Source organism: Delphinus delphis, chromosome 11 (assembly GCF_949987515.2).
Source record: "Delphinus delphis chromosome 11, mDelDel1.2, whole genome shotgun sequence".
NCBI classification, from domain to species: domain Eukaryota; kingdom Metazoa; phylum Chordata; class Mammalia; order Artiodactyla; family Delphinidae; genus Delphinus; species Delphinus delphis.
The window spans coordinates 7,091,239-7,226,337 of NC_082693.1; the positions used below are offsets into that span (position 1 = coordinate 7,091,239).

Consider the following 135,099-nt stretch of genomic DNA (forward strand, 5'->3'; position numbering starts at 1 on the left):
CAGACTTCTCTAAACCTGTTTTCTCTTACGTAAAATGGGAATAACGATGGTACTTACCTCACAGGGTTGTTATGGAGTTGAGGTAATCCAGGTGAAGCACTTAGCACAGAGTCTGCTGGATAGTTTGTACTCACTAAGCATAGCTGTTCCTGTTTCCTTAACATTTACTTAGTGCCCACTTCATGGAGAGGCAATCTACTATTAGTGGTAAATGATGCCAGCTGTGGAGCCAGGCTGACTGGGTGTGAACACCTGAAGGCCCGTATGCGGGGGACCTTGGGCAAATTTCTTAACCTCCTCATGCCTGTTTCTCCCTCTGTAAAATGGAGATACTATTGGTATCTACTGCATAGGCTCTAGTGAGGATTCAGTGAGGTTATATACATGTAAAGCACTTAGTTTCTGGTTCAAATGTAATCATTTGTGCTGAGCACTGAGGATTAAGCAGGGAATCTTCAAGGAAGTTACAAGGACATTTATGAAACAGTTTATCGTGCGGCAGATAAAATTCTGGATATCCAGAAAGTACTATAGGAGTAAAAAGGATGGGACTCCTAACCAGAGATCAAGCAGTTCAGAAAGGAAAGTGTCCTGGAGGAGATGACACTGGGCTGAATCTTTTTTTTTCTTTAGTATTTATTTTTTATTTATTTAGGCTGCCTGGGGTCTTAGTTGTGGCACACTGGATCTTAGTTGCGGCATGTGGACTTCTTAGTTGCGGCACGCATGCGGGATCTAGTTCCCCCACCAGGGATCGAACCTAGGCCCCCTGTATTGGGAGCACGAAGTCTTACCCACTGGACCACCAGGAAAGTCCCTGGGCTGAATCTTTAAGAATGACAAGGAATTTGCCTGAGAGGTGGTTCTGCAGGACTGGAGGTTGGATTAGAGTTGCTGCATGAATAAGACATTCAGACTGAGAGGTCAACATGAAAATAAAACAGAAGCGATAGCTGGGTTTGGGGAAGTTGGACGATTTCAGGGTTGCTGCAGCATGAGACGCAAGCCTAGGGAAGTCGGTGTGAGATCAGGAGGGCTTGCAGGCCAAGTTAAGAATGCAAATGTTACCCTGTAGGACAGATGGGTAATGGGGGAGCCACGTAGGAGGGAGGCGGGAGAGGAACATGGTTAGAAACTTCTTTTAGAAAAAGCATCCCGGCAGCAGTGGAGCGGCCCAGGTGACAAGTGGTGAGAGCCTAAAATAGGGCAGTCAAAATAAGGATGAAAAGAATTCAAGAAACACTGATGAAACTGCAAGACCTGGTGACTGATTAGATGCTGAGGCCAGGGAAAGGAGAAAGGGACGTTTTCTGGACTGGAAGACTTTTTTGGAAGGTGGTGCCACGAGAAGACGGAGATGACAGAAAGAGGAGCCGATGGGGGCAGGGGCAGGAGGGTGGGAGAGAGAGATGGTGAGTTCACTTTAGGACGTGTTCTTGAGGTGCCTGAGCAACAACCCAATGGAACCATCCAGAACACGCTTGACAGTGGCAGGTCTGGAAAAGAAAAAGAAAATGGCGGGACTGGACGGGCAGTGAGAGGCCTGGACTGGAGATATAAATTTGGGAGGTGTATCAGCCTTTAGCCAGGAGCTGAACTATGAGAACAAGAGGAGCCCTGGAGAGAATGTGTAGAGTGAGGAGAGGGTCAAGGAGGACACAGCACAGCAGACAATTCAGGTTGGATTACCTACATGATTTTTGGGGTCATCGGCAATTTTACTGAGAGAGTGCGTGTGGACTGTGGAAAGTGGGTGTCCAGGCTGAAGGTGCTGAACAGGTACCTCCTGTGTGTCAGGCACTGTGCTACACGCTTCACATTTTGAGGGGATAGAGAGTCGGCAGAGGTAAGGTGACAGATTTGTCTCAGAGTTAAAATTACCCTTGAAAATACCTTACTTACCCCATCTATTAGGTACAGCATACGTTAGTTTCAGGTCAAATACAATACATGGCAGTACACATATAATGATGTACAGAATAACATTTTACATTGTTTTAATTAAAGGGAAAGAAGAAAGCATATTAACAAGAAGGATGTGGGGACTTCCCTGGCAGTCCAGCGGTTAAGACTCCACGCTTCCACTGCAGGGGGCATGAGTTCAATCCCTGATCCAGGAACTAAGGTTCCACGTGCTGCAAGGTGTGGCAAAAAAAAAAAAAAAAAAAAAGAACCTGAACACTTGTCATCCACCCAACCTGGATATTCCTGCCAGTGTGACAACAAAAATAAAGACATCATGTCTTGGGGGTCAGATACCAAGCTTAATCCACGGCCAGCTCCAGTTCAGCTTGAGAAGTTGCAGCTGCTCAGCTGCTGGTGGTTTAAAACGTTTCTTCACCAATTGTTGCCACCGAATCTTGGACTGCTCAAACATTTGTTGGTAATAGCTCAGATGTTCCACAATGCTACGAGTAATTTTAACTTTTACATCCATGTTGTTGCATGAAAAGGTAGCTCATTACTTCCATCATTTTACAGTATTCCGTTGTATGAATATACCACAGTTTACCTATTCTACTGTTGATGGACATGTGAGTTGTTTCCATTTTCAGCTATTATAGAGAAAGCTACTATGTACAGTATTGCAGATTCTTTTGATGGACCTAGGCACTCATTTTTGTTGGGTGCGTACTTACTGTGCAGAATTGCCGGGTTACAAGGAATTACAATGCATAGATTTAACCAAATGTAATTTTCAGGTTTCTCTCCATGGAGGGATTTTATTCAGAAATTAAATCATTCAGGTATTTACAGCATGGAACACTTCAACAAGTTTATGAAGATTTGAACTGTTCTTCTCTTCCTGTTCTTCCTATCTTTATCTTCTGGGGATGATTTTATCAGTTCCTCAGCTTTTTATTAGTGTTTCTCTGTGGCTCTCAAGTTCTTTCATTTCTTCCACAAAGCCATAATGATCCACTTGTTAGGCCAAACTGTGAGTTTCACTTCTTTGTCAATAGAAAACCCTTACAGGACTTCCCTTGTGGTGCAGTGGTTAGGAATCCGCCTGCTAATGCAGGGAACACGGGTTCGAGCCCTGGACCGGGAAGACTCCACATGCCGCGGAGCAACTAAGCCCGTGCGCCACAACTACTGAAGCCCGCGCGCCGAGAGCCCGTACTCCGCAACGAGAAGGCACAGCAATGAGAAGCCCGTGCACCACAACAAACAGTAGCCCCCTCTCACCGCAACTAGAGAAAGCCTGCACGCAGCAACGAAGACCCAATGCAGCCAAAAATAAATAAATAAATGTATTTTAAAAAATTAAAGAAAACCCTTAAAATACTAAACACATTCTTCCCAACAAGCAAGGGCTGTTTGAGGCTTGGTTGTTTCCATGCCTGCTTAACATAAAGATGCAACTGGCAATACTGGAGCACTTTCAACTCTTCCAACTCATGACCACGTTAAGATCAGGGTTAGCATTCAATTGGCTCTGGGAGTCAAGGAGGAATCTCAGCCTCATGCATGTGCCTTTGAAACAGCAACTCATGCTTAATCAGCAGAATGAAGGATAGGGGTGACGTTAGGGAGAAGACGACTTCAAAGCCTTTATGAGCACACTCATAAAGTGTGTGGTACCTCAGAGTGGTACTGCCGCCCGTGAGCAGCAATAAAGCCAAGGCTTTTCTCTCTGAGATCCTACTTGGCTTCTAGAATGGAAACTGCAAAACAGAATCAGGCAAAGTGCTGCAGCCACCCAGGACTTTGCATTTGATTGCTAGAGTACAGCAAAAAACAAAGAAACAAAAAAACAAATGGGGGCGGTGGGGGCACTGGGATTTGTACCTCTGTAGAACTCTCTGGCTTTATTAAACAGAGTGCTACACTGCCACCAGGAGAGAAGAGAGAGGTGGTCACAAGGTCATTAGTTGCTATCAAACCAGGGCCTTGTGTTTCTAGTTTGGAACTTTAATGGCAATTGGGCATTTCCCCATCAGAAGATACCAGCCTCATTATATTCTGGAAGCTAGCCCTTTGCCTAATACTTCTGTTTAGTAGCTCTGGGTGGCTTTTGCTTCCTGTTCCTCCACTGATACAGCCTCAACAGTTTGAACGTTTTTGGTTTTTAAAACTGTTACGCCATCCTTGGCTGCTTTTGAAATCCTTCCATCCCAAGGCTGTCTTCTCTGGCAGGAGGTGTGAACTGTGACTTGAGACCAAGAGCTTTTCTTTTTCTTTTTCTGCCATGTATGGCCATTGTGAGGCACATACTTCTGCTTCATTTCTTCCAGGAATAAGTTTAGTGCTTTTAAAGATTTATCACGTGTACTTTGCTGTCACTTTAACAGTTACAGAACTTGATGACCTGGCTTCACGAAATCTGTTGAATCTTGACTGCACACGTGATTGTTTTAAAAATAAAATTTATTTATTTATGGCTGCTGCACGCCGGCTTTCTCTGGAAGCGGCGAGGGGGCTACTCTTCGCTGTGGTGCGCGGTTATCTGACTGCGGTGGCTTCTCTTGTGGCGTAGCACGGGCTCTAGGTACGCAGGCTTCAGTAGTTGTGGCTCGCCGGCTCTAAAGGGCAGGCTCAGTAGTTGTGGCGCACAGGCTTAGTTTCTCCGCCCAGGAAGATGTGGGATCTACCTGGACCAGGGCTTGAAACCGTGTCCCCAGCATTGGCAGGTGGATTCTTAACCAGTGAGCCACCAGGGAAGACCCACATGTAATTTCTTGAGATCATACTCATGTGCCACGTTGGAGATGGACCCACTGCCCCTCCTTAAGTAAGCTCATTTTTCTTCCAGCATGGGAAGGGATATCTGTTTCTTTGGCTGGGCGCCAGATGAAATGGTTAGCCTGCCTTCAGGTGGGTCGTGTTATGCGGAAAAGAGGCATCTTAAAACACTGGAATCTAGCTTAAAAAGCAAAACACTAGAATCCAGTCAGCCTCCCAAGAAACACACAATGAGAGGCTGAGAACCGGCTGAGAGCACAGAGTCCAACCTCCCGCCTCCTCCCGCTCGCGTGGAATGGTGGCTGAAGACCTTCTGCCCTATTTAATCTGAGAATCGTTGGGCTCACGTTAAGGGTGCCTATGATGAAACCCCACCACATCTCATTTAATCCCCACAACGAAGACGGCCCAATGTTTACAGATTCACAAAGCGAGGCTCCGAAGGGTTAAACGACTTCCCTGTGACTAGAGCTGGCAAACGGCAGCAACGGGGCTCAAAAATTGAGAAGCCACTGCGCCAAATCCCCAGGCGGGGACGAAATGGCGACTGCAGGAAACGCGCCCTAAAGCAGACGGGACACCGGCGTTACCACCCGGGCGCCGGCTACGTAACCGCGGCGCAGCGGGAGGCGGGACATGCTGACTCCCCGCGGGGGCGGTCACGTGCGCGGTTACGTGCGCAGGCGCGGCAGGCGGGCCGCCCGAGTGGCTCGCGCGCCTCCCAGCGGCCGCAGCGGTGACGCGATCTCCGCCCCGCCCCGCCAGCCCCGCCCGCCGCAGAGGGCCGCCTGGGGCCTGCAAGCTCCCGCCCCCGCCCACCTCCTTCCGGCGCTGGCGTTTGCGTCTAGAACATTCTGCGCCGGAACAAAGGCCCCAGGGCGGAAGTGAGGGCTGCTGAGGGGCGGCTGTAGCTCCGGGTTCCACGGGAGAGTAGAAGGAACTAGTGCTTCAGCAGATCTGCTAATAGAGGCTGATGGAGTTTATCTACGTTTAAAGGGCTTCCTTCCTCCATCACTCAAAAAACCGTCCTTACTTCCCCATCTCTCTCCTTTTCCCACGGTCAGTGTAGTTCTGTCTAGGGACCCTCCACAGGAGACAGTATTTGTGTTCACCTGGGAGGAGAGCGAGGCCGGAAGTAGGAGACACCCAGGTTATTCTAGAAACTTCAGGGGAAAGGAGCAGGCCTACAAAACCCACTCCCTCTTAAACTCTGCCAGCCTAGATCCATCAGTCATCAAAAGTCTTACTTGCCAAATCGAATGCCCCTTTGTTTATCATTGCCAATTTTTAAAAGACTGACTTAACTTTTTCTAGTTTTTCTCCACCTTTATATCCTTCAGGGCCTTCATTTCCTTCTAGTGAATCCTAAGTGGGGCTAGCTCCCTGGCTTGTCCTTTGTTCACTCATTAGTGATTCACAAAGTGGAGGGAGGAGCTAAAGGCATTTCATCTGTACAGCAAATCCAAATTGAGGGCAGGAAGTTCTTAATTACTTTTACAAATCACATTTAATACTGATTCTGCAAGTATTTATTGAGCACTTACTATGTGGCATGCACTGGGCCTGGGCGGTAGGGATGCAGAGCAAAACTGAAAGTCTGTTGGAGTTAGAAGAATCTGACATAGAAGTACTTGATGACATTTGGAAAGGAACAAACTCGATCCACAAATTCAGGTATAAAGACAAATTGTGTTTGCTGCCATCAAGGAAAAACAGGGCCCGGTAAGAGGGAATCCTAATTTAGATCATGCTTAAGAATGGCATTTCTGGACTTCTCTGGTGGCGCAGTGGTTAAGAATCCACCTGCCAATACAGGGGACACAGGTTCGAGCCCTGGTCCAGGAAGATCCCACATGCCGTGGAGCAACTAAGCCTGTGCACCACAACTACTGAGCCTGCACTCTAGAGCCGTCGAGCCACAACTGTTGAGTCCGCGAGCCACAACTACTGGAGCCTGCGCGCCTAGAGCCCGTGTTCTGCAACAAGAGAAGCCATCGCAATGAGAAGCCCGTGCACCGCAACAAAGAGTAGCGCCCTCTCGCCGCAACTAGAGAAAGCCCGCACACAGCAACGAAGACCCAACGCAGCCAAAAGTAAATAAATAAAATAAGTAAGTTAATTAAAGAAAAAGAAAAGAAAAATGGCCTTTCTGAGAAGGCCTAGAAGACCTCAGGATGTAACCGAGCAGGACCCTATGGGCCTTCCTGGGACAGACCCCGCCCACATAGCCTCTGTTTTATAGCTCCTCTCCAAAGTACCTAGATGATAGTATCTGATGCGCATTTCCTGAGTTGTTTCATAGATACTAGAACCACCACCAAGTGGAAGAAATTAACCGCTTGATGGCCATGAGCACATAGCCTACGGGTGCCTAAGGACTGATAATGTTAACCCCTGTGACACGGGCCTGTTACCTCACCATTCAGAAAATTGTGCACGAGCTGATCATATACACTGGGACTCCCCCTCCCTCACCTGGCCTTTAAAATTGCTTTGCTGAAACCAATGGGAAGTTTGAGTGTTTTAAGCACCAGCTGCCCTGGGCTACTCTCTTGCAGCCCTGCGATAAACACTGCATTTTCCTTCACCACAACCCGGTGTCATTAGATTGGCTTTACTGTGCATGGGCAAGCAGATCCAAGTTTGGTTCAGTATCAAGGTGTTAGTTACGAGTTCCACACAAAAGCAAAGAATATAAGTGAAAGCCACAAGAAGGAGGGAGTTAGGTGGGAGAAGGAACTGAAACAGGAGGGAAGGGGGCAGGACACAACCTTTAAAAGAATGATGTAGCCATAGGACATGACAAAAACTGGTTAGAACCAACCAGGTCCAAGATGGCAGAAGTTTCGACTTCCAGTGGACCTTGAGCCCCATTATACACTCATCGTAATATATTAGCATATGCTAAATGACTCACCCAACAGCGCCATGACAGTTCTGAGGCTAACCATAAAAGGCCAAAAAGTGGGCAGTGGCCCAATTCCTGGAAATCCCCACCCCTTCCCCGAAATAGTTGGAATAATCCTCCCACTCATTAGCCTATGAAATTACCCAGTCCATAAAAACTAACCACCCCCATATTTCAGGGCCTCTCGCCTTCCACACTCTGTCTCTGGAGTGTGTTTCTCTCTAGATAAGTCCACTTCTTACCTATTACTTTGTCTCTCACTGAATTCTTTCTGCCATGAGACATCAAGAACCTGAGCTTCATTAAGTCCTGAGACCAGGTGTGTGATCTCAAAAACCCGTGGGTTCAAGTCCCAATCTGGGTTGCACGGTTTCAGAGCTGGCCCTGTGACCTAAGTGTGGCTGGAGCTCAATAGCAAAGGTCATGACAGACCTTGCTGGGCTTGCTACAGAACACAAGTTCACGTACCCAATGCATGGTGAGGCCAAACACACCAAAATGTTGGAGTTTGGAGCAAAGAAAGGTTTATTGCAGGGCCAAGGAAGGAGAACAGGTGGCCAGAACTTCCTGATGGTTTGGGGGAGAAATTTTTATAGGCAAAATTTGGGGTGAGGCTACAGGGTGTGACTTTCTTCTGATTGGTTGGTGGTGAGGTAACAGGGCGGTGCCATCCTCCACCTGGGTGGGGGCCTTAGTTCCTGCAGAAGAGCTCAAAAGTATTATTATTTTTTAAATTAATTAATTAATTAATTAATTATTTGCTGCATTTGGGTCTTCGTTTCCGTGCACGGGCTTTCTCTAGTTGTAGCGAGCGGGGGCTACTCTTCGTTGCGGTGCGCAGGCTTCTCATTGCGGTGGCTTCTCTTTTTGCGGAGCACGGGCTCTAGGACTGCGGGCTTCAGTAGTTGTGGCTTGTGGGCTCTAGAGCACAGGCTCAGTAGTTGTGGCGCACGGGCTTAGCTGCTCCATGGCACGTGGGATCTTCCCGGACCAGGGATCGAACCCGTGTCCGTGTCCCCTGCATCGGCAGGCGGATTCTTAACCACTGCGCCATCAGGGAAGCCTCGAAGGTATTATTATGTATATTCCTTGGGGAGGAACAAGGACCCTGCTCCAAGGTTGCACTATTGTTTCTTCACTGCTCTCCCTTTTTTCTGCATTCCCTCCCTTCCCTGATTAGCAACTGTTTGAACCTGCCTTTTGGAACTTAGGGAAGTTTGTGAATGAAGCCTGTTTTCTACAAATAAGAAACTGGGGACACAGAAAGGATTTGTACCAGGGAGGGCCCCACAGGGTCCTGCTCGGTTTCAGGCTTTGCTTCTAGGCTAGGGTGATGAGTAACCATTTTATCCTAAGGGCAATAGGAAAAGCCAGAGGCTTCTCTTTACATTTGAAAAGGCTTACTCTGACTGCTCTTGAAAGATGGCTGGATGAGAGCGTGTGGAATCAGGAAGACGATTTACGAGGCTACTGTACTAGTTGCAGAGAGTGATGATAATAGTTTGGGCCAGAGAGGTGTCACAGAAGATGGAAAGAAGTAGATGGAATCAAGACTGAGAAATAAAACATGGCCTGACATATCAGTAAACAAAGGATGTCACAGTCATCAGCAATTGCAGCCCTCCAGTGGTGAGCTGGTGAGCCCTGAGGGAACTCAGGAAGGAAACAAAGCATGCCTGCCATCTAGCAGCCCTCAGACTGCAGCCACTCCCCACGGTGAACCTGAGGAAACTCAGGATGAGAAAACGCAGGATACTGGCCCCAGATAGCTGAGGTGCATACCAAAGGAATGATCTCAGTGAGCTCAGACTCTTGCATCTTCCCAGACACAGAAAAGCGCTAAATTCCTTAACTTGAGATATATAGTTTTCTTTTATTAACAGTAATGTTTTTTTTTTCCTGCTGAAACGGTGCACCTCAGATTTGGACTTGAACCCCCATACCGGGTCTCGAACCCAGTCTAAACCCAGACTGGGACTTGAACCCACGTGGCCGGGGCTCAAAACCAGCCAGAACCCTGATTGGGACTTGAACCCCCGGTCTTTTAATTAGAATCATTCACCTGGTGTCTGGACTTACTGAGGCTCAGGTTCTTTGTGTCTCAGCGCAGAAGGAATTCAGCGAGAGACAAAGTGATAGGCAAGCAGTAGGTTTATTAATATAGGATGCTTGTAAGAGATGCAAGCAGGCAGGCGAGGGAGCTCTGCCCTGAGGATTAAGTGGGGTACAATTTTATAGTCAAAGGAAAGAGGGAGGGGAAAATACCACCTTCTTCGAGTAGACAGGAGGCTTACATCACTAGTTCCTCCTTCGTATCAGGCAAGAGAGTGTCTGACCCTATGAGGTCAAACTAGAATTATCATAGCGTTTATCAAATCACTAGAAGGGCGGGGAACTTTTTCTTCCACCTAATGGCCTGGGGCATATCTCGTGCTTTTGTTTATGGCTTTATAGTTAAGCAAGGCTGTTTCCTTCCACGATGTTCCAATAGCTTTCTTGAGGGATCATTAACTTACAGTGGTCTTGCAAAGTTTCCTAGGTTTCCCTATCTATAGTCCCCTACTGGGACTTCTACAGCTACCTGTATAACTGTCCTATTCTATCCCTGTCACTACTACTTGCCCTTTGTTGCAAAACTCCAGTAGGTCCTAGTTCCCACCCTGCCTCCTCAGACCAGTTTTCTCAGGGTTACTTGAGATGCTGCCTCCCGGAATTGAAGTCCTTAGCATGTCCCCTGAATAAAACATAACTCTCAACTTTTAGGTTGTGAATATGTTTCTTAGTCGCCAAGATATATTTGGAGTGGGATGGATCACGTTGGTGATAGATTCCATGGGAGCAATTGGGGGAAAATGTCATTGAGGGAGAAAAAAACGGCTAGATGATGCGAGGTTTCTGGTTTGAACATCTGAATGGTGATATGGGGAGCAGTGAAGAAAAGCAGAGTTAGAGGAAAAGGTATGGAATTTGTATATTTTAATTTTGAGATCTCAGTTATATAAATTGAGAAGGAGGAGGTGAACTATATAAGCCTTGGACTGAGAAAAGTGTTCTTGGTTAGAAATAGAAATTTGAGACTCGTTGAAATATGCAATGAACTGGAGCTGGCTTGAACAGGCTTGTGAGAGCTGTTTGTTAATTTTTCATGAATTCTGTGAGCAAGTTATTAAATGCAGCCATTAAAAAAAAATAAAATCGGGGACTTCCCTGGTAGCACAGTGGTTAAGAATCCGCCTGCTAATGCAGGGGACACAGGTTCCATCCCTGGTCTGGGAAGATCCCACATGCCGCGGAGCATCTAAGCCCATGCCTCACAATGACTGAGCCCTCGTGCCACAATTACTGAAGCCCCTGCGCCTAGATCCTGTGCTCCGCAACAAGAGAAGCCACTGCAATGAGAAGCCTGCGCACCGCAACGAAGAGTAGCCCCGGCTCGCTGCAACTAGAGAAAGCCCGTACACAGCAAAGAAGACCCAACGCAGCCAAAAATAAATAAATACATTTTTAAAAAAATAATAAAAAAATTAAAAAAATAAAATTGTACAAATATAATTTAAATAAATTATATTAAAAACAAAAGTTAAAAAGTACTCAAAACTCATCACTTTCTAATTATTTTACTACCTTTTTGTATTAGTTTGCTAGGACTGCCATAACAAAAATGCTAAAATAGTTTAAGCAACAGAAATTTATTCTGTTCTGGAGGCAATCCAAGAGCAAGGTGTCAACAGGTTTGGTTTTGACAGTGGCCTCTGTCTTTCGCTTGAAGGTGGCTGCCTTCTTCTGTGCCCTCACACCATATTTTTATCTGTGTGCCTGCACCTCTGTGTCCGAATTTCCTCTTTTTTTTTTTTAGACCACGCCTCTCAGCCCACAGGATCTTAGCTCCTCAACCAGGGACTGAACCCGGGTCCTTAGCAGTGAAAGCATGGAGTTCCAACCACTGGACCTCCAGGGCATTCCTAAATTTCCTCTTCTTATACTGACACCAGTCAGCTTGGATTTGGGCCCACACTAGTGGCCTCATTTTAACTTAATTATTTCTTTTAAGGCCCTATCCCCAATACAGGTACATTCTGAGGTACTGGGGGTTAGGGCTTCAACTTATGAACTTGGGGGGTACACAATTCAGCCCTTAACAAAACTGAAATTATTGGGTTGGCCAAAAATTCATTCGGGTTTTTCTGGCCAACCCAATATTTATCTCTATTGTATCTGTATGGTGGAAACATGACATTGTGAGTTGCCAGCTTGCAATCAGCCGTGGTGGGAATTTACACCAGAAAAATCAGTATACGCTAAAAAGGAGGGCCTTTTGTTCTCTCTGGAGAGCCTGCTGTTAAACATTTACCTGCATATCACTGCTATCGATGTTATTTAGTTTTTAGAGTATAATTTGAATGTGACAAATGCACGCACGCACACACACACGTACACACACTCCTTTTGTTGACTTGCTGCAAATTATGGCTGATAGAGATACAAAGAAAGGCTTCCTAGGGAATTCCCTGGCGATCCAGTGGTTAGGACTCAGTGGTTTTACTGCCAAGGGCCCAGGTTCAATCCCTGGTCTGGGAACTAAGATCCCACAAGCTGCACGGCGAGAGCCAAAAAAAAAAAAAAAAGTCTTCTGAGTATCTATCACTGATTTTGCAAGGACAGGTATATCGAGATGCTTTCCACTGAGTCACAGAAACTCTGACCAAATGGTATTAAAGGACATCTCCTAAGGATCATCTCATTTATCATCTCACATTAAACTGAATCCAAGCGTAGTGGAGTATGCTGGAAAAGAAGGTTCCTTGCTCTGCCTGAGATAGGAGATAGATGGGCCCCTGGGCTGGACAGCTGGGGTTTGTCAAGTGGAGTAAAACTGAAGCTTTGTTCTCACCCAGACACTCCAAGGACAAAGCTAGTGGCAGAAGCTCAGCTCTGCTAAAGTAAAGAGATAAAGGTGCTCACTCCTGAGGTCAAGGAAGACTTCCCTGTCTGCACATGCGCAGGAAGGCTCCTTGGGGGTCAAAAAGGGAGGGGGCCCCCACCCCATAATAAGTGTGGACATGCACCCACAGGCCTCTGCCGTGGCATCCATCTTAGCAAAAAGTTGCACACGCATGTTGGGGGCGCATGTATGTTGGGGAGGGTCCTGGGACCAGTCAGGTGTGAAAAAAGAAACGAGATAATTGGCCCAATGTAAACAAAGACCCGGAAGGACTGTCCTATATAAGTGATTTAAATCACTTCTTTACGATGCTGCTCATTCAGGACTCCCACACTCCTCTCTGGGTGTGTATTTCTGCCTAGCTTCTGACTTAAATAAACAAACTCCTCCCGTACATTGTGCTATGTCTCTAATAATAAACTTTGTACCTGTTTTTACAGTTTTTGTCTCCTTGAAACATTCGTGCTTTCAACGGGGGAAAGAGCAGGGGCCACTTTGCTTCTAGCCTCTAGCCCCTAGTGGTCTAGTGGTTAGGATTCCTGGTTTTCATCCAGGCTACTCAGGTTCCATTCCTGGGCTGGGAACTAAGATCTCTCTTCAGGATCACTGCCCATTGTCAGCGAGATTATTATGACCTCGGATCTCACTGACCTCCGAGATCATTATGAGAAAGCAGCAGGAAGAAACTCTCTCTGGCTGAATGTGCATGGTTTCACCTAGGTCTCAGATTGCTCTCTGTGTGCATCACATGACAACGGGAAGACTCAGCCATAGGGGAAGGCAGTACAGTACGGCGGACTGCAGTCCTGGAGGACATGGCGGAGCGGAAGGACCAGCCAACCTTGAAGCTCAGTTCTAGCTCCCTGTTTCCAGTGGTCTAACGGACATCTCCATGTCCATGGTAGTGGATGTCCCACTACCATTTCAACCTCAGTAAGTCCCAAAGAAATCGATCATCTGCCAAAGCTTCAAGACCAAACCTTTCTGTTCCTTTCCTTGCCAGTATTATTTCCCCAGGAACACTAGATTCAGGCAAACCTTGGGCATATTCCTCTTCTCCATACGCTGTGTCCATCCAGTTGCTGAGTCCTGTTGAACTTTCCTCTCCACCCCCCCTCCTTACCCCAGATTCTTCCACCTTCAATGAATCATTATACATCCATATATATATATATTCATATATATGTAGTTACTCTGAATTTTCTGTCTATTTTAAGAATTTAGCATCTTAAAATGTATTGAATTCCTCTACTTCTCTATCCAATAGACAGACTATTCTATTACTAGAATAGAATAAGATAGCAGGATAAATTATATACATAGAAAAATCAATAGTTATGACAGTGTGGTACTAGAGCAGAAAGAGCTATATATATTATATATAGGTCAATGGAAAATAATAGTCCAGGGTTTTATATATATATATATATATATATATATATGTATATGTAAAATGGCATTTCAAATCAGTAGGTAAGGATGGGATTAATCATTTCTTTAAGGCGACACTGTATAAACAAAGTGAAAAGACAAACTAGGAAAACATTTTCAGTATTTATAAAAGACAAAAAGTTAATGTAGACCCTGAAGATGGCGGCCGTGGCGGGAAGGTTGTTCTGGACTTCGCTTGTGCGACAAGTGAGTGCCATTCCTTGGGGCATTTCTGCCTCCGCAGCCCTTAGGCCTGCTGCTTCTCGAAGAACGTGCTTGACAAATGCACGGTGGTCTGGTTCTGCTCAAGCAAAATTCGCCTTTAGCACCAGTTCCTCATGCCATGCCCCTGCCATCACCCAGCATGTGCCCTATTTTAAGGGTACAGCTGTTGTCAATGGAGAGTTCAAAGAAATAAGCCTTGATGACTTTAAGGGGAAATATTTAGTGCTCTTTTTCTATCCTTTGGATTTCACCTTTGTGTGTCCTAAAGAAATTATTGCTTTCAGTGACAAAGCCAATGAATTTCACGATGTGAACTGTGAAGTCGTTGCAGTGTCAGTGGATTCCCACTTCACCCACCTGGCCTGGACAAACACACCAAGGAAGAATGGCGGTTTGGGCCACATGCACATCACACTCTTGTCAGATTTGACTAAACAGATTTCCCGAGACTATGGTGTGCTGTTAGAAGGTCCCGGCCTTGCACTACGAGGTCTCTTCATAATTGACCCCAATGGAGTCATCAAGCATTTGAGCGTCAATGATCTCCCAGTGGGCCGAAGCGTGGAAGAGACCCTCCGCTTGGTGAAGGCATTCCAGTTTGTAGAAACCTATGGAGAAGTCTGCCCAGCCAACTGGACACCAGATTCTCCTACAATCAAGCCCCATCCGACTGCTTCCAAAGAATATTTTGAGAAGGTAAATCAGTAGACCATCCCATGTGCACCTGCAGCTTCCCACACCAGAAGAGAACCACAGCTGGAACTCACTTTTAGCATTTCAGAGATTATTATTTATAGAAGGCAAAAAACACAATTATGCTTGTATTCGTAAATATTACTCTAAATGTTTTGTTTTTGTAACATTGACCAAGGCTTTTAAAATGTGGTTAGTTACTAACGTAAGGAGTCCTTTATTAGCAGTGTATGGACGGATGGCTAGTTGCTATAGAATGTGCAGTTCCCCTATTTCTTGGATCATGTCTTCAAAGGGAAAAGGAAACAACTCTTCTTTACCAGCCTTACTTGAACCTTTGTGTACACTAGAGTAGTGTGACAGGCATCAAAAGCTTCTGATCAAGGGTCCTGAAATTTTCTTCTTGAGTTTCTTTGTATTAAACTGAATTTTCTTTTAAGATCATAGTTTTAAGTTGTTAGCATCAGTGGTCTAGTTTAACACTTGCAGGACTTCCCCGGTGGTCCTGTGGTTAAGACTCTGTGCTCCCATGCAGGGGGTGTGGGTTCGATCCCTGGTCAGGGAACTAAGATCCCACATACCATACAGTGCGGCCAGGAAAAAAAACAAAAAACAAAAAACACTTGCAATGAATGTGTATGTGATTGAAGCAGATGTGAATCATGTTTTTTAAAAAACCATCTACAGTGGCCAAGTGACTTAACTGATCATGCATGTTCCCCAGTCCTGAGATATATACTTTATATAATTATTTTGTTAGCTGACTTAGTGCCTACATACATTTCTAATATTTATTGGGCATAATTATAAAGGATAATTATTGAATCCAGGGATTGCATTTTGAATTTGAATCATTCATGCATTTGAATCATTGTAATTATTTTATTTCCTGAAGTGTTCAATGTAAAAAAATAAAAAATAAACATTTTAAAATACAAACAAAAAAGTTAATGTATATGTGTGGTCGTTTTAATACATGCCCATGAGGAATTCCCTGGCAGTCCAGTGGTTAGTACTCCATGTTTCCACTGCCAGGGGCCTGGGTTTGATCCCTGGTCGGGCAATGAAGTTTCCGCAGGCTGCGCTTGGTGCGGCCAAAAAAACAAACAAAAAAAAACAAACAACGAAAAAACCCACACCCACGAATTCTTTGATACTCTTCTCTTCAAGAGGTGGAGCCTATTTTCCCTCTACTTAAGTGTGGGCTGCACTTAGTGACTAGCTGCTAAAAATAGAATAAAGTGGAAGTGATCTGTGTGACTAAAAGGCACAGTGGCTTCCACCATGGTCTCCTTCTCTCCTGGGGGAAGCCAGCTGCCTAATTGTGAGCACACTCAAGCAGTCCTGTGGAGAAGCCCATATGGCAGGGAACAGTCCTGCTAACAGCCATGTCACTGAACCATCTCCAGGCCCAGTCAATCCATCAGATAACTGTAGCCCAAGCTAAGATACTTTTAGATTCCTGAGTCACAGAAACTGAGATAATAAATGTTTTAAGCTACTAAGTTTTGAGATAATTTGTTATAATCAACTAAGAATTGCATTTGGCTACAACATAGATCCCCCAAACCCAGAGGCTTAACCAGTTTTTCCCTTTATATAAAATAAGTCTGGAGACAGGCAGTTCAGTGGTGATATGATAGCTTCATGATATTTTCTGTATCATAGGCTGCTTTCTACTTACGTTCTGGCATCTTAGCATGTGGCTCATATTCTCTGGGTCATCTCACAGCCCCATGTGGTTGCTGGAACTCCTGCCATCACATTTCTACTTTACAGAGGAAGTAAGACAAAGGGGAGGAGGAAAAAGGGACATTCTAGAAGTTTCACTAACTGACATATCAGCAGTGAATGGAGGTTGAGAAATATATATATATTTTAAAGCTGGGCACAGTGTTGCCCCAATAATATAAAAGTTCTGTTAGCTCAAGAATGAGAAGACAAAAAAATTCAATTAAAAAATAAGCTAAGAGTTTAAACAGACAGTTCCTCAAAGAAGATATACAAATGGCCAATGAAAACAAAAAAAGATGCTTACCATCTTTAGCCATCAGGGAAATGCAAATCAAAACCACAATGAAATACCACTTCATATCCACGAGGACAGCTATAATCAAAAACAGGTAATATCAAATGTTGGGCAGGATACGGAGAAATTAGAATCCTCAAACACTGCTGGCGGAAATGTAATGTGGGGCAGCCCTTTGGAAGACAGTCTGGCAGTTTCTCAAAGGATAAATATAGAGTTACCATATGATCCACTTACAATTCCACTTGTAAGGAAAAAATTGCCAATAAACTAGTTGAAATATATGAGGTCTGGTTCTATTTGTAACATTTTATTTCAGGCTCCTAGCAAAGTGCCTGGTACCTAGTAAGCACTCAATATTCATAGTTGAATAAATGAATATGTTGAAACTGTGAGTATTTTAGAATGAAATCTCCACACGGCAAAGAATCATGTCCTCCTTTGGAATCCATTCATTACTGTATAGAATTCAATATCTTGATACTAAAAGTATTATATTTTTATTGATACTATTTGGAAATGGAAATGGAAATATTCGGCCACACAAAAATTTGTACATGAACGTTCATAGTAGCATTATTCGTAATAGCCAAAAAATGGAAAGAACCAAATGTCTCTCAACTGACGAATGAAGAAATAAAAAAAATGTGGTATAAACCATACAATGGAATACTGTTCAGCAATTAAGAGGGATGAAGTACTGATACATGCTACAACACAGATGAACTTTGAAAACATAATGCTAAGTGAAAGAAGCCAGACGCAAAGGACCACATGTTGTATAACTTCATTTATATAAACTGTTTAAAAACAGTTCTGTTGGTGAGAAAGACGGGAAGAATGAATATCAGGTAAGAAATTGGCTGTTTCCACCACAGTTAATATTCAGATCATATAAAGCTCCTATGAATCAATTTTAAAAATTAATGACTTAGCAGGAACATGAAGAAGGACATGAAAAGGCATTTTGTAAAATAAATACAAATACATAGACATATAAAAAAAACCCTCACCAACAATCAAAAATGCAAATTAAAATAATTTTCTGGTTATTTGATAATAGCTATTATTAAAAAGACAAGAAAAACAAATGTTGGTGAGGATGTGGAGAAAAGGGAATCCTCACACACTGTTGGTGGGAATGTAAATTGGTGCAGCCACTATGGAGAACAGTATGGAGATTCCTCAAAAAAATTAAAAATAGAACTACCATATGATTCAGCAATTCCACTTCTAGGTATTTATCTGAAGAAAACAAAAGTACCAATTCAAGTGATATGTGCACCCCTGTGTTCATTGCAGCACTATTTACAATAGGTAGATATGGAAGTAACGTAAGTGTCCATCCGTAGATGAATGGATAAAGAAGATGTGTGTGTGTGTGTGTGTGTGTGTGTGTGTGTGTGTGTGTCTGTGTGTGGTGGAATATTACTTGGCCATAAAAAAGAATGAAATCTTCCATTTGTGGCAACATGGATGGACTTAGGGGATATTATGCTAAGTAAAATAAGTCAGACAGAGAAAAACAATACCACATGATTTCAATTTTATGTGGAATCTAAAAACCAAAACAAATGAAGAACCAAAACAGAAGCTGACTCATAGATACAGAGAAAAAACTGGTAGTTGCCAGAGGGGCAGGGGATGGAGGGATGGGTAAAACAGATGAAGGGGATTGAGAGGTACAAACTTCCAGCTATAAAATAAATCATGAGGATATAATGTACACATAGGGAATATAGTCAATATTGTACAACTTTGTATGCTGACAGATGGTAACTCGTCTTATTGGGGTGATCATTCCATAATGCATAAAAACATCAAATCACTATGTTGTATACCTGAAACGAATATAATATTGCATGTTAATTATAACTTTAAAAATGCCATAATAAACTAACCTCCCTGAAAAAAATAATATCGACATATCTATTTTTCAGTCTATTAAGACTGGTAAAGATAAATACATACACTTTGAACCAGAAACTGCACCTCCTAAGAATGTATTCCACAGAGCCATGTTACTCAAAATGCGGTCCACGGACCAGCAGAATTGGTATCACTTTAAGGGGTCGGAATCTACATTTTAATGAGCTCCTCAGGCAATTCCTATGCACAGTAAAATTTGAGAAGTACTGCTACAGAGTACTCACACCGAAGAGCAAAGATATATCTATGAGGATTTCTATTGCAGGATTGTTTATAATGTTGATAATTTTCTTTAAAGTTAATACACCTCGGGCTTCCCTGCTGGCGCAGTTGAGAATCTGCCTGCCAATTCAGGGGACACAGTTTCGAGCCCTGGTCTGGGAAGATCCCACGTGCCGCGGAGCAACTAGGCCCGTGAGCCACAAGTAATGAGCCTGCGCGTCTGGAGCTTGTGCTCCACAACAAGAGAGGCCGCGACAGTGAGAGGCCCGCGCACCACGATGAAGAGTGGCCCCCGCTCGCCGCAACTAGAGAAAGCCCACGCACAGAAACAAAGACCCAACACAGCCACAAATAAATAAAATTAAAAAAAAAAAAAAGGTTAATACTCCTCAACAGAAAACAGTTAAAAAATTACCATATAGCTATATAATGGAAGACTTAGAAAACTATAAACAAAGAGGTAGATAAATGTTTAGTAATATGAAAGATGTCTAAGACATATTGTTAAATGAAAATAATCCAGATGTATGTATGATGGATACCATTTTTGTCTTTTAAAAATCTATATATTAATGAGAGTGGTGCTGAGGGGGATCATGGACTTTTATGTTCCTCTATACACACATCTCTACTATTGCGTTTTTTTTTTTTTTTTTTTTTTTTTGCGGTACGCGGGCCTCTCACTGTTGTGGCCTCTCCCGTTGCGGAGCACAGGCTCCAGACGCGCAGGCTCAGTGGCCATGGCTCACGGGCCCAGCTGCTCCGCAGCATGTGGGATCTTCCCGGACCGGCGCACGAACCCGTGTCCCCTGCATCGGCAGGCGGACTCTCAACCACTGCGCCACCAAGGAAGCCCTATTTGCATTTTTATTTTAATTAAATAGTACTTTTGTAATCGAAGGAGATGTTCTCTAGACCAGGCACTGGGGGAAGGATGTCACTGAGAAGGACGTGGAGTTTCTAGCTCTCATTACACGGCATCGATTCAGTCCTTGTCAACAAAACAAAATAAAATCTCCAGCGGCTCCTTACAGCTTTTGGGATAAAGTCCAACCGTCTGTTGCTCCTCCCTCATGCCCCTGAGTGCACCTCCGCTCCCTCCAGCAGAACCCCTGCCTTCCTTCCACTGACACTGAGCTCTTTCTCCTCCAAGACTTAACACCGGCGCCTCTTCTGTCTAGAGTCTCTGCCCTGAACATGTGATATTATGTGCACATGTGTATTATAAGATTATCCCCTGGCTCCCACGTACCAAAAAGAAAAAAAAAAAAATTTCAACAAGATTATCCCCTGGCACTTCGTAAAAGCCCTGTAAGTGCTGGGTTTCATTATTATAACATATTTCTCATTATATTGAATTACTTGTCCACTAACCCTATCCCTGGACTGTAAGCCCCCTGAAGACAAGGCCTGTGTTTTACTGTCCTTGAGTGCCCAGCCAGTCCAGCTGGGCAGAGAGTAAGTGCTTAACAAAAGCATGCTAAATGATCCCTCCCTTTCCTCTGCGCCAAGGAAGAAAATCACATCCTTTCTCTCTGACTACCTCAAACCACCTGGATGTTCCCCTTCTCCACACTCCAGCAATGTGATAACTCCTTTGCAAAGCACTTCTAGCCCTTCAGAAAGCTTTCCTATCTACTCTTTTTTTTCCCCATTAATTAATTAATTTATTTATTTTTGGCTACATTGGGTCTTCGTTGCTGCGCACAGGCTTTCTCTAGTTGCTGTGAGCGGGGGCTACTCTTTGTTGCGGTAAGCGGGTTTCTCATTGCAGTGACTTCTCTTGTTGCAGAGTATGGGCTCTAGGCACGTGGAATTCAGTAGTTGTAGCTCGCAGGCTCAGTAGTTGTGGTGCATGGGCTTAGTTGCTCCATGGCATGTGGGATCTTCCTGAACCAGGGCTCGAACCCGTGTCCCTGCATTGGCAGGCGTATTCTTAACCACTGCGCCACCAGGGAAGTCCCCTATTTACTCTTTTTTATTCCTCACAACAACCCCAGGACCGAGGAAACAGGCAAGCGGTGGGTGGGAGATGTTTACGAGGGTTAACTAAGTGAAGGCGGTAACTCACACTCTTTTAAGTGTCCAGCAGTCTTTTGAGGTGGACATGTTTATCCCCATTTCAAAAATGTGAGAATGAAACCTCAGTAAAATGATATAACCTGCTGAGGAACACGCAGCTATTAAGTGGTGGAGTGCGTTTGGAACCTGCTCTCTCTGACTTTAAAACCCCAGCTAGTTCCATGATACCAAGTGAACAGATTTGTCTGTGAACGATATTAGCCAAGCCAGACAAGGCAGGAGGTAGTATTTCCCGATTTTCAACTCAACACATCTGTCATCAGACCACTTTTCCTGTTGTATAGTCTGTAACGCAAACGTTAACAATTAATCACGTGACATGTTACCTTGTGACCTAATTGTTTTATTTACATTAGATTCTACAGGATTGGTAATATCCCCCTTCCCCCATGCAGGAATATTAGCTTCGCTAAGCCTTAATTTCCTCTTCTCCCAAATATCTATCCCACAGGACTGATGTGGAGATTCAATAGCACTCGCAAAGGCATCTCACACAATGTCTGGCAGAAATATCTGGCACAATGTCCCTCCAGAAATATCTGTTGCATCTCAACCTCTCTTTTCCATCTCCTTCAACAAGTCACACAGGCTTGAGTGCCTGGGTGTGGCTGTACCAATTCTTTTTTTTTTTTTTTCTTTTTTTCTTTTTTATTTTTATTTTTTTTTATTTTATTTTTTTTTAACATCTTTATTGGAGTATAATTGCTTTACAATGGTATGTTAGTTTCAGCTTCACAACAAAATGAATCAGTTATATATATATACATATATTCCCATATCTCTTCCCGCTTGCATCTCCCTCCCTCCCACCCTCCCTATCCCACCCCTCCAGGCGGTCACAAAGCACCGAGCTGATCTCCCTGCGCTATGCGGCTGCTTCCCACTAGCTATCTACCTTACGTTTGGTAGTGTATATATGTCCATGCCTCTTTATCGCTTTGTCACCGTTTACACTTCCCCCTCCCCATAGCCTCAAGTCCATTCTCTAGTAAGTCTGTGTCTTTATTCCTGTTTCACCCCTAGGTTTTTCATGACATTTTTTTTTTAAATTCCATATATATGTATTAGCATACGGTATTTGTCTCTCTCTTTCTGACTTACTTCACTCTGTATGACAGACTCTAGGTCTGTACCAATTCTTGTTGATTATTTATATGACAGTGCCGGATGAGGATTATTTTAGTGGGCTCCTGCTGGATTTTCTCCCTTTATATCCCACAGAAGGTTTGCATCAAAAGATGAGGATGGAAATGGTCCCAGGCTGGGTTTAGCAATCGATACAGTGCTTCAGCATACATCACACTCTTACTCCATCCCTGTCAGCTGGTATAGTTAAACTTATTTTATAGATGAGAAAGTGGGGTCTTAGGTAACTTGCTAGCGAATTACAGATCTGTCAAGACTCCAAAACAGGCTTTTTTTTTTTTTTTGGCTTCGCTGCGTAACTTGTGGGATCTTAGTTCCCTGACCAGGGTTCGAACCCAGGCCACAGCAGTGAAAGTGCTGAGTCCTAACCACTGGACGGCCAGGGAATTCCCAACAATCCAGGTCTTAAGATACATCGGGCCTGGGCTCCTTCCACTCCAGGAAGCCACCTGCCAGAGGTCTACCTGAAAATAATTATTGGGTGGGACCAATAATTATTGGTGGGGGAACCAGACCAAATACCACTTGGTAGGTATTTCTTTCCTTTCTTTTTTTTTTTTTCTCTTTATAGTCCCTGAGCCTCTCCTTGTCCCATCATGAGGTCTTAATTTATTTTATTTACTTTTGCTGTGTTGGGTCTTTGTTTCTGTGCCAGGACTTTGTCTAGTTGTGGCAAGTGGGGGCCACTCTTCATCACGGTGTGCGGGCCTCTCACTATCGCGGCCTCTCTTGTTGCGGAGCTCCAGATGTGCAGGCTCAGTAGTTGTGGCTCACGGGCCCAGTTGCTCCGCGGCATGTGGGATCTTCCCAGACCAGGGCTCGAACCCGTGTCCCCTGCACTGCGCCACCAGGGAAGCCCCCTCTTTTTTTTTTTTTTTATAAGTTTATTTATTTACTTATTTTGGCTGCAGTGGGTCTTCGTTGCTGCGCATGGGCTTTCTCTAGTTGTGGTGAGAGGGGGCTACTCTTGTTGGGTGTGCGGGCTTCTCATTGCGGTGGCTTCTTTTGTTGGGAGCACCGACTCTAGGCGCGCAGGCTTCAGTAGTTGTGGTACTTAGGTTTCAGTAGTTATGGCTCGCGGGGTCTAGAGGGCAGGCTCAGTAGCTGTGGTGCACGGAACGTAGGATTTCCCTGGACCAGGGCTCGAACCCGTGCCCCCTGCATTGTCAGGTGGATTCTTAACCACTGCGCCACCCACCACTTGGTATTTCTTGCCCTTCTTCCCCACCTTTTGCTTCAGGGAATGAGTTTCTTTTGAATTCACAGTACTTCTGCATTGAGGTTGTCCGGTTCCTTTAAGGTCTCGCATGATGCAATGGCTAGCCCGCCCCTGTCCCGCCCCTCAGCTCTACTAAGCCACGCCCACTGGCTTTTTCAGCGGGCCAATTACCGCCCTTCATTCGGGTTCCTAGGACTGGGAAATTGGGCTCGTAACCAGGCAACTACCGGTCTACTTGCTTCGCGGCGGATTTTCAGTTCGGTTATTCGCAGCTCTTCTCTCAATGGCTGCCAGCTGCGGAAGGCGAGTGCCCGGCCCCCCCCGTTGCCATAACAGCAGTACACAACTCCTTCTCCCTTGCCCTCTACCAAACAGTCCTTCCGTCTGGGGCCAAGACCTCTCCAGTAGAGCTTCTAGTTGAGCAGAACCAGGGTCTGCGCCCCTTTGCAAAGGAGGATTGATTGAGTGGGAGGGTTGGAGGCTGCGTGTCAGGCTGGTGTCCCAGAGGGGACAGGGAAATGGGTCTACGCGGCGTGGGAGAGTTAGAAGAGAGGAGTAGAGCAGGGGTTATAGAGATGGAAGGGGATGGGAAGGGGCAGTAGGGAGGTTTGGAGGAGAACGTGGCTTAAGGCAGAAGTGGGGAGAACTAAAGAGAGGGAAGTCTAGGAAGCTGGACACCGAGCTGCTGGAGGAGTTGGAGCCCCTGAGAAGGGCAGGAAATGTCTTGGGGGTCTGGGAAGGCATCCAAGTGAGGGGGTCCTTGGTGGGAAGTATGAAGTGGAGGTTGGGAGTCAAAATGAGATGTTCACAGGGATGAGGAAAGAAGCATCGCTGGCAGGAGGTCTGGGGTGATAGGGTGATGAGAGGGGTACCCATTCGTGGAGGTGAGGGAGGGAGCGTTGGCAGACGCTGAGGAGACCTTCTTTCTCAGGGCCGGGACCTAGCTGGATTTGACTCCAGAGCCTTCAGCAGGGAAGAAAAATGTCAGATGAAGATGATCTGGAAGACTTTGAGTCAAACCTGGATGGTCTGGAAAGGGAAGACGACGAGAAGGAGACAGAGGAGTGGGAGGACCACAGGAAAGAGGGAGAAGACTCTGAGGAAGTGAGAGCTTGGAAACAGAGGGGCCGGGATTAAGGGCTGGGGAGAAAGGGATGCCTGAGTCCGCTTCCTCCTGCAGTGGATGTCCACGCCCCTCACAGAGGACATGGTGAAGGAAGGGCTTTCTGCGCTCTGCAAGACGGGTAATGGACTGGCCCATGCTTACGTCAAGCTGGTGGTTAAAGACAGGTGTGTTCATGGGGGACCAGGAGAGGTCTGAGGATGTGGGACCCAGTGTCCTTTCTCAGCCTCCATCCTGGGTGTTTCGGCTGAGGTTGGATATCTGGCATCCTGGACCAGCGAGGAGGGAAGGATAGAGTCTACTTTTCAGGACGCTGTGACTCCCCGTGTCAGAGCTGGCCTGGGCAATTGGAGGCTGTGAGGGTATGGGATGGGGGTGGAGATTCCTGTTGGACTACCTCACTAGTCTTTCAGAGTGTCGCTTCTCGGCCCTTCACAGACACAAGGTCCCTGCCCACCGTTGAGAACCCACCTACCTTCTCTTCCCCCTCCCCAGCCCTCCCTTCTGTCAGCCCATCTCCTCTCCACTCTAAGCCATCTTCACACTGCCCTCTGCTTTAGTACCTCTGATAGTCCTTGCTGGATTCTTAACCCTGACCCTGGCCTCTACCATCTCCTAGGGATCTGACAGACATCCACTTGCTGCGTTCCTACATCCATCTGCGCTTTGTGGATGTTTCCAGAAACCACTTGACAGACTTGTCCCCACTCAATTGCCTCACCCACCTGCTCTGGCTCAAGGCTGACGGCAACAGGCTGCGGAGTGCCCGGTTGAGCGAACTGCCCTACCTGCAGATCGCCAGCTTTGCCTATAACCAGATCACCGACACTGAGGGCATCTCTCATCCTCGTCTGGCCAGCCTGGATCTCAAAGGTGGGGCCTTGGGATGGGCCTCACAAGATTCCTTCCTCGCCTGGGGCCGACATAAGTGGGCAGTGTGGTCCTTGGCTGTGCCACACAGCAATCTGCATTCATTCATTCACTCATTCACGATGGTTCACGATGACAGTTCTGTGTGCTGGAGATGTAGCAGTGAACAAAACAAAGAAAATCCCTCTTCTCCTGTAGCTTACATTGTAGTCAAGGGAGGCAGGCAATTATCAGTGATCAGTATTTTATTTTTAATTTTTGGCTGCACTGCGTGGCATGTGGGATCTTAGTTCCCCAAGCAGGGATCAAACCCGTATCCCCTGCAGTGGAAGGATGGCGTCTTAGCCACTGGACCACCAGGGAAGTCCCAATGATCACAATAAATAAGTAAATTTAGGGACTTCCCTGGGGGCCAAGACCCGCGCAGTGGTTAAGAATCCGCCTGCCAATGCAGGGGACACAGGTTCGAGCCCTGGTCCAGGAAGATCCCACATGCTGCGGAGCAACTAAGCCCGCGAGCCACAACTCCTGAGCCCGTGCGCCGCAACTACTGCTGCCCGCGCACCTAGAGCCTGTGATCCGCAACAAGAGAAGCCACCGCAGTGAGAAGCCCGCTCACTGCAACTAGAGAAAGCCTGTGCGCAGTAACAAAAGACCCAACACGGCCAAAAATAAATAAATAAAAATTTAAAAAAATAAGTAAATTTATAAAGCATGTTAAAAGGAGATAAGTGCTATGGAAAAAATCAGGGTAAAGGAAAAGGGGGGAGCAGGGGTGGCGATTTCAAACAGGTTGGTTAGGACAAATGTCATTGGGAAGTTGACATTGGAGCAAAGACTTGAAGGAGGAGAGGGAGTTAGCCATATAGATTGCTGGGCACCCTTCATTCACTCCTCAAAGACTTAGGTGGGCACATCCGTCGGGCCCTTGGACTTGCCAGACCACTGTCCAGGGCTCCGCAGCCCTTAAGTCTGGAGCTGTCCCTCCTCGTATCACCTGGCATTAGAGAAGATGATGCAGAGGCTCCCCAAATTCAGGCTCTACTGCTGAACATTTGAAGTGGCCCTTTGAACTCTTGACACCCTCCTTCTCAGGGAACCACATCCACATGGTGACAGGTCTGGACCCCCAGAAGCTGATGAGCCTGCACACACTGGAGCTTCGGGGGAACCAGCTGAACAGCACCGTGGGAATCAACCTTCCTAAGCTGAAGAACCTCTTCCTGGTAGCTCACTGGGTCAGAGGGTGGTTGGTGCCGGGAAGGGGGCGCTGTCCTGGGGGCCAGGATGCCCGGTTCTAGTAGACTCGCCTACTAACTTCATCATCATCATAATTGGTATCATTTCCTGAGTGCTTACTCGGTGCCAGATGCTGTGTGGATTCAGAGTCAAAACAGACAAGGTGCTCAGCACCTCGCAGGGCTGATAATACACGATGTGTGGATAATACAGAGACAGTTTGCTTTGATACAGGTAGCAGCACCTTGGGCATAACTGAGGTTCAGATCAGGCTAAGGAGGCCACTTATGTGTCTAGGCTTTTAGACTCTTGAGTCGCCTCATTCCAGGATGGAGCTGAAGCCATTTCTCCTCAGTGGAGCAGTGAGGCTCTTGGCGCGGGCGGTGGGCTGAAGCATCTCCTCCTTAATCAGAGGTGGCCGTGCTGGGATGGGCAGTAGGAGTCACTGCTGAGCTGTCTCTGGGTTGGCAGCTTCTTCTGGATTCTTTACTCTCTACGCGGGTCTCTACCCACCTCCACTCCCCTCCTGTACCCTCTCTACCTCTTAGATTTGCCCTTTTGCTGCATCCCTTTCTGATTTCCTTCCCTCTCCTTGCTCCCCTCTCCCAATCGATCTACTGTATCCTGGGGTCTAGGCCCAGAACCTGTTGAAGAAGGTGGAAGGCTTGGAAAGCCTAAGCAATCTCACTACCTTGCATCTTCGAGACAACCAGATTGAAACTCTGAGTGGCTTCTCCAAGGAAATGGAATCACTGCAGTACCTCAACCTAAGGTAGGAGCCCCCTCCAGGCTCTCCGTGCCTCTACCCTTGACCAGGAGCCACCTTTGCCCCTATGTTTCTCCCTGGTCCCAATCCCCCAGTTCTAGACCACCCCCAGATTCTCACCTCATCCTCCGTCCTGATCCTCCCCCGTCCTGTCCTTACTTTCTTCTGCATCAGTCCTAATTACAGCACTGAGACCTTTGTAGCCTGAGACCCCTGAACCCTATTCATTCAACCCACATATTGAGAACGTACTACGTGCCAGGCCTTGTGCTGTGTTCCGGGAACCATCTGAAGGAATCAGAGATGGTCCCTGTTCTCAGGGACTCACAGTCTGGCTCCATCCCATATAAGTTTCCACTGCCCTTCTCCATCTCCTGAGCCCCAATTCCCCTTCCAGTTTCCTGCCTCTCTTCTCCTGAGCCCCACCTGTAATGGGCCCCATACTGCTATAAAACACAAGACATGCTCAGATTTGTTTTGTTTTCCATAAATTTATTGATTTATTTATTTTTGGCTGCGTTGGGTCTTCGTTGCTGCACAGGCTTTCTCTAGTTGCGGCGAGCAGGGGCTACTCTTCATTGCGGTGCACGGGTTTCTCATTGCGGTGGCTTCTCTTGTTGCGGAGCACAGGCTCTAGGCACGCTGGCTTCAGTAGTTGTGGCACGCGGGCTCAGTAGTTGTGGCTCGTGGGCTCTAGGACGCAGGCTCAGTAGTTGTGGCGCACGGGCTTAGTTGCTCCGCGGCATGTGGGATCTTCCCGGACCAGGGCTCGAACCCGTGTCCCCTGAATTGGCAGACGGATTCTTAACCACTGCGCCACCAGGTAAGTCCCCGTGCTCAGATCTGAGGTGAGAAGAGTATTTAAAAGAAAATCTCTAGATGGAAAGGCACTGAGGATCAGGGGCGATTCTCTTGCAGCAACTCTTGTCGGATGGAGGATTTTATGTGTGTATCTTTAAGCAAAGACGTAAGGAAATTGCCTCTTTCGTCAGCAAAGACAAATCCTCGATTCTGGCAGTGGAAAAAGAGTCTCCATGTAGGGAGTGGTGGTTGTACCTTGAAGCCCAAAGTCCTGCTTTGACTGCTGGAGCGATCTCTTGCTAATTAGCTCTGCCCCCTTGGTCTGGTAGGGTGCAGGGGGTATGGTTTTCCTGTTAATGGTCTAGACAGGGATAATGGACCTTCCTCAGTGGCTATTTACCAGGGATGTTTAGAAGTAAGTGTTGGGCAGAGGGGTTGTCTCAGTGACTGGGAGGTGCCCCTGGGGCCAAAGACCTGCAAGCAAGGACAGTCCAGCCTCTGAGGCGTGAGGCAAGAGCATGAAAACAATACACAGTATCCTACAATGAGGTACTTGAGGGGAGGAAGCTTATCCTTCAGGCTCGGAGGCCCCGACCCATCCCCAGCGCCAGGCTCCTTCCTGTGGGAGCACCGAGACAGCACCATCTCCATGACCCTAGAGCCCATTTCCTTCTCCACTGGCTCGGTCCTGCCTTCTAACCTTTGGTTAAGTGTGATGACACAGAAATCTGTCCCTACAAAGGAGATTCCCCCCTACTCCCCAACTACAAGACAGGGCTGATACCTAGCTCTGCTGCTCCAAAAAGATAAATATGACACATTACAGAATAGACAGTGGCGCCTAGGGATTCCCTGAAGGGCGGAACAGGACAGGAGTAGGGTTACCCAGCGTCTCTGCAGCAAATCTGGCAGTGCGTGGCAGGCCAGTCCACAGAGGCCATGTTTCTAGAGAAACCAGAGCCCAGTGGGAGACTCCCCCGAGGGCCCATACCTGGTAGCTGGCCTCCGAAGCCCATCGTTCTCTCGTGAACACCTCCCCCCACACCGGCAGGGGCAACATGGTGGCTGACCTGGGGGAGCTCGCCAAGCTGCGGAACCTGCCCAAGCTGCGAGCCTTGGTGCTGCTGGACAACCCGTGTACGGACGAGAACGACTACCGCCGGGAGGCCCTGGTGCAGGTGGCGCATCTCGAGCGCCTGGACAAGGACTTCTACGAGGAGGAGGAGAGGGCTGAGGCTGACGAGATCCGGCAGAGGGTGAAGGAGGAGGCCGAGCCCGAGCCCGAGCCCGAATTGGAACTGGACCAGTCATCGATCTCGCAGTTCCCCTAGCCTCCAAGGACAGTAAGGAAGGGGGCAGGGAGGCCAGAAGAGGAGGCCAAGGGCCTGGCGGACGGGAAGGGAAGTTGCTGTAGGAGGAGGTGGGTGAGGGAGGCAGAGGCAAGGAGAACCCCTGGGGAGACCTGGGTTAGGAGTCACAGGTGAGGAGAAAGAACCAGAAGAGCCTGGGAGGAGCTGAGAGAGGCTTAGGAGATACATCAGGAGGCCTGAGGAGTAAGCAGTATGAATGGGGTGGCAGGCAGAGAGGTGGCTGTGGGCTGGGCAGCCACACCTGATGGGAAATGCTGGGTCTGGGGCATGGGGGGGGGCGGGGTTGGGGGCCGTGGTGTATGAGGATGGCAGCTGGGCCTACAGAAGGCAGGAGAGGAAGATCCTGCACTAAAGAGCAAAGCTAAGAATAACAGGACAGAAGGAAGAAAGGAGGGCAGAAGGAGGCAGGAAGAGACTGAGGCTATGAGACCAGGGAAGCGTGGCAGCTGGCACTTCAGGTGGGGCAGAGGCAGCAGTGGGAGTGCAGGGGGCCCAGAGGATTGGCTTCTGTCCTCTTCCTCCAGGAGACCAAAGATGCTGGCTCCAAGACCGAGGAGACTCCCAGTTGGGGGGGCCCACACCCCCTCTTCCGGAGACAGAGGACGCCTTCTCTTGCCCCAGGCCTAGGAATTCATCACAGCCCGCCTCCCAGACTCTGTGACGGGCACCTGGGCAGCGGTGACTGCGCGGGAGCAGCCCCTCGGGTAGGCCTGGTGGGAACCAGGCCTGGATGGGCCAGGGGAGGCTTGAGGAACTGGCTGCGGAGGCGGCGGCCTGGAGTGTTAGGAACAGTTGTTCGTTTTTCCAATAAAGAGGCATTTTGATACTCTCGTGTCTGACCGGGTTTGTGAGACACTGAGGCTGTCACGGGCTTGCTTCACTGGCGTCAGGCTGAGATTGTTACTTTCCACGGGGTCGGGGCGTGGGTATGAGCGCGCGTGGGCGGCGGGGGTATAGGTCGTGGGTGGCCCCCAGCCCCTCCCACATCGCTCTCCTCCTGCCCTCCCCGCCCCATCCCATCGGTACCCCCCCTCCTCCGCGCTCCTACGTGCGCCTCCGCTGGCGGCTCCTGAATCATCGGGGGCTCCGGGTCACATGCGCCCGCCCGGCCCTATCCGCGCCTCCCCCGCCCGCCGCCCGGGCGCCGCAGCCGCCGCCACCGCCACTCCCGCTCTCTCTGCGCCGCCACCACCACCACTGCCAGCGCCACCGACAGCGCCACCGCCACAGGCTGGGTCTGCAGCCCCGAGGTGAAGCCCCAGACGAGCCCCGCGCCCCTCCGGCCCCCTCCCCTCGCCGCCGCGCCCCCGCCCCTCTCCCCGGGCCTCGCGCATCCCTCGCCCCGCGGCGCTGCGCACCTGCTTCGCCACCAGCGCCCCGCAGGCACCTCCTTCCCCAGCCTTCCCGGACCGCTCGTCTCGGTTTCGGGCTGTCGCCCCCTCCTCATTCGTGCGCCAGGCCTCTGCGCACCTGTGTCTAACTGCGCCTTTCTCCACCCTTGTCTGCCCCCTCCCCATGCCCCTTTTCGCCTCCGGTTCTGTCGATGATAAGGTTTCGCGGTCTCCCCGGGCTGTGCATTTTTACCCTGGCACGTCCTTTGGCTCTGCATCGGGGAAATGTCTTTCTCACCCTTCCTCGGCGTCCGCAGACTTCCTCTAGACGCCCCTCTCCCACTCCTCTCCCGCATCGCCCACTCCGGTTACAGTGTTTCCACTGCACCGGGGAGGGATGGGAAGAAGGGACAATTTGTCTAGGGGCCGGGGGAGGACTGGCCCAGCCGTGCCTCTCCCCACGGGTCTCTCTTCGTCCTCCTCCCTCCCCACGGCAACCCTCAGAGACTGAGGACCCTCTCGCAGACTTCTCTACTGTACATCCCTCGGGAAGAGGAGGGACATACATTTGGAGGGAGATTGGGACCTTGGAGTGGGGGTTGGAGCATTAGATTGTGGGGGATGGGGGCTCAGGAGGAGAGGCCTCCCGCTGCCCATACGACCCATGCTCTTCTGGGCTCCAAGGAGAAATGCAAACCTAGCAGCCGGACCGCCCTGAGGAGATCTGGGGGAACCCCACCAGCCGGCTGCTGAGGGGGCGAGGGAACCACTGCCGTTCCCCTCCCCTCCCCTCCTCACTGCGGAGTCCTCCCATCTCGTTTTTTTTTTTTTTTTAACATCTTTATTGGGGTATAATTGCTTTACAATGGTGTGTTAGTTTCTGCTTTATAACAAAGTGAATAAGTCTCATCTCGTTTTTGATCCTATCCCGCCCCCCACTGCAGTGACCTCCCCTTCCTCACTGCATTGACCTTCTCCTCTCCCCACGGGCGGGGGGATGCCTTCTACAGCCGACGACTGCAGCCAGCTCCTCGTCACCCCCCCCCACACCCCGCCCAGTGCAGTAACCTCTTTCCCATCCCTCCCAGCCTCCCAGCCTTTGGCCCCTCCCACTGGTCTCAGGCTCCACCCCTCTAAGCCTCTTACCTTTCTCCTTCCTTCCCTTCCACCCAAGGAGATCCCAGCCATCATGTCCATTGAGAAGATCTGGGCCCGGGAGATCCTGGACTCCCGTGGGAATCCCACGGTGGAGGTGGATCTCTACACTGCCAAAGGTAATGGGCAGGGCCTTCCCACAGCCGCCATGCTGGCTTTGCCCTCGCCTGGCATGGGAGGCTCCCCGGGGATTCCCAGTGGGGATGGGGCGCTGGGCCAGGCTCACGAGCCTGCAGCGGGGCGGGGTGGATCCTCCTTTTCCAGGGGAGCCAGGATAGGCCGGTCTCTGTGTGCTAGTTTACTGTGTGATACACAGCCTGCCTCTGCCCTCTGTTCACCGTGTGTGCGTGTGTGTACCGTGTGTGCGTGCACCGTGTGCGCTGCCTGCGTAGCTTCATTTCTGTGGGTTCCCACTTGCGCACGTGGGACCTTAGTTGGGTGGATGAGGAGGCCAGTGCTTGTGCATCCGCCTCCGTGCGTGTGTCCGGGTGGGGCGGGGCGGGGGGGTCGTTAAGGAGCACTGGTGGAAGAAGGCTGGATGCGGCTGCGGGGGCGTAGAGCTGGAAGGCTGAAGAATCTCTGGTCCCTGTGGTGTCCTCTCCCTCCATCCTCATTCCACGTTCCCCTCCCAGGGCTTTTCCGGGCTGCCGTGCCCAGTGGAGCCTCCACTGGTATCTATGAGGCCCTGGAGCTAAGGGATGGGGACAAACAGCGTTACTTAGGCAAAGGTGAGGCCCTTTGTCTTTTCCCGGCTCTCCCGTCCCTCTACTGGGGACCTCACACCAGTCCCCAGCCCTCTTCCTGCATGCCTTCCCCCAACCTTTCCTCTTCGGGCCCCGCCTGGCCTGAGCCGGCCTGACCTCTCCACCTCTCCCTAGGTGTCTTGAAGGCAGTGGACCACATCAACACCGCCATCGCCCCGGCCCTCATCAGCTCAGTGAGGCCCGCTCTTTGCTGGGGGTGGGGACCAGGGTCCTGGAAGGAACCCTGGATTAGGGGACGAGGAAGGAGAGGGAGAAAGGCCCACCTCTTGGGAATCATGGTTACCGGGGAAGGATGCCCCCTGCTCCCATGGAGCTTCAGGTCCCCTAATCCAGACAGGCCGCTGTTGCAGGAAGCTGGTTGGACCCTGGCTAGATGTGAGCCTGTGTGTGGATGTAGGGGGCCCTCTGGCTTAGGGTCCAGCCTTCATCCTGGCTTTGGGTGATGGAGGTTCTGCTCACAGGGTCTCTCTGTGGTGGAACAAGAGAAGCTGGACAACCTCATGTTGGACTTGGATGGGACTGAGAACAAGTGTAAGCAGGGGCTGGGAGAGAGTCGGGGTGGGGAGGGAACTCACGGAGCAGATGGAGAACTGAGGGGCCAGCGCTGTGGGGGGCTTCTTAGGAAGGATGACCTGGGACTTCCCTGGAGGTCCAGTGGTTAGGACTCCACGCATGAGCTTCCGCTGCAGGGGGGCACGGGTACGATCCCTGGTCGGATCCTGCAGGCTGTGAGGTGTGGCCAAAAAAGAAAAAAAAAAGAGAGAAGGATGACCCGAGGAGGACTAGCCCTTCAAGAAAGCATGAGTTTAACGCCAGTGGGAGGGGAATGACATTAGACAGAAGGGAGGACTTTGCAGCATAAGGAGGGGGGAGTTGGTGGCAGATAGTCTGTGGTCTCAGGGGTGTTTAGCAATAGTGCCGCTCTCTGCCCTTTCCACTCACCTCCCCTCGCCGCCCCCCACTATTTTCAGGAGAGGATGGATGAGGTGTTGCAGGAGTGGAGAGGGAGGAGGGGGGTCTCCTTTACTGGCTCCTTTTGGGGAGTGTAGGTGGAGGCGAGGCCTGGAAGGGGAAGGGGACGTGTTTGCTCAGTGCCTTCCTCTGTAATCTCCCAGCCAAGTTTGGGGCCAATGCCATCCTGGGTGTGTCCCTGGCCGTGTGTAAGGCAGGGGCGGCCGAGCAGGAATTGCCCCTCTACCGCCACATTGCTCAGCTGGCCGGGAACTCAGACCTCATCCTGCCTGTGCCGGTGAGACTATGACCTGCCCCTCCCAGGGGTGGGTGGGGAGGGAGTATGAAGCCTTGTGAGGACTGATGGGGCGCAGCTAAAGAGAAAGGATGGGGACAGGGGACTCTGAGTCCAGGAAGCTGGAGGAAGTTTGGGATTTGGGGTTGACACTCCCAGGGGCGGAGAGGGAAGTGCTCTGTGACTTTTCTGTCCTCCTGTGGCTCCCAGGCCTTCAATGTGATCAATGGGGGCTCCCATGCTGGGAACAAGCTGGCCATGCAGGAGTTTATGATCCTCCCAGTGGGCGCTGAGAGCTTTCGGGATGCCATGCGACTCGGGGCGGAGGTCTATCACACACTCAAGGGCGTCATCAAGGACAAGTATGGCAAGGATGCCACCAACGTGGGAGATGAAGGTGGCTTTGCCCCCAATATCCTGGAGAACAGTGAAGGTGAGGCCAGGAACCCCACTCCTAGCTCTAAGTCTCACTCCATCCCGGGACATCAGGAAGGGCCACACATTTCACCAAGTCCCGAGGAGGCTGCGTGAGGGTCCCTGAGCTAATTCCAAGAGGTTCCATTCCTCGGAGTGGGTGCCAGAGGGCCTAACAAATTCACATGCAGGCCTGAGAGGACATTCTTTATCCACCCAGACAGATCTGTAAGCATCTGCAAGTTCCCACTGGAGCCCCTGGGGATGCTGGGAGATGGTCTAGGTGACCTGTGGGATCCGTCCCCACCTTTAACTCCGATGGATCCTCAGTTTGATGAGATACACCATACTGCAGGGAATCCACTCCAAATCTATCCCATTCCCACCCCAACCTCTTAGACTTCTAGGATTTCTAGCCTTTCTCTGCCCTGGGAGAAGCCTTATAGTGAAGAGAAACTATACAAGCAGGTAGTGGCTAAGAGTTAACTTTCTGGGGCCAAATTGCCTGGATTTGAACCTTGCCTTGAAGAGTTTCTGGCTGGGGATCTTGCTCACTTAACTTCTCTGTGCTTGTCTTTCTCATCTGTAAAGTGGGAACAACAGTCTCTACCTCTTAGCATATTGTGAGGATTAAATGAGATCGTATGTGTAAGTGCTTAGGTGACATAGTTAAGCCCTCAATAAATTATAGCTATTTAAAACAGAACAAACAAACAAACAAACAAAACTGGGCTTCCCTGATGGCGCCGTGGTTGAGAGTCGCCTGCCGATGCAGGGGACACGGGTTCGTGCCCCGGTCCGGGAAGATCCCACATGTCGCGGAGCGGCTGGGCCCGTGAGCCATGGCCGCTGGGCCTGCGCGTCCGGAGCCTGTGCTCCGCAACGGGAGAGGCCACAGCAGTGAGAGGCCCGCGTACCGCAACAAAACAAAACAAGACAAAACTATGGAACTTCCCTGGTGGTCCAGTGGTTAAGAGTCCATGCTTCCAATGCAGGGGCTGCGGTTCGATCCCTGGTCAGGGAACCAAGATCCCACACACCGCGTGGCACGGCCAAAACAAAAACAAAAAGACTATTATTAACACAATTCCATTCCTCTGCCTTCCTAAAAGGTGGCCTGCTCGTCGCAGACCTGAGAATAACCCCAAAACAACCTTAACCAGACCTCTCCCTAGCAACAGCCCTCCACTTCTGTTCTGAATTTCTTTCCCTCATTCCTCCTCGCCCATCGTATTCCATCCCCAGCCTTGGAGCTGGTGAAGGAAGCCATTGACAAGGCTGGCTACACAGAAAAGATCGTCATTGGCATGGATGTCGCCGCCTCGGAGTTTCATCGTGATGGCAAATACGACTTGGACTTCAAGTCTCCCGCTAATCCTTCCCGATACATCACTGGGGACCAGCTGGGGGCCCTCTACCAGGACTTTGTCAGGAACTATCCTGGTGAGAGCAAGGGCTGTGGCAGGGGGAGGGCAGGGGGCAGGCAGGGATGTGCTGGGGACAACTCTGGACCTTACGGGGGTGCTGACCCGGGTGTCAGGGAGAGATGTCCTGAGAGGAACCTGAGAACCAGGGATGGGGTGAAGGAGCCTCCTGCAGAGGTTGGGCTTTGAATGTCGTGTAATTGTGCAGGTACCTGTGGTGAATCTGTTCCATCTGCTTTGGATCCTGATTAAAGTCATGATCTCTGAAGCTGCTGGGATCAGGGGGCGGGTTTGGGAGGAACCAGGCCTGGTGAGAGGGTGACTGGAACTAGCACAGTTCAGGATCTTTGGTTGAGAAAACTGGATGCTGGGGAATTCCTGGCGGTCCAGTGCTTAGGACTCTGCACTTTCACTGCCGAGGGCACGGGTTCAATCCCTGGTCAGGGAACTAAGATCCCATAAGCCAGCAGTGTGGTGGCTGGATGCTGGATACTGAGTGGAGCTGGACGTCATGTGGGTGCGGAGGTGCTGAATCGCCCTCTCTAGGTCCCCCAGTGGTTTTTACCCCGGGATGGAGGTACTTGGCTTCCAGTTCCTGAGACAGAGCGAGAGAAAATAGACTTAGATTTTGCAGAATGAAGTTTTTAGAATAGCAACGAGGAAGGGCTTCCTGGTAGAAGATGGGAAAATACCAAGATAGGTTGTGAGAAAGTTTCTAAACTCTTGTTTTTTGAAAGGTTTTATGGAAGAATCAAGAAGCAGTTAGGGCAGGCTTGTTTCGGGGGAAGCAGGGGTGAGGAAGCTGAATTGGCCAGGGGGTCTGACCCGTCCATTCAGGGAATCTCAGCGGGGTGTTCCTGCCTGACTCAGAGCCTCCGCATCGCTCTCCCATCAGTGGTCTCTATTGAGGACCCCTTTGACCAGGACGACTGGGCTGCCTGGTCCAAGTTCACAGCCAATGTGGGGATCCAGATTGTGGGTGACGACCTGACAGTGACCAACCCAAAGCGAATCGAGCGGGCCGTGGAGGAGAAGGCCTGCAACTGTCTGCTGCTGAAGGTCAACCAGATCGGTTCGGTCACCGAAGCCATCCAAGCGTGAGTGCCTGCCGTCCCTGACTCAGCCCGTTTCTCCCAGCCCAGTCTTGCCCACAAGTGCTGAAGGGGGCAGGGAACCTGGAGTCACTTTCACGGCTCTCCTGGTTCTGCTCCCTCTGCCCAGACGTTTCTTGACCAACATAGGGGATGAGAAGAGGGTGCGGGCGTGAGGCGTTGGGGCTCAGTGCTGCTGTACGGATGCAGGTGCAAGCTGGCCCAGGAGAATGGCTGGGGGGTCATGGTGAGTCACCGCTCGGGAGAGACTGAGGACACGTTCATTGCGGACCTGGTGGTAGGGCTGTGCACAGGCCAGGTGAGCGCCAGGGAGCCCTTTGTGCAATTGGTGGGTTCTAGGCTCGGGTGGCTCTCTCCTTCCAGGTGTTTGCAGGTGTTGGGGGAATTTCAAGGGAGTATAAGTTTTCTTTCACGGGGCAAAGGGCGGCCACGGAACTGCTTCTCTTTTGTGGTGTTTCAGATCAAGACTGGTGCCCCATGCCGTTCCGAGCGTCTGGCTAAGTACAACCAGCTCATGAGGTTAGGGGACCCGGGGAATGGAAGCCCAGGGCCCAGGGGGTTATAAGCTGTGTTTCTCCACCATTTCATCTCCAGTGCCCGGGGCCTGGAGAACAAACAGTAGGCATCCAGAGAATACTTGTTTTTGATGGATGGGTTTACAGATGGCCTGATTGACAGCCCACGGAAAGCCAGGGAATGACCTTGCTCAGGCCAGGACCCGGGAGCAGGTGGTGCGAGGGGCTTGGAGGATGGCGGCCCCATGGGAAGCGGGGGCGGTCCTCCTGCTTCCCTGACTCTTTCCTTTCTGACTCACCTCTCTCAGAATTGAAGAAGAGCTGGGGGACGAAGCTCGCTTCGCCGGACATAATTTCCGCAATCCCAGCGTGCTGTGATCCCTCTACCTGCCTGGAGACTTGGAACCCCTCGCCCGTCCTCCTGGAACCTCTTCTTTCCAGTCCTGCTCGAAATTTCACCCCAGACAACACCCCGGCTGACCTGCTGCGCTGCTCCTTGACTGGTCCAGCCCCTGCTGTCTCCGCTCTCGCCCACTCTGGGTTCCACACTCTCCACTCCTTCCTTTCTCTTCTCCCTCCTCAAAAACTGGCCATGGACTGAGGATGTAAGGGCATCCATGGAAGACCGATCAGGGTCCGTGCCGGAGCGTCAGGGCTGGTTGTTGCGGTGTGTAGAGGGGCCGTGTGTCATGTGTGCTTTGCGCTGGGTCTGTTCGTTTCCAGGTTGCATATGAGACAGGAACTGCACAGTGCTGAGTGGAGGGGAGTGCTGGCTGCGTGCTCAGGCCTGGCCTAAGGCACTGATGTATTATTTATTCATTTATTTATTTTTCATTCATCCTGTTAATGGTTCACTTCCTCATAACTCCAGGGCCAGAAACTGGCCTGACTGGACGGGACCATGTGTCTGTATTTCATGTGACTGTAGATTCTGAGATGACCTGGGGTGGGGGTCTTGCTGGAACGGGAAGGGTCACAGAAAGGGGCCTCGATGAGGGTTCCTGTGTGCGTGCCAAGCCTTAACCTCAGCCTGGCTCGGTCCAGAGGTGGGGCTGTGTGCCCGGGGCTCCTCCCCTGTCCCTCTCTCCCCAGCCCGTCTCCCCCTCGTTCGTTCTTCCTGCAGCTGCACCTGAGCACCGTCTCACTCCCCCGTGCCGTGTTCCACAGCTGCCAGCACCTCTGTGGCGTTGAAATGAGCACCACCATTAAAGTGTGAGTCACCGTGCATTACTGTGTCTGAGGAGTCTTACTCTCGTGCACACGAGGGGAGAGAAGATGGAGCTCCTGCAAGTCGGTGAAACTGGATAGCAGAGCTGGGGAGGGCACAGAAAGAGGAAGACGCCCAACAAATAGGCCAGGAGGATGGCATTGCCCACCTCACCCTGGCCAGGCAGGGAGCACATTGCCGTGCCGTGTCAGCAGCAAGCCTGGCCCCAGGACCCAGGGGAATTGGGGGTCCTTAACCTGGGGCCCCAGAATTCCTAAAAGTATCAAAAATTGTGTGTGTGTATGCATTTTTGGAGAAAGGGATCCAAAGGGTTTGCAGATTCACCAAGGGCCTTGACCAGAGGAGGGATAAAGCTGTGGACTGGAGCAGCTCCGGTACTGGGCCTCTCCCAGACCAAGTCCTGGCTGCTTCTGGGATCGACCAGCACTGCCTGGGCAGCACCCCCTGCAAGGTGGGGACCCGGGGAGGAAAGGATGGTGCTTGGGAAGAATGGTACTGGGGGTACAGAAGCCGGAGGAAACAGCCTTCCAGTAAACTGGGGATTCAGGACCTGGGGTGCTCAACGGGCCCCTCCCTGGGTCAGCCTGCGAGAAGGGTGCCAGTGTGTGGCTGGGGAGACGCACTATCACCCTTCAGCTCCAGCGGAGCCCCAGCATTGAGATGGGAACCCAGGAACCACCGGGGAGGAGGGGGGAGGAGGGGGGCGGGGGGGAGGGGCCGGAGGAGGGGGGCGGGGGAGCCCCCTCCAGGGCTCGGATACCCGGGTGGAGCTGTGGCCACTGGAGCGTATCAAGCTTCTGTAGGCTGTTGACTGCACTGGCTACGGGGCGAGGGTGGGGGGAATTGCAAGGCTGCTCCCTCTGTGGGCCTCCCACTCTGTTTCTTCTCTGAGTTCTGGTCCTGGATCCCCTCTGCCATCCTGCCCAGCTCCAGGACTGGAAGAGGATTCCCGTTCTGTATGGGCAGGACCCGCTTCTCTGCTTTTCTCCTCCTGTGTGGCTGACAACTCAGCCCTTTTCAGTCGAAGAGTTTCTCGCCCCATCCTCTGTGCTCTTCATTACAGCGCGGGCATCTCAGCTTTCCCTTCTCTGCTGTCTCCTGGTGTCCTTTTCTGTTTCCCTTGGGGGCACACCGTACTTTTCTCTAGGGTCCATTATATCCATCTTTCTTCAGTAACTCCTGGTCGGAGCCACATTTCCTAACCTCTGCCCTTTCCTCCTTGCTAGGTCGCCTTCTCATGCCCCCCCCACCCCAACCCCTCAGGTACTGGCTTGGATTGGGTTACAGCTAGCTCTGCCTGGGCCTCCCAGGCCCCTCTCTCCACTTTCCTTTTGTGCCGTTGCCTGGAGACGGGTGGGTCGTGGGGACTGGGGCCAGAGAGGGAGCTGGGGTGAGGGATGGTGGTGGGGTGTGTGTGATGCTCCCTGAAGCTGAGTTGTGAGCCCGGCCCTCAGGTAGGGGAGGAATTGGAGGGGGTAGGCCCTGGCTTCTCTTCTCACTCTCCTTATCCCGTTTCCACCACTGCCTACGTTTTTCTTTTAGGCTCCGCTATGTCACCATCCTAGCCCATCCCTTAGTGGTTAAAAAAGGAGGGAGAAGAGCTCGGCCTGGAAAGGAGCTGGGAAGAGCCTGGGCCAGGGCCCAGTGGGAGTGCAGACAGGGAGGAAATGCAATGGAGGGGGAACCATGGGGAGAGGAGGAGCCTTGGAACAAAGTTGGGGGGTGGGGAGAAGGAGCTGGGGTTCTCCTAGGACACAGATGAAGGGAGTGGGCAGCGGGGGTGGGTGGGTGGGGTGGAGCTGTCTGGAAAGCCCTGAGGGATAAGGAAGGTGGGACTGGGGTAATAAAGTGAGTGCCAACCAGTTCAAGAGTCTGAAGAGTGGTGATTCATTCCTAGGCCAGGGAAGCCTTCCTGCTCGGGTTCCCCAGTGCCACAGGATCCATTCAGAGCTTCTGGTACTCCTAGAACTAGGCTGAGCCCGGCCCAGGGAAATAGGAGGCAAAATCTACCAGTTGCTGCAGAGCCAAGCTCCTTCCCTCTCAGAAGGCTGGTGGGATCCTACCCTCAGGGCCCACCCTGGGCCTCTAGCTGGCGGGCTCACACACAAACACCACCCCCAGCCCCGACCTGGAGCGCTACTGAGGGCTCCCAGTCCAGACTCCGGCTCCAGCTCTTCCCGTTTCCCAGCCTGCCTCCCTCCCATTCTCTGGCCTTCCCGATCTCAGCTGCCAAAAATCACCCAGCGTCTTGGTGTCCTTTGTCCTGAGAGATGTTGCTGCTCGGTGTGGGGCAGGGAGAGAGCCCAGGAGACTCTGGGGGGTGGGGACTGGGGGTGCTGGCCTCCTGGCTGAAGACTGGGAGTGGCTGGGGACTGTCAGGGGCAGAGGCTGCCTGGAGAGGGGTCTGCGGTGGAGCTGTCTCCACATTAGAATGATCTCGATGGGGGAACCTGGGCACCAGGGGTTGTCTCCACGTGGAGCCTAATCCCCACCCGACCCCTTCCCTGTAGCCCAAAGTACTGTGAGTGATGACTCTGTACAGATTTGAGAAGGAAAATGGAGCTGCTACCAGCCAGAGGGCCTGAGGATGGTGTCCCACTCCCATAAATGAACGCTCATGCGCCCCCATTCCTACCATTTCCTTCTACTGCTTTCCCTTTCCATCTCCCCTGGCTTGTCCTCCCTATCACTGAATTTCCCTCCTCCTCCGCATGGCCACCAAAGGCCTTGTCTATCTTACATTTCTTTCTCATCTTCATTACCACTCCCTTCCACCCGCACCCCATTCTATCTACCTTGTCTTGCCAAACGAAACCCTCCTCAGCTCTTTTGGAAACCACTCCCCCGCCCCCCCTGGAATCCAGCCATCCCCCCCACCCCCGCCCCATCTCCCACTTTCCTCTCCCACCCAGAACCCAGTCCCCTAGAATCTGCATCTGGTCCTACCGTCTCCATCCTTTCTTAAGGTTCCTCTTGCTTTCCCTTCTCTCTCCACATGACATCTCTAGACTTGTCATTACTCCCAATTCTTATATTTGCAGTTCTTTTCCCAACACCAATCACCCCCAAACTCTTCACTCTCGTCCAGAAACCCCATCCTCCTGTGTATGTCTCCATCTTTTCAATTTCTTCCCCTCCTTATGACCCCAAACTTCCATCCCATTCTCTCTCACAAATGCCCTCCCAAAGCTCTTCTGCTACACGTTTGCCAAAGACGCTGTCACCCCAAGCTTCTTTCCCCTCCCCTTGTCACACACCTCACTGCCCCCCGTGGCCCCCAAGAAACTCCATCTCTCCAACCTAACTCCATTACCCCATCTCTGCCACAAACCCACAGGCCTCCCCCTCACCTCTACCGCACACCCCTTGGCCCCCAAACTTCTCCAGCCCCCCTCATAACTGCCCACACAACCCACGGCCCCTCCTACCTAGCCCTCTCCCGCGCCAGGCCCGCGGGCTCCCCGCATTCCGCCTGAGCGAACCCCTCCCCGCGCCCAGGCCCCCTCGGCCTCTGTCTCTGACAACTCGCCCGGCGCCTCCCCTTCTCCGGATCCCCCTCCCCCCCTCGCCTCGCCGCTCGCCTCGCGCTCCCTCCCTCCCTAGCGGCTCCCTCCCGGCCCCTCTCTCCTCCGTTCCTCCGCGCTCCCTCCTTCTCCCTCTTCCTCCCTTCTCCCATCCCCCTCTCCCAAGCGCCCTCCCTTCGCCGTCCGCTTTCCTGTGCGAGTCGCCGGACGCGCAGCCCAGCCCGCCCGCCCGCAGCCCCGCGTCGGGCCGGGGCCTGGGGCCGGGACCCGTTTCGGGGGGACCGCCGGCCTCCGGGAGGGGCCAGGAGGGGGCGAGGGAGACGACCGCCCGGGAAGGGGCGGGGGCCGCGGGCGGAGGCCGCCTAGGGGGCCGGGGATCGCGCGACTGCAGGCTGCGCGGGGCGGGCGCGGGCGGCGGGCGGCGGGTCGGAGCCGAGCGGAGCGCCAGCCGGGCCGCGGGGGCGGGCGGCGGCGCGGCGGGGGCGGGCTGCGCGGCCCGGGCGTTCCGGGTGGCCTGGGGAGGCGGCAGGCCTGGGGAGGGGCCGAGCGAGAGCGGGGATCGGGATTTGCTCCGGAGGCGGGCGGGCGATCGGGGCCAGGTGGGGTAGAAGGGGGGATGGGGGCCGCCCTCCGGGGGGGTCGGGGCCGCCGCCGCCGCCGTCGCGGCGGCGACTGAAGCCGGGAAGAGGAGAGGGGGGCGGGGGAGCGGCCGCCGCCGCCCCCCGGAGGCGCCGGAGCCCCGAATCCCGCTCGGAGCCAGCCAGCCGTCCCGAGCTACAACCAGGTAAGCTCTGCCGCGGCCCGGGCCTCGGGCCCGCCCGGGTTCTGGCCCGCGGCTCCCCACCCCCACCCCTCGTAGTTCCCCCTCCCGCCGCCGCCGCCTCCATTTGTTATTTTCCCGATCCGGTCCCCCACTGCGGGCACTGCCTGGCCTGAGGTTGGGGGCTCAGGGGGTGGGGCCAGCCCCCGAGGAGGGATGGGGGCCGGGGCACCCGGAGGATCGGGAAGGTGGGGGGAGGTGGGAGGATCTCAGGAGGAGGGCTGATGGGGCAGGAGGGTAGCCAGGACCCTGGGACCCAAAGAGGAACCCCGAGGTGGAGGGTCGGCGGAGGAAAAATGGGATGCCCGTGAGGGGGCTTCGGGGCGAAGGCAAAAAGGAATGGAGAGATGGCAGCGAGGTGGGGCATGAGGACTCCAGGAAAAGCCCCAAAGGCCCAGAACCCGGGTTTCAGAGCCCGGGGTTCGGGGTGCTAGGTGTAGAAGGGAGTTGGGAAATGGGGAAGGGGTGTGGTAGGTGGGAAGAGAGGGATTGTAGCTGATGAGGGAGGAGAATGGAACCTGGGGAAACGGGGGCTCTGAGAGGGCCACCTTTGAGAAGAAGAACCCGGCGTGTTCCCGGGTGGAAGTGGGAAAGTGATGCCTTTGTGACTCAGTTTTCTTTCCCCTACCCCGGGTCACCTCTGACCTTGTTTTTCCAATCTCAGACACAGGTACTTCTTGGAGAGGGGCACACTGGGGCCCAGTAGTGTGGGTCCTCCTGCAACTGATGAGGAAGACTGGAACCCTGAAGGGAGAGTTAGGGAGCAAGGGTTTCTGGGAGGGTGGAAACACAGGAGAGAATTGGGCAGTCTTATAGGCACTCCAGACAAGTTGTGACCCCCATCCTCAAATCCGCAGAGCACCCACTGCCCCTCTAGCTGCGGTTTCCTTAAGAGGGGGTGGACCTTCATTACTGTTTTGTGCTCAGAGATTTCCCTTTGTGCGTGGACTTATTTCTACTGGGGTAGGTACTCTTAAGCTCCCTTCCCTGAGGGTGCTATAGGAGGACAGGAGCTGCTTTGGCAACTGCAGGGGGAGTTGCTGGCAGCTGGACCCCCGGGATGGACTGTAGAGGGGCAGGTTCTGCCATTTTGTTGCCATGGCAATGATCCAGCGGGATGTCTAATAGACGGGGGTTCAGAATCTTGATGGGGCCTTTGGCTATGCCCTTGGAACTCTTGGCTGGGTTCTGGAGGATGTTTCTGGAGCTGCTCATGGAGAGGAGGTTCCCCAAGGGGTCCACCCCCTTCCATCCAGCTGTCTTTGGGAAAAAGGTAGACATATTACTTGCAGGTCATAGTTGTTTCTCTAAGACCCTCCCTTTAGGCATGGTGGGGGGATAGAAGTGCTCCTGTTCCAAGTTATACCATCCTTTGGCAGTTCATTATTAGGGACTTTTTGTATAGTCTTTTTGCTTCTTTGCACAGGTATTCTTCCATTTTCTTAAACTTGAGTCTTCCTTCCCAAGTATCCCTTTTCGTCTTTCCCAGACTATCCCCCACAGCGACCCCTTCCCTCAGCTAACCTTGGACCTTCTGTTTCTCTGACCTTGTAGGAATGGCTGGGCTCTCCATGCCCATCCCAGGTGAGGGTGGCCCGGGGAAGAGGGCCGTGGAACAGCCTGGTGTAGTGGAAATACTCCAGAACAGGAGTCGGGAGACCTGGGTCTAGTCCTGGCTGTACCTCTAACTAACTGTGACCTTGGTCAAGTCACTTCTTATTTCTTTGAGCCTCAGCTTCATTATCAGATGAAGGGATTATAGATAAGATGATATCTGAGGCCCCTCTGACAACTGTAGATTCTCAGGCTTAGGCCAGTGCCTTGTTATCTGCTGGTCTGGGCTGCACTGTTATCTAGGACTGGTTTGTGAGTCTGGCAGGTCTGGAATGATGGTGGAGGCTGGGCCAAAGATCCTGGAATTCACCCTGCAAGCCCATCCTAGAAAGCCTTGTGCCTCGAGTGTATTCCTTCAGACAGCCTCCTCAGATTTCTCCCTTAATTTCTTTTCTTGTTCTTACTTAGAGACTCTTTCCCTATTTTTCACGTTTTCACCTCCGCAATCCGGCCTTTATCCTTTTGCTTTTGCGGTAAGGTGCCGAAGTTGAATGTGCTTAGTGTCTTGCAGACACATAGTAGGTGCTTGTAGATGGATCGGAGTTACAGTGACCGGCTACTAGGACAGGAAGGAGGGTAGCTCAGCTTGTTGGTGCTAAAACGTGCCCCAGGTTCAGGAATGTATATATAACCCAGCCCTACCTCCTTCTCTCTCCTGCCACTCCTTCTCCCCAGGGTCACCTACCCTTTTATGACTGCTTTTCTCCTTCAGAGCTACTCATTGCTAATTTTATCAGATTTTAACTGATTAAAGAAGTTGAGGTTGGGGAGGGCCACGCGAGGCTTGCTCTGTTCTTCAGGTACATCCCTGCCTTTCTCTGACCTATTGGATCCCCTGACTCTCACCAACCATGAACAGGTTCTGTGATAGGAAGGAGAGATGAGCACCCTCCTTTAAGGGGCTGGCAAAGACACCCCAGTCACAGTCATCTCTCGTGCTTTTGTTAGGATTGTTTTCCCCTTTTGTTATGCTGGGTTTTGTTCTTTGTGTGGGGGGGGGGCGTTGACAGTATTTGAAAACCAATTCACACAACAACTCAAAAGTGTAGTAATAGTTGTAATGGAAGAGAAATGGCTGGTGTACTGGGCAGAGCACCAGCTGTAAGTTCAGAAGACAGGGGGCTCCGTCCCAGCTATTTCGGGACTCTAAGTAAGTAAATTGTTATTAAGTTTCCTGGAAAGGTTAGGCTCACCCCTCACTGCATGCCTCAGTAGGGTTCAGTGGAGGTGAGTGAGAGGTATTTACTCTGTATTCCTTGGGAAAAATAGTGCTACAGAATGTAGAAAGGCTATTTCCCTAGCCAGGCCTCCTAACTAACTCAGAATAGGTGGCTAAGCCTACTCCGTTTGCACTGAGGCCGGCAGCACTTCATTCAAGAAGACCTACTGAAGTTAGTGGGTTTACAGGTCAGTAGCAAGAACAGACCAGAACATCCATATATACATGACATCTGTGGGGAATAGAGAAAGGAAGAAAACTGTAAGAAGATACCATTTTTGTTCTCAAAAGATCTTACGGTTAGTAATATGGAGAGATGTGACACTTCGCAAGAAATACAAACACGTGCAAATGAAAATTACTGGCTATGTAGCTAGGCCGTGAGGAGGGATGAGTCCCTGTCTAAGCCAGGTGGGAAGACAGGCTTACAAATGTGTACATTTGTCTCGTTTACCCACTGTTATTCACTGATTTGGTTGGTAGAGTGAGAGCCTGGACTTTTCCTCTAGCCGTAGGGAACGCAAGCACTAGAGCAGGGGTCTTACGAGACTCTCAGAATTGAAGTTCTGCACTTTGGGGATACCTAGGTTTGGTCTTGGCCTTGATCGGGCTGTGTGCCTTTGCACTGTAGAATGGGACATTGTTCTCCCACCTACTCTGATGTGAAAAAAAGATTCTTTTCATATCTCTGGGACTGATCTAGGCCTTCTGAGAATTCTCCCCACCAACTTCTGATGAGAGTACAGCTAAGTACTGAAGAGCGAGCATGGGCTTTGAAGGCAGGGAGATGGGGCTTGGTTCTGGTGCTGTCACTGGTTCCTCACTGTGTATTTATCACACGAAGTTGGGCAAGTCACAGTCACAATCTTTGAGCCTCGGTTTCTTCACCTGTATAATGGGGATAATAAGAACACCTCCTTTTCAGGGTTGGTTGTAAATATTAGATGAAATTGTACACGTAAGGGCTTGACGGAAAGACGCTACTCCGTAAATCAGCTAATACTTCAGCTACGTTTCCTTATGCTCCCTTTAAAGGCTCTGTGGAATTCGTGTGTGTGCATCTATTTCCTAGGGATCACGAAGGGTGACACGGTGTGATCTCCTGAACTGGGGTGCACAGGCACCTCGGCGTTTTCTGCCTTCCCACGAGATGAAAGGGATGCTGTTGCCGGCAGAGTTGCCCTCACAGGCGGCTGGGATGACCCATGGGCACGCCAGCAGTGTCTCATGGCTGGGCTGCTTACTCAGCCCCTTGACAGGCACGGTAGTGTTCCCTTCAGACTAGTGTTCCCTAGTTTGGAGACTCTGATGGTCTTTTTCCAACAGGCTTCACTGAAAACAGACCGTGTGAGTTCCAGGTGCCTGTACTGGAAACTTGGAGATCCTGCTTCCCAGGCCACAGCTGTGGGGAGCTTAGGGTGAAGCAGATAAGTTTCTATATTCAGCTGCCCAGGCGGAGGAGAATGGGGTCTCCACAGCCTGAAGAATGAAGACACGACAGAATAAAGACTCAGTGAGTAGGAGCTAAAATGAGAAACACGAAAGATCAAGGGCAGGGAAGCTTCTGGCCTGTCCCAGGGCCCAGCCCGCCCCTGCCACCCAGCTCCACTCTTTCCTCTCTTCCACCGCCAGGCAGCACCTCCACCCCCCAGCAGACGAGCCTGGCTTTGAACCCCATCCTTCTGGGACACCCGCTGGCGGGGGAGAGTAGAAATAAGGCACATGATGAAGTGAGGCACAAGGTAGAAAACGACATGACCTGCTTGCCTCCTTCTCCCTCAGATGTCAATGAGGAGTGGACGGAAGAAAGAGGCCCCTGGGCCCCGGGAAGAACTGAGATCGAGGGGCCGGGCCTCCCCTGGAGGGGTCAGCACGTCCAGTAGCGATGGCAAAGCCGAGAAGTCTAGGCAGACGGCCAAGGTATTCTGTCCCCATGTCCTGCAACAGGCTGCCCAGGCACCAGGGCTGATGGTGTGTATGTGTGTTGGGGGGAACTTCCTGTCTGGCTGAGGGTCCTGGTGGAGCTCGCGAGGTATAGGACAGGCATTTTCTTTCTCTCTAACAGAAGGCCCGAGTAGAGGAAGCCTCCACCCCAAAGGTGAGCAAGCAGGGCCGGAGTGAGGAGATCTCGGAGAGTGAAAGTGAGGAGACCAACGCGCCAAAAAAGACCAAAACTGAGGTGGGAGACCCTTGCAGCCATCCTGACCCATGTTCTGACCATTCTTTCACCCAAACTTCCTTTTGCTCACAGTTCTTATTTTAGTTTTGCCTGGAACGTGCGAGAAGAGTCTTATCCTAGCGCTTATTAAAGTAGCCTGTCTGTGTGTCAGTCAGATCTTCAGAGCCTTGGCCAGACTGTCAGATGATCAGGCAGGGCCGGAAGGGGACGGGAAGAGTGTGGGGATTCTAGCCTCTCCTTTTCTAGGTGCTGGCTTTCATGCAGGGGCTGGGGAGGAGATCCAGGCTGAGGAGTCTCAGTGGAAGGAACAAATAAATCATAAGGAGCATGCAGAAGTGGTCTTTTTAAGAACCAGTGGTTTCTGGGATGTGTAGCTAAAGGGGTGGATGAGATGAGAGGATGGCAGATGGGCTGGTGGGTGGAAGACAGGGATTTGGGTTCAGCTGTGGACTGGGAGAAGGTGCTAGAGATGGACACTCGAGGAGGGAACTCAGGCGGCTGCTGGGGAGCAGCAGAGACCGCGGGGAGAGTGGGGGAACCCCCGGATGGCAGGGAGGTGGGCTCCAGCAGGAGTACTCAGCGCATCGTGGCACAGTGGTGTGCTGTGAGCGGGAGGTTATTTTGTGCGAGGGAGGCCCCCAGTCCAGAAGCAAGGAAGGAAAAGGCAAGGGAGAAATGGCCGTCCCTCTTCTACCGCAGGAGCTCCCTCGGCCACAGTCTCCCTCGGATCTGGATAGCTTGGATGGGCGGAGCCTCAATGATGATGGCAGCAGCGACCCTAGGGATATCGACCAGGATAACCGAAGCACGTCCCCCAGCATCTACAGCCCTGGAAGCGTGGAGAATGACTCCGACTCATCTTCTGGCCTGTCCCAGGGCCCAGCCCGCCCCTACCATCCACCTCCACTCTTTCCTCCCTCCCCTCCCCCTCCAGAGAGCACCCCCCGACAGCCAGAGCCTGGCTTTGAATCCCATCCTTCTGGGACACCCACTGGCTATCATGCTCCCATGGAGCCTCCCACATCTCGAATGTTCCAGGCTCCTCCAGGGGCCCCTCCCCCTCATCCACAGCTCTATCCTGGGGGCGCTGGTGGAGGAGTTCTGTCTGGACCCCCAGTGGGCCCCAAGGGAGGAGGGGCTGCCGCTTCAGTGGGGGCCCCTAGTGGGGGTAAGCAGCACCCCCAGCCCCCCACCCCCATTTCAATATCAGGCTCTGGGGCTGGTGGTGCTCCCCCAACAAAGCCACCCAACACTCCAGCTGGTGGTGGAAACCTACCGTCTGCTCCACCGCCAGCCACCTTCCCCCATGTGACACCAAACCTGCCTCCCCCGCCTGCCCTGAGACCCCTTAACAATGCCTCCGCCTCTCCTCCTGGCCTGGGGGCCCAGCCGCTAGCTGGGCATCTGCCCTCCCCCCATGCCATGGGGCAGGGTATGGGTGGACTTCCTCCCGGCCCAGAGAAGGGCCCCACTCTTGCTCCGTCACCCCACCCTTTGCCCGCTGCGTCCACCTCTTCTGCTCCCGCCCCGCCAATGAGGTATCCTTATTCGTCCTCTAGCAGCAGCTCTGCAGCAGCCTCCTCTTCCAGTTCTTCTGCCTCGGCCTCGGCCTCCCAGTACCCAGCTTCCCAGGCACTGCCCAGTTATCCCCACTCCTTCCCTCCCCCCACCAGCCTCTCTGTCTCCAATCAGCCACCCAAGTATACTCAGCCTTCTCTCCCATCCCAAGCTGTGTGGAGCCAGGGTCCCCCCCCCCCTCCTCCCTATGGCCGCCTCTTGGCCAACAGCAATGCCCACCCAGGCCCCCTCCCTCCTTCGGCTGGAGGCCAATCCGCTGCCCACCCGCCAGTCCCGACACATCACCACCACCACCAGCAACAGCAGCAGCAGCAGCAGCAGCAGCACCATGGGGGCTCTGGGCCCCCTCCACCCGGGGCATATCCTCACTCCCTGGAGAGCGGTAGCTCCCACCACGCACACCCCTATGCCATGTCTCCCTCACTGGGGTCTCTGAGGCCCTACCCACCAGGGCCCGCACACCTGCCTCCACCTCACAGCCAGGTGGCCTACAGCCAAGCAGGTCCCAGCGGCCCCCCAGCCTCTTCCTCTTCCAATGCCTCTTCCTCCTCTCAAGGGTCCTACCCGTGTTCACACCCCTCTCCTTCCCAGGGCCCCCAAGGGGCGCCCTACCCCTTCCCACCGGTGCCTCCGGTCACCACCTCCTCGTCTACGCTTTCCACGGTCATTGCCACGGTGGCTTCCTCGCCAGCAGGCTACAAGACAGCCTCCCCACCTGGGCCCCCACCGTATGGCAAGCGAGCCCCGTCCCCAGGGGCCTACAAGACAGCCACCCCGCCCGGATACAAGCCGGGGTCCCCGCCCTCCTTCCGAACGGGGACCCCACCGGGCTACCGAGGCGCCTCGCCACCCGCAGGCCCAGGGACCTTCAAGCCGGGCTCGCCCACGGTGGGGACCGGGCCGCTGCCGCCTGCAGGGCCCTCGGGCCTCTCATCCCTGCCACCACCGCCTGCGGCCCCCGCCTCAGGGCCGCCCCTGAGCGCCACGCAGATCAAACAGGAGCCGGCTGAGGAATATGAGACCCCCGAGAGCCCGGCGCCCCCGGCCCGCAGCCCCTCGCCCCCTCCCAAGGTGGTAGACGTGCCCAGCCACGCCAGCCAGTCGGCCAGGTGAGAGGCGGGGTGGGGGTGGGGGTGGGGTGGCGGGCGCGGGACGGGCCTTGCATTCGTTCGTGTGGTGCTTTTCAAAGTACTCCAGGCCCTGGTCTCGGCCGCTGGTGCGGGGCCGCTCGCAGAGGCTGAGCGCGCGCTGCCTCCCGCCCGGCAGGTTCAACAAACACCTGGACCGCGGCTTTAACTCGTGCGCGCGCAGCGATCTGTACTTCGTGCCGCTGGAGGGCTCCAAGCTGGCCAAGAAGCGAGCCGACCTGGTGGAGAAGGTGCGGCGCGAGGCCGAGCAGCGCGCGCGCGAAGAAAAGGAGCGCGAACGCGAGCGGGAACGCGAGAAGGAGCGCGAGCGCGAAAAGGAGCGCGAGCTGGAACGCAGCGTGGTGAGTTCACCGCGCGCCGCCTCCCGCCTCTGGCCCGCCCTCTACGCGACTCGGGGAGGCTCGAGGGGTGGGGATGGTTGGGGGGGGGGGGGGTCATGCGCCACCTGTCGGAGGGGAGGAGCCACTGCAGCCCAGGAAATGGAGACCAAAGGATTCCAGCGGGAGGAATTGCATCTCTGGGCTGGAGGAAGGCAAGCTCAGGTCAGAGTACCTGTGGATCCCAGGAAGAGCCACTAACCTACATAGGAAGAGAAGGGGCAGGGAAGTCCCTGGCGGGCTGAGTTCCAATGAGTTGAAGCTTTAGGTGTTCAATGCTGAGACATGAGCAGCTGAGGACCAGGGCCAGCCACCTCTTTCCAACCTGCCTTTTTGACCCCGCTTCTCCGTGTATCCCACAGAAGTTGGCTCAGGAGGGCCGTGCTCCAGTGGAGTGCCCACCGCTCGGCCCAGTGCCTCATCGCCCTCCATTTGAGCCGGGCAGTGCTGTGGCTACAGTGCCCCCCTACCTGGGTCCCGACACTCCAGCCCTGCGCACCCTCAGTGAATACGCCCGGCCCCACGTCATGTCTCCTGGAAATCGCAACCATCCATTCTACGTGCCCCTGGGGGCAGTGGACCCGGGGCTCCTGGGTTACAATGTCCCGGCCCTGTACAGCAGTGACCCAGCAGCCCGGGAGAGGGAGCGGGAAGCCCGTGAACGAGACCTGCGTGACCGCCTCAAGCCTGGCTTCGAGGTGAAGCCTAGTGAGCTGGAACCCCTGCACGGGGTCCCTGGGCCAGGCCTGGATCCCTTCCCCCGACACGGGGGCCTGGCTCTGCAGCCTGGCCCACCTGGCTTGCACCCTTTCCCCTTTCATCCGAGCCTGGGGCCCCTGGAGAGAGAACGTCTAGCGCTGGCAGCTGGGCCAGCCCTGCGGCCTGACATGTCCTACGCGGAGCGTCTGGCAGCTGAGAGGCAGCATGCAGAAAGGGTGGCTGCCCTGGGCAACGACCCACTGGCCCGGCTGCAGATGCTCAACGTGACCCCCCATCACCACCAGCACTCCCACATCCACTCTCACCTGCACCTCCACCAGCAGGATGCCATCCATGCAGGTGAGACTCCTGCTTCCTTGCCCAGGCCCTTTGAGGCCACCTTGCCGCCCTGGCAAGTGATCGGTGCTTCTGTCCCTCGGGCCAGGACTTCCCTCCCCACGTCTGGCCTGAGCCTCTCTCCTGAGATTGCTGCCCTGGCCTTTGCCTTCGCAGCCCGTCTCCTCCTGCCCCAGCCTTGCCACGGAGACCCTTCCCCACACCCCAGCCCTCTTCAGGTCTGGTGCCCACCCACGACAGAGGCCCAAGGTGGGAACCTTTGAAGGAGCACGGTCTTCCTCCCCTCACAGCCCCTGCCTCTGAGCCTTCACGTAACTATTTTCTTCTTCCTCTGGATTCAACTCTTGTTTCTTGCCATCTTCTCCCCTCCCTGGCGGAGGTGTTTCATGTTCCTCTCTGCCTCTGGATCTGTGACCTTCTGGAAAGAGAGCCTTGTGGCTCTGGTTGTGGGATCACAGTTGACAACGAGCTTTACTCACTGTCTTTTCACCGCATTTCTTACTGTCAGAACACTGCCCCGTGTAGCCTCACAGTCACGTTCATTGCAGGCTCCTTGTGCTTTCTCTCTTTGAAGCTCCTCCCCGTCTCATTTCCTAAACTTCCAATCCTCTTCCGTCTCCTCTCAACAGTCCACTCCTCCCTCCCTATTCCTCAGGTCCCTCTGCCAACTGTAATCTCCTGTCCTCTGCCATCTGTACATCCCTACTGCAGTAGGGTCTTGCCCTGTCCATCTCCCAGGCCCCTAGTTCCTCCACTGTGCCTCCTTGATCCACTGGATCTCCCAGTGTGTGATTGCCCACCTCTCGTCCCAGGCATGGATGCCTTCACCCAAATGCATGGCTTTCCCCAAACCTCCCTCTGGTGACACCTTCCTCTTCTCTACCCTCCAGCCTCTGCCTCGGTGCACCCTCTCATTGACCCCCTGGCCTCAGGGTCTCACCTTACCCGGATCCCCTACCCAGCTGGGACCCTCCCCAACCCCCTTCTTCCTCACCCTCTGCACGAGAACGAAGTTCTTCGTCACCAGCTCTTTGGTAAGGATGGAGGTCTCGGGGTTGGGGAAGGTCTCACGAGGGAAGGGCAGAAAGGAGGAAGTTAGGTGGTGGGATTGGCCTGGTTGGGCTTGGGGAGAGATGAGGAGGTGCCCAGAGGAGCTGGGAACGGGAGTAGGAGGGCTGAGGCCCTGCCCAAGAGAGGCACAGGGTTTAGGGCCAGGCTAAGAGGCCTGAATCCTAACCACCCCTGGCAACTTGCTGGGCTGGCTGTCACCTAAGTTGATTAGTGGCAGCTCCTCTGTATGTAAAGCGGCTGGCTACCTCAGTACGCCATCAGTCACGTGGCCCCTGCCCTTCCTGCCCACAGCTGCTCCTTACCGGGACCTGCCAGCCTCCCTCTCTGCCCCGATGTCAGCAGCTCACCAGCTGCAGGCCATGCACGCGCAGTCCGCGGAGCTGCAGCGCTTGGCGCTGGAGCAGCAGCAGTGGCTGCACGCCCATCACCCGCTGCACAGTGTGCCGCTCCCTGCCCAGGAGGACTACTACAGGTACCGCAGGGCGCCCTAGGCCAGCCCGAGGGGACGCAGCTCAGCCCGCCTGGGATGGGCTGTGGCTCCCGTGGGAGGGGAACCCCTTCCCCACCATCCTCTGTGAGAGAGGCCAGGTCAGGATGGACCTCAGTCTCTCAGTCCCTGCTCTGCCCCCCTCTTCCCCCAGTCACCTGAAGAAGGAAAGCGACAAGCCGCTGTAGAACCTGCGATCAAGAGAGCACCCGTGGCCCCTGCATCTGGACCCAGGAGGCCTCCCTCCCCGCCTGCCACTCAGAGCGGAGGGGGGTGCCGCTCAGTCCCAGGGCCTGGGCCTCTGGGCAGAAGGAAGGAGGAAGGGACAGATGGAAGGCCAAGGCTCCTGTGGTGTGCGGAGGTGGGGAGGGGGCGGGGGTGAGGGCGGAAAGCGCACAGCATCTTGGACCAGGTCCCTCTCCCTTGGCCCCCGCCTTTCTCCCTCCCCCACGCCCCACCCCCGTGGCCACCGCCTCTCCCCCACCCCTTGGTGTGATTATTTCATCTGTTAGATGTGGCTGTTTTGCGTAGCATCGTGTGCTGCCCCTGCCCCTCCCCAGCCCCCGTGTGCGCGCCCCCCACTGCGATGTATGCCCCTTGCCCTTCCCCCACATTAATAATTTATATATATAAATATCTATATGACGCTCTTTAAAAAACATCCCAAACAAAACCAACCAAACAAAAACACCCTCACGACTCCCCAGGAAGATGTCTGTGGCTGTTTCTTTGTGGGCTACTGGGCGTGGGTTGGGGGCGTGGGTCTCTGCGCGGCGACGCCTCGAGAGAAAGCTGTGGGATCACCGGAGACTAGCCCGGAGGTGGGTGGGGCCCCTGGAGAGTTGGAGAGGGGACCTCGAAGAGCCCGGGGTCCTGGAGCTCTGGCTCTGCCCTAACGGGGTCCGTTATGGCGCAGAGTCTTGGCCTTCCTCCCAAGGCCGGCGAGTCAGGACGCTGGCGGCCTGGGACAGCTCTACGCAACTACGCAGACTTGGGAGGCACTTCTGCCACTGGCCCCACAGTTAGGGGCCACCGGAGACTTGCATCTTTTCCGTAGGACAGTTGGAAATGGTGTTGAAGCGGAGGTGCAGGGGGCGTGCCTGCTATAAGTTTAAGCGTTCAGAACGCAGGAGTTTTAACCACCCTATAGTTCGAGGAGGGAGTGGGTGACAATTTCAAACGCCCGGAAGGGAAAGGAAATTAGAGGGCGTTAGCTTCCCCCCCACCCCACCCCACCCCACCCCACCCCACCCCGACACAAGGCCATTTTCGGAAAGCGCGGGAGCTGCTTTAACGCCAAGCTTTTACTGCTGCGAATCCTTGTCTACGTTCTTAAAAACTAAAGGGGTGTGACTGGCTTCTTCCTGAGCCAATCGGCATAGAGTTATTTGCATAGGCCTGTACCAAACGTTCACAAACTCTAGAAACGGATGATTTAAGAGCGTTCTTTTCAATACTGTTTTCCCTTCTGAAAGCTGCAGTGTGCCCTGTTGCTTGTATAGCAGTAAAAATTAGGAAATGCCATGGGAGCTCACCCTCACCAATAGTGGAGTTGGTGGACATGCCACCTTCTCTCCAGGGCGTGTTCTGGTAGTGTTACAGCTCTTTTAGAATTTGTCTAGTAGGTTTTCTGGTTTTTGCCGGAAAACCCCCCACCATACAGTTTGTCTTTAACAATAGAATAATTTTAAGTAAGCTGTAAGAATTTCAGATTGTAGGTTAGCTCACTGTTCTCACGACGAGCTCGTTATTGGTTGTTAAAAATGGAGAAATGGAAGCGGTACCGTGAGGTTTCCGGCATAAGCTGATGCAATTTCCCTATCGCCCCACCCGCTGGGAGAGCCGCTCTAGGATATTGCTTGTTTCTCCTGGCTGTTTCTCGAGCGCGGTTGCACGTGTATCTTTTGTTCTATGGCGACCGCTTCTGCTCAAGCTGCAGCGTTGAGCGCCGAGCAGGCCAAGGGTGAGAAACCTTTTAGTTGTCGGGTGGGATTCTTGCTAAAGTAGAGTGCGGGAAAAAGATCTGGGGCGAGAGAAATGGCTGCGTTCGCTGGGAAATGCGGGTACTCGGTACCATACTCTGTCAATTAACAAGGGTCCTTGCTCCTGGAGCGAGAGATTCGGAGGCCGAGTTCCTTGGGTTACTATGGTTTCAGTTTGTTAAATAATTCCCTGCCCTCTTTCTTGTGTTTTCGGCTGGGCCCGCCGGCCGTGCGCCGATGCGTACCCGGGACTTCTTCCGGGATGCGTCTGTTGCACAGTGGTCCTGGCCGAGGTGATCCAGGCGTTCTCGGCGCCGGAGAACGCCGTGCGCATGGACGAGGCTCGGGACAACGCGTGTAACGACATGGGCAAGATGCTGCAATTCGTGCTGCCCGTGGCCACGCAGATTCAGCAGGAGGTTATCAAAGCTTATGGCTTCAGCTGCGACGGGGAAGGTGGGTCGGACGGGGATGGAGGAGAGAGCGATGGATCCCTTGGGTCTCCGAGCCGTAATCCCTTTTCTCGCCACACGGCGGCAGCCACACTCTAATAGTATTGGTACTCTGAGACCAGGGTCTGTTCATGAACTTGAGCCAAGCGAAGTCTGAAGTGAGCTTTCTAGTTACCATTAATTATACTGTTACACCATTTTAAGATGAGGAAACAGACTCTAGAAAGTGTCAGAGGTCACAGCCGAGTTGGACCTGAAACCCGTTCTGACGGCTTGTAGTGAGGTGTCTGCATGACAGTACAGTTCTGCAGCCCCTCCAAGGTGTTTCAACTCTTTTCTGTTTGAGGGTTGGCAGTTCAATTTCTTTGGGGAGATCAGGGTCTTCCCCAAGGGTGTTTACTGATTCGGCCCAACTGGCCCATGGCCCTCCTGTTCCTGGTTCTGGACTGGTGATCTTGTGGGTGTGTATCCTTTGGGGTCTTTTGACTAAAGTGCTAAAATGGTTCACCTGATGGTGGGCAGCACCCTGCTTCGGGATATTTTCATTCACTGCATCACAGCCAGTTGTGCCCCAGTGTAGACCAGGAAGTAGTTGATCCAAACCACACAGGGCAGAGGCCTGCATATGTCTTGTTTTGCAGACAGCTACCTGGGGCCAGAGCCAGAGTAGCCAGCGACTCCGGCTCAGGCTGCCCCCTCCTGCCATCTTGGGCACATCCGTCCGCTGGGGGTGTGGACTGATGCTCCTGTTTCCCTTCGCAGGTGTCCTTAAGTTTGCCCGCTTGGTCAAGTCTTACGAAGCCCAGGATCCCGAGATTGCCAGCCTGTCGGGCAAGCTGAAGGCGCTGTTCCTGCCGCCTATGACCCTGCCGCCCCACGGGCCTGCTTCGGGTGGCAGTGTGGCCGCCTCCTGAGGGTTGGCCCTCCCGTGGCACTGCTGGGGAAGGGAAGACCTTGGTGTTCCGGAGGATATAAATGTGCCTGTGACTTAGCCTTGCCGTCTGTCTTTTGTGACCCTGACAACCTCTGCGTCCTGGCCTGATGCGCTCTGCCTTTCGGGCTGCTCCATCTTCCTGTCCAGGTCCTCCCTGTGCTCCTGCTGGGCCCAACCAGCTCCGGGGCAGAGTGGGAGGGGCCGGCCCCTCAACGCCCTGGGTTGGGGGGCCCTGCACAGGCAGCCCCGCCTCTGAGGAGTGGGGCTTCCTGGGCTTTTCCTGAGGCCCCTTGGCTTCTGTGTGCTGGGAGGCTCCCCCATTGGTTGGTGCTCCCTTGGCCAGGGTTACTTCCTGGTCTCTGCCCGCAGCACCCATCCTCCCTCAGCTCCGTCGGCCGGAGCGCCAGGTGGAGCTCCAGGTGGCTCCTCCCTTCCCCAGGGAAGGAGGCGGGGCACAGGCAGGCGGCGCTGGACCGCGGCGTGGGGCTGGAGAGAGAAGCCAGCTGCTGTGGGCGGTCTAAGGCCAGCCCCTCCCCACCTGTCCCTTTTCCGGGTTTATTAAGTCCAGGGGCTTGTCCCTGTGGCATCTTGGCCTGGCGGGCAGCATCGAGAGGAAAGTGGCTGAGTTCTGAGTGTTCTTCCTCACCTTGGGCCACTGCACGGCTGCGGCTCGGGCTCAGCCCCGCCCCCTGTGGCCATCTGCCTGTGACTCGCTACCCCTCTCGGGAAATGCTGTCCCATGGGTAAGTCCCCTGCTCTGCTTGCATATCATGGTCCTCTGTTCATTTGGGAGGGAGGGGCAGTATTCCTGCTCACTCCTGACAGGTGTGTGACCACGAGTGCGACCTGCCTCTGCCCCCTGCCCTGGGTCTGCTTCCCCGAAAGATGTCAGGAACTCCGGGCTCATTCGTAGCCCTCCGCACCACCAGCCCCCTTCTCTAGCACTTTCTCCATGACAGATGAATATTTCTTCTCACCATTGCACTTCTCCCTTCACCCTCTGGTCCCCTGCTTCTGCCATCTGCTTAGGATCTGTCCCCCTGGGGAGCCCACGTCACCTGAATGAAACATTACACGTCTGAAAGGCAAATCTGAGAAGGCTCCCCTGTTCCCACTAAACTTCCCAGTATCCTTCATTCAGATTTCCTTCAGTTTCCCTGCACTCCTCTGCCTCAATTCATTCAACAGATACCTGTTGAGCATCTGTTATACGCCAGGTGCTTTTTAAGGTGCTGCCAATACTGTAGCAAACAAGAGAGACATGGTCCCTGCTCTCACAGAGCTTCACTCACTCCAGTGGAAGGTGACAGACTGCCCAAGGAACCCACTAAGTAGGATAATTGCAGGTTCTCAGAAGTGTTACCCAGAAAATGAAACAGCTTCACGTGCTAGTAAGTGACTGCGGTGCCAGTGGCGTCACTGGCTGGAGGGGGCAGGGAGGGCTTTCCTGAGGAGGTGACACAGGAGGGGGAGCCAGGCTCCAGTGCCCCTGGGCGGAGGGAACGGCCAGTGCAAAGGCCCTGCTGTGAGAACAAACTAAAGGACAGTGCCTGCAGCAGAGCAGGCCAGTGGGGAGGGCCGGGACAGACCAGGCCTTGCTGGAGTTTGGATGCTCCAGTGAGGACCTGCTTGGCGTGTTGGTGAGTTGATGGGTTGGTCACCCCCGAGTCCTGCAGGTTCTTGCTTCTCACACTGACATCTGCCCTGGGGTGGGCCCTGCCTCCCCCAGTGCACACCTTGTCTCCTTCAGCCCTGATGTCAAGGTTTTGATTGAGTTGCCTGGTCCCTGATCCCTTCCGCACTCCCGCCTCGGTCGTTTTCCTACCACGTGGTTGGCCAGGCCCCTCCTGGGACAGAGTCCTTCCTTGGGTCCCCAGCCTGCCCCTGTGAGACCCTCTGCCGTGGGTCCCAGCCTCTGAGAGCAGCTCAGCTCAGCCACAGTGCCCTGCTCACACCCAGCGCTGCCACAGTGGGTCCTGTGCCTGCCACCCGGGTGCCTTTGCAGATCCTGCCTCTGCAGGAGCGCCGGCCCCTGTGGCCTCCTCATGGGCTGTGCCAGTGCCCTGCCTCCTCCAGCAGTGGCTGGTGTGGTGGGAAGGGCAGTGGCCTCACATCAGACAGCCTTGGTTGGTTTGTTGCCTTCCCCTTACTAGCTTGTGACCTTGGGCAAGTTACTTCTCTGAGGCTTAGTTTTTGTTTCTAAAATTGGGCTAATGAGACCTACTAATAATGTTGGCCTGTGGATTAATAATGCCACATAGAAGGTGTTCGTGCCAAAAACTTACTTCATGTTGGTCTTTTGTATCCGTATTTGGGAAATATTGTTAAGCTCATTTATCAGGTAGGGATACTGAGGCTCAGGGAACTTCAAGAACTTTCTAGATATTATTTCACCTTCTTTGCTCTTCCAGACTGCCTGTCTTTCTGCATCCCCCTTGATCTTCATCTCTACCTTTATTTCCTTGCTTTCCAAGTGAATAATTTTCTCTTCGGAATTAGTAGACCCTCTCTTTTGTAACTCTCAGCTTCCTCGAGCCTGTTTTCCTCCCTTAAAAAAAAATTCAGAAAAATAACTCCTACATCACAGGGATGTCTGAGGCCCAGATGGGATTGTGTGTGTGTGTGTGCAAGTGCTCTGTGAACTCCAGAGCACTTATGTCAAGGGAAGGGAGGTGCTTCTTATTTATTTTCGTGCCAGAGGACAGCAGAGACAGTACATCTCATCCTGGTGTCTGCCTGTCTTCTGGCTTGACCCCCTTCAGAGAAATGCCTGCTGCTTCCGTGGTCCGGAGTTTCTGGGTTCTTAGTTAGTTTCTCTCCACCAAGTGGTGTAAAAGCTTCAGAAGGAGAGTGGCCTGTGGCCAGGGTGCAGGGAGTGTTCAGTGTCGAGCATGGACCTGCAGCTTCGTGTGTGGTCAGGATGTGGTGTCCACGTGTGGGTGTTTGCACCCAACCAGGTACGTGCGTAGATGGACGTGGATATGGTGAGGTGTACGTAGTGGGGCTGTGTGTGCATAAGTGGATGCTTGTGTGCTGTGTGTGTGCGCGTGTGTGTATACTCGTCTGTATATGACGAGTAGGGTGTGCGTGTGTAGGACCGGACCTGGGCTTGGGACCAAGTATGTGCCTGGGTCCGGATGAGCTTGGTTATTGGACACATACTCTGTGCGAGGCATGGAGCTAAGTTTTGACCCCTTGGAGGTGAGCCAGACTGGCAGCGGACCCCCTGTGGTAGAGAAGGCGATGTCCACCTCCTTCTTGCCCCCTGCTGTGGGGGTGAGTTCATGGTCTTTCAGGGCGGCTGTCCAAGACTGGAGGTAGTCAGTGTTAGACCATGCAATAAACAGACCAAGCAAGGCTCCCAGGGCCCCAGAAAGAGGTGGAAAAAAGAAGCCCTTCTTGGGGTGGGGGGGAAATTGATGTTCAAAAAATGATAAAGTAGCCAACATAAGAAAATAGACTTTGGTTGGGCTGGAGCACTTTGTTATTTATTTTCCTTACTTTTTGAGGCACAGCATACGTCACGTGCATGAATATTGAACATCACATTTATTCCGTGTATAAACCACCCAGATCGCGATGTAGAGCATGCCCAGTACCGCAGAAGTGTCCCAGGAGTTGCCACCTCCCAGTCAGTTTACTTATTTTTATAAAGGTAATACGTGCCCATGATATAACCTTCAAAAAGGTGGAAGGGAGAAGGAAAGGTCCCTCCCAGCCCTCTCCTCCAGCCACCTGGTCCCCCTCCCTAGGGAAGCCACCAACAGGAGTTTCTTGCATCTGTTTCGTTGGGCTTCTTTCCTCTTGCTTTGGTTTGTATTTGGAATTACAGGGAGCATGGCAAGCTTTTAGTGTTTAGGGCCTCTCCAGGTCAACCGGCCCTGAGAATAAGCCCTGGAAGGCCCTGCGCCCCCAGCCCCAGTCCCAGGAGACAGGCCTCTGGTCAGAGTCCTGAACTCCAGTGGATTCAGACCAGACCCCCTTGGCAAGAACCTACAGCTCAGGCATAGGGTGGACGCACCCATGGGTGCTGGTGGCTCCGCCCACACCTGCTTCCCTAGGTCTGCTCCTTACCTGACTGCAGGGTTGGGGCCAGATGGATGGGCCAAAGCCTGAGGACAAGAAGCAGAGAAGGTGCAAGTTGGACAGGGCATAGGGGTCATTCTGTCTATCCCTCTGCCCCAGGGCACCTCTTCAGCTATGTGTGTCAAGGGAGGGGAGGGCATCCCTCTGTAGGCATCTTCCTGGCCTTGGCAATTACGGAGTCTCCCCCTCCCACTGCGACCCTAATGGAAGAGTCTCCCAACCTCTGTTCTTTATTTTTTAGCTTTTTATTTTTATTTTACTTTTTAAAATATTTATTTATTTATTTTTTGGCTGCGTCAGGATTTAGTTGGGGCATGCGGGCTCTTCGCTTAAGTTGCGGTGCGTGTGCGGGCTTCTCTCTAGTTGTGGCACGCGTGGCATGTGGGATCTTAGTTCCCCAACCAGGGATCGAACTGGCGTCCCCTGCATTGCAAGATGGAGTCATTTTTTTAAAAATTTATTTTTAATTATTTTATTTTATTTATTTGTTTTTGGCTGCATTGGGTCTTTGTTGCTGCACGCGGGCTTTCTCTAGTTGCGGCGAATGGGGCTACTCTTTGTTGCGGTGTGCGGGCTTCTCACTGCGGTGTCTTCTCTTGTTGCAGAGCATGGGCTCTAGGCGCGTGGGCTCAGCAGTTGTGGCTCGCAGGCTCTAGAAAGCAGGCTCAGTAGTTGTGGCGCACGGGCTTAGTTGCTCTGCAGCATGCGGGATCTTCCCAGACCAGGGCTCGGACCCGTGTCCCCTGCATTGGCAGGCGGATTCTTAACCACTGCGCCACCAGGGAAGCCCCAGCTCTTTATTTTTTTATTGGAGTACAGTTCCAACCTCTGTTCTTTGAAGCCCTGAGTCCTGGCATACAGTAGCTAAAATCACTGGCTTTGGAACCAGGCCGTCTGGTTTGCATCCTGGCACCGCCACTTACTGACTGTGTGACCCTGGGCGAGCTCCCTACACGCCCTGAGCCCCAGGTTCCTTGTCTGGAAAATGGGGATAACGAAGGTACATGCTTCATGGGGCTATGGTGATGACACATCAGATAAGGCATGTAAATATCATACAGGACAGTGCCTGGCATACAGACTCCATTAGTGACAGTTGCCACCGTCACCATCATCGGTGGCATGGACCAGGGAAGGCTGCGTGGAAGTGGCTGGCGGAGCAGGAGTAGACGGCGCGTGACTGGGCGGCTTCCCACGTGCCGAGAATGATCTGTGCCCGGAGTGCGCCAGGCGCACGTGTGTCCTTACTCGGGTGTCCCCCCATGTGTGGAGGGCCTCGCTCCCGAGGCCTTTGATGACAGGCGTGTGGGAAGTGGGCCCCCCCGCGCCCACTGCCACCCCGCGCAGCTTCTCCCCACTCTGCTCTAAAACGAGAAGTACAGTGAGTTCCCCCAAGGGGTCGGCCGCGCCCCTTCCTGTCCCCGCCCTGCCGGCTGCCCCAGGCCAGTGGAGTGGCAGCCCCAGAACCAGGACGGCAGTGGTGAGGTGACCTGGGCGCTGAGAGCCTCGGGAGGCTTAGCCCCAGCGTTCTCCACCTGCCCGGACTCAGCAGCTCCACCCTGTTGCCTGCACCCCCTTCCCCCCGGGCACCCCCAGGATGGTGAGGTAAGGGCCGGGGACCCTGGGTAGGCAGGAGGTGGGGTGCCCCAGGGCCCTCTCCTCACTGCCCTCCTGGCCTCCCAGGTGGTTTCACCGAGACCTCAGTGGGCTGGATGCCGAGACCCTGCTCAAGGGCCGAGGGGTCAACGGGAGCTTCCTGGCTCGGCCCAGTCGCAAGAACCAGGGCGACTTCTCCCTCTCCGTCAGGTGGGTGGCCCGAGGCTCTAGCCGGGGCCAGGACTTGGCCTCTCACTCTGGTTGCCCAGGCCCCAGCACGCCCGGGCCCTGTGTGTGTCCAACCCGCCCCCGTGTGCGCTCCCTGCCCAGGACCCCCGCCCATCCCCCACGCCGTCCCCACCTCCGCTCTCGCATCCACTGGCGTCACCTCCGCCCGGTGCCCTGCAGGGTGGGGGATCAGGTGACCCACATTCGGATCCAGAACTCGGGGGATTTCTACGACCTGTATGGAGGGGAGAAGTTCGCGACGCTGGCAGAGCTGGTGGAGTACTACACGCAGCAGCAGGGCGTCCTGCAGGACCGCGATGGTACCGTCATCCACCTCAAGTACCCGCTGAACTGCTCAGACCCCACCAGTGAGAGGTGAGGGGCTTCGCGCCCTGGCCCAGCCCACGGAGAGGAGGGCTGGCCTCCACCCCAAGTGCCCCTCCCCCCCCGCCCCCGCCCCCGCTCCTTCTCAGGGCTCTGTGGGGCCTCTTCCCTCCATGTGATCCTGGGGCCCCTTTCCATCAACCACTGAGGAAGCAAGAGAAGGTCCCCTCGCCCTTCTCCAGGGTCCCTGTCTGCCAGCAGCGCAGGCTCTACTAGTGCCCGAGAGGCCACTTCTCGTGGCTGTGTTCCCAGCAGTCTGGCTCTGTTGTTAGAAAGAGCTTCTTCTTACCTGGAACAGAATCTGCCCTCCTGTAACTGTTCCCTCCCCAGCAGGGGTTAATACAGGGACAGGCTGATGTTGAGGAACAGCGTAGGGGCCAGCGTTTATGAGGACACTTAGTGCCTCATCTCAGCAACCCGTGAGGACGGGTCTGCCCTCTTGGGCTGGGTGGAGCTGGACGAGTCCCTTGACCAGAACCCAGATCATTGAAAACTGTGTGATGGGTGTGTAAGGGGCCTAGTACCTGGGCACAGGGTAATACTCCAGGCATCTTTTTGGCTCCAAAGATGTGGTCCCCAAAACTGGGTTGGCTACTTCCCATGCAATCTCCCCAGTGCACGGGTGGAGGGTGGTGGGACCCTAACACTCAGCAGGACATGGTGGCTCATGTTATAGCTTCATCTCCATGACAGCTCCCATTGAGGGGAAGGGCAGCTGAACAACTCTGGGGTGTTTTTTTTTTCACACTCCTAGGGCCAAGTCAACTTGCCCTTGTCCTGTATTTGTGTATCGACGGTTGAAATGATTCTGAACTTGGATTCTGTCCGCTTTCAGTCTCTCTGACATGCATGCCTCCCAGCGCGCATTCATATTCTTTTCAAGTCAGTGATTGAAACTTAGCCCTGGATGAGGCTGAGATAAAGGCCCTGGGGCCCCCCCCGGAGACCTCTTTCCCGTGAACATGAAGCCACTGATCCCCTTCCTGTGAAGCTACCTCTTCTAGGAGGGAAGCCACATTGATGACCTTGCTGGGGGCTGCCCTTTCTTGCCCTTTTCCTGCACCCCACCTGCAACATTCATGGGGATTTTCCACCCAGACTCTCTTGAGCTCTTCATGTCCTGGCTTCCTCCTCGTCCTGGCCAGGATCTGCCCTGCTGGCTGCTGCAGGAAGAGGGTGGAGCTGGAAGAGGGATGGAGCTGAGCAGACCCCCTGGGAGGGGCCTGAGGCCTGGGTTCCAACTGGGGCTGGGAGAAGTCGAGGACCAAGGATCGAGGGAATCAAGACCAGGGCAGCTGACTCCAAGAGGCCCTTTTGGTTACCCGTGCCAGGAGGCCTGGGCTCACCCTTGACCCTGGGAGTGTGTGGAGGAGGCTCTTTCTCCAAACCTCCACTTGTGTTCTCGCAGCTGCCCCACCCCCTCTGTGGGAATTTGCATTTGTCCCCTCACTGGCTAGCTCTCCCCTGTGGTCAGCCTGACATTTGCATGGAAACTTCCTCATCCTGGGGCCTGGGGGAAGCGGGTTAGCCCCCTCTCCATAGCCCTGGGGACCTGGCCTATCCCCGAGTGATGGGATGGGGTGGCCCAGGGGGTCCTGGACAGGGCAGGAGACTCTGGAAGTCTCTGAGCTGCAGTCTCCTTGGGGCAGGAGTGAGATGGGGCGGGACAGACTGGCCCCCTCCCTCCTTCTCCCCGTTCCTGCGGTTGGAAAATGCCCCCCCTCCCCTGGTCCCTGGGCTGAGGAAACCTCACAACCTCACTTCTCACTCTCTCCCCAGAAGGAGTTTTGTGTTTTTTCCATCACGTGGTTTCCTGTGGGGCTGGGCATTGCGGGGCTACAGTTTCCTCCTGGGAAGGGGGTGTGCTTTGGGGAAAGGTCCTAGTTCTGCTTTCTGCCCCTCTGAGCCCCTCTGAGCCCCTCTAACAGCTCGTTCAGTGACATCATCCCAGGCACCCCAGAGCCCCCAAACCACTCTTACCCAGCGGGGTTGTCTGCCTTCCCGGCCCCCCGGGGGACTTCTCCCCATTATGCCTCCCTTGTGACTTCCGTCTCTCCATCCCCAGCCCTGTGGGGTTTGGCCTCTGCATTTGTTCCCCTAGCCCAGCCCTGTCTTTCATGGAGACCCTTCCTGGATTTCTCCCCTCCAAGTATTCTGCATATGGCCTGCCTGTCTGCCTTTGTCTTAAACTTTCAGAGGTGGGCCTGCTTAGAAGTCCTGAGGCTCGCCTCTTATCAGCAAGGGCCTTGGCCAGTGTGCAATCACCCAGCCTCAGTTTCTTCATCTGCAGAATGGGTAGTATCTACCTCTCAGCATTTCTGTGATGGTGGTGGGTTTGAAAGCATATAGCAGAGTGCCTGCACGTGGCAGGTGCCTGGTTTCCCTGCCCCCTCCGTGAATGTCTACCCAGCACCTGCCCCTGGCCTCGGTCTCACCTCCCCGGGTGCTGTCTTCTCTAGGTGGTACCATGGCCACATGTCTGGAGGGCAGGCAGAGACACTGCTGCAGGCCAAGGGTGAGCCCTGGACTTTTCTCGTGCGTGAAAGTCTCAGCCAGCCTGGAGATTTTGTGCTGTCCGTGCTCAGCAACCAGCCCAAGGCTGGGCCGGACTCCCCTCTCAGAGTCACCCACATCAAGGTCATGTGTGAGGTAAGGCATCTGGGTAGTGGGGCGGCATCCTGCTGGGGGTCCATCTGTGCGCCAGCGTTGCCTGTGGGGAGGGTCAGCCCGGGCTTCGGTCTGAGGCTGGGGGTCCAGGGAGGGAGGCTCGGGTCCTGAGAGGTGGCCTGACTCGGCCCCCCTCAGGGTGGACGCTACACAGTGGGCGGTTCGGAGACCTTCGACAGCCTTACGGACCTGGTGGAGCATTTCAAGAGGACGGGGATCGAGGAGGCCTCGGGCGCCTTCGTCTACCTGCGGCAGGTGAGGGGTGGGCCAGGCTGCCTCCTTCCTTCCCCTGAGCTTCTGAGCTCTAGAAGCGGCTGACTTCTCGCCCTCCCTCGCCCCAGCCGTACTACGCCACGAGGGTGAACGCAGCTGACATTGAGAACCGGGTCTTGGAACTGAACAAGAAGCAGGAGTCGGAGAACACAGCCAAGGCTGGCTTCTGGGAGGAGTTTGAGGTGTGTGAGGGGGCCAGCAGGGCAAAGGGCCTGGGGTCCCAGGCAGACCCCGTCCCCTCTCTCCCCACCCCTTCCACTGATCTGCCCCACGTCTTCGCCAGCCGTGGATGGCCTTCTCCAGGGCCTGGGGCTCCATTTCCCCCTCTTGCCCCACAGAGTCTGCAGAAGCAGGAGGTGAAGAACTTGCACCAGCGGCTGGAAGGGCAGCGGCCAGAAAACAAGAGCAAGAACCGTTACAAGAACATCCTTCCGTGTGAGTGCCCTATCCCTGGGCAGCCTCCAGCCCTCCCACATCCATTCACCCAGGAGACTCCCCTTCCGCCAGCTGGCCTCGCCCCATCTCAGAGGGCCTCTTCCTCCAGCTCAAGGGGGGACCCCTCTCCACCCGCAATAGCCTCCCCTCCTCCAAAAAGCCTCTGCTCCTCCCAGAGGGGCCTCCGGCACCCCACCCCCACCCCCTTCTTCCTCTGAAACCTCCAGCCCCACCCCACACAGATCCCTCCCCCCATACAGATCCCCCATCCCTGCCTGCCCGCAGGGCTCTGAGAGCTCATGGCTTCTGGGCAAGAAAGGCCTGGAAACTCAGGAAGGGTCTGACCCATGCCTTTCTTGCTTCCTCTCTGCTCACTCCCAGTCGACCACAGCCGAGTTGTCCTGCAGGGACGCGACAGTAACATCCCTGGGTCCGACTACATTAACGCCAACTACGTCAAGGTGGGTGTGCCCGCCGGTCATGGGGGAGGGGGGGCTGGGCCCTGGGGACCCCCGTTCGTGGGGGGGCTGGGTCCAAACATGCACGGGCGAAGCCAGAGCTGTTGCCTTGGGTGGCTGAGTGTGGCAGGGGTGCGAGGGGCTCACAGTCCTGCGTGTCTCTGCACCCGCGTCCAGAACCAGCTGCTAGGCCCTGATGAGAATGCTAAGACCTACATCGCCAGCCAGGGCTGCCTGGAGGCCACAGTCAACGACTTCTGGCAGATGGTGTGGCAGGAGAACACCCGTGTCGTCGTCATGACCACCCGGGAGGTGGAGAAGGGCCGGGTAAGCCAAGCCACGTGCCATGAGCCCCCCAGTGGTCGCCCGCCACCATTAAGCCAAAGAGACTTGGGGCACCTCGGAGGGCAAGGGTCCTACCTTGTTGGGAAACTGAGGCACGAGGTCTGGGTACACGCTGACTCCCGGATCCCCGCTTCCCACCCTGGGCTCCCCTGACCACCAGACCCAGATTTCCAGTGGCCTCTTTCCTTAAAGTGTCCCTCTGTTCCGCTCTGGGCAGCAGCCCTTCCTGTTCTCTTGGCCTCATAATACTGTCTGGAGTCAACCCCAAACCCTCACGCCACAGGCAAGCTACCTCCCTGCCTGCAGGCTGCCCCCTTCCCACGGCACCCTCTGCAGTGGAGTGGCCATGACCTGTGCAGAGCACACACTGCACCAGGCTGCTCCCTCTGAGAACCCTGCCATGGCTCCCAGCTGCCTTCAGAGCAGTCACACTGCCGGACCTGGCGCTCAGGCCTCCTGGCTGCCCTCCAGCCCTCGCTGCCTCTGACCGGCCAGGGTCCCTAAGGTTTCCATGCCTCTGCACGAGCTCATTTCCGCTAGGGACTGACTTCCTGGCTCTGCACTCTCTCTGCCTCACAGACTCCTCGCTTTTTCTTTTTTCCTTTCTTTCTTTCTTTTCGGTTGCATTGGTTCTTCGTTGCTGCGTGTGGGCTTTCTCTAGTTGCAGCGAGCGGGGGCTACTCTTCGTTCGTTGCAGTGTGCGGGCTTCTCATTGCAGTGGCTTCTCTTTGTTGTGGAGCACGGGCTCTAGGCACGCGGGCTGCAGTAGTTGTGGCATGTGGACTCAGTAGTTGTGGCTCACGGGCTCTAGAGCGCAGGCTCAGTAGCTGTGGCGCACGGGCTTAGTTGCTCCGCGGCATGTGGGATCTTCCCGGACCAGGGCTCGAGCCCGTGTTCCCTGCATTGGCAGGTGGATTCTTAACCACTGTGCCACCAGGGGAGCCCGACTCCTCGTTTTGTGAAGACCCAGCTCAAATGCTCCCTCCTCTGTGAAGCTGTCCCTGATTTCCTCCGTTCCCAAGAGGGAGGATTAGTCTCTCCCTCCCCCCAGCTCCTCAGCGGCTCTGGTCCCCCGCTCACCTATCTCTCTGTGAGCTCCTGTAGACACAGGGGCAGAGGCTGCGTTTTACTTGTGTCTAACTCCAGCCCGGTTTGCACAGCTTCAGGTTCAGTGCGTGTGCCAGCCAACGTGCACTGAATGACTTGTTAAGTGGCTGGTGAGGTCTCACCACCTGTAAGAGGCCGAGCCAGGCCCTATGTCTCTGACTCTTGGCCATTTAATTTGTTCATCCATTGGATGCTGACGGGGCCAGCGCCAGGGACTCAGGCCCTGCTCGAGGTGGGCACAGGCCTGAGTCCCCACCTTTACCCTCCCTTTTCAGAACAAATGTGTCCCATACTGGCCAGAGGTGGGCACTCAGCACGTTTATGGACTCTACGCTGTAACCAACTGCAGGGAACACGACGCAGCTGAGTACAAACTCCGCACCTTACAGGTCTCCCCGCTGGACAATGTGAGTGGCCCCTGCCCCATGCCCGGGGCCCTCCTCACACCTGTTCTCTTTGGTTGGGTCGAATGAGGCCATGCGTGGGAGCAGGGGGCACTGACTATGTCCTTGACCCAGGGGGACCTGGTTCGGGAGATCTGGCACTACCAGTACCTGAGCTGGCCTGACCACGGGGTCCCCAGCGAGCCTGGGGGTGTCCTCAGCTTCCTGGACCAGATCAACCAGCGGCAGGAAAGTCTGCCTCACGCAGGGCCCATCATCGTGCACTGCAGGTGAGAATAAGAATGATGATGATGTTATTATTAATAATAATCATCAAAGTAGTAGCTGGCAAGTGAGTACTGCCGAGTGCCACGTGCACTTGTAAGCAGTTTACATATTAACTCATCTAACGCCCCCCCCCCCCCCCCCCCCCCGGCCTCTACCTCTTCTGGGTTCCCTGATGCTGTTTTTTGTTTTGTTTTGGCCATGCCGTGTGGCGTGTGGGATCTCAGTTCCCGCACCAGGGATGGAACCCGCGCCTCCTGCATTGGGAGTGAGGAGTCTTAACCTCTGGACCACCAGGGAAGTCCCTGGGTTCCCTGATGACTCCACACCCATGGGTGGAGCTTAAGCTTGAACCAAGCCCATTGTTTGATCCTGTGCCTGGTGGGTGGGCTTCCTCAGAGACTTCCCTGGATGTAGCATCTAGTCCAACCCTGCCACATACAGATGAGGAAACAGGCCCAGCCTCTTGCCAGGTCACCGCTGGTCAGTGGGGGAGCCTGGAGCAGGGCTCACGGTAGACCCAGGTCCTGGTCACTCCTGTTTTCTCAGACGCGCCTACCCAGCCGGTGTTTCTGGTTTTTCTCCTTGGGGTTGGTGTAGCTCCCCATCCCTTCTCTTTTCCGTCTGCAGCCCTGGCGGCAGGCTGAGGCTTCTTCATTGCTGCGACCTATCTCTCCCTTCCCGCCAGTGCCCCCAACTCAGCCCTTGGGCTTATGCACCACTGGCTGCACTGGAGACCCTCATGTTCATGATCAGGAGACCCCATTCCTACTAAGGGGGGAAGCTGAGGGGTCAGCAAGGAGGAGCAGGTGTCCCATCAGGCCTGAGGGGGATGGGAGGCAGCAGGCACAGGGTCCCGGACAGACTTGCTGCTCAAAATTCCAGCTCCTCCACTCACCAGCTGTGCGATCTTGGGCAAAGGACTTCCCTTCTCTGACCCCTGGATTCTTGTCCGTAAAATCAGGGTCTTATAGGGTTGTTGTGAGTGTGAGACCCTCTCACTGTGTCTGGAATACAGTAAATGCCCAAGAATGGGAATTGTTAATGCTTTAATAACTCCCGTCAGGCAGGGAATGGGGAAATGGGAATCTGCTCTGTCCTCTGCCCTTCCAGCTCCCTCCACGTGACCCCGGGGCCGTGAGGGCTGGGGCTTCCTCCTTCTGCCCCACCAGCAATTGTGAGTCCTGGGGCAGGGCCGGGGGGGCTGCGTCTGGAGGTGCCCCCTACGTGCTGCCTCAGGGACTCTGCCTCCAGGCCGTTCCCCCCCCTTCTTGAAATCCCCATGGCCTTAATTTAGACGTTACAGGAAGGAAGTGGGTGAGGGGGTGTTATTTTTGACAATCTGGGTTTGAAATTAGACAGTGCAACTCAGGGCATTGGCCTGACTGGCCTAGCCGAGGGGGTGGCACTGGGGTCTGTGTGCGGTCCTGAGGCTCCTGGGGTCTGTTGCAGCAGAGGGTGGGGAGAAGGCAGACTTCCTGCTGCGATACTACCCCAAGTTGCCTGAGCCCGGTGGCTCCCGAGGCCTGCTGTCTTGGACGCTGCCCTTGCCCTGCCATCAGGATCTGAAGAAAAAGGGAAATGGAGCCTTGCCGAAAGATGCTCCCGAGGCGAGGAGGGCAGCCTCGCTGGGGCCAAGGCTGTGGGAGAGGGCCGGGGAGGCCCAGAGTACCAGGGGAGCAGGCAGGATGTGGTCGGGGAATGGGGTCCCAGACCTCCTGGGGTGGGGGGCAGAGTGAGGAGTGGAAGCAGGCGGTGGAGTGTGGTGCTGGGAAGGAAAGTGATGGGTGTCTGGGGAGCAGCGTCTTAGCACTTGAGAGCCAGCTTCTGCCCCCAGATCCCTTGGCTGGAGTGATGAGCACGGGTGCAGAGTTGGGCAGACTTCCACCCTGCCTACCTTCCCAGTGACCCTGCCTGGTTCCCTAAGCCCCGCCCCTGCCGGTGCTGTGCTGACACCCCGCCCCCGGCCCCCCCTGCCCTGCCGCCGCTTCCCGGCTAGTGCAGGCTGGGCCTCTGATGGTGCCCCTCCTCTCCGCAGCGCCGGCATTGGCCGCACCGGCACCATCATTGTCATCGACATGCTTATGGAGAGCATCTCCACCAAGGGTGAGGGTGACCTGTGGGAGATGCGGGGCAGGTGGGGGAGCGGCCCCCCGTGTCCACCACCTCTGCCCAGGGCCTGACGTCCAGCTGCCCTCCCTGCCAGGCCTGGACTGTGACATCGACATCCAGAAGACGATCCAGATGGTACGGGCCCAGCGCTCGGGCATGGTGCAGACGGAGGCGCAGTACAAGTTCATCTACGTGGCCATCGCCCAGTTCATCGAAACCACCAAGAAGAAGCTGGAGGTCATGCAGGTGCGGGCAGAGCATGGCCTGGAGGGGCCGAGGGGGGCAGTGGGCATTGCCCGGTGCTGCTGGGACCACTGGCCTCCCACCACATTTCTTCCCACAGTCCCAGAAGGGCTGGGAGTCGGAGTACGGGAACATTACCTACCCCCCAGCCATGAAGAATGCCCATGCCAGGGCCGCCCGCACCTCCTCCAAGTGAGTGGCCCCACCTCCCACCTCCCAGTGCCTGCCCCTTTCTCTTCCCCAGCCCGACCCGTCCTTTCCAGGGAGGTTCGGGTTAAAGTTCAAGCTTGGTTCTTACAAGCTGTGTTCACAAGTGTCTCCTGAGTGCCCTCCACGTGGGGCCGGTGCTAGGCACTGATGTGTGAGATGGGGCCTCTGCCCCCAAAGCAGCTTCTAGTCTAGTGTAAGGACACTGTCAGGACTGGTCTCCTTGCTCTCCTGGCCTCAGTCTGCTCACCTGTGAGATGGGGGTGGCCCCGAGGGGCTGCTGGTGCTGGAGACCCCTGCCCTGTGTCCTTACTGCCCGCACCCACCTGCCCCGCCTGCAGACACAAGGAGGACGTGTATGAGAACGTGCACAGTAAGAACAAGAAGGACGAGAAGGTGAAGAAGCAGCGGTCGGCGGACAAGGAGAAGAGCAAGGGTTCCCTGAAGAGGAAGTGAGCTGGGCCCGTCCTGGGGCGGCCATGGTACGGCCCCTCCCTGGCCTGCCCTCAGGGGCCCCCAGGCTCGGTGCTCTCCCTGGGACGGACGGGGCGGCTGCGGCCTCACCCTGTCTTCCCAACCCAACCAGACCTGTGTCTTGTCCCCCCTCCAGGTCCAACCCCGTCTTATCCCTTCCTTCCCTGTCTCTGCAGCCTCAGCCCTGTCCCTGCAGAGGCCTCCAGTGGAAGACCCAGAGCCTGAACCTCGGAGCCTGGCCCCCATTCCATTGTAATTTAAATGGCCATGTCCCCGCCTCCCTCTCCCAGCCCCTGTATATAGCCCAGCAAGGCCCCTGGCAGGGCCGGGCCCTTCTCTTGTAAATAAAGCCTCTAGGTCACTGTGTGTGGGTCTCTAACTCTGTGTGCCTGGGTGGGAGGGGGAGGCGGGCAGGGAGTGCAACATGTGGACACAGAAGGCTGGGCCTTCACAGTCTGACACACGAGTGTGAGTGTGGGTCAGCTTCCGCCGTCTCGTCCCTTTAAAGTGGAGGACGATCCTGCAAGGGTGGTCGTGAAGATCACTGAGATCAGGGATGATGAAATTCGTTACACTCTTGCTGTGTGTCAGGCGCTGTTGAAAAGACTAAAAGTGGTTATTGAACCGAGGTACCTGTAGCATTCCTATTTTACAGTGGGAGAAACTGACACAGAGAGATTAAATAACTTGCTCAAGGCCACAGGACTATTGAGCAGTGAACCTAAGATTTTATTTTAACTCAGGCCTTCTGGCCTCAGAGCCTGCATTCCTGGAGACGCAGCCAGGGTCACCCCGAGGGGGACATAACTACATTCTCTGGCCCGGACTTCTACATCCAGAAGCTAAGAAGATGGATAACAACGGCCAGTTAACACAGGCCCAGGGCCAACCTCCCTCCCCCGGGCACCTGGTGTGCAAAGGAGCGCCACGCTCCTCCCTTTCTGGGGCTACTAAGAGCCCTTAGGCCCTTGGTCAGAGTTTCAGTTTTATTTTTGTCCGCTCTTCCTTCCCCTGGGTCCACAGTGGACAACAGCGATGATTCCTTCTTTGCGTTAAGGCTTCATGTTGATTATAATGCTAGTCTCCTGGGGAGCTGAGCCTGAGAGAGTCTGACTGGGGAAGGCCCGGCTCCCTGCTGCTGGGCCAGCTGAGGCTGGGTGGTCATTCACTCAGCATACACTTTGTTTATTGAGCGTCCCTGTGTCCCAGGCACTGGAGCAGTGCTGGGGCATGATGGTGAACCCGACAGTTCCTGTCCTGGTGGGAAGGCAGACCCAGAAACAGTCCACAAACATAGAATAAGTACAGACAAGAATTGAGAAGGACGCAAACAAAGGTGTGGGGGTGTTAGGGAGCGAGAAGGCAGAGCTGGGATTGGGCGACACAGCTCAGCTCCCAGGAGCTATCGCCCTCCAGGGGGTGCGTGGGTGGAGCATCACCTGTGGGCCTCAGGGCCCCTCTCCCAGCAACGCCCTTTCTATCCCAGCGTGAGCCACACAAAAGAAAGGCGGGTCCCATCCCCTCTCACCCGCCCTCGGGCTGACTGCCCGGCGGCTGGGACTTGGACTCTCCAGGGCTGTGAGGTGGGTCTAGGGGCAGCTCTGCCCGGCGGGGTGCCCGGCCCCTCTGGAGAGCAGAGCCAGGGCTGCAGGAGAGCAGCTCAGAACCTGAATCGGCCGGGTCAGTGCCGACGCTCCTGGCCAGCTTGGGACTCTTGGCAGGAGGGGGGGCACCCCAATACTAAAGGTGAGGACAGAGAGGCGCCCCTGGGGGACCCGCCTGCCCTCCACACAGGTGGGCACCAGGCAGGGGCACAACCCAGTCCCTGCTGAGCTGAGCCCTCTCTGCCCTCAGGCTCTCGGGCAGGGGCCTGGGGGAAGGGGCTAGCCGGGGGTGGGAGTGGCCGTGGGGCGAGGCCAAGGAGGAAGGCGAAGGGGGCGAAGACAACCCGTCCCTCTGTCCCTCCGACACCAGGCTCCCTGGTCTGGGCCCCGGGGCAGAGGAGGCAGGTAGGAGAGGAGAGACCACGGCCGAGGGCCCGAGGGTCGGGGCCTGCCGGGGTGACCAGGCCTCAGAGGAGGCGCCTGCGGCTGGCGCTGGGAGGGAAGGGGTTAAGGCAGCGGGGGGTGCAGCCTATGGCTGGAGGACACACCTGTGCGCAGGGGCGGCGGGCGGGGCCCAGGTAGGAGCCTGCGCTGCCCGGCAGGCGAGAAGGAAGGAGGAAGAGTGGAGGCCAGGGCGGCTTCTAGGCCTTGACTCCCGAGCCCCGATTCCTCCTCCTCTCCACGGCCCTCGCCCCCTGGGGGGCAGGCGGCCTGGTGGCAGGTAAAGGCGGGCGGAAGAGGGGTCCTGGGGCTGAGTGAGGGACTGCTGGGGTGGGGGGGGGGTGCTGAGGGTGGTGAGCTGGTGCCTGGGGGGCAGGGAGAGGCTGGCGGGGCGGGGAGGGGGCTCAGGGCGGGGAAGAGATGGGCGGGGGGGCTTCCGAAGCCTTGACCCGGCCTCAGTGGATCAGCAACCCGGGATGGGCCTGGTGACGGCTGCCGGGCTCACCCGGAAGTGTCCCCGGGGACACGGGCGGTGGGGGAGGGGAGCCAGGGCTCCGCCGCTCCACCGGGCGCCTGGGCGAGGACTGCCGGCCCGTCCGGGCGGTGGGGTGGGGGCCCCCGTCTTACCCAGCAGTGTTTGGGTGCTGGTTGAGAGTCTCTAATACTGCCGGGTAATGATGGAGGCCCCTGCCCCGTGCCAGCGACGCCCACCGCCCCGGGCCCCCAGCACCCAGCTGGCCGTGCCGCCCACTCCCGAGCCTCCCCCAGCCCTGGAGGCCCCTTCCTCTTGAGCAGAGGGTGCTGAGAAAGAGGTGGCCCTCGGTTGGCTGTTGGCTGGTTGCCCACGGAAGGGACACAATGGCCCCAGCCCCTCCCCCAACCCAGTGTGATTTGTCATCTGGAGGACCCAGAACCCACAGCTTGACCCTGCGCTGGGGATTGGCTCGCAGACTTTCAATAGACCTCAGCTGGCCTGCGGCCAGGGTCCTTGGAGCGACGGCCGGCTTCAGCCCTGACGCCTGTGGCCGGCTCTGGGTCCATCTTCCAGCACAGTGTTGGATGGTCTAATGCTGAAGCTCCTAACACTGTCTGGTAAAGATGGCCCCCGGCCGGCGCCCTCGGCAATGACCTTCACGGAGCCCTGAAGACCACGGAGGCCTCCAGACCAGCAACCTCTGACCTTTACCCTTGGGGAGGGGGGGTTAAGTCTCTAGGAAAGGTAAACAATGGGAGGAGACAAAATGGCTGCCTCGGAGACGCAGCGGGACTTGGGAACACGTTGGTTCTCTGGGCACCTCCATCCTCCTCCTGCCTCGGGAATGCGAAGGAAATAAAATGCGGATGGGACTTGGGCGGACTCGTTCTGCGCATTCACCTCTCACCTTGGGCTTCCAGTTCCTCAGGGCTGGGGCGGCCACATCTGCTTGGTCTCCCCGTCCCTTTCATGACAACCTGCAGAGCAGGGGACAGTTAATCTACTTTCTTCAAAAACCGAAGCAGCTGAAGGCGAACCCAGGCCCTCTGCCCTCTAACCCCACCACTAAGAATTCCAGGATTCCTACCTACACTTTCGCCCCGGCACGGCTGGGGTGGCACGTGGGCACAGCCAGCGGCCTCGTTTCTCTACCGCCCGACGACCCTCAGTGAGGGCGGCGCCGGGAAGGGACGAGGCGCCTGTCCCGTTGGGGGGCCCAGGGCTGTGGGAGTGAAGAGCCCACCTCCAGAGGTCGAGCCCTGACTGAGAGACTGAAGTGTGGGTAGCCTGCAGCAGGCGACACGGTCCGCCAGCCGTCTGAACACGTAAACCCCCTGATGAGCACAAGTGGTCTCCCCACAGCTGCATGGAGCCCTGGTACCAAGGAAGCAGCTCCTGTTGGGGTCATCAGATTTTTGGTCTAGCTCAGCAAAGCCACAGCTGCTCCAGCCTTTAAAAAAGGAGATGTTGGTAAGCAAAGGGCTGATGCGGTTTAGGAGGGTGGGGTGGGGAGTGCAGCTGGCCTCGGACTCCAGGACTCGCAGTTCCCACCCTGGGTCCTGTTCTGGATCCGGCTCTGAGGGCTTCCAGGGTGAGAGCGGCAGGCCCCGGCTCTCCCTACCGGCCCCGGCTCTCCCTACCTGCCCCGGCCGGTGTCCTCGCGCCCCCTGCTGGAAGAGACGAAGAAGGACCCAGGAGTGCTCGGTGTGAGCGTGCGCATGCGTGCCTCCCCAGCCCAGTTCAGACACCAGAGGCTTTGACTTCGGATTAAGTAATAAACATTTATTGAGAATCTCTGGGGTGGTGGTTGTTGCTTCTGACCACGAGGGAGGAACCAACCCTGCAGGAAATCACACAGTCCCAACACCTCTGGCCGACACAGGGAGGAAAGTCACTCCCCTGAAAATGGTCAGTCTTTGTTCACCCGAGAAGGGCTGGGAGGACAGATGCAGAGGGACCATCACTTGACGGTGGGGGCGGGGTAGGGCCCCAAGCTGGCTCCTCAAAAACCGGGGAAGAAAAAGATCCACTTCCTCCCTGAGGGTGGAGTTCTTGTTCAGCAGTTCATTTCTTACCCTTGATGAGGCTGTCACTGTGGAAATGAGACAGACGGTGACATTATTGGGGGGGACGTACCTGTGAGAGGCAGAGCACCTCGGGCCACTCCCTCCTCAACTACCCTCCTCCCTGAATGTGTGGGTGGGGAGGTGAGAAAGGTGATGTGGTGGGGAAAAGGCAGGACCCCACAGAAACAAGGATGCACCATCAACTTACCTTCCCCTGTGGACGCCAGGTCACCAGATGAACAGGAAACACAGAACGACAAGAGAAAGGTACATGTGACTTGACAGTTTCATGCCCCACCCAACTCTAAACCCTCCTCCGCTCCCAAGGGAAAAAGACAAGTACGCTGGAAGCCCGGAATCTCAGGCTCTGGGAAGAAGACTTGCTCCCTGGCCACTGCCATTTCTCACCCCTGCTTTCCCAGCATCCTTCCGTGCCCCAGAGCAGCTCCCGAGGAAGAACAGCCAGTATCATCTTTTACCACTTTTCACTTAAAAACTTTACAATTAAAGTGCTTTTTACGTGCATAATCCCACTGGATCGCATAAAATCAATCCTGTGAGATTCAAGTTAGGAATTGTCAACCACCCACTTTTCTAAGCGGTTCAGAGACATGGTGTTTTCAAGGGTCACACGAGTAAGCTGGTAACGGGCGCCAGAGCCCAGGTGGCCAGACTCCAGCCCTTGTTCTGTGTCAACACCCCACCTGAAGGCCATGCCTCTCACCGGGTGAAACTTTCATCCTGTAGGTTCAGCACAAGGTTGTCAGCAGTGAGAAAGACACGATTCTGTGATGTGGCGATCTACAGGGCAGAAAGTAAGATGGATGTTTGTACCAAGCAAAAAAGACCTTGATTCCTGCCCTTGCAATTCAGTAACCACTGGTGGAACACGTGTGGGTTACGAACAGCGAAGTGGTGATGTGACAGCCACGGTTTCTGCGCTCACACAAGGATCCAGAGCAGCGAGCAACTGTGATGCATTAGGTCCACAAGAGGCATGAACAAAAGGTCAGGGGCGCCCAGGGGACACCATTTTCGATGGGAGGAGGAGTGTCAGAGAAGCCAGTTTGAATAGAAATCCGAACACGCAAGACCCTAATTCCCTCATTTCAATGTGTAGAAACACCTTCCCCCCTCAAGGCGGCCTTGAGCTCACACTCACCGTCTTGGAGATGTTCTGGGCTGCCCGAATCTTGCGCAGCTTGATGTAGCCTGGGTTCTTGCCCAGAGCTTCTCCCAGGTGAGCAGGGTGGGGTTAAGGGTTCACACAAGGCCAGATCTCAGCTGGGGCTGCACCCTATGACTCAGCTCACTCAGCCGTCCTCTGGGCTGTCAGATCCAAGGTTGCGCTCAGGTGGCTCGTGCCCAGCCCTACTTTGCCCCTACCTGTAGGCCTCCCCGCAGGCAGCTGCCGGGAACAGGAGGCAGCAGCACAGATGGAGGCAAGGCCAGCAGTGCTATTGATCTGCCTTACAGCGAGGAGCCAGGCCTCAGGTGCCCCACTGAGACTTCAGATCCCACCCGGCACCCCAACCCCCCAGGGGTCAGAGAGCACGGTTCGCATTCGCCTTAGTCTCATCAGCCAGCCCACGGGGCCGGGTGGGAAGCAGAGTGTTCCAGGGGCTGGGCTGAGAGCTCTGCAGCAGAAGGATATCATCTTGGCGGCCTCAGCCTCACCCTCGGCCTGCACGATCTTCTGCCGCTGTTCCTGCTTCGCTTTTTCCACCAGGAACTGGGCCCGCTGGGCCTCCTGCTGGGCTGTAGCGGGAGAGAACCGGGGTCACAGAGGTAAGGTGTCAGGAACCCCGTCCCTCCTCCTGTTTCCTCAGAAACCCCTGCCTGACTCCCCTTGCGACTCACCCACTTGTTTAGCTTCTACAGCAGCTGTGTATTCTCGGCTAAAGCTCAGCTCAGTGATGGCTACGTCATCCAGTATGAGGCTGAAGTCCTTGGCCCTCTCTGTCAGCTCCCGTCGGATCAACAAGGACACCTGGTGGCCGGGGGGAGGAGAGAGGGGCGTTGAGGGGACTGGAGAACTGAAAGGAAGGCGTGCTTCTGTGATCGTCAGAATCCCAGATCTCCGGAGAACTGCAGAAAGTGCGCTAACCCCTTCTTAGTTCCTCGTTAGGCCAGTTGAGCTGGGAAGGACTTGGGTCACGCTGACTCCTCCACGCTGTACTAACCCCACACACACGCCTGGACCACTTTTCTCCCATGCAGCCCGACACTAACTGCTATCGAGCTCCAATCTTGGCTCTCCTTGTTTCCCACGGTGGCCATCTGCACAGCTTTTTGGGGGCAACGGACCTCGGGTCACTACCCTTTCCTAACACCCAGTGTGCTGGGCCTAGGAGGGAAATGCTGATGCTACGCAGATGGTGATGGGAGCCAGAGCCAGACCTGGGCCCGCTGGGTGATCAGCTGGGAGGCGTTGAACTTGGCCACCACGCTCTTGAGCACCTCGTTGACGATGGATGGCAACACGCGCTCCTCGTAATCCAGCCCCAGGCGCTGGTACATGCTGGGAAGCTCCGCGGCGTTGGGTCTGGACAGCACCCGCAGGGAGATGTTCACCATCTGCAGGTCTAAGCGTGAGGTTAGCAGTGGCTGGGCAAGGCCACGGGGGCCTCACCTGGCTTCCTAGCAAAGCCTCCCTCCCCAAGCATTTTCTCCTCTGGCTTCTCTCTTTACCCAGGGCAATGCCCTGTGGTCCGGAACTGCCCCGCGGGGAGAAGAGTGATTCGGCACAGACCAAATGCGTCCTTGTCCACTGTCAAGTCTTCTCTACCCACAACCCTCCTCCAGTAAAGCTGACCTTTCTTTTCGCTACTCTACTTTAGGCTCTGTTACACTGTACCATAATCCTGAACTAGACTGTAAGGACTTGAGAACAGAGATGGTGTTTTGTGAATCCTTGATTTCTTAGGGCCTAGGGTTTCGGGAATATTAAGCAACCTGCACTAAAAATCGTGCAGAACAGTACGTTACAGGTGAGCTACTTGCCTCATTGTGAACGTGTGTGTGTGTGTGTGTGTGTGTGTGTGTGTGTGTGTGTAAGGGTTGGTCTGGGGAATCTCAAAGGCACAGCTTCTGTGAATGGTCTAGGAGGGAACAGGTGCACCAGTGAAAAGTGCAGCCAAGTTTCCCCAGGACAGAGCACACCAGTAGATTAATGAGTCAAAGAATTAAAAGAAAGATTTTAAAACAAAGCTTTGTTCTAGGCAGTGACTAAGACAAAGGACAAACAATGCTCTCACCGAGTTCACGTTAAGGGGGAGGAACAGTTGAAAAATGTACAAACACACAGCGTGTCCAGAATGTACTCCTTGAACTCCAGAAGCAGGTACCTTTATTTTAGCTTGTTTGCAAAGGTGGAAATGAAGGCCCAAGAGATCTGACACTCCCATCTTGCCTAGTCTCTGGCTAGGCTCCCTTGTTTACTGCCAGTGGCACCCCAGTGCCCACCCAGACCTACCTTTGGAGCCTGTGGGGGAGGAAATTTTTCGGGGTCTGGCGCGAATGTCATAGATGATGGGGTACTGGAACCAGGGGATCCTGGAGGGGAGGGAACAGGGACAGGGATTAGGATACTACCGTTTCCCTAGTTTTGTCCGGTTTTCCTTCACCACGTGTTTCTTGGCCTGCTCCTCCTCTTAATGACCACGGTCAAAAAGAAATTCTCTTTTCCCTCCGGAGAACAACAGTATGTGCTCCTGAAGATGTGGCCAGCACGCACTGTTCTGGGAGATGGGGTGAGGAGAGTAAAGAGCGGCGCGGAATCCCGCTGAAAGTCCTCCCACAGCCATAGGTGGGTCGGCGTTCAAGGGTGAAGGGTCAGGGTCAGTCCGCTCTGCCCGCCATTACCTGAAGTGAAGGCCCTCGGCCAGAATGGTGTCCTGCTGCACACCTCCGATCCGATTAAAGAAAATGGCTCTGTGCCCTCCTTCCACTGCAGGGAGAGGAGTAGGGGTCAGCCCAGGCCGGGCTCAGAGTACGTGCCAGCCTCTGGTGGGGCGGGGTGAGGGGCTGGGTGAGCGCGGGGACCTGGCGGGGCTGGGCAGGGGTCCGGGAAGGTCGGGCGGAGTCCGGAGGGCAGGCTGAGGTTGCTCACCGGTGAACACCGACTCGCGGACGCCGTAGGCCACGGCGCCGGCCCCCAGCAGCAGCTTCAGCGCCGTGCCCATGCCCCGGGGCCCGGAGGGCAGCCGTCCCGCTAAGTCCTTCAAGTTCTGGGCCATGTTCGGTCCTGAGGCCGGCGGCACCAGTGGTCCGAAGGGGGTGCCGGCCCGCCTCTACAGCTCTCCAGTTTACGGATCGCACTCTCCACACGAGGGTCCGGCTCCAGGTGCTCGCGGGAGAAAGGGCACCGGAAGTGCGTTCCCTTCTAAACTCTCCCCCCAGCCTACGGCGGACCCGAGCTTGCGGCACAGGAAGCACGCCTCTGGAAGTTCCCTCCCCTTTCTGGAACCCTGCCCTCCCAGAGCGGCTTCGGGAGCATCTGCAGCCAGCCGTCGCCATTTCCGAGCGCCCACTTTCAAAATGGCAGACGGAAGGAAGCTTGCATTTGGGGCGAGAGCGAGGCCCTAGTTTAAGGACGTTACACAATTTCCGGTCCGGTTGCAAGATGGCAGCGCCCGGTGGTGGATTCCAACCTCGTGAGCGGCGCGCCGCGGAGCAGGAAGAGGACTGGGATGCTGTGACGCCCAAGCGGCCCCGACTCGGGGTGGGAAGCAAGATCGGAGGCCGTAGGCTCATTGTGGTGCTGGAAGGGGCCAGTCTGGAGACAGTCAAGGTAGTTTCGGACTAGGGGGTGAAGAGCTAGTAGTAGATCGATAGGATGGGAACAGGTTGGGTGAGGGTGATGGGCTCAAAGTGGATGGAGAAAGCGGAGACAGGTGAAACATGCTTTGGAGAAAGAGTGGCCTAATCGACTGTCTCTTCCTTTAACACGGGTCGGCAGTGCTCGTTTTCTTTGCCCTTGAATCCCATTGCAGCCGTCACATGCTTGCTTCCGATTGATTTACTAGGATTCTATGGTAACCCTAACCCCATCCCCAACCCCCGAGTCGTCTAAGGGGAAGGGGTTTCGTCCATCGCGTCGTCCCGCTTTATCCCAAGACAAGCTTACTAGATAGAGGGGAAAGGTAGTTACTGCAGCTCAGTCTTCCCACCCTTTTATTTGTAAGGACTTAATGTCTTAATACGTTGAAAGGTGTCTGTCACTCTCCTTTATATTATAATTATAATTTATATTATATTTATATTATAAATTTATATTATATTATATAAATTTATATTATAAATATAATTATATTATTATAATTATAAATTATATAAATTTATATTATAAATATAATTATATTATCATAATTATAAATTATATAAATTTATATTATAAATATAATTATATTATTATAATTATAATAGATTTATAATCTGTACATTTCAAAACACTGCCTGGACCAGATTATCATTAATACTTTCACATCTTTATTTTTACTTATCATTGGACTCTTCTCCCGAAAAAATCCGGCAGTTCCCCGTCTTAAAAATTTGTGCAGTGTTCTCATTCTTTATGATATTGTTTCTCATACTGTTTAGAACTAAACTTGTTCAGTGAGTAGGGCCAGAAGAAATAGCACTGGTTTAGAAGCCAGACCCGGATTTTAATCTTGGTTCTTACACTAATTTCAAGTGTGTGATTTTGAGAAAACAAGTTTGTCCTTAGTTTGTAAAGCGGGGGTTAATACTTTGCAGGGGGACTGTAATGAAAGTGCTTTAATAGTACCTTGCCATAGTAATCCGAGTGCAATTCAGTTCCAGCTTTTCTTCCTCAACCACTATGGCACTTTATAAAGCTTGCAGTTTAGAAAACTGTTTTCTTTTTTCAAACGAGCAGCTCATCAGGTTTCCTTTCATTTTCTTCTATAATTGATATTTCTAACCTAATTATAGGTTCATATATTCATCTCTCACTTCATTGCCGCTGTCTCCCCAGGCTATTAATTCTGAGCATCACTTAACCACTTCATTTCTTCATATCTGTGGGGATGACAGTAGTACCTATTTTACTGGGCTGTTGGAAGGATTAAAGGAGTTAAGATGTGGAAAGGGTTTAGAATAATTTCTGTCACTTGGAAATAGTTGTTATTATTATTCTTGATTCAGGTTACTTATTAGGAAGTTGAAAAGGTTGTGGGCAAATTAAAGTTCCTAGAGCATGCTCCGGAATAAATTAGGCCAGTTGTCATTAATGGTACTCCAAGGGTGATGGACTCCACAGCTGGTTGAAATCTTCCATACTGTTAGCTTTTGTCTTCTTTGTGCTGATACCTCTTGCTTCTGCAAGCCTCATCTGGGCCTGCACTCTCCATTTATTCTTTTTCAATTTTTAAAAATTGTTTATTTTTTATTAGAGTGTAATTGCTTTACAATGTTGTGTTAGTTTCTGCTGTACAATGAAGTGAATCAGCTATATGTATACGTATATCCCCCCCTTTAAAAAATTAATTAATTTGGTTGTGCTGGGTCTTAGTTGGGGCAGGCGGGCTCCTTAGTTGCGGCTCCAGGGCTCCTTAGTTGTGGCATGCGAACTCTTAGTTGCAGCATGCATGTGGGATCTAGTTCCCTGACCAGGGATCGAACCCTGTGTTGGGAGCACAGGGTCTTATCCACTGCACCACCAGGGAAGTCACTCCATTTATTCTTCGTACTCCAACCTCACTGGCCTTCTTTAAGCTCTTTGAAAGCACTACGTTCTCTTATACCTTAAGGTCATTGCAGATAATGTTGTTTAACTGCAAGCACCCTTTACTCGACTCTTTGCTTTATTAATTCCTACTTAATGTTGATTCATTTAACAATTATTGAGCCTATTAGGCTACTCATTTTTCAGTTATTAGGTTAAATGTTACTTTCCCATAGAAATGACTCCCTTCCTGGTATAAATCAGGTCCTCATAATTCTTTAGTGAACCGTTTAGTTTTCCTTCGTAATGTTTATCACAATTCGCATTAAGTACTCATGTGCTTGTTTAGTTTGTCTCTTCCACTAGAAGGCTATAATGAGGACAGAGAATAAGGTTTTAAAAATTCTTGTATCTCCAGTGCCTATTACAGAATTACACATGGTATTCATTCTCTGATTATTCTAGTTAGTGGTTTTCAAGCTTATTAACCACAGCCCACAATAAAAAAAATTACATCGTGAGCCAGTATGCGTACTTAATTATACGAAGCCGAAAGTTCCATAAGGCTTTACTTACCATGACTATACTTGAAGTACTCTGATGTTTTCTATTCTGTTCCATTAAGAGAACGAAAACCCTGGTTATAACTTACTAATGGGTCAAAACTAGATTCTTCTATTCAAGAGGTTCTTTTTCTTCTATAACTAAGAGTGTCCCATGGACTTAGTTCTTGGTCCTTTGTTTTACTCTCTGTGACATTCTTGTTATTTCAGTTACTCAGTTAATTTCAAAATCTATATGCCTCTTCCCCCAAACTTTTTGGAGTCATATCTCAAGATGTTGCCGGACATACAAATGTTGTGTTGATACATAAAAACTTGGCCTTTTCGAAACCTGTGTTTGTACTTACTGGTATGTTTTTATTTTTTTTAATTTATTTTTTTTAAGTCTTTTAATAGAGTACTTGGAAAGCTACGTATTTTTTTTTAATAAATTTATTTATTTATCTTTGGCTGTGTTGTGTCTTCGTTTCTGTGCAAGGGCTTTCTCCAGTTGCAGCGAGCGGGGGCCACTCTTCATCGCGGTGCACGAACCTCTCACTGTTGCGGCCTCTTGTTGCAGAGCACAGGCTCCAGACCCGCAGGCTCAGTAGTTGTGGCTCACGGGCCCAGTTGGTCCGCGGCATGTGGGATCCTCCCAGACCAGGGCTCGAACCTGTGTCGCCTGCATTAGCAGGAGGATTCTCAACCACTGCGCCACCAGGGAAGCCCTACTGGTATGTTTTTAAACTTCTTATTGACCACCCTATAATGCTCCTCAGGGCTCTGATTTGCAGTTGTTTCTTTTAGCGGTTGCTCACATGCCTTAAAATTGGAACCACCCCTCTTTGTTTTACTTATGAGAACGTTCCTTGGTTAAACTACCTCTTGCCTCATTAGAATTTTCACATTTCTTCCTGCTCAGATTTGCAGTTCTTTGTGCATGTTTGTTTTAAGCAACCTGAGGGTAGTGACCGCGTATGTTTTGCCCAGTGTCTACATAATGCTTTTGTGATAAACAAGCATTCAGTCTTGCTCATTAACCTCACTTCTGCCTGGTTCCAGAATCCCTCACTGGCTTTGCCTAATACCCATAGGTTTTAAAATTAAATCTAGTTTAGGGACTTCCCTGGTGGCACAGTGGTTAAGAATCTGCCTGCCAATGCAGGGGACACGGGTTCGAGTCCTGGTCCGGGAAGATCCCATGTGCCACGGAGCAACTAAGCCCGTGCACCACAACTACTGAGCCTGCGCTCCAGAGCCCGCGAGCCACAACTACTGAAGCCCACGCGCCTAGAGCCTGTGCTCCGCAACAAGAGAAGCCGCCGCAGTGAGAAGCCGGCACACCGCAATGAAGAGCAGCCCCCGCTCGCTGCAACTAGAGAACACCTGTGCGCAGCAACAAAGACCCAGCGCAGCCAAAAATAAATAAATTTTAAAAAATTCAATGCAGTTTAGATCCTGTGGAATCACAGGCTGCACTCTTCCTCCCTTTTCCCGCCAAGACCAGTTATGGGATGGGGTGTGGGGGGAGGACGTGGCCACACAGTAATCCCCTGGACGGTTTTCAGGGCCGCACACCGTGTGTCTGATTTAGTAGGTCTGGAGTGGACATGAGAATGTGACTGTCTAACAGGTTTCCAGATGTTGCTGGTTGGGGACCACCTGAGAACCGCTGTTCCAGGTAAAAGCTTATGTTGCTCTTGACCTTGTTCCCTGTTCGTCAGGTGGGGAAGACGTATGAGCTGCTCAACTGTGACAAGCACAAGTCCATGTTGTTGAAGAACGGACGGGACCCTGGGGAAGTGAGACCAGACATAGCTCACCAGGTAACTCCAGGGACAGGGCTCAGGCCCCCGTGCCTCTGTATGGAAGGTAAGGCAGCTGCGTGTGACTTCTCTTCAGTCTTAACCGTGCCTTGGTCTCCGCCTCCCTCAGAGTTTACTGATGCTGATGGACAGTCCCCTGAACCGGGCTGGCTTGCTACAGGTTTATATCCACACGCAGAAGAATGTGCTGATTGAAGTGAACCCCCAGACTCGAATTCCCAGAACCTTTGACCGCTTCTGTGGCCTCATGGGTGAGATAGAAGCCTTAGGACTTAAACTTGGCAGTAGTGATGAAGCGAGAGGCAAAGGGATAAATTAAGTGTGGCATTTTTAAGTGGGGGAGGGGCACATGTGGCTGATTCCAGAACAGGGGGTCTGCGCTTTCTCCCCACGCACAGTGGGTACAGCCCGCGTGGGTTCCTGGCTGAGGAGCAGGGAGGGGGCCTGTCACCACACAACCAGTGATGTGCTCGACAGCTGCTTGGCCATGACGTTTCAGTCGTGTAGACACGCAGGGCGTGTGGAGCTCGCCTCACCTGAGGTTCTTCCTGGTTAAGTTACTGGGCATAGAGGCAGGCTCTCTGGCTAGCTCTGAACTCTTTTTTCTGCCCTAGTTCAGCTTTTACACAAACTCAGCGTTCGAGCAGCTGATGGCCCCCAGAAGCTCTTGAAGGTGAGGTGTTGACAGCTACTAGTTGGAGGTAGTGCTCTGGGAGTGTGTCTGGGGCTGATTTTTCTGTCTTTCTTTAGGTGATTAAGAATCCAGTGTCACATCACTTCCCGGTTGGGTGCATGAAAATCGGCACTTCTTTTTCCGCCCCGGTTGTCGGCGATGTGCGGGAGCTGGTGCCCAGCGGCGACCCTGTTGTCTTTGTGGTGGGGGCCTTTGCCCACGGCAGGGTAAGGCCTGGGCTCAGCTCTTAGATTCTTCCCGGAGCTGAAGCTCAGGACAGAATCCCAGGAGCACTTAGTGTTTTGATGATCCTTGTCCTTATAAGTTGGGGACAGATGAAGCTTCCATTTCCTGCCCCCAGGGCGCATCCTTTGAGGAATGCTGGCATATGTGGCATGGTCAAAGCCAGGGCCGTCTCCGTCCTTTGCTCACACTGGTATTAAACAGCACTGGGAAATGGTAGTTTTCCTGCCCTAGACAAGGGCTGAACCTGTGACGGAGTGACAGAGCCGGCTGACCGGCTGCTCTCTCCCCAGCTAGATGTGGAGTACACAGAGAAGATGGTGTCCATCAGCAACTACCCACTCTCTGCTGCCCTCACCTGTGCAAAGCTCACCACAGCCTTTGAAGAAGCGTGGGGCGTCATCTGACAGAAGCACCCTAACCTGACACAGAGACTGTGGACATTGCTTCCCCGCCCCGGTGCCCAGCTGACTGCCGCAAGACCCCCTTCCTGCACCGAGACCGGGGTTTGCGTGGGTCCGGGCTGTACACCTGCTATTTGTTTATCTTATAAACATTGTTCTTGCAAACCTAGTTGTGCTTTGGGGATTCCTAAGCTCAGCAGCCTCTGATGGTGTGACCTGGCGTAACCCCTCAGACTCAGGAAGACATATGAGGTTACAGTGTCTGCAGTTTGGCCCTGGGCTTCGCAGGTGGGCTTTGTGCCCTAAAGGAGGGAGCCCTGATTTCAGCCATGGCAGATGTGGAGGGCTGTGTCTGAAAGAAGGCAGTCAGGCGCGCTAGAAGTGAAAAACAACACACTGAGGTGACTTTATCTGGTACAATCCTAGGTAGAAAAGTGGAGCAGGTGGGGCTGTGCCCCTCCCCTCCCCCCATGGGGGGGGCGGAGGTAGCGGCACATATACAATCATCATAATAAATTGGCAGAAGAAAACCACAACAGATTCCTGGCTAGAGGGGGAGAGATAAGGCAACGTGCATGGGGGAGCCCAGAGGGGAGACAACGGGCCCCTCTACTCCTCCCACGAGAGTCTCCCCTTTGGCCCCAGATGGAGACGTGGCCGGCAGCAGAGGCACAGCTGGGGGAGCCCCGTCTTCCCGCACCCTGGCTTCTGGTTCTCTGTGCTCTGGGACGAAGGAGTGCTGTGGAAAGGGAGGCGAGTCGTTTCTGCACCAGTCCTGCTCTGGGCCACCTGCAAGGGGAGAAGGCGGGCGGGCAGGTTGGTCTCGCCTCCTAGTCCCCGGTCTGCAGCCCTTCCAGCTCCCTCCGGTCGCGCCTCAGGGCAGTCAGTGCCCCATGCTGTGCTTCCTGGAAGGCAGGCCCCGTGAGGTTCCCCCCGCATCTCCAGTACTACCCCTGCCCCAGTCTGTTGCTCTCTTCTGTAACCCGGTAGTTTCAGCTCAGCTGGAGGGATCTTACCAGGGAAATAGATTATTCCATTTTCTTTAACTTCTCTTTCCTCGGCACCAGTGCTTTGCGCACATAAGGCAATGTGAATAGTAGACTCAAGAAGAAGACGTGGCCAAGGAAATAGACGGATTTATACACCTGTGGAGGGATACAGGCCACCGCGGTAGACAGAGGGCCTGGATTCAGCCCCACTGCCTGAGGTTTCAGTGGCTCCCTCCCCTCCTGGCAGGCAGGCCCTCGTGTACCTTCAGCCATTTGTCCCACGTGAAGAGGCAGAAGGCAGTCATCGAGTAACCCATGAAGAGCCAGTGGATGGTCTGCTGCACCAGATAGTAGAGGGGCTGCAGGACCCTGACGGAGGCCAGGCTGCTCAGGGCTGGGCTGTCTTGAATCAGGCTGGCAGCCTGTGGAGGAAGGGGAGAGGGCTCAGCGCCTTACCCCTTCTCAGGCCCCTTTCATCCACCACCCTTAAGGTTTACCTGTCTTTCCACAATAACGATGAGGAATTCCATCTGAAAGCAGACCAGGTACCCTGAGTGGAGGCCGTGCCAGAGGGACAAGAACAGCAGTGAGAGGCCCTGGGACAGTTGTTTATTTCCAAGGAACTTGAGTCGTTTGAAGAAGTAACTAGAGAGAAGGGTGAGAAAGGATGAGACTCAGATCCATCCTGCCTCTGGGTTCTTGGAGCCCTTAGGGGTGCAGGGGTGGCGGCTGCTCCCACAGGGCCCCCTGGGGGAGGGGAGGCAGTGCCCTCCGATCACTTTATTTATTTATGGCTGCACTGGGTCTTCGTTGCTCCGCACGGGCTTTTTCTAGTTGCGGCGAGCGGGGGCTACTCTTACTTGCGGTGCGCGGGCTTCTCACTGCAGTGGCTTGTTGCGGAGCATGGGCTCTAGGCGCGCGGGCTTCAGTAGTTGTGGCTCGCGGGCTCTAGAGCGCAGGCTCAGTAGTTGTGGTGCATGGGCTTAGTTGCTCTGAGGCATGTGGGATCTTCCCGGACCAGGGCTGGAACCCGTGTCCCCTGCATTGGCAGGCGGATTCTTAACCACTGCGCCACCAGGGAAGCCCTTCCGATCACTTTAGAATGAAAGGCAGTGAAGCTGACGAGTCACGGTTTAGACAGAAAATAGACGTAAGGCTCAGCTGGGGCCCCACCTGGTACGACGGGTAGTGACGGAGGGCCTGCCAGGCGCCTGGTGCCGAGGCTGCAGCGGTGAGCGGGGCAGGCCCTGCACCCACACTGCTGACAGTGCCCCCACGCGTGGGACTGAGGAAGTGTTTGTGAACATAAGGCTGGCGGCAGAAGTGGGGTGAAAACCCAGCACTTGAGGCCATGTATGCCTTGTTTCTGTCCTTCAAAAATGACAGGGATGGGACTTCCCTGTGGTACAGTGGTTAAGAATCCGCCTGCCAATGCAGGGGACACGGGTTCCAGCCCTGGTCCGGGAAGATCCCACATGCTGCGGAGCAACTAGGCCCATGCGCCACAACTACTGAGCCTGAGCTCTAGAGCCCGTGAGCCACAACTATTGAGCCCAGGTGTCACAGCTACCAAAGCCTGCGCGCCTAGTGCCCGTGCTCCGCAACAGGAGAAGCCACCGCAGTGAGAAGCCCGCGCACCACAACGAAGAGTAGCCCCCGCTCGCCGCAACTGGAGAAAGCCCGCGCAGCAACGAAGACCCAATGCAGCCAAAAAAAAAAGACAGGGACGGTTTGGGGGGGTTGGGTTGGGGACAAAAGTGGGTGTGGCTGGGGGTGTGAGAGTGACTGATGGGGGGGCCCCCCGAAGTGGGGAAAGCTGGAGGAAGTGACGTGCGACCTCCCCGGCTGGGCGCTTACCGGGCCACCCAGGCGTTGGTGTTGATGTTGAAAGAGGCGATGGTGCCCGTGAAGCGGGGGTCTGTCTCAAAGAGCCACACCTTCATGTTGGCGCAGGTGTCCCACTTGGCCCTCCCGAGCTCGTCAAGGCCGTGGAAGCCCAGCCCCGTCAGGATGCACACGCCTTCCTGAGGGAGCCACGGCGTAAGCGACCCCGCTGCTCTGCGCCGCACCCAGCCTGCAGCTCGTCTCGCTGCGGCCCTGGGCCCTCTCTCCTTACCGTGACCAGCCAACAGGCGACGTATTTGTACAGCACAACCTTGCCCCAGACCAGCATGTACAGGCAGCGGAACCAGAAGCTGCGGTTCTTGACAGGAGAGAAGGCACGAGCATTAGGGACACCGCCAGGCCAGGAGGGGCCCCCGTGCTCCCCGTCCTCACACGTGTGGCTGACTACTACCCCGTGTCCCCCCGACAGTCTGCCTAACTGCTTTGCAAGAGGCCAAGGGGACCCAGCAGGGAGCCCCCTCGGAGACGCCCTCAGACAGTGCTGTCCTCAACTCCTCTCCTACAGAGCCGGGCACCTGGGACACTAGTGCTGGGGGACTTTCACATCCACGTTCGACGTCAGCTGAAGGAGACCAACCTCCCCAGAGCCGGGACGGAGCCTGAGCCAGCACTCCCCCTCCCTGGGTCCTGAGCTCCTAGAGCCCTGGTCTGCCTGGGCCGGAGCGGGGCTCGAGCCGCCTGGCTGTAAGAGGGCGAGCTCGAGCCGCTGGGGGAAGGTCAGGGGTGCTGAAGTGCACCTGGCACAGCCCTGTGCCCGCGAAGGTCGTTCAGTGCTGGCTGATGAACGGGTCCCGGCCCGGCTGGCATTGACACCAACTCTCAGATCTAGAGCAAAACCAACACGCGTTTGTAGGTGGTGTTACCCACTTCTCGGCTATCTACGGGCTCCTGGCCTGGCCACTGTCTATCTCTGGCGCAGTCGCACTGCTGCTGTTCAGGAAGCACTCACTTCGTAGTCGTCAGTGAGGAGATAGTCTTCTGTGATGTGCTGGCTGAGCAGGGTGTAGCCCACTAGGTAGACAAGGCCCAGACTCAGGCGCTTGAGAGCAGGTACGGTGCTGGAAAGGAACAAGCAGGGTCACCACGGGCAGAGGCCCCTCCCTTCGCCCTCCGACCTTCACGAGGGAGCAGCTTCCCAGAGTGAGCGCAGCCTTAGGGCCGGACATGAGGATGGAGTGTGCAGACCCTGCGAGTTCTGGGGTGGGGGTGGGGCAACGAGGGGGCGGGCTGGGGAATCTGGGGTGCTCGCCCTCGGGGGTCCCGTGGACCTCGAAGGCTCCCCCATGTGCTTGGGCTACATCGGGACTGAAAGCCCGATGCAGAGATGGGGAAGGACCGGTTTTGGATCTGCTCCCTCCTGTCCTGGCTGGATCAATGCTCAAACGCAGGCTGGACAAGTTCTCCACAAAGGGATTTTCCTGGTAACTTATCAATCTTCTACTGTGAGATATATTTATATATATAGATTTTGATATATTTAACAGTATTATTATTATTTTTTAACAGTATTTTTAAACTGGGAAAGTGAGTGTTAAAGGCAGGGACGTGACTGGTTCAGGCAAAATCTATGGCATAAAAGTGAATTTTTATTGTTTGTACTACAGGGTCGGGAGGGATGGCGGGAAGTGACCCAAGCTGAAAAGGGCCCCCTTCCTGCAGCGAGCAGGCACGGAGCGCCCGTCACAGGCCGTGAGCCAGGCCCAGGCCAGAGAATGCAGCCGGCCGGCCTGCAGGAAGTCACTTCAGAAGTGGCTTTTTGTCGGGTGAGACGCCTACGCAGACGCCCTGACCGAAGGGGGCCGTTACCTGTTTGGTATCTTGCCTGGTAGGTCAGTCAGCTGTCCCTGCACCAGCTTCATGTAGTGGTTCATTGAGAACTGGGGCCCCACCAAGAAGGCCCCATAGAAGTAGGAGAAGCCAGCAACCTCCAGCAGGGAAGGGACACCCCGTATGGCGTATTTCTGTTGCTCAGAGGACAGGGATTTCTATGCCGAGAAGAGAACGAATGGTTCAGGACCCAAGAGCCAGTCTGAGGGCTCCCCACCCTCGTCCCCAGTGATCCAGGTTCTTCAAATAGAGCCTCTCTGAGGGGATGACAGCACGGAGAAGAGTCAGTGCTTCGGGGGTAATGGGCACGCGCAGGCGCAGCTCGGCCTAGGCCGGCTGCTGCTCTTCCCAATGCCTTGCTGGCCCTGATCTCTGGACTCTGAGCTAGAGCTGGACCCGGGCAATTAGACTTGTCGGTCCTTGATCAGTGCGGCCGGAAACGGCGACCACACGGGCGGGCATGAGGGCACGGGGATAACAACAGCCGTCCTCCTTCCCTCTGGTTAAACTCCTTCACGTCTCTGTGGAGGGAGGCGTACTTACTTGATCTTTCCCTCCGTCATAGTAGTCGATGACGAGACCTGAGCAGAGAGAGAAGGTGTGGGTGGAGAGGAGGGAGGGGACACGGGACATGGCCAGGAGCACACGGGGCAGGGCCCGGGGTAAGCCTAAGGTCTGAAGAGAGGAGCCTGGGTGTCAACGGGGAAGGCAGGGCCCCACCACTCACCGATCAGCTTCAAGGTCAGGACACAATGTGGCATTGTCCACTTGATATCGTAGTTGCCAGTGGCTGTGTAATAGTATCCGGCAAGAAGGTAGGCCTAGGAGAGCGGCAAATATTTATTCTACCATTGCTCTGATTTATTTTCTCCCTGCTCTGAAATCCAATGTATTCTTTTCACTTTTCCTTTCTCCTGGTCTAGAAACTGAACCTGTAAAGGGGAAGAGACGTCCTCAACGCTTACACTCTGTGGCTCATTCTACGTGGATTTTCTGCCTTGCCTTTAAGTGACTTCCCTCATGAACAGCTGGGCTAATCTGGTCAGACTCAAAGAACCCCAGTGGCACAGTCCTATGCACAAAGGACGGCCGGCACCCCGTCCTTGAGGTGGGTGAAGCATCGTCACTGCAGCCTGCAGATGAAACACCTGGGGCTTCTGGCAAGTGACCCAGAGCCACACTGCCAAGTGTCGTGGGGAGAAAGGATTAGAAACTGGCTCTCCCAGTCCACGGCTTCCTCTACACCACAGTCTCCATCCTCCCCGCCCCCAACTGCTGTCAGCTGTGACCTGAGCTGCCCAGGGAAAGACGTTTACCATCTGGAAGCAAAAGGTAGTGAGGACGGCAGTGATGGTGCGGCCCATCAGCCGGAGGATGAGGAACTGAAGCACGACGCATAGCAGGGAGTGGTAGAGCTGGATTCCTGGATGCGGAGGAGAGAGCAAAGTTTTGCCTGTTTTTTTTTTCTGCATTCCCACCCTTCCTGAGACTTCTAAACACAAAGGGTATACATATTGGTATTAGGATTTTTCTTCTTTTTTAATAGCCTCATGTTTTGGAGGAAGGGAAGGAAATGAACTGTATAAATAGAAAGGACCGCCAGGGAGTTGCTGTATTGCTGAACTTCGGGCCTACGGGACGCTCCTGAGGGGACTGCTTGGGTCTGTCGGCCAGTTCCAGCCACAGCAGAGACAAACTGGTGCTTCTCTGTTGTTGGTGCTTCTCTGTTGTTGGTGCTTCTCTGTTGTTGGTGCTTCTCTGTTGACGGTGTCTGGTAAGGGCACCCATTCTCAACATGCTTTTACCGGGGAGGGGAATGTGTGTGAAGGGAGAAGTTAAGCTTGTGTCCCTGCCCATACAAACCCTCTGCTACCAGAGCATCACAACTTCCCTCCCCATCAAATTCTCTCCAGGAAGTTTTGTTCAGGTCTGTTCCTTCCGAGGTTCCCTGTAATCGCAGTGCTCTGTTCACTCACCGAAGTTATAATAAGCAATCGAGAGGCCTGTAAAGGCGTGGAAGAGGTGGATGAGGTAGCTGTCCTTGTAGAAAAGGTAATGCCGGTAAAACAAAGCCAAAGGGTAACCTGGAGGGGGAGAAGAGCAGGAGAGGGTTACTCGTGCCTGGCGTCCTCCCAGGTTTGTTTTGGAAGTCGATCTGGCATGAAACTCAGCCCAGAGAGGAAAACATAGGCATTATGTGGATGTCTACAAAGACAATAACAGTATCCCCAATTATCAAAAGAAGTCTCTTTGTAAATACCAATTTAAAACTGAAGGTATTTTATATTGAGGCAATACAAACTGGGTCTGAAGACTAGGTTTCATTTTTGGCTTATTAAATATTGCTAGGAATTTTCTCTTGCATTTTCCTTAAATGATAGAAGGGATTCAGGGTGCCCAGAAACACCATTTTACACCTTTATGACCTATAATAATTTCATCACTAGCAGAGTATTATCAGTCGGATTCTTTTTTCTTTCTTTCTTTTTTTGGCCGCCCGGCATGTGGGATCTTAGTTCCCTGACCAGGGATCGAACCCACGCCCCCTGCAGTGGAAGCGTGGAGTCCTAACCACTGGACCACTGGGGAAGTCCCTCAGTCAGATTGTTAAGAGGATAAATATAAATTATTCCTGGCTACAAACTGGGGTTGCTGACGGCCTATACAGTTGCATAGCAGTTACAGGACACATGTAGGTACTCCTTACGTAATGGGCATCGACCAAGTTATAAATCCAGCTAGGTACACTGGGAAAATGTCTTCTCAAGCCGTGATTTAGAGTATGGTCCCGGGGCTTGACTGACCTACAGGGGATCTCCTGATGGGCCATGAACTGATGACGCACGGCCAAGGGTTGCTTACTGAATGAAAAAGGGCCAACAACGTTCGTTATTCCTCAACCAAAATTAGCATGTTCCCTGGTTTTACTACAGACCCACATTCAGTGTCCCATCAAGAAGTCTGGCTGATGTGCTTGGCAACCTTCCTACTGCAGTAGCGTGTGTGCGAGGAGTTGGGATCCCTACTGTTTTTTGGAAGGACACTTTACCCAGTCTATCATTGCATAATCAGTGTTCTGAGTTGGTCATGGTTTACAGCTGCTGCAATTCTTACTTTTTTTCTCTTTTTTTGGCCACGTGGCTTGCGGGAATCTTAGTTCCCTGACCAGGGATCGAAACTGTGCCCTCGGCAGTGAAAGCCTGGAGTCCTAACCATTGGACCCCCTGGGAATTCCCCTTACTTTTCAATCATAAGTTGCAGTTAGTTTATCACTGGCGATATAGTTGTGAGTTTGGTTAACTCTGCAAGGCTTAGATGAGTGTCATACATAAAGTGCTCAATTATTTAAGTGAATAAGTAAATGGATAATCATGTTATATATTAGCTTATGTCCTTTTAGTCTTTCTTCCCATAACTTTTTTTTTAAACTTATGATCACAACCTGTGTACTCATGTATCCTAGTTTTTTCACACAACAGTGTATCAACATTTATCTTCTTGGTGCCAGGATTTGCTGGTGTTCTTTTTTTTTAAATTTCATTTTTTTTAAATTTATTTTTGGCTGTGTTGGGTCTTCATTGCCGTGCGCGGGCTTTCTCTAGTTGTGGCGAGCGGGGGCTACTCTTCGTTGCGGTGCGCGGGCTTCTCATTGCGGTGGCTTCTCTTGTTGCAGAGCACGGGCTCTAGGTGCGTGGGCTTCAGTAGTTGGGGCATGTGGGCTTCAGTGGTTGTGGTGCGCGGGCTCAGTAGTTGTGGCTCGCGGGCTTAGTTGCTCCGTGGCATGTGGGATCTTCCCGGACCAGGGCTTGAACCCGCATTCCCTGCATTGGTAGGCGGATTCTTAACCACTGCGCCACCAGGGAAGCCCTAGTATGTCGTTATTTTTTATGGCTGAATAATATTCTTTTGTTTGGACAGACCATACTTCATTTACCCAATCATCAGTTGATGGACATCTGGGTTGTTTCCACTTTTGGGGTATTAAGAATAAGGCTGCTATGGACATTCCTGTACAACTTTTGGTGTGGTGTATGTTTTCAGTTCTCTCGGGTATATACTTAGGAGTGGACCTCTTGGCTCTTTTATCCTCTGACTAGCCCTTCTTGGTCAGTGGTATAGACCAGTTTTCAAAATTTCCCATGCGTTGTGGACCAATACTTTTGTAAAATACAAAGTCATGGGCTTGGATGATGTGGCACTATGGAGTGGCTACAAAAGTTCCTAAATGTTTACTTTTCATTCATTGTGCTTGCTTTGAGCTTTGCCTTGGCCAAGCGTGGTGACGCAATTCAAGTAGATCGCGCCAACCTCTCTTTCTTTGTCTCTTTCACCCAAGGCTTTTCTCTGGCTTCTGAATACAGCTGACCTCCAGGAGTCAGCCCTGGTCCTCTGCTATTCTTTTTTTTTTTTTGCCGCATGTGGGCCTCTCACTGCCGTGGCCTCTCTCGTTGCAGAGCACAGGCTCCGGACGCGCAGGTTCTGTGGCCGTGGCTCACGGGCCCAGCCGCTCCGCGGCATGTGGGATCTTCCCGGACCGGGGCACGATCCCGCGTCCCCTGCATCGGCAGGCGGACTCTCAACCACTGCGCCACCAGGGAAGCCCTGCTATTCTTGCTATACTGTCCTCTGGAAACTCCATCCACTCTCATGTAACTTAATATGATCTTTACGCCAAAGACAGGTCCACATCTTTAATCCTGACTTCTCAAGTTTCAGTTCCCCATTTCCTACTTCCTGGCTGGGCATTTTCCGTTTGATATCACATACCATCTCAAACTCTGTGTGACTACAACATGGACTTTCCCCCGAATCAGTCTTCTCTTGGCTTCTTTTGTTTGTTAATGGTGTTACCGTTCTCCAGGCCACACAACTACATTCAAAGGCTTGAAGTTGTCTTTGCCTCTTCCCTCTCCTTGGTTCCCTATACCTATAGCCACCAAATCCTGTTGATTCCTCCTTTCCAGTGTTTCTCGCCACCGTCACAGCCCCTCCTTTCCTGTGCTACATCTGCAGGGAAGGCCCTCAAGCACTCCCCCTTCAACTCTTGCCGTGACCTCACCTCTGCCTGCAGCCTCATCCTCCAACAATCCTCCACCAGAGGGCTCTTCCTGTAACCCCTGCTCAGAAAACATCAACGACTCCAGCTGACTACTCAACACAGTACCAGTTCCCAAGCCGAAGATTCAAGGTCTATCTTCTAAACTACATTTCCGGTTAAAGCCTCTATCTCCCTGCTCCAGGTGACTGATATGCTAGTTTTTGCTCAAATATATCTTGTGTCTTTCATCTCTAGACCTTCGCTTGTGCCAATGCCTTTGGGTGGGACACCTTCTCCAACCACTCCTCTACCCAGTGGAGTCCTACCCATTCTCGGAAACCCAGTTCAAGTGTCACTTAGGGCGAAGACTCTCATTTGGCAAATCATTGTATACAACAAATTCCCATTCCTTACATTCTCGTTTTATCTTAAAATTAACACATGTTCACAATCTCTTTTCCTAAAGTCCTCCTCTACCTTTGGATCTCCCACAGCACACTATCCTGTGTACTTCATTTTTTGATTGGTTGACCAACAGTAATTGACACTTAATAGCCATTTGATGTTGAGCGTCAGTTTCCTCATCTGTAAAATGGGGACAGTACCTGCCTCAATGAGTTGTTGTAAGGACTAAAGGAGATAATGCATATAAAGTAGTTAGCACAGCCTAAAATACTGTAAGTGGTCACAAAAATTACACACACACACACACACACACACATTCACATAAAGTTACAGGGAGTTTGTAAAGCAGGCCTTAACTGAGAAGTTCTGGTGAAAGTGGGTATCAGGGCTTCTGAATCTAATCTCCATTCCATGTGACAAATGACTAAGGGATTTCCTTCCCATCTTCATTTCAAAAGAAGAGTCACAGCATATTTATTTTATAAGGATACTGATTATGGTTTGCCAAGAGCATTTTTTCTAAAATGCAACGTACTATTAAATTAAGGCACTGTATGGTTAGAAGAACACGAACTCTGGAGTTGAGACAGATCTCAGTTTGAATCCCGGTTCTGCTACTTACTAGCTGCTCCCTCAGGCTGGTTGATGAGATAATTTTCTTTGGTCCTCAGTTTCATCAGTAAAATGAGTATCTAGGTTTGGGTTCATATATTAAGCCTGGTGCATATTAGATACTCAATAACTGTGAGACTGCTTCAACCTCTGCTTTAACAGAGAAGTGCCCGGCGATCTCATCCAGCCACATGGCTTTAAATACCATCTGTTTGCTGATGGCTCCCAAATTTGTTCTTCACACTCGTGTACAACGTGGACTGGGTGCACGCCTAACGGATATCTCAAATTTAACAGGTGTCAAACGGAACTGCTGACACATCTCCCTCACAAAGCCTGCTCCTCCCCTGGCTTCCTCATTTCAGCAAACGCCAACTCACCTTTCTGCTCACTCGAGGCTGTAGCTCTGCGACCTTCTCATCCTTCCTGAACCCCACCCTCCCCCTGCAACCAGTCTGTCAGCAAACTCTGTTCTACCTTCAAAGTGAACCCGGAATTTGACCACTTCTTCCCCTGGTCCAGGTCAACGCCATCTCTGGCCTGTACCATTTAAAAAATTTTTTATAGTATTTTCTGAAATTTTTATTTATTTTTGGCTGCGTTGGGTCTTTGTTGCTGCACGCAGGCTTTCTCTAGTTGCGGCGAGCGGGGAGCTACTCTTCACCGTGGTGCGCGGGCTTCTCCTTGCAGTGGTTTCTCTTGTTGCGGAGCACGGGCTCTAGGCGCTCGGGCTGCAGTAGTTGTGGCTCACGGGCTCTAGAGCGCAGGCTCAGTAGTTGTGGTGCACGGCTTCGTTGCTCTGCAGCATGTGGGATCTTCCTGGACCAGGGCTCGAACCCTGCATTGGCAGATGGATTCTTAACCACTGTGCCACCAGGGAAGTCCCTCTGGCCTGTACTATTACAGTCACCTCCTGACTAATCGCCCCACAGGCCTTCAGTCTCACTCAGCAAAAGCCAAAGTCCAACCAGAACCTACCAGACTGATCTGTTCATCACTCCCCCACCTTTGTCTGACTCATCTCTTACTCTCGGCTGCCCTTCCTGGAATGCCTGCCAGGTGCAACCTTAGAGACTTCACATTAATAGGTTCCTTGCCTGGGATGCTCTTTCACAGATAAGCTCAAGTCCCTCCAGCCCTTCTGATTTTTACTAAAATGTCACCTTATCAGTGAGGCCTTCATAGTATCCAAAACTGCACACACTCACCCCACCCTCTATGCCACCAACACACACTTCCTGTTCTTCTTTCTTACTTCATTTTTCTATTTCCCCTCAACACTTATTACTCTTTCACATACAATGTATTCTACTTATTTATCAGTCTTTGAAGGCAAGGATTTTTGTCTCTTTTTTTCCCCTGCTGTACCACAAGTACCTTGTACAAAAAAGGTCTTTTCCTGGTACAGAAACGGTCTTTTCCTGGTACAAAAAAGGTCTCAAAAACATTTGTTGAATGGAGGAAAGAATAAAAGAATGAATGAACAAATACTGTATTCTAGGCAGTCAGTAAAATATTTATAGAGCATCCATTAAGTGGTCAGCAATGCATTAGGCAAAAGGAGAATGTGGTAGAGTGTAAGAGATGCTTTTAGACTCTTAAGGAGCTTTTTAGAGAGAAAAGAAAATCAAGCAACAATGTTCTATAAATGCTAATTGCATGGAATAGCCAATGTTGTAGAGGTTAGAGGAGAGGTCAATAATGAACACAGCAGTTAGGATGAAAAGAGAAGAAATAAGGAATGGGCAGGAGAATTATGTACTAAAGACACGGTGGTAGGAAACAGCATGGAACAGTCACTTCACAAGACCAGCTTGACCATAAGAAGGGCCAGGAAGGTTTGGAAAACCAGGCAGAGTCTGAAATTGATATAATAGGAAAAAAAAATCAGGAGGAATGACTGGAACGGGGGGTATGATGGAAAGGGATAAATTAAAGGTGGCTAAGCCCCTACAATGGTCTTCAAACTTTTTTTTTTTTTTTTTTTGCGGTACGCAGGCCTCTCACTGTTGTGGCCTCTCCCGTTGCGGGGCACAGGCCCCAGATGCGCAGGCTCAGCGGCCACGGCTCACGGGCCCAGCCGCTCCGCGGCATGTGGGATCTTCCCGGACCGGGGCACGAACCCGTGTCCCCTGCATCGGCAGGCGGACTCTCAACCACTGTGCCACCAGGGAAGCCCCTTCAAAGTTTTTTGATGGAATAGCCCCTGAAAGAATTCTGAAAAAATATAGATGCCTTCTCACATTTGTAAGTTGCCATCTAACGTTTATAAGTTTTGCTTTTAATTAATTTTTATTGGAGTACAGTTGCTTTACAATGTTGTGTTAGTTTCTACTGTACTGCAAAGTGAATCAGCAGTACATATACACATACCCCCTCTTATTTGGATTTCCTTCCCATTTAGGTCACCACAGAGCACTGAGTAGAGTTCCCGGTGCTGTACTGCAGGTTCTCATTAGTTGTCTACTTTATACATGGTCTCAACAGCGTATACGTGTCAATCCCAATCTCCCAATTCCTCCCACCCCCAACCTTCCCCCTTGGTATCTGTACGTTCGTTCTCTGCATCTGTGTCTGTAAGTTTAAACAACAGCAAATGATGTGTTTTTAAACATGTATATCGAAGGTGTGCTTTAAGTACACATGGAAAACGTCTGCCTTGTGATCTAAATGGCAAACCAATCAGCTTGATCACTTTCTGTCAAAAGAGGTCTAACCTCATTTTTTAATTCAAATAAACAAGTTAATACTTCTCCCTCATGACAACCACCTTGTCTCTGAATTCTACTTCTAAGATGGAACGATAAGGCAGAGGGTTGGCATGAGTTTGTCTCCTGGATAAAATAAGGGGCTGCTCCTCTTTGCTTCACTTTCGTGGCTCCTGTGAAATGTTTCCCTGGGGCACCCCTTACCCCCGGGCCTTTCTCCTTTTTTTTTTTTTGCCACGCTGTGCGGCATGCAGAACTTCCCCGACCGGGGATCGAACCTGCATCCCCTGCAGTGGAAGCACAGAGTCTAAACCACTGGACCACTGGGCAAGTCTCCTTTCTAAAGGCTGGTGAAGAGTGACTGTAAGAGAACTTTCAGAGCAGACACTGTCTCAAGCACGTCAATTTTAGAAAAGAATACATATGGAAGCTTAAAATCTGAAAGTGGATTCCCTCATCTGTGCCCATGTATCCCCTGGAAAGTCTTCATGTACCCCTAGGGTACATGGACCGCAATGGGAAGACCACTGGCCTCAAGGTTCCATGTCAGAAGGTGGTGCCACTGACAGAGACACACAGATCAGAGGAGACAGCTGGCTCTGCTGGCAACAACTGAAGCCAGATAAAACTCTCACAGGGAGAGGCCGCAAAGGCAGGGCTGAGTCCTGGAAAATGCCTGTACTGAAGGAAGCCAAGCAAAAGAAACGGAGATAAAACAGAGAACAAGAGGTAAATGAGGACAGTACCCATGTGAGAAAGGAAGATGACTTCTGCGGTAGGAAAGGAGTTTAAAAACATCGAATGTGCCGGAAGTCTAAGGAGCGTGAGGAAGACGTTCACAATGAGGTCGTTAGTCACCGTGAAACAGAGCAGCACGAGGGACACGGGGGCTGGCACCTGGGGGCCAGCTAAGAAGCGGGGGCTGGACCAAGAGGAAATGCAGGCTGGACGTGGAGGCGAGGCAGTAGGCAGTAAAAGACTGGCCAGAGAGCGTGGCCACTGAGTGAAGGGACGCATTTCTAAGACAGAGATGTTCTATCCATATGTTTTTTTTGTTGTTGGGGAGGGATATCTCTGGATTCTTTCTGTTTGTATATGCTTGGGAGATGGCATGCTGCTTTGTTTTTTTTTTTTTAAATAAATTTATTTATTTATTTTTGGCTGCATTGGGTCTTCGTTGCTGTGCGGGGGCTTTCTCTAGTTGCGGCGAGCGGGGGCTACTCTTCGTGTGGTGTGCAGGCTTCTCAATGTGGTGGCTTCTCTCGCTGTGGAGCACGGGCTCTAGGCGCACGGGCTGCAGTAGTTGTGGCACACGGGCTCAGTAATTGTGGCTCACGGGCTCTAGAGTGCAGGCTCAGTAGTTGTGGCGCACGGGCTTAGTTGCTCTGCGGCATGTGGGATCTTCCCGGACCAGGGCTCGAACCCGTGTCCCCTACATTGGCAGGCAGATTCTTAACCACTGTGCCACCAGGGACATTCCCATATGTATTTTATGGAAGAAGACAAGCAGTATAGTGGGCGAGGACAGTATCTGTGGGAGAGCAACAAGCGTTTACCGCAGAAAGAGGGAAGAAGCCCTGGCCCTTCCCCTGAGACTGGAGGGCGAGGCAAGGAGACTGGCAGAGAAACCTGGGAGGCGGGTGAGCAAGTTCAGGAAAAGAACCTTCCTCTCCTCAGTGAGATGGGTGGTGAGGGCTGTCCCTCGGGAAGAACGGCCGTGTAGGAGGAGCTGGATGAGACAGAGGGCTGCAGGGACCCCAGCCCACGCCCAGGGAATCAGTCAACCCGACTGATTCTCTTTGGAAAGGTTATCGAAAACAGGAGTGGGCAATTCCTCAGCTGTGGAACACGCTTCTTTCTTCAGAAGCTGGGACTGCGTAGGAGCATGGCAGAGAGCTCCCAAGTTCTGATTTAGAACATCGCCGCCAATGTCCGTGTCTCATTGTCTAAACGTAAGCAACTGATAGGAGCTGGGAGACAGGTGTGGCATGCCCACTTTCCTAGAAGTTCTGCAGGAAAAATTCTCAAGTAATTTAACTGGTAAAACAAATCCATTATACAAAATGGAATGCCAAGTTGTCCTGTATTTTAAAGATACAACACGAGCCTTCAATGACACTTCTGTCTTTCAACAGCTCCTTTAGGCTGAGTCCCTGAGCCCCGGAGAGGATACCTTTGTTTAGTTTTCCACCCTGGCCTTCAGGGAGCTGTCCGCGGGAAAACTGAAGAAGCTCTGCTTGAAATCCAAGCTTTTCTCCTTCTCTCCAGACTCAGAGGAAGATGTCCCTCCCTTCTCTTTAAACACCCTCCCCTCCTTCCCTTTGGTTCCAATCCTCTGAATTCTATCTACCCCAACCACTCTTAGGTGGGAACTTCGTCTGTGATCTTTCTTGCCAGCTTCCTCAGTCTTTTCTTCCCGATAATAACAAGTATTACCATCAATACTGGCAACTAACCTCCATCAAGGGCTTACCATGTGGCGTGTATTGAGTTTTACACGAAAGCTAGGCACATTACCCCAGTGAGTCCTCACAACAACTGTATGAGGTAAGTAATCATTTATGGTCTGCATTTTACGAATACGGTGACATCAAACACATCAAAGCAGTTATCTAACCTGTACTGACTGCTCGTGACTGATGAAGCTGGATCCACACATGACTCGGTCGCTCCGCACATTCCCTCCGCCCCCTTCCAAAGGCACAGCCCCACCCCTCTAGCCCCGGCTCCTCGGCCCTGTGCTGCTCCTTCCAGCTACTGCCCTTTTGCAGTCAACCTCCTAGAGTTGTGGTCTAGCTCATCGCCTCTGTTTCCTGTCTACCCATTTCTTCCTCGGCCTGCGGGAACGTGGTAACATACCCCCAGCCCAGGGCCACTTGCCCTCACCTCCTGTGAGAAGATCTGGTTCAGAGTGTCAATGGGCTCCTTGGAGTGAAGTGACGAAAAGTCATCTCAAACTCAAAATTCATGCTTATGGTCAGAGGTAAAGGGATGGGGGACAGAGGATCTCAAAGGAAGGCTATGTCTGCCCATCACTGCTCTTAGGGCTTGCTTACTGACACGGTTATGGTGACTCTGCAGTTTCTGGTTAAAGGAGGTGGTTGGAAAAACCTGTTTCAGCCTTGCGTCATCTGGACGTTAGCAGTTTCCTAGACTATGTAATGTTCCCGTAGATAATGGGCATTTTGCTTTGGGCAACTGGAAAGCCACTTTCAGGATCGAATTTCAGTTCAATTTCCCCAAGCATCACAGACTAGAATATGAAACAGGACTGCTTCTGAATATGGCTTATTGGTAGATTATTTTTACCAAATATTTTCACATGATAATTTTATCATTCTTATTTCTACTGTGAAGATCTGCCACTCAAATTCCTTTTCTTTTCTTTCACCAAAGTGGAAATTCCTTGCGCTGAAGAACTATACAGAGAAAAGGAAGACAAGTAGAAACAGGGAAGACAGTGAGGCCCTGCGTGACACCGTCTCTTCTCGGGGACAGGTAACTGACGAGGCACTGAACGCTTCGAGCTGAGTTCCTGATCACTCTGCCGGCCGGAAGAACACGGGGAGGTTATGGACACCGAGGTGGGGATGAAGCTCGCCTTTGGAAGCTGTTCACGATGGCCCTGTTTCTCTTCTGCAGATTAGGTGCCAACACACCTTCCCCACTCCGACAGTCTGTACGGCTCGGGCTGAATCATATGCTGAATGGTGATTCGTAAGATCCAGATTCTTCGAACCCAAGAAACCTTAGGAATCACTGACTCCAAACCCTTCATTAGATAAGAAATTAAGGCCCAAAGGGGCTTCCCTGGTGGCGCAGTGGTTGAGAGTCCGCCTGCCGATGCAGGGGACGTGGGTTCGTGCCCCGGTCTGGGAAGATCCCGCATGCCGCGGAGTGGCTGGGCCCATGGGCCATGGCTGCTGGGCCTGTGCGTCCGGAGCCTGTGCTCCACAACAGGAGAGGCCACAACAGTGAGAGGCCCGCGTACCGCAAAAAAAAAAAAAAAAAAAAATTAAGGCCCAAAGGGGATAACTGGCACGCCTCGGGTTAACAGAGCAGAGCTGCAATTAGAACCCACATCCCTTGATTTCCATGTTGAGACTTTGCCGCATGCCTTGACACCTGGCAGTGGCCTGCGAGCGCATCCCTAACAACCAGCTGTGTGCGTTTAAAGCTACAGCTGTATTATTCTCTGATTCTCTGTTCACCGACGCATACAGGCCCATGTTTACGTCTGCTTATCTTCCTATCTAAAACGATTCAAAAACTTCATTTCAGTGCTAAATTTAGGTGCTCTTCCCTACTTTCTTTCTTCATCAATTCTTGGGGACTCCCTGTCCCTACCCTCGTACTGTGCAGTTCATTCCTTGTTTTTTTTTTTTGGCGGCATGCGGGCCTCCCACTGCTGTGGCCCCTCCCACTGCGGAGCACAGGCTCTGGACGCGCAGGCTCAGCGGCCATGGCCCACGGGCCCAGCTGCTCTGTGGCATGTGGGATCTTCCCGGATTGGGGCACGAACCCGTGTCCCCTGCATTGGCAAGCGGACCCCCAACCACTGCGCCACCAGAGAAGCCCTGGTTTCTTTTTTTTTTCTCCAATTTTTTGGCCATGCCACGTGGCTTGCAGAATCTTAGTTCCCCGACCAGGGATCGAACCCAGGCCCACAGTGGTGCAGGCGCCAGGTCCTAACCCCTGGACCACCAGGGAATTCCCTGTGCAGTTCATTTCTGAAAGTGACCTCCAGCTGAGTATCTCAAACGTTTTGACAACTGTAGTACAGGATTCAGGGAAACTGGGAGAAATGATCAAAATGTCCTGGGAAAAAATGAAGAACAGAGGGGACATTTTAAGGGTAAACTAGTAAACGGCTGTTACTTGTGAGAAAGAAAGGAAAAGTGTTCTTATGAAGATTAAGAAATATTAGTTTTTTTAGTCACTTGGCCCAAATAAACAACCTAAACCTGAAGTGCCCCGAAGTCCCACCAAAAGTCAGTCTTTAACTGCTTCACTCAAACCACGTGCTCTTGGTAGTTAATAAGCAAGGACTTCTTAAGCTTAGTGTCAATGACACACATGCCGGCGGGCTGGTGGAACCTGCTGCCAAAGCTGAGAAGTTGTAACACTACAACAGACCAGCCCTGAAGCCGCCAATCCCCTCTGTGTGACCCTATGGGGAGCAGACACTCACAGGCGCTCACTGGCTTCTGAGCCCAGGAAAAGTCAGTCACCTGGCAGTGGCCAGCCCCCAGGGGTATCTCAAGCCTGATCAGATGGCAAAAGGGATGCTCGGAACACCGTCCTCATCTGTGAACATCTGGATTACAGTCTTTTCTGTACTACTACAGATTGTTCAAACGGTCACGTAGTTATTTTGTTATGACAAAAATTTATAGACCGAAAAGAATGCTAAGGCTGTTGACTAGCAGTTCTTCCCTTTAGTGGAACGGGGACAACGGATGTTGACTGACTTTGCCGCACTTTAAGACACCGAAATGCCTTTTCTAGCAAAGATAAAGGGCACTCCTGTTGCTTATATTCAGTGCATTTTATCACATTTTAATTCTTTGCAAGTTAGCGAACCACATGGTGGCAACTTCTAGCCAGATTATCTGATTCTAGCTAGAATATCCCCGGACTCAGGAATCAGAGTAAACTGGTTTAGAAATTCAGCTCTGCCACTTGGGCGAATCACTTAGATTCTTTGTACCTTAATTGCTTCATCTCTGAAATAGGGATGTAAAGAAAAGAATGTTGCCCCCCCATTCCAGTTCTACAGGGACCAAGCCATCAGGCACTGCAGTCACCCACCGACAATGCACCCAGAGGGGAATTCAGGACGGAGAAGAACTGGAAGGATTCTGGGCTTCGGATACGGGCCCTGGATAGTTAAGATGTATATCTAAAGAATAGTTTCAATCAGCCCAGATTCTTGCATCTTCCCGTACAGAGAAAAGCACTAAAATCATTAATTTGAGATGTCTGCTCTTTGTGATTAGCAGTAATCTTTTGATGCTCAACTACATGTTTTTTCCCAGCAAAAAATTCCTATATATCCTGGCTCCTCCCTTGCCTCTTCGGGGCAGTTCCTCAGAGCTATCTGAGAGGCTGTTTCCAGGACTATAGTCCTCAGTAAGGTCCCCGAATGAAACTTAACTTGCAACTTTTAGGTTGTGCGTTTTTCTTTCAGCTGACAGGGAAAATATTAGCCATCTTGCAGGCTGGTGTGTAGATTAAAAGAGAAAATATCTGTAAAAGCATTATACATGTACTTCCTTGAGGCCACTTAAAAGATATTTACGGGGCTTCCCTGGTGGCGCAGTGGTTGAGAGTCCACCTGCCGATGCAGGGGACACAGGTTCGTGCCCCGGTCCGGGAAGATCCCACATGCCGCGGAGCGGCTGGGCCCGTGAGCCGTGGCCGCTGAGCCTGCGCGTCCGGAGCCTGTGCTCCGCAAAGGGAGAGGCCACAACAGTGAGAGGCCCCTGTACCGCAAAAAAAAAAAAAAAAAAAAAAAAAAGAGGATTTCTAGTAGCTCTTATGGGTCAATATTTTTAACCAGGGCCCTGTATGCTGTCCTCCAACTGTAATCAGTCTGTTCTACTTTTGTCTGAGGTATAAGCCATAGGAGCCTTAAAGGGTACCGTTCCAGTTGGCCTCTGCTTGCTGGCTTGCAAACAGAGGTTTTATATTTATGGACAGTAATCCAGAGTGGTGTCCATCTGAGTTTAGAATTGCTATCACAGCAGAAACTGGAAACCTCAAGAGCTATAAGCCATTCAGCACGTCTACATGGAAGCCACTTCTCATCAGAGCACATACAAATATACAGTGACCAGAACTTAGCCTCCTGGGCTCTCATATCCTCCTCAGATGTGCATACAACATATGCACACGAGTCCTCTATTTTTTGTTTATAGTGAATTCTTAATTGCCTGCAAAATTACTATCTCACCACTTATAATTTCATGTAGCAGGTATGACTATGTATACTTTTTTTTTAACATCTTTATTGGAGTATAATTGCTTTACAATGTTGTGTTAGTTTCTGCTGTATAACAAGGTGAATCAGCTATACGTATACATATATCCCCATATCCCCTCCCTCTTGCGTCTCCCTCCCACCCTCCCTATCCCACCCCTCTAGGTGGTCACAAAGCACCGAGCTGATCTCCCTGTGCTATGCGGCTGCTTCCCACTAGGTATCTATTTTATATTTGGTAGTGTATATATGTCAGTGTTACTCTCTCACTTCGTCCCAGCTTACCCTTCCCTCTCCCCGTGTCCTCAAGTCCATTCTCTACATCTGTGTCTTTATTCATGTCTGACTATGTATACTTTTCTTATCAAAATGCCGTAGCAACATGATAGCTACTTGATACTGAAAAGTATCTTTAATTGACAAAGCTTTTTAATTTAAACTTAGCCTATGGTTAGCGTGAGGCATTTAAACCATCTACTTGACTTCACGTGAATCAAGAACAAAACCTGAATCTGATCATTTCTGGCCTGACCTTCTATCCGTTTTCTGGCCAACTGTCTCTATAATTCGAACGCAATGACACTTCCATCAGATGCCTCTATTACTAACAATTATAGTACACACAGTTTTCAGACAGAATCCTTCATTCAGGGTGTCCAGAGTTTCATGAATCTCACTTATTTTCAAAGCCACTGCTTGAATAGGGAGGAACTTAGATTTCAAAAGCAGTCCATTTTAAACCAAAAGGAAATTCGTATCCAGAAATTACTTATCCTTATTTTTAGTGTCTTACTCGCCCCCCGCTTCCCCTTCTTGTCTTGAAAATAGAGGTAAATAAAGATGCATGCAACATCTCTTGGGCTACACAAATCTTAGGCTTTAAGGTCTCTAGGAAGCTATTATTGCTTCATCAAGAGAACTCCAAGTGGGCCCTAAATCTCCTTACCCTTGACTTCAGCAACTGCTGGGAAAATGTCAACACACACACCCCTACCTTAAAAACTCTCTGCTTGGGCTTCCCTGGCGGCGCAGTGGTTGAGAGTCTGCCTGCCAATGCAGGGGACATGGGTTTGTGCCCCGGTCCGGGAGGATCCCACATGCTGCGGAGCGGCTGGGCCCGTGAGCCATGGCCGCTGAGCCTGCGCGTCCGGAGCCTGTGCTCCGCAACGGGAGAGGCCACAACAGTGAGAGGCCCGCGTACCGCAAAAAAAAAAAAAACAAAAAAACCCCCAACTCTCTGCTTGAGAAGGACAGTTCACTTAGAACATCTTTCCCCGGCAGCTGCAATGAGGGCACCTAATTTTTCTTAAAGCTCCAAGTCACAACAGACCGTGTGGGTAATGATGATAGTTCTGATAATAAAGATGATAATGATATAATAACGTCATTGTTATAATGACATTAATCATATGATTCAAGAATGATCATAAGATTTGGAGAATAACAAGAGATGTTAGCAAACGGGGAAAACTAAGCCATAAAGAACCTGAGAGCATTTTGTTTATTTCAAAGATCATAGGATACAATGACATTTCCAAAAGTTTAAGGTACTATCAGGACATCAAGTATTACAAAACAGATACTTGAAGCCACACGCTAAACCCTTGATCCTCCAACGTCAGGGGAACCGGTAAAACCTGGAGGGCTTGTTAAACCACAGACCACTGGGCCCCGTCCTCAGTTCCTCATTCAGTCGGTTGGGGGTGGACCTGAGAATCTGCGTGTCTAACGAGTTCCTAGGAGAGCTGATGCTGCTGGCCCCAAGACCACACTTGGAGTCTCCTGGGAAAGGAAGGAGGTGAAGATCTATTGAGGGAAGGGAGAGAACGGTTACTTAGAACTACCCTGGGTCAGGCTTGCTCAGGTGTTTATACAGTTCAGCTCGTTTAGTCCTCAGAGCTTCCCAAGGAGCAATGCTTCTCACGCTTTGCAGAGCAGAACGAGAGTGAACGCACACATGCGAAGGATCCGCTTAGGCAGTTCTCCAGAAATAAAACAGCTCTTTGATGACTATATTATCTTTTAAAGTGCAGGTACATTTTGTATTCTGTTTCAAAATATTGCTGCTTGTTATGAATTAAACATAATTAAAGAATTATTTATCAGATACACTGCTTAACCTCAATTTCTTTAGTAAAGTTGGCCTTTGGGAACATGAGGAAGAGGATGGCTGAAGTTTAGTAATTGGTCGATGATGAAACAGCTAGTAGTACATGTTTAATCTTTTTTTTTTTTTTTTTTGGCTGTGCCGCGCAGCATGCGGGATCCTAGCTCCCTGACCAGGAATCAAACCCGTGCCCCCTGCAGGGCAGGCACGGAGTCTTAAGCACTGGACTGCCAGGGAAGTCCCAGTACATATTTAATCTTAATTAGTTTTAGAGACGCGCACGTAGGCCCGCAGGTCTCTGAAGATGATGCGCGTCCTGCCAGCTTACTCAACCTACTCGGCCACCTGCACCTCCCACACACCTGAACACTCCACCAGGCTCTTCTCTGCTCCTCCTTTATGGAGCCTCTGTTGTTCTGGCCAAACTGGATTACTTGCTGTTCCTCAGAATTTTCTCACTTTTCCTGCTCTCCACATACATGCTCATTATTCTTTGCCACTGGAAAGCTCCCTTTTTATTTCCACCTGACTAGAATCTTCCACACCTTTTAAGATCCAGCTGAAATGCCATTTCCTTTTTGAAGACCAAACCCCATTTTTAAAAGGCTGCTGGACGGAACTCCTTCAGTGAGTTCCCATGGCTGCCTGGACAGATTTAATGTCAGTGGGCATGTAATTGCTTTTGTTAAATTCCTCTGTGTGTATAATCTCATGGGCCCTGATTTACACACGCCTCTGCAAAGAAATGGTTCTGTTTGACATTAAAGTTATACTGGCATTCAAACATGAAGTTTCGTGCAATGTAAGATATTGGAGTGTAGATAAAAAGTAGTTGGAAAGAGGGAAGGGCTATGGGGACATATGTATATGTATAACTGATTCACTTTGTTATAAAGCAGAAACTAACACACCGTTGTAAAGCAATTATACTCCAATAAAGATGTTAAAAAAAAAAAGAAAATGAGTAAAATTCTAATTAATTGCTTTAAAGTCATGAATGTGTCAAACTGGTTTGTTGGAGCATTTATTTTCAAAAAAAAAAAAAAAAGTAGTTGGAAAAATATATTTAAAAGAAATCTCCAACAGGAAGCTTTAGGTTATGATGAAATTTGTGGCTATGAATTAGAATAAAGTCTAAAATGTAGAACATACCTAGCCTTTTAGGATATCAGAAGAGGCTTTGAAAGTCATTTAGGACAACTCCCTTATTTCACAATCATAGAATTTTTGGAAACTGCTTTGTACTATGGTCTGAAGTCCCATTTGTTTAGTTAATGCAGTGCAATTTTCATCTTGCTTACCTTTGGTTTTCTTCATATTGCTACCCGAAGAAAGCTTTTTGCCCTGAATGATGATTTAGTTCTGAAGGGCCAGACCTGACTTTGGTCCAAAGGGAGCTTAACTGCGGGACCTCCTTTGATTTTAAAGGTTGCTAACCGTAGTGGTGCTAATTTGGAACCTCCGAGGAATGAGCCCTTACCCCCAAGTGCCATTGGTGAGTCCACCAGCCAAGCCACAGCTGCGGCCAAGCTTGGGGAGGAAGCTTGCGCTGGGCGGGGTGGCCATCCGCTTCATTTGGCCGGCGCCAGCTTTGGCCTCAGAGAGGTATCTCACATGCTGCTGACATCTTGGCTCAATCGTGTAGAATGAAAACAGTGAAGGACGCCAAGGGCCTTTGCCTTTCCCACTTCTGCATGCTCCCCCCAATCCCGAGGTGGTGGAGCAGGGATTTTAGAGGTGGGCAGAAACAGGTGTGACCTTAGGAAAGCTATTCAACCTTTGGAGGTCCCAGTTCCCTATCTACACAAAGGAGATGATAAGAGTACTGTAAATATCTTAGGGGTAATTGGCAAGCTTAGGTGGGGTATTGTTGAGCACTTTATAAATGTCAGCCACTGTCATTATCAGCAAAGGGCAGCAACATCAACACACTCTAGATTCTCTTCTGTGTAAGCTTCAGTCCCTCCCTGACTCAATTATGATATCACTATTGACTCCTAAAACTATATCTTTATTTATTTATTTATTTTTGGCTGTATTGGGTCTTTGTTGCTGCATGCAGGCTTTCTCTAGTTGCGGCGAGAAGGGGGCTACTCTTCGTTGCTTCTCATTGCGGTGGCTTCTCTTGTTGCGGAGCACGAGCTCCAGGCGTGTGGGCTTCAGTAGTTGTGGCACGTGGGCTTCAGTAGTTGTGGCTTGAGGGCTCTAGAGCACAGACTCAGTAGTTGTGGCACACAGGCTTAGCTGCTCCACGGCATGTGGGATCTTCCCGGACCAGGGCTCGAACCCGTGTCCCCTGCACTGGCAGGCGGATTCTTAACCACTGCGCCACAGGGAAGTCCCTAAAACTACAACTTTAGTCCAACTTTCTTCCTGAACTGAACACTAGGCTTCACAATACAACCTGGAGGTGCCCTTGGAAGCTAAAGCAAGTCCAAAACTAGATCATTCCCTGGCACTGAGCACCATCTCCTCTTGACCTCTCATTTGTGAAAGACACTGTCACCTTTCTAGCTACGCTGGCAGAAAGACTCAGTTCGTTTTTTTTTTCAACTACTTCTTTATCCTCCATGGAATCAGTTGCCCAGTCATTCATTCACACGTTCACTTATTCAACAATTATTTATTGGGCCTTTTCCATAAGCTAGGTACTGTATTAAACTCTGGGTACACAGTGACGAACACAACTTACATGATTTCTGCCCTCATCTGCAAATATATAATTACACATTGGCATATATACTTAGAGATTTTAGTCAGTAGGAGAAAGTACAGCAGGGGACTTAATTTAAAATGAGAGGCAGGAAAGAACTCTTGGAGGAAGTGAACATTTGAACTGAGGCCTGAAAGACGGAAAGGCTCTGTCAGGTAGGTAATGAGTGCCGCGCGTTGCTGGCAATGGGATCAGCAGGTACAAAGGCTCGAGGTTGGAAAGGACCTGATGCATTTTCTGAGGAACTGGGGGAAGGCCACGTGGCTACAAGGCTGTGAACCTGCTTGAGTCAAGGCGGGAGCAGGAGATTCCCAGGGGTGTATGGGAGCCCCTGAAGGGGTCTGAGTAGGAGAGGCGCAGGGTCGGACCACCCTGGCTGCTCTCAGAGAACGGACTGGGTGGGCAGGAAGAAATCAGAGACCCATCTGGGGGCTGCTCAGGTGGTTCTGGTGACAGATGGTCAGTGGCCGTGGTGATGGAGGAAAGTGGTGTATCTGGCACACAATTTGGAGGTGGTGTTGATAGGACTTGGTGATGGGGGTGAGGGGAGAGGGAGAAAGGGAGGTGGCAAGGCCCCTTCTTAGGCTTCTGGCTCGAGCAGCTGTGTAGATGAAAGTGGCCACGGAACCTACCTTCCAAAAGAGCCTCTACCGCTGTATCAGCTCCCAGTACAGTGCCAGCCACATCGCTCCCCTTTCAGGTATCTGGGAAGGCTCCCTATCACCTGCTTAAGCACACACTCCTTGCCTTGGCTTTCAAGGCTCCACGACCCACGTTTCCAGTCTTATTTCCCACCACTTCTCTCCTTAGGTTCTGCTTCGGTCCAGCTGGACCACTTCCTGTTCCCTGAATGTGTAACCACACATCCCTGCCTCGGTGCCCCCGGCTCACCCTATTCCTCCGTCTCACCATCTCTGTCTGCTGAAACCTTATTCAACGACTTTCAAGGTTCATTAAAGGGCCAGTGTTTAAATCTCACAAAGCTCTGTAACTCTCTGATGGCACTTAGACTCCTGCCTGTTACTGTGGTTATGACAGTACTTATCTTGTGCCCATTCCCTGCCCCCAACAGACCGTATGTCATACCTTCGGGTGCCCGGCCCTATTACTCATTCTGCACCACCGCCCTTGCCCTCACCAGGGTCAAGTACAGGGCTTCACCCACAGTAGGTACATTTTACTGAATTCGTTTGGGACAATTCATGTTATTAATTATGCTAAGGGACGCTGAGACCCAAGTTTTTGAGGCCGAGATGTTTTCCAGTAGCATCTGGCAGCACCAGAGCTCACAGCAGAATTTATCTTCCACCAAAACTCCTGGCAAATCATATGCAACACAAACCATGCCTCCCACAACAGTCCTCTGCCTGCTCAAAATACTCCAGTGCAGCAGTGCTCGTAAGCTTACCCTTTCCGCGAAGTACGGAATATTAAAAATCACAGCCTCTAACTCAGGATATTTCAAACTGCTTGTTGTAACCCATTAATGGGTCATGAAATCAATTTAGCAGGTCATCAACAATACTAAAAAATAAAATAGAAAATAGCCAAACACACTGCCTATACACAGGATGAGTAATGTTTCCTGAAACTTTTGCTTCCAATGCAAGCATTCACCTATGTGTATAATGGGTCATGACGTAAGACATATTTCTTATCATGGGTCTCAGTTAAAAAGGTTTAAAGGCTGGGTGGCCCACCTCAAGATTGGCACACAGAACTCAAGTAGGGAGAGTAAGATGTTAAGGAAAAAGTAATGAGACTATCTAATTAAAATAGTAATGAGGGGGTAATCATATGATTCAGTAACGATAATAATATTTGGAGAATAACAAGAGATGTTAGCAAATGGGGAAAACTAAGCCATAAAGAAACTGAGAGCATTTTGTTTATTCCAAAGATCATAGGATACAATGATGTTTCAAAAAGTTTAGGTATTGGGACTTCCCTGGTGGCGCAGTGGTTAAGGATCCGCCTGCCAACGCAGGGGACATGGGTTCGAGCCCTGGTCCGGGAAGATCCCACATGCCGCGGAGCAACTAAGCCTGTGCACCACAACTACTCAGCCTGCGCTCCAGAGCCCGCAAGCCACAACGACTGGGCCCGTGTGCTGCAACTACTGAAGCCTGAGCGCCTAGAGCCCGTGCTCCGCATCAAGAGAAGCCACCGCAAGAAGCCTGAATACTGCAACAAAGAGTAGCTCGCCGCAACTAGAGAAAGACTGGGCGCAGCAATGAAGACTCAACACAGCCAAAAATAAATAAAAATTAAAAAAATAAAGCTCCCTTAAAAAATGTCGAGTACAATTTAAAAAAAAGTAATGAGACTATCCCTTTAAAATGTAAATGTCTGATATCAATATATAATACCTAACCCTTCCCTCTGGGTACCTGCATTTAGGTGCTTTTAACCCACATTAATCTCATTAGTAGAAAGTGAAGAAAGTGAGTCAGAAATCATTTCGGACTACAGGCCTTCTTGGTACCTCAAGCAAGGATTTCCTCCAGTATCCCAGCTCCCCAAGAGAGCTGGTTCAGGAACTCCATTGCTGAAAAGCTACTGGTTTCTAGGTTACAATACACAGAAGTGATAATACCTTTGTAAGAGAAACATATTTACAACCAGAATGCACCCTTTCTTCCACACACTTGTCAAAAAGCTTATCAATTTATGTTTCTATGTATTTATTTAACATAAACCTAGAAAATACAGTCCTATACATCCACGTGCAAGACCTATGCCTGATCTGAGGTAACGTGAACCCCAAGTTGATCTAAATGTGAGATATACTGTGAGGTACTGAAGGCAATAGCGCATGTGGGATAGGAAGGGGGGATGTGGGAAATGGTACAATGGACAAGGGGGCTCAGGGGTGTGGTAGATGTATTATGCCAAGTGTTTATTACTTTGATGCTTGGTGGTAATGAGAGGATGAGGTTAGAGGGGTGGGATACGGAGAAAACAATTTTCTAGACAGCTGTATGCACCATGATAGTATATAGTAGTCCACCAGGAGTGTACGGGCTGTATTTGATTATGTCAGCACTAAAAGGACAGATTCCAAGTCCTAATTCCAGCCCCAGCTCCATTTAACAGGTTGCCCCTTATAATTTGTTGCTTCTTGTGTTACATTCTCAATTTATAGTTGAGACATCAACAGTGAGCTTCCTAAGGAATGAAATGTAAACACTCTTAATTGCCAATTAGAATACCAACAAATAACTGGGCCAGAGACAAGGATGAAGAAGTAGGAAGTTCAAAGTTGGTATGGTGCAGAGAAACTTAGATTGAGGTACTGATAAATTTGGGTTAGATCTGGGTGACGTGACATGAAGCAAGTCACACAACCAAACGTTCTGTCCGCCTCTAAAATTTTACAGTTCTACAAGGGAGGAAAAGGTGACCTTCATCTGGAAGAAAGGAAGATTATATTGGTTTGGTGTGTAATAGGCAAGTGACAATGACATTATCCAAGGTTGTTTAAATATGAATTAATGCCTCTCCCATTATCTAGATCGGGTTAGGTGATATATGTGAGTGTCTCTACTGACTACTGGATAACTTCCAAATTTCTTTCCCGGCATTTAAGGCTTTCCACATCTGCCCAAGTTATCTCAAATTTCTTGTGGTTCAGACCCACTCTTGCCCCCAGTCTTGTGTGCTTAGTTCTTCCCCACCCCTACTCTCCTAGCTAATGTCCCATAACCTTCCTAAAACCTTCCAGCTACTCAAATATTTATGTATCAGCTCTTCACCTTTGAATTCCTACAAGACTTTACAGCAGTCCTATCAGATAGGCATTATCGTCCTCATTTCATAAATAAGAAAACTGAGGCTCAGAGAGGTTAAGTGGTTTGCCCAGGGTCCCACAGTTTGTAAGCAGCAGCAGGGCTGGGTCTGATTTGTTTTCCAAGTTCACACACTTTTTTTTTTCTCTCATTGTGCCATGCTGCTTCCGTGTATTAAAAAACCACGGAGAAAGGATGCAGTAAAAAAGCCTATAAACCAGTTATAATACAGTCTGTTGTGACAAAAATGCAGATACAAAACATCCTTTGAACCACGTGTGCAATAAACGCTTGGGGTAGCATGGGTAGTTTTTAAGAAGTTGCCACTCTTGTTTCCCAAGCCCAGTATTAAAGCGATATTCCAGGGTAAATGACAGGTGTATGGCTGAGGAAAAGAAAAAGCAATATGGTATAAGAGGAAAATATTAGAAGCGGGACAAAAAGATGAAGGTGTAATACAAGCTGGAAATGCACAAGAGACACTCAGAATATGCAAGTATGGAGTATGGGGCTGAGGGGGCCCATGGGACTAAAATATCTAAGTTAGGGGGCCTATAACTGCCAATAAGAAGCGCACGTGTGTGACGGTTGATATTAATAACAGCAGTACACATGGACAGAGAGAACTCCAGAGAGAGACAAATAAGGACGGGTCGCCGGGACACAGGGTAGAGCATGGCAGGATGAGAGGGTGGTGGCGCCTAATGAGGGGCCAGAAGGGTACAGCAGGGGTCGAAGGGAAAGGTGAAGAGGTTCAGAGGGCACGGCGCCCCCAGACTCGGGACTAGACTCGTCTTCCTCTCCACAGTTGGTTGGTGTGTTCTAGAATTCACATCTGCACCCCACAAAGCCCTCCAGGTGGCTCCGGGAAGAGGGGGCGGTCACTTCCCCGTTCCTTGGGGACTCCGCGAGGGGTCCTTACCTAGGAAGATGGAGATGATGAGCCGCAGCGCCTGTTCTGACGCGCCCAGGGACGTCGCCAACTTGTTAAGGCTCAGGTTCTGGAAACCGCCCCGCAGCACCGTCGCCAGCTCCGCCGCCGCTCCCACGTCCCCCTCGGCTGCGGACGCCATCTTAGCTCCGGGCGCCCCCCGGGGACCCCTCAGCTCCGCGCGCCCCAAATGTGGGCACAACGCTGGAGCTTCACCCCCAATTCCGGCCCGGAGCCCGCCCACGGCGTGCGCATTGGCTGCAGGACCGCCCAGCGGCTCCGGGATCAGCCGATCATTGGTCGGCCCGGGCAGGGGGCGGGGCCTCACGCCGCAAGGTAGGCAGGGGGCGGGGACGAACGTTTGTAAGGCAAAGGTGACTCGGGCCGAGAATGAACGCGGGGCCGGCAGGGGGCGGGGCTCGGAATCGGGAACTAGACCCTTGATTGGAAAAGTCAGAAGCCGACGGCGCGGCGACTGTACAACTCAGTTCTAACAGCTCGGGGGAGGAGTCGGGGCGGGCGAGAGTCCGGCCGGCTCGAGCGCTGCCTCCCCATTGGCTGAGACGGAGCAGGCGAGAGTCAGGGCGGGGGGGCCGTCACCCGATCGCGAGGTTACTCTCGGTCGCCGGCGCGCCGGGGTTACTGGGGCATGTAACGGGAGGGCGGGAATTCCTGCCGCGGGCTCGCGAGCGCCCTCTAACGGCGCCTCGGCCGTTTTTGAACCGTTAGGCACGCCGCCTTCCCTCCCCGAGGGTGGGGAGAGCCCGGCGCCCCCAGCACTCTTTGCCTGCTCCTTTGATTTCATGTAACTTCCTGTATTAAAACTACCTACCCCCGAGAAGCGATGCAGTTAAGATATGCTGATTTAGTCCTTATGATTTTAATTAAAAATTAAACTAGTTTGTCACTATTCAGGTAATACAGGTTCAAGATCAAAGTGCAAAGAAGATAGAGACTGAAGACAAAATAAAAGTCCTTTCTTCCCATCTTGCTTCCCATTCTTACTTCCACTGTTCAGATTAGGCTAACGAAAATGTACCAGGGCCTGTGCTGGGCTCTGAGCCCAGAGCTGTGGAGTGGGGATGGCGCACGGTCATATAAAGTGTGTAATTGCAAGAGAAAGGAACAAGGTTCCGTGAGAATACTTAACAAAGGAACACTAAGAGTTTCCAGTAACCACTGGAATTCGTGGAGCATTCTTGTACAATTACAGCTAATACTTCTATAGCACTTCGCGCTTTATGCAGCTCTGATACCCATATTATTTCGCTTAATTGATTATGAAACAGGATATTTATTATTACGATGTCCTCTTACAGACACAGAGGCTTGGAGAAATTAAGGAACTCGCTAAGTTCCTTCCCTAGTAAGGGGCAGCGACAGAATTGAAACCTTAAATTTCACCTCCCTCCTCTTTTTTGGGGGACAAAATTTTTAAAAAAATCAGAGAAGTCAAGAATAATATAACATCCCCCAGATTAAGAAACAAACATCACATGTACAGCTGAAGAGCCTGGTGTATCCCTTCCACAGGGCATTTCCCTCCTTTCCTTCTCAGAGGTCACCTCCTTTCTGACTTTGGTACTTATCAACCCCATGCCTATTTTTATACTTTACACTCGGTATATATCCAGAAACAATTATAATATAGTTTTGCATGCTTTTAAAGTTTATATTTATGGTTACAGTGAATGTATCATTTTGCAACTTGTTTTTATGCTTAACATCTTTATTGAGACATTCATGTTTCTACATGTAGCTGTAATACAGTCATTTTAACTGTGAAGTAACATTGCACTGTTTGATTATACCACAATTATTTTTCATGATTATGTTGAGGAATACTTGGATCACTTACTATTCATGTATTTCTTTTATTACAAACATGGCTGCTGTGGACATTCTCCTTTAAGCAACGGTGAAAGTTTCTCTAGGGCTGTAACTCCAAACGGATTTTTTGTTTGTTTGTTTGTTTTAATTAACTGGGGTCTATTGTAGGAAACACATTGCTATCCAGTATACACACATGCTCATACACTACGCAACTAATATGTACACGCATGTGTGCAGCGTGTGTATGTGATGTGTTCTCTTATATTTTCTATTTTAATTCATTAAAAAAATTGCTCATCAGGATCCACTAACTTGATATCACTACTTGCTCAGTGTAGAAAACACCCCTCTAGGGTTTATAACCAGGAGGGGAATCATGAGTTGTAAGGTTTGCACACCTTCAATTTTACTAGATTTTGCCTAATTGAAGTGTTTGGCTAAATGTTACTTAAGACCCTTAAAATCTTTGATTTGCTGAATAAGTAAGATATATTTATTAAAGCATCTAGTTAGTTAGACCCTATTTAAAAATAGACGAAGTCGGTTTCTTTTCGTTTTGTGCAATTAGGTAATATGTCTGCCCCTTCTTACACCTCTGGTTTTCCAAGACAAGAGTCTGTGTGGCAAGAGGCTGTGTCTCCGTTGACACAACAGATTCCTGTTTGCCTTTCCCCTCAGGTGTCTGATCGGCTACATTCCCTTCATTCTTCCTACTGTTCCAACGCAGCACCTGTTTCTCCAGTTATACTAGCTGCTGAGCTGGTGAGTGGGAGAAGATTAAGATTATATGGCCTCTTACTTTATAATGCAGCACATTCATGGAGGGCTTAGTAAGTCAGGTTCTGTGCTGGTCCCTCGATGCAAAGATCCATAAGAGACAGTCCCTGCCCACAGGAAGCTCTGTGTATGGGGGAAGAGAGACATGAAAAGATAATTATAAACCAAAGTGGTTGTGTCTGTATAGAAATAAGCATCAGGTATTAGTGAAATCCCTCCTCTCTCATTACTGCTTTTCCCCGCCCTGTCCTTCCTTCTTTAGCAAGTTCAGTATTTCCTTCTACTCCCTTTCCTCTGGCTCATTGACCTCTACTATCTATTACTATCTGCAGGGCTTCCCACCTTAAAACACCTTCCCTTTCTCTGAGGTTACTGGCCTCTTTTCCCTCCTGACCGTACTTGTGGAGAAACAGTCTGGTCGGAGTTCACTCAATATCCAGGTATGGGTTTACAACTTCTCAACCCCCTTGCAGTAAGCTTGAGACCACATGATTAGTTATGGCCCATGGACTGTAAGCAGAAACGAAGCGTCATTTCCTGGCCCAGGAGGTGCACAGCTAGTGTGACTCCCAAATCTCTCTCTTCCCTAGATAGTGGCACATACAGAGGCCATGCGTCCTGTCTGGTATAGTATGAGATGGAGGAAGCCGCCCAACTGGCATCTTGCTCAACACTTAGCTTAAGCGAAAAGTAAACATTTGTGGTATTAAACCCCAAGATTTAAGGTTACTGCTTTAACTTACCCTGACTAAGACACTTACCCACCAGTCTTTATACCCATTAGAACTTGGTACTCATTTTCACCACTTATGAAACTATTCACACAAAGGCGACCAACTATTCCTTAATAGTTACATGTACTCTCCCTTCTCCATCTCATTTTTTTTTTTTTTTTTTTTTTTTGCGGTACGCGGGCCTCTCACTGCTGTGGCCTCTCCCGCTGCGGAGCACAGGCTCCGGACGCGCAGGCTCAGCGGCCATGACTCACGGGCCCAGCCGCTCCGTGGCATGTGGGATCTTCCCGGACCGGGGCACGAACCCGTGTCCCCTGCATCGGCAGGCGGACTCTCAACCACTGCACCACCAGGGAAGCCCTCCATCTCATTTTTAATAACCTTGTTTTTTTTTTGCCTGCGCTGCCCAGCTTGCAGAATCTTAGTTCCCCCACTAGGGATCGAATTCGCACCCCTGCAGTGGAAGTGCAGAGTCCTAACCACGGACCTCCAGGGAACTAAATCCCTCCATCTCATATTCTTAATTTTCAAGAACTCTTTATGCTGAGATAGCATCTTTTTTCCCCCCACAGCATTCTTGTTTTGTGGATGAACTTTGCTATACTAGCCTTCTGAGAAGATTAATTAGGGATTTGGGGGGATTTTTTATTTGTTTACTTATATTTCTTCTTTTATTCCCTGCGTTTTTCCTTTTCCCTCAGGATTTCTGCTTTCCTTTTGTTTCTTTTATCTCTTTTAAGATGCCGACATTACAAAGTTGATTGGATATATGGACCCTGAGTAGGGATTGTTGACTGGTGAATTTCCCTGAAGGGGATTGGGCTGGGAGCTCCCCTTTTGACCTAGAAACTTCCAAATGTCTGTATGTGGAGGGTTTATTTATTTTTTATTTATTAAAAATTTTTAAATTCTATTTTAGGGCTGCATCGGGTCTTCGTTGCTGCACTCTTCGTTGCAGTGGGCAGGCTCAGTAGTTGCGGCACCCAGGCCCTGGAGTGCACGGGCTTCAGCAGTTGTGGCTCGCGGGCTCTAGAGCGCAGGTTCGGTAGTTGTGGCGCACGGGCTTAGTTGCTCCGCGACATGTGGGATCTTCCTGGACCAGGGATCGAATCTGTGTCCCCTGCCTTGGCAGGCAGATTCTTAACCACTGCACCACCAGGGAAGTCCCTGGAGGCTTTATTCTTTAGGATTATTCAGTCTCTTCAGAGAGGAGTCTCCCAGTCTCCTGCTTGGAAGATGTACGTCTGTTTTATAGGTGCACATCTCTCTCTTGTTCCATGCAATGCTTGATGTCTTTGGGTCCAGAGTCTTTCCTATCCATTTTCTCAGAGAATATAGCATCAATTCTCTGCCTGGTGGTGGTGGGGTTGGGTACTTCCCTGGTTGTGCTAGGTAGGGAGGGGTCTTGAGGGTCCACCTTTCTGGAGTCTAGGCTTTCAGGCCATTCCTCCGGTTTTGACTCCTTATCAGCTACTTCCCCTGGACTGTATCATCACTATACCACACCTTCTTTCCATTTTTCAAAACTGTGTTTAAATGTTTCATCTGCTCTTCTTCCATTCACTTTGTTCCTATAGATTTATACCTTCTCCACCCCACCCTTTACTAGATTTTAGTGGGATTTTAGGCACAAGAGGCAAGTTAATTTGCCATCTTTATGAGAAGTTTTCCTCTTTGTTTTAAAGTATATTTCTTTTCTTTTTAAAATTATTTATTTGTTTATTTATTTATTTTGGCCACACCATGTGGCATGTGGGATCTTTTTTTAAATTTTATTTATTTATTTATTTTTGGCTGTGTTGGGTCTTCGTTGCTACCGGGCTTTCTCTAGTTGCGGCCAGTGGGGGCTACTCTTCATTGCACTGCGCGGACTTCTCATTGCGGTGGCTTCTCTTGTTGGGGGCACGGGCTCTAGGCGCGTGCGCTTCAGTAGTTGTGGCACTCGGGCTCAGTAGTTGTGGCTCGTGGGCTCTAGAGCGCAGGCTCAGTCGTTGTGGCGCACGGGCTTAGTTGCTCCGCGGCATGTGGGATCTTCCCTGACCAGGGATCGAACCCGTGTCCCCTGCATTGGCAGGCAGATTCTCAACCATTGTGCCACCAGGGAAGTCCGGCATGTGGGATCTTAGTTCCCCAACCCTGTGCCCTGTGCAGTGGAAGCGCAAAGTCTTAACCACTGGACCGCCAGGGAAGTCCCTACAAGTATTTTTCTAATAGTCTGCTTAAAAAAGTACTTTTACGGCTTCCCTGGTGGCGCAGTGGTTGAGGGTCCGCCTGCCGACGCAGGGGACACGGGTTCGTGCCCTGGTCCGGGAAGATCCCACATGACGTGGAGCGGCTGGGCCCGTGGGCCATGGCTGCTGAGCCTGCGCGTCTGGAGCCTGTGCTCCGCAACGGGAGAGGCCACAGCAGTGAGAGGCCCGCGTACCGCAAAAAAAAAAAAAAAAAAGTACTTTTAGGGAATACCCAGGCAGTCCAGTGGTTAGGACTCTGTGCTCTCACTGCCGAGGGCCCGGATTCAGTCCCTGGTTGGGGAACTAAGATCCCACATCTCACAAGCCACGTGACACCGCCAAGAAAAAAAACCCAAAAAACTCTTAGATAATCTGTATTTTGAATAGTTTTATGTCTTTAAAGAACATGCTTAAGCTTCTGTATTAGTCTGGGTTCTGCAGAGAAACAGAGCCAGTAGGATAAATGTATATAGTTGCCCCTTGAACAACAGAGGCTTGAACGGTGTGGGTCCACTTACATGCAGATTTTGTTTTACTATATGCATACAGTAGTGCCACACGATCCACAGTTGGTTGAATCAGCAGATGCAGAATCACTGATACAGAGGGTCGACTGTATAATTATACGCAGATTTTCAACTGCGTAAGGGGTTGGCATCCCTAACCCCCATGTTGTTCAAGGGTCAACTACATATATATAGGTATATATATATATAAAATAAGGAATTGGCCCATGTGAATATGGAGGCTGAGAAGTCCCCAGATTCACAGTCAGCAAATTGGAAATGCAGGAGAGACAATGGTCCAGTTCCAGTCCAATTCTGAAGGCCTGACAACCAGGAGAGCCAAAGGTGTTATTTTCAGGCCAAGTCTGTGTCTGAAAGCAGGAGAAATTATTCTATTATATTATCCAATATTCTAGCTCAAAGGCAGGCAGAGAGAGCCAATTCTCCTTTACTCAGCCTTTTATTCTATCAGACCTTCAAAGAACTAGATTAGGCCCACTCAGTAAAGCAGATAGCTTTACTCAGTCTGCATATTCAAATGTTTATCTCATCCAGGAACACTCTTACAGACACACTCAGAATAATGTTTAACTAGATATCTGGACACCTCGTGGCCCAGTCAATTGACACATAAAATTAATCATCACGAGTCTACCCCCTGTCAATTTGACACTCATATGTGTGTCCTTAAGCCATACTTATTCTCCAAATAAAGACAACAAGGTCATCATTCCACCTAACGTGATACAACCATCCTGTGTGCAACTGAAAATGCACCAACCCCTTCCCCAGAAGGTGAGGTAAAGTCCCTGAGTGATGCTCACTCTTCTCCTCCATCTCTCATAACTTCAATACTATGATGTAAAATTAAAAACACTTAAATTCGGGACTTCCCTGGTGGTCCAATGGTTAAGAATCTGCCTTCCAATGCAGAGGATGTGGGTTCGATCCCTGGTCGGGGAACTAAGATCTCACATGCTGCAGTGCAACTAAGTCCGCGTGCTCTAGAGCCCGTGTGCCACAACTACTGAGCCCGCATGCAGCAACAAAAATTCCCACATGCTGCAACTAAGACCTGACGCGGCCAAAGAAAGAAAGAAAGAAAGAAAGAAAGAATGCAAGGGGCAGTATAAATAACATGATGTATGGATGTCATGAGGCTAGTGAGGAGCAGGGGATTCATTCTAATGAGGGGAAATCACTGAGCCTAAGTTAAAAAAACCCACAATTCTATGCAAGAAAGTCAATATATATTATGGTACATGATAAGGGAATAAGAGGGGAAAACCCACAATATGTATATATATATATATAAATTCATAACAAAGTAAGGAGGAATACTTTTTTTTTTGATAATCTACTTTTTCTAAGAAGTAGATTTATTAATATAGGATGCTTGTAAGAGATGCAAGCGGGCATGCGAGGGAGCTCTGCCCTGTGGATTAAGTGTGCTACAGTTTTATAGTCAAAGGAAAGGGGGAGGGGAAAAGACCGCCTTCTTCGAGTAGACATGAGGCTTACATCACTAGGAGGAATACTTTTGATAATTACAGTCTTTATGTAACTGGTCACATGGCCATAGCTGGTATTTATAACTACCTTCTTTTACTACCCATTCTATAATTCCTTTGCCTTCAGCAAGCACCTCAGTTTGTTGTGGTTCTTTACTTGGCGGAGTGACTCGCACCTTCATTCCCAAGAGGTCTGGGTCATAGATAGTCCCGCCTGGATTGGATTGTCAGTTTTCCATTGACCTTCATCACAGGGCATGGTAATGGGAAGAGAAGCCCTAAGGGATCTCTTGTATGGCAGACTTATTCTCCCTTATGCCCATTGTGGAGAAGCAGTCCAGTTTCCCCTTGGAAGTCAGGGTCAGTCAGCCCAGCCAGCACAGTAACTCCCTTCTTTGAGTTCCTCATGCCTCTGAATCAACAGGCAAAGTGGCCGGGCAGCAGTCTTACCTTCCAGTTCAATGGAATCATTGTTGTGTCTCCTAGTGGAAGCATTCCTTCCTCTGAACCAAGACCTCCAGGCCAGCAGAGCATAAGGACACAGGGACCGGAAGCAAAAATTTTGCTAGTGGGTTCCTAGGATTAGTAGCGATCACTGCCACTCCCATTTCCACCCCTTGATTCCTGGACCCATGAATCTTGGCTGTGGGTGAAATATTTTAGGTGCTGATTCAGAGCATATACAGCCTTCTGGAGGACCTTGCCCCAGCCTTGCCAGGTATGACCACTGTAGGGGAGCAAAATTTGTCATCCCAAAATGTCTCTTTGGCATGTGGCTTATTTTGAGCTGAAAATAATCAAGGCCTAAAAGACTCAGGAAGAACATTTGACCTTCTCCCTAACTGCCTAAAACAATTCAGATAGAGGGTTTGTTCCTAGAATAGACCTATCACCAGAGATATTTGCAAAGAATATGGGCTGAGTGTGGTGGGGAAACTCGGCAGGGCCTGAGATCCATCCATTGTCCCCACCATTTTCTTTTGTCTTTAGCTGAAGAGACTATTGAAGGTGTGGATTTTGGCCATTGTGTTGCTCAGTTTTCCTGGGTCTCTCCCATGTAAACACGTTATTAAACTTTTGTTTGATTTTCTCCTGTAACTCTGTCTCACGTCAGTTTGATTCTTAGACCAGTCAGAAGAACCTAGAAGGGTAGAGGACAATTTCTTCTTCCCCAAAACCACTGCGGGGGAGGGGAATTTCCTCCTCTTTCCCCTCTTAGTTCTTTTTGGCTGTCAATCAAAATGACATAAGGCAGATTAACAGGAGAAAGTCAAATTGATTACATGCGCATGACGAATCCACATAAGCGTAAAGAATTCCCAAGACAGCAAGGCAAGATGAAGAATATATATTATTCTAGACTAAGGACAGGGAGTCTGACACTTCACAGGGAAGTAAGGTAATTCACAGGAAGATAAAAAGAGTTAATATTTGGCAAACAGATCCAAAGACAGTGGCACACAGAGAAGACTTTGATCAAATGGGCCTTGCTAGGCTTCTCCCTGTCTACCACACCTAATTTATACTTTACTGTAATTATTTATAATTCCTTCCTGGGACAGCCCTCCTATCTTAAATTCTTTGGGGCAATAAGAGTGGGGAGCTGTTCAAAGGTTCTTCCTGAGTCTTTTAGGTCTTTCTGCTTTCAGCTCGAAATAATCTGCGTGTCAGCCTGACACATCTTGGGGTGACCTGTCCTGAGCCCCATCACCCCCTAGCTGGCACTGTAACTCAGTCTTCAGAAGTCTACAAAAGCTATCAAGCCAGCTGCTTCAGGATGGTGAGGAACATGATAAAACCAGCGAATTCCATGAACATGGACCTGTTGCTGCCCTTCTTTTGCTGTGAAGTGAGTTCTTTGATATGAAGCAATGTTGTCCATCCATGATGGTGGATAAGTCTTTCTGTACGTCCACAGATGGTAGGTTTGGCAGAAGCATTGCAAGCGGGAAGGCGAAGCCATATCCGAAGTGTCTAATTGCAGTAAGAACAAAATGCCGGCCTTCCATGATGGAAGTGAAACAGGAGGGAAGGGGGCAGAGCATAACCTTTAAAAGAATGACACAGCCATTGAGGACAGGACAAAAACTGGTTAGAACCAACCAGGTCCAAGATGGCAGAAGACTCGACTTCCAGGTGACCTTGAGCCTCATTATACGCTTATTGTAATGCATTAGCATATGCTAAATGACACACCCACCAGCACCATGACTGTTCCAAAGCTAACAATAAAAGGCCGGAAAAGTGGGCAGTGGCCCAATTCCTGGAAATCTCCACCCCTTCTCCAAAACAGTTGGAAGAATCCTCCCGCTCATTAGCCTTTGAAATTACCCAACCCCAAAATACAAAATACCCCATATTTTAAGGCCTCTCACCTTCTGAGATAGCCCACACTCGGTCTATGGAATATGTATCTCTTTAAATAAATCCACTTCTTACCTATCACTTTGTTTCTCACTGAACTCTTTCTGCGATGAGACATAAAGAATCTGACTTTCGGGCTTCCCTGGTGGTGCAGTGGTTGAGAGTCCGCCTGCTGATGCAGGGGACGTGGGTTCGTGACCCGGTCGGGGAGGATCCCACATGCCATGGAGCGGCTGGGCCCGTGAACCATGGCCGCTGAGCCTGCGCGTCCAGAGCCTGTGCTCCGCAACGAGAGAGGCCACAACAGTGAGAGGCCCGCGTACTGCAAAAAGAAAAAAAAAAAAAAAATAGGATCTGACTTTCATCAAGTCCTGAGACCACATGTGTGGTGTGATCTCAATTAAAAGACAGTGGGCTCACGTCCCAGTTTGGGTTTTGTCTGGGTTCGAGTCCTGGCCCGTGGGTTCAAGTCCCAATCTGAGTTGTGTGATTTCAGAAGTAATTCAGTGTAATCAACTTGCCACCATGTTGATCACCCCTGGGGAATGTTGCCATATTGGAGACTTGGTGTTTGTTTCCGCTGTCGGCAGATTGGGCATTGAGCAGTGACCATAGCCAAGTTGGCCTTGGTGAATGGAAGTTCATGTTGCTGAGGTCATGTATAATCTCCATCCCAGCCACCGTGACCACTTTGTTCATAAGTTCATTAAGCAATGATAGGTGGCTGGGAAGAGGCTGACTGGTATCCACAGAATCGGTCATCTTTTCCATGTGATTCTTAAAATCCTCCTCTGCTGGGGTCACCCTTTGGTGAACATTCACATGGGACAAAAATATATTCATGCTTTTTGCCCATTCAGAGAGGCCTACTACATACCTTTTCCCCAGATTTCCTTGTCATCTAGTTTCCAACTGTGTTCCTCCCAAGTGTTCGACTATCCAACTAAACCACTGGCTACAGCCCATGAATTGATATGTAATTGCATATCTGACCATTTCTCCTCCAAGCAAACTGAACAGCAAGTTGCACTAATCTGTGTTTTGCCCACTGGGGTTTCCCTTCACCGCTTTTCTTCAGAGATGTCCCAGAAAGGGACATCTGTCCACATTCAAATGCTACCTGTGTATCCTGCAACGCCATCTGTAAACCAGTCCTTCGCTTTCTCTTCCTCTGTCAACTGATTGTAGGGACTCCCCATGAGACCATAGGTACAGGCTTGGAGAGAGGAGGCAGTGTAGCAGGAGTGTGGACCATGGACATTTGAGCCACTTCCTCATGTAACTTTTTTTGTGCATTCAGAGCCTGCTTGGACCACTTCCGTTTGGTGAAGGAATGCTGCTGTGCACACCCAACTTTATGGGTGGGTCATGTGACACCTAGTTCATGATGGGCAGCTCAGGTTGCATGGTAATTGGGTGGCCCACGGTTAAGTGTTCAGTCTCTACTAAGGCTCAGTAGCAGGCCAAGAGCTGTTTCTCAAAAGGAGAGTAGTTATCTGCAGAGGATGGCAGGGCTTTGCTTCAAAATCCTAAGAGCCTGCCCTGCGATTCACCTATAGGCGCCTGCTGAAGGCTCCAGATGAAACCGAACAAAGGGCTCATGTGCCCACAGCACAAAAAGCCAAAGTCTGAGAGTGGGTATTTTAAAAATTTAATTTAATTTAATTTAATTATTTTGGTTGTGCCATGTGGCATGCGGGATCTTAGCTCCCAGATCAGGGAACTCGGCGTGAGACCTCTGCGTCCTAACCACTGGACCGCCAGGGAATTCCCAACAGTGGGTGTCTGTAGCAGAGTAAGGATTTTATTGCAGGGCGCCAAGCAAGTCTCAGATCCACTCCAACTTGGTCTCTAAATTAGGGGTTTTTAAAGGGGAAGAACAGAGGAGCTGGGGTTAATTATCTTAGTCATCTGCAGTCTACGCTCTTTGGTCCGCTGGCCTGGGTGGGGAGAGGACCCTGTCAACACGATCTGTAAAGGCCATCTTGCCCTGGAAGATAACTTAAACAGCACATAAACAGTGATGCTTATCGGAAAGTGTGGCTCAAGTCACCTGATCTTCATCCTCCTTATTGATTAGCCTGTGGTCAAATAGGGATGGGCTAAGACAAAAGGGAACAAAAGAGGAATGAGAAAGACAAGAACAGAAACCCAGGCATTAGTTTTAATTATAAATGAACCATAGGACTCGGTTTCACAAACAGCATCCCTATCTGCCGCTGCCACTTCAAACATCATTGGATCTGCTGGACCACATGCGCCCAGTAGCTGAGCAGCTTGCCTAGCAGTCTGGACCTGTGATAGGGTATCCCCACGTTTAATCTCCACTCAAAACTAGTGGATTTGGGTTGCTTGTAACAAACCCAAATGAGCACTGTGTTGCCCTCCAAATCCAAAGGGGCTCAACAAGCATTGTGCCTCTTTTTTGATTGTAGGAGGAGCCAGACGCAACAACTTATCCTTCACCTTAGAAGGGTAAAGATCTCAAGATGCCCCACATCACTGGACTCCTAGAATTTCACTGAGGTAAAGTCTCCTGAATTTTGTTGGATTTTTTTCCCACCCTCTGCATGCAAATGTTTTATCAGTAAGTTTAGAGTATTTTTATTTTTGGGTGGTACGCGGGCCTCTCTCACTGTTGTGGCCTCTCCCGTTGCGGAGCACAGGCTCTGGACGCGCAGGCTTAGCGTCCATGGCTCACGGGCCCAGCCGCTCCGCGGCATGTGGGATCTTCCCGGACCGGGGCACGAACCCGTGTCCCCTGCATCAGCAGGCGGACTCTCACTCACTGCGCCACCAGGGAAGCCCTGCAGCATTATTTATAATAGCCAAGATATGGAAGCAACCTAAGTGTCCATCTGTAGATGGATGGATAAAGAAGACATGATATACATATATAATGGAATATTACTCAGCCATTAAAAAGCACAAAATCTTGCCACTTGTGACAATATGGATGGACCTAGAGGGTATTATGCTAACCGAAATAAGTCAGACAGAGAAAGACAAATACCATATGATTTCACTTATATGTGGAATTAAAAAAACAAAACGATTGAACAAATATAACTACACGCAGGAACAGACTCATAGATACAGAGGACAAATAGGTGGTTGCCAGAGGGGAGGGGGTTGAGGGGAATGAGTGAAATAGGTGAGGGAGATTAAGAGGGACAAACTTCCAGTTACAAAATAAGTGAGTCACAGGGATGAAATTTACAACATGGAGAATATAGTCAAGAATGTTGTAATAACTTTGTATGGTGACAGATGGTAACTGAACTTATCATGGTGATCATTTTGTAAAGTATAGAAATATCTGATCACTATGCCGTGCACCTGGAAAAACAAAGAGATGTGATAGAGCAAAGGATGCGTCAGATTGGTTAGAAACGGTCCTGATGCAGTATGACTGAACTGAAGCCGCTAACTCTCTTGAAAAACATCCCCTACGCTTTCCAACATGGTTCGAGAGCCAAGATGAGAAATAAGCACACAAATCCAAAGTGACACTTATGAATAAAAACTGTGAGAAATGACCATTTCCAGTAGTAAAGAGAGCACTGATAGCCCACGGTGTGATCCGGCATTAGAGATACTCAAAATGTCTCCTTTGGATACTCTTAATCAACCACTTGTAATAAGAAGGAGCTGGGGCTTCCCTGGTGGCGCAGTGGTTGAGAGGCCGCCTGCCGATGCAGGGGACACGGGTTCGTGCCCCGGTCCGGGAGGATCCCACATGCCGCGGAGCGGCTGGGCCCGTGAGCCATGGCTGCTGAGTCTGCACGTCCGGGACCTGTGCCCCGCAACTGGAGAGACCACAACAGTGAGAGGCCCGCGTACCGCAAAAAAAAAAAAAAGAAGGAGCTGGATGAGTGTGTATATAATACTTCTATGGATGAGGAAAAGTAATTTCCCCTCTGTGTTCTAGGTTCTTGGCTGAGACACCCCTGTAATTAAAGACAGGTTAATAAGAGGAAAGCAAAACAGAAGTTTAAACACATGTATACCTTCTGTATATATGGGAGATGCCTAGGAAAACCGAGTAACTCCCAGAAATGGCCCAGGCCATCACCTTAAATACCATCTTCCACTAAAGACAGAAGATGTTGGTGGAGGGGCAGCCAGTTAAGGGAGGATATCAAGCAAAGCACAGGAGGGTATGGTTGTTACGTAGCCAGTCCCTGCAGGCTAGATATTCTGTTTCCTTCAAAGAAGCTGGAAGCATGTGTGTATAACCTTCTGTATTTTTCTTATAATTAAAAAAATTTATTATTTATTTTTGGCTGCATTGGGTCTTCGTTGCTGCGCGCAGGCTTTCTCTAGTTGTGGCGAGCGGGGCTACTCTTTGTTGCAGTGCACGGGAGTCTCATTGCGGTGGCTTCCCTTGTTGTGGAGCATGGGCTCTAGGTGCGCAGGCTTCAGTAGTTGTGGCTCGCGGGCTCTAGAGAGCAGGCTCAGTCGTTGTGGCGCATGGGCTTTGCTGCTCCGCAACATGTGGGATCTTCCCGGACCAGGGCTCGAACCCGTGTTGCCTGCATTGGCAGGGGGATTCTTAACCACTGAGCCACCAGGGAAGTCCCAAACCTTCTGTTTTTTAATCTTGGTGACTAATTAAAAAATTTAAAAAATTCTGTGTAGGCCAGTACTATATAAGGCAAATCAAACACATTTGCTGGGTAGTTTTGGCATATTTTCTCTCAGTGGCCTCATACTTTCGGGTCAGTTCACCTGTGTAGTGAGAGGCAGAGGATGGTGGTCCCAGCCTAACTTGGGATTCATTCTTATGGGGCTCTCTCTGGGGAATGGGCGAGGTGAGTGTATCAGTAATCTACTTGCACAAGGAGCTTCCTGGGAGAGAATGCAACCAAAGGCAAGGAGGAACTTGGTCTGATATGCTCAACTCATAACAAAATCTCTGGATCAGGGTTGACGTGAGATTCTCCACACTGGACTGTGACTCCTATATGGGCAAGGACTGTGTCATTTTGGGTACACTGTGCATCCGGAGCTTAGCGGAGCCTGGCACATAGTAGATACTCAGTAAATGCTGATTGAAGGACTGGCTGACTGACTGCATTCTTATTACTGCCCAGTGCCTGTCACTCAAGTTGTTTGTTTGTTTGTTTGTTCTTTTTGCGGTACGCGGGCCTCTCACTGCCGCGGCCTCTCCCGTTGTGGAGCAAAGGCTCCGGAAGAGCAGGCCCAGCGGTCATGGCCCACGGGCCCAGCCGCTCCGCGGCACGTGGGATCTTCCCAGACCGGGACACGAACCCGTGTCCCCTGCATCGGCGGGCGGATTCTTAACCACTGCGCCATCAGGGAAGTCTCCACATTTTTATTTGTATGCTAACAAAACAAGCCTTCTTTATTTATGTTTAACTCTTCATCTCAGAAAATTTCAAATGTACACTAAAGAAAATAATATAATAAGCTCCCATTACCCAACACTTCAATAATTACAAATTATGGGCAGTTCTGTTTCATCTATAATCCCCCCTCACTCCCACCTCTGCCCCCAGTATTTTAGAGCAAATAGGCTTCCTTAAGAAACAGGACTTTTGAACTTAGTGATTACACACTGCACATGTCTGTTTCTCTTTTATCACCTCATCAAGACACTAGACAGAGTAAGGCGCCACTTTATGTAAATTTGAAGCAGCACAACAAAAGTATCAACAAAGTCTCCTTTTATTTATTTATTTGCATGTTTACTTTTTAAAAAAGAATTTTTGGCTGCGTTGGGTCTTCGTTGTGCACAGCCTTTCTCTAGTTGCGGCGAGCGGGGGCTACTCTTCGTTGCGGTGTGTGGGCTTCTCATTGCGCTGCCTTCTCTTGTTGTGGAGCGTGGGCTCTAGGCGCGTGGGTTTCAGTAGTTTTGGCACGCGGGCTCAGTAGTTGCGGCACATGGGCTTAGTCGCTCCGTGGCATGTGGGATCTTCCTGGACCAGGGCTCGAACCCTTTTTCCCCTGCGTTGGCAGGCGGATTCTTAACCACTGCGCCACCAGGGAAGCCCAATTTTTTAAAAATTAATTAATCAATTTTTTATTTAATTTATGTTTGGCTGCATTGGGTCTTCGTTGCTGTGCGTGGACTTTCTCTAGTTGCGGCGAGTGGGGGCTCCTCTTTGTTGTGGTGCGCGGGCTTCTCATTGCGGTGGCTTCCCTTGTTGCAGAGCACAGGCTCTAGGCGCACAGGCTTCAGTAGCTGTAGCATGCGCGCTCAGTAGTTGTGGCTCACGGGCTCTAGAGTGCAAGCTCAGTAGTTGTGGTGCACGGGCTTAGTTGCTCCGCGGCATGTGGGATCTTCCTGGACCAGGGCTCGAACCCTTTTTCCCCTGCGTTGGCAGGCGGATTCTTAACCACTGCGCCACCAGGGAAGCCCCTGTGCAATCGTTGTTAATCGCCTGAACAGCGCCATCAAGTGCTTATATTTGTGCTTAAAAACTTGCTCTCATATCAATAGCTTTGGAATAGAAGTTAGATGTGATAAATTGTTCTGGAGAAGGCCAGGCTCCACGCAGCCAGTATTGTTTGTTTAGAACAGTTGCCCACATTTCAACACTTCTGAAATCGTGTGCGTCTTATAATCAATCATACATCATAGTTTAATTGGCAGCTTTAAAAGTGTCTAGTGGTGTGTATGTAAGATAAGGGAGCGTCTTCACTTGATGGAGCTGTAGATCTGTTGGAATTCAGTCACTAAGACGGGGTAGAAAGTGACAAGGGACAGAAGGAGAGCTGGGAGGTCAGGGAAGTCTCTGTGGAGGAGTTGTACACGCCCACCACCCCTCGGTCCCTTATCTGAAGCTCTACATTCCAAAAGGCTCTGGAAACAAAGTGGGGTTTTTTTGGTACCAAAACTCATCTGGCAGAAAAACCTAATTTGAACTAATGTGAAGTCATTTATAAATATAATATAGAATGATAACTAAATGATAACTTTAGTTATTCTACCCACTGTGAAGATGAGCCTGTTTAGCTGCAGAAATATTAATGTTTGATGATGGAATGTTATCTCAGCCCCTTGCGGGGGGAGGGACAGGAGGAGATGTTACCTAATATTGGGGTATTGGGTCTGTATGCCGCATTGGCACTGTATTCTTCTTCTTCTTATTATTATTTTTTTCTTTTTTTCTCTTTTTTTTTTTCTCTTATTTTTTTGTTTTGGCCTTGTTGCGCGGCTTGTAGGATCTTAGATCCCCAACCAGGGATCCGTGGAACCCAGGCCCCGGGCAGTGAAAGCGCAGAGCCCTAACCACTGCACCGCCAGGGAATTCCCTGCACTGTCTTTTAAAAGGCCATAAAATTCTGAATTTTGAAGCATATCTTGACCCAAGGGTAATGGATAAAGGACTCTGGATTGTATCTGAACTGCAGGTTTATGGGTGGATATCATTTAGATGTGTGAAGATGTGGAGGGGATTTCAGGAAGAGGAAAAAGCACCACCCCCCAGCATCTGGGATCTAGGTATAAGTCGTTATCCAACCATTATGTTTGCTTTAAAGGCAGAGATGACCTGCATTTCTGATAATTCATGATTCATACGCAGTTGGAGGGCTGGACTTTCTGGGTTTGGCT

At 51.7% G+C, this 135,099-nt stretch overlaps 9 protein-coding genes and 2 non-coding genes across 17 annotated transcripts; 8 read left to right on the forward strand and 3 right to left on the reverse strand.

Moving 5' to 3' along the window:
* The first annotated feature begins 14,126 nt into the window (after positions 1-14,126).
* On the forward strand, positions 14,127-15,385 carry LOC132434399 (thioredoxin-dependent peroxide reductase, mitochondrial-like). 2 transcript variants are annotated; one of them, XM_060026061.1, is made up of 2 exons: positions 14,127-14,680; positions 14,847-14,892. In XM_060026061.1, the coding sequence occupies exons 1-2, from the start codon at positions 14,127-14,129 to the stop codon at positions 14,890-14,892; spliced, it is 600 nt and encodes a 199-aa protein (XP_059882044.1). The 2 variants fall into 2 exon arrangements, with proteins under 2 accessions (XP_059882044.1, XP_059882043.1); XM_060026060.1 differs by having other exon boundaries at positions 14,127-15,385.
* Positions 15,386-24,493: 9,108 nt separating this feature from the next.
* LRRC23 (leucine rich repeat containing 23) lies at positions 24,494-30,492 on the forward strand. The gene is made up of 7 exons (XM_060024233.1): positions 24,494-24,616; positions 24,693-24,802; positions 25,255-25,508; positions 26,601-26,731; positions 27,380-27,516; positions 29,363-29,654; positions 30,206-30,492. The coding sequence occupies exons 1-6, from the start codon at positions 24,494-24,496 to the stop codon at positions 29,640-29,642; spliced, it is 1,035 nt and encodes a 344-aa protein (XP_059880216.1). The 3' UTR covers positions 29,643-29,654; positions 30,206-30,492.
* Positions 30,493-30,776: 284 nt separating this feature from the next.
* ENO2 (enolase 2) lies at positions 30,777-38,869 on the forward strand. The gene is made up of 12 exons (XM_060024232.1): positions 30,777-30,931; positions 32,187-32,286; positions 32,800-32,895; positions 33,046-33,104; positions 33,393-33,462; positions 34,047-34,180; positions 34,388-34,610; positions 35,837-36,034; positions 36,911-37,112; positions 37,317-37,425; positions 37,588-37,646; positions 37,951-38,869. Exons 2-12 carry the CDS (start codon positions 32,202-32,204, stop codon positions 38,018-38,020), a joined length of 1,305 nt encoding a protein of 434 aa, XP_059880215.1. The 5' UTR covers positions 30,777-30,931; positions 32,187-32,201; the 3' UTR covers positions 38,021-38,869.
* Positions 38,870-43,040: 4,171 nt separating this feature from the next.
* ATN1 (atrophin 1) lies at positions 43,041-55,076 on the forward strand. Of its 3 annotated transcripts, none has more exons than XM_060024234.1 (10): positions 43,041-43,178; positions 47,374-47,560; positions 47,830-47,967; positions 48,113-48,226; positions 48,926-50,913; positions 51,071-51,293; positions 51,692-52,388; positions 53,276-53,419; positions 53,748-53,928; positions 54,098-55,075. In XM_060024234.1, exons 2-10 carry the CDS (start codon positions 47,534-47,536, stop codon positions 54,129-54,131), a joined length of 3,546 nt encoding a protein of 1,181 aa, XP_059880217.1. In that variant the 5' UTR covers positions 43,041-43,178; positions 47,374-47,533; the 3' UTR covers positions 54,132-55,075. The 3 variants fall into 3 exon arrangements, with proteins under 3 accessions (XP_059880217.1, XP_059880218.1, XP_059880219.1); XM_060024235.1 differs by having other exon boundaries at positions 43,064-43,178; positions 47,390-47,560; XM_060024236.1 differs by lacking the exon at positions 43,041-43,178 and having other exon boundaries at positions 47,510-47,560; positions 54,098-55,076.
* A 361-nt stretch (positions 55,077-55,437) lies between these two features.
* Positions 55,438-57,368, forward strand: C11H12orf57 (chromosome 11 C12orf57 homolog). The gene is made up of 3 exons (XM_060026062.1): positions 55,438-55,906; positions 56,205-56,381; positions 57,140-57,368. The coding sequence occupies exons 1-3, from the start codon at positions 55,855-55,857 to the stop codon at positions 57,289-57,291; spliced, it is 381 nt and encodes a 126-aa protein (XP_059882045.1). The 5' UTR covers positions 55,438-55,854; the 3' UTR covers positions 57,292-57,368.
* Positions 55,535-55,596, forward strand: LOC132434620 (U7 small nuclear RNA). The gene has a single exon (XR_009521343.1). It is a non-coding gene; the product is annotated as a U7 small nuclear RNA (small nuclear RNA).
* Positions 57,369-57,817: 449 nt separating the features above from the next.
* Positions 57,818-72,960, forward strand: PTPN6 (protein tyrosine phosphatase non-receptor type 6). 3 transcript variants are annotated; one of them, XM_060026064.1, is made up of 16 exons: positions 57,818-58,054; positions 63,081-63,203; positions 63,402-63,596; positions 66,065-66,254; positions 66,411-66,527; positions 66,614-66,727; positions 66,884-66,980; positions 67,362-67,441; positions 67,616-67,765; positions 69,166-69,297; positions 69,409-69,563; positions 71,597-71,664; positions 71,765-71,916; positions 72,014-72,105; positions 72,462-72,602; positions 72,731-72,960. In XM_060026064.1, the coding sequence occupies exons 1-15, from the start codon at positions 58,041-58,043 to the stop codon at positions 72,574-72,576; spliced, it is 1,794 nt and encodes a 597-aa protein (XP_059882047.1). In that variant the 5' UTR covers positions 57,818-58,040; the 3' UTR covers positions 72,577-72,602; positions 72,731-72,960. The 3 variants fall into 3 exon arrangements, with proteins under 3 accessions (XP_059882047.1, XP_059882046.1, XP_059882048.1); XM_060026063.1 differs by having other exon boundaries at positions 57,822-58,054; positions 72,771-72,960; XM_060026065.1 differs by lacking the exon at positions 57,818-58,054 and adding an exon at positions 62,865-63,002 and having other exon boundaries at positions 72,771-72,960.
* Positions 72,961-77,037: 4,077 nt separating this feature from the next.
* Positions 77,038-81,570, reverse strand: PHB2 (prohibitin 2). The gene is made up of 8 exons (XM_060024239.1): positions 81,292-81,570; positions 81,045-81,129; positions 80,656-80,735; positions 79,581-79,765; positions 79,041-79,170; positions 78,835-78,938; positions 78,343-78,420; positions 77,038-77,981 (listed from the first exon to the last, which is right to left on the reverse strand). The coding sequence occupies exons 1-8, from the start codon at positions 81,416-81,418 to the stop codon at positions 77,901-77,903; spliced, it is 870 nt and encodes a 289-aa protein (XP_059880222.1). The 5' UTR covers positions 81,419-81,570; the 3' UTR covers positions 77,038-77,900.
* Positions 78,511-78,766, reverse strand: LOC132434655 (small nucleolar RNA U89). The gene has a single exon (XR_009521372.1). It is a non-coding gene; the product is annotated as a small nucleolar RNA U89 (small nucleolar RNA).
* A 166-nt stretch (positions 81,571-81,736) lies between the features above and the next one.
* EMG1 (EMG1 N1-specific pseudouridine methyltransferase) lies at positions 81,737-87,725 on the forward strand. Of its 2 annotated transcripts, none has more exons than XM_060024240.1 (6): positions 81,737-81,972; positions 86,135-86,236; positions 86,346-86,487; positions 86,851-86,909; positions 86,987-87,136; positions 87,450-87,725. In XM_060024240.1, the coding sequence occupies exons 1-6, from the start codon at positions 81,805-81,807 to the stop codon at positions 87,576-87,578; spliced, it is 750 nt and encodes a 249-aa protein (XP_059880223.1). In that variant the 5' UTR covers positions 81,737-81,804; the 3' UTR covers positions 87,579-87,725. The 2 variants fall into 2 exon arrangements, with proteins under 2 accessions (XP_059880223.1, XP_059880224.1); XM_060024241.1 differs by having other exon boundaries at positions 81,741-81,972; positions 87,446-87,725.
* A 213-nt stretch (positions 87,726-87,938) lies between these two features.
* On the reverse strand, positions 87,939-117,772 carry LPCAT3 (lysophosphatidylcholine acyltransferase 3). Its single transcript, XM_060024238.1, has 13 exons — positions 117,553-117,772; positions 94,254-94,361; positions 93,594-93,700; positions 93,005-93,098; positions 92,821-92,858; positions 92,257-92,435; positions 91,400-91,508; positions 90,662-90,748; positions 90,403-90,569; positions 89,043-89,190; positions 88,809-88,967; positions 88,573-88,701; positions 87,939-88,345 (listed from the first exon to the last, which is right to left on the reverse strand). Exons 1-12 carry the CDS (start codon positions 117,701-117,703, stop codon positions 88,585-88,587), a joined length of 1,464 nt encoding a protein of 487 aa, XP_059880221.1. The 5' UTR covers positions 117,704-117,772; the 3' UTR covers positions 87,939-88,345; positions 88,573-88,584.
* Positions 117,773-135,099: the final 17,327 nt, after the last annotated feature.

Coding starts and splice junctions, on each gene's coding strand:
- EMG1 (XM_060024240.1), top strand. CDS start 81,805: ATGGCAGCGCCCGGTGGTGGATTCCAACCTCGTGAGCGGCGCGCCGCG. Junction 86,910..86,986: donor GCCCCCAGAAGCTCTTGAAG/GTGAGGTGTTGA, acceptor GTCTTTCTTTAG/GTGATTAAGAATCCAGTGTC. Junction 87,137..87,449: donor GGGCCTTTGCCCACGGCAGG/GTAAGGCCTGGG, acceptor CTCCCCAGCTAG/ATGTGGAGTACACAGAGAAG.
- C11H12orf57 (XM_060026062.1), top strand. CDS start 55,855: ATGGCGACCGCTTCTGCTCAAGCTGCAGCGTTGAGCGCCGAGCAGGCC. Junction 55,907..56,204: donor GAGCGCCGAGCAGGCCAAGG/GTGAGAAACCTT, acceptor TCTGTTGCACAG/TGGTCCTGGCCGAGGTGATC. Junction 56,382..57,139: donor CTTCAGCTGCGACGGGGAAG/GTGGGTCGGACG, acceptor TTCCCTTCGCAG/GTGTCCTTAAGTTTGCCCGC.
- PTPN6 (XM_060026064.1), top strand. Junction 63,204..63,401: donor GACTTCTCCCTCTCCGTCAG/GTGGGTGGCCCG, acceptor GGTGCCCTGCAG/GGTGGGGGATCAGGTGACCC. Junction 69,298..69,408: donor AGGTCTCCCCGCTGGACAAT/GTGAGTGGCCCC, acceptor TCCTTGACCCAG/GGGGACCTGGTTCGGGAGAT.
- PHB2 (XM_060024239.1), bottom strand. CDS start 81,418: ATGGCCCAGAACTTGAAGGACTTAGCGGGACGGCTGCCCTCCGGGCCC. Junction 79,766..80,655: donor CTCCCCCACAGGCTCCAAAG/GTAGGTCTGGGT, acceptor CCTCACGCTTAG/ACCTGCAGATGGTGAACATC. Junction 78,939..79,040: donor TGTAGAAGCTAAACAAGTGG/GTGAGTCGCAAG, acceptor CTCCCGCTACAG/CCCAGCAGGAGGCCCAGCGG.
- ATN1 (XM_060024234.1), top strand. CDS start 47,534: ATGAAGACACGACAGAATAAAGACTCA. Junction 47,561..47,829: donor CACGACAGAATAAAGACTCA/GTGAGTAGGAGC, acceptor CTTCTCCCTCAG/ATGTCAATGAGGAGTGGACG. Junction 53,420..53,747: donor TCTTCGTCACCAGCTCTTTG/GTAAGGATGGAG, acceptor TCCTGCCCACAG/CTGCTCCTTACCGGGACCTG.
- LOC132434399 (XM_060026060.1), top strand. CDS start 14,127: ATGGCGGCCGTGGCGGGAAGGTTGTTCTGGACTTCGCTTGTGCGACAA.
- LRRC23 (XM_060024233.1), top strand. CDS start 24,494: ATGTCAGATGAAGATGATCTGGAAGACTTTGAGTCAAACCTGGATGGT. Junction 24,803..25,254: donor AAGCTGGTGGTTAAAGACAG/GTGTGTTCATGG, acceptor ACCATCTCCTAG/GGATCTGACAGACATCCACT. Junction 27,517..29,362: donor CTGCAGTACCTCAACCTAAG/GTAGGAGCCCCC, acceptor CCACACCGGCAG/GGGCAACATGGTGGCTGACC.
- ENO2 (XM_060024232.1), top strand. CDS start 32,202: ATGTCCATTGAGAAGATCTGGGCCCGGGAGATCCTGGACTCCCGTGGG. Junction 32,896..33,045: donor ACAGCGTTACTTAGGCAAAG/GTGAGGCCCTTT, acceptor ACCTCTCCCTAG/GTGTCTTGAAGGCAGTGGAC. Junction 37,647..37,950: donor AAGTACAACCAGCTCATGAG/GTTAGGGGACCC, acceptor CACCTCTCTCAG/AATTGAAGAAGAGCTGGGGG.
- LPCAT3 (XM_060024238.1), bottom strand. CDS start 117,703: ATGGCGTCCGCAGCCGAGGGGGACGTGGGAGCGGCGGCGGAGCTGGCG. Junction 90,749..91,399: donor TCCTCACTGACGACTACGAA/GTGAGTGCTTCC, acceptor TCTCCTGTCAAG/AACCGCAGCTTCTGGTTCCG. Junction 88,968..89,042: donor TCGTTATTGTGGAAAGACAG/GTAAACCTTAAG, acceptor CTTCCTCCACAG/GCTGCCAGCCTGATTCAAGA.